At 36.8% G+C, this 136,226-nt stretch overlaps 1 protein-coding gene across 1 annotated transcript; it reads left to right on the top strand.

Moving 5' to 3' along the window:
• The first annotated feature begins 33,609 nt into the window (after positions 1-33,609).
• On the top strand, positions 33,610-94,220 carry ADAM7 (ADAM metallopeptidase domain 7). The gene is made up of 23 exons (XM_059926283.1): positions 33,610-33,661; positions 34,626-34,729; positions 38,886-38,962; positions 45,264-45,342; positions 46,702-46,778; positions 47,816-48,008; positions 49,297-49,350; positions 53,049-53,117; positions 56,053-56,222; positions 58,521-58,605; positions 60,033-60,163; positions 61,014-61,188; positions 62,622-62,711; positions 63,736-63,931; positions 64,319-64,421; positions 65,427-65,613; positions 69,780-69,860; positions 70,997-71,075; positions 71,601-71,706; positions 72,296-72,395; positions 77,186-77,242; positions 93,148-93,279; positions 93,927-94,220. Exons 1-23 carry the CDS (start codon positions 33,610-33,612, stop codon positions 94,218-94,220), a joined length of 2,691 nt encoding a protein of 896 aa, XP_059782266.1.
• Positions 94,221-136,226: the final 42,006 nt, after the last annotated feature.

Raw genomic sequence — 136,226 nt, 5'->3', positions numbered from 1 at the left:
TAGCCAGTGGCATGCTGGAGACAGCTAGTATTGGTTGTAAAACACAGCCATTACTAAAAAACCAGCCTGTAAAAAATTTATAATTAAATATATTATATTAAAACCTATATTAGAGCTCCCCAGAGAAACACCATACATACTATATTTACATTTATTCACTCTATATGATAAAAGATATCATATACATATGATATCTATTTATCATATACATATGATAAATAGATAAATACATATCTACATCTATATTTATATCTATCTGTCTGTCTATCTACCTACCTATGTAAGAGAGAGAGAGATTGAATTTTGCTGTGAGGAATTTGCTCACACAATTATGAAGGCTGAGAAGTCCCCAGATCTACCATCTGGAGAACCAGGAGAGCTGGTGGTGTAATTCAGTCCAAGGGCAGGAGAAGTTGAGATGAGGTGCCCCAGCGCGAGCAGGCAGGCAGGAAGAGAAAGCAGGAAAATTCTTTTTTCTCCACCCTTTGTTCTGCTCAGATCCTCAACAGATTGGATGATGCCCACTAACCTTGAGGAAGAATCTGCTTTACTGAGCCCTACGACCCCCCGTGGTGCAGTCAAGTTGACCCATAAAATTAGCAGTCACAAAAGCAAAGGACATACTGAAAACTTATCACTTCCTATTATACTACATTTTACTAACCTGTGCTCTTCTTGTTGTCTAGGTCTACCATAATCATGTGATAGAAATCTCATACAGATCTTCCTTGATTTATGATGGGATTATGTCCCAACAAACCCATCATTAAGTTGAAAATGCAGTTAATACACCTAACATCGTAGCTTAGCCTCGCCTACTTTAAATGCGCTCAGAACACTTCCATTAGCCTACAGTTGGGCAAAATCATCTAACAAAAAGTCTGTTTTACACCAAAGTGTTCAATCTTGCAAGTAGTTTATTGAATACTGTACTGAAAGTGAAGAACAGAATGACTGTCTGGGTACAGAATGGTTATAAGTGTATGGGTTGTTTCCCATCATGACTGCATGGCTGGCCGGAGGCTTTGCTTCCCTGCCACTGCCCAGCATCTTGAGAGAGGATCATACCGCATATCACTAGCCCGCGAAAAGATCAAATTTCAAAATTCGAAGGACAGTTTCTACTGAATGGGTATCGCTTTTGCACCATCATAAAGTCAAAAAATTGTAAGTTGAACCATCATAAGTCTGGGACTGTCTGTATACCCGTGTGCTACTCTGTGTAGTGGGTACACCTCTACTCTGTGTTCAGTGACGTCACATTAGTAGCTTTGAAATGGACCCTGGCGGGAGAATTTTATTACAGAAACAGGCAAGTGCTATAAATCACTGATTGTTTTGTGTATTGTCTATACTTCAGAAACTGATGGAGTAGTTTCTTATAATGCAGATTCAACTTAAAAATGAGTCTTTATAGCAATTACAATGTGAATAGCACAAAAAAATTGAGAGACTATTCTGTCAGTGTTGGAAAACTATTATCCACTTAAACAAAGTCACTCACATCTTTGACAAATGAGAGAAATTCCAATATATATTTTTGTTGTTTCATTTTTGTTCATTTGCATAAACAAAGATACAAGTTCTGATATTCATATCAGAATTACCCTCATTCATCACTTGCAGCAGCTAGTTTGGCTACAGACACAATTGTTCAACAGAAATCGAAGAAAGCATCCTGTGAGAATCCAAAGGCTGTATGGAATTTACAATAAAGAATATTGTATGTTTTATTATTATTTAAAAATTATATGACACACATCCTTTATATCAGTAAAGTTTATAATAAGCATATGTACTTATGTGCAAACATGCCTTTTTTCCCCCCTGAGAGCCAGTTGTTAAAATTTTACCAATGTACCACTGATTAGAGCATTTTATATCTAAAATTTTTAAGTCATACTCATGTGACTTAAAATCACTTTGTCCAGGGTATATCAGTGTTATCAGAATGCTCAGGTCATGGGAATGGATTCTAATAGCCCAGAAATATGATCTCCATCCCTTTTCCACTCTCTTCTCACCTACTAAGTCCAGATACATAGTCTGGTCCTTTCCTCTTCCTTTCAGTGTTTTTTTTTTTTTTTTCCTAAAAGATCCCTAGTGTTTTTCTGAAACTTGCGTTGATTAGGGCTGCTCCAGTCTATCCAACTTGGGCTTATATCTATAAACCTCAAAGGCAAGAGTCAGGATTTTGATTTTTTTCCACCTTAAAACAGTATATAAATACACGGACTAGAGTTGAAGTAGGGAGGACCCCTTCCAATTCTACTTAATAGTATCTAAGCTCCAAAAGCTGATGTATATTGAGGGGGAGGGGCGACACCTAACTCCAAGTGGCTTCAGGCTGTAAGTCCCAAGCCCTTGCCTAGCTAAAATGTCCTATTACATAATTTTAAATTTCTAAACAACTTCTCATTTTGTAACCAAAAGTGGGGTCTAGCTGCTTGCTGCTCAAAAGCCAATAAAGAGGCAAGGTTGGTGGAAAGGAAAGTTTGCTTTATTTTGGATGCCAGCAACCAGGGCGGACACCTGTCCAAAGGCTGATACCCCAACTCGGACAATTGGGGGCAGAGCTTTTATAGGCTGAGGGAGGAGACTACATGCGGAAACAGCACATTCAGCTCTGACAGTCATCTTGAAATTGCTCATGAGGTGGTCTGACCACTGCCATCTTGATTGTTTTAAGTACAGTTAATCTTCAGTTCTAGGGTTGGTTTGTTCCCATTTCCTTGAGGCCAATTCTTGGAACTGTGGCAGCTTATGTCATGGCTACCGTCTGGGCATCATGTAGTTAACTTCTTCCACCTGGTGGGGGTTTCAGTATCTATAAGAGACCTCACAGGATATGGCTCATAATATTATCTGTAGCCCTTGAGAAGGAACTAAGGGTCCTTGACTATGCTTAATGACTAAACTATTATTATTTGGTCTCCTTTGACCATTTTCCTTTGTTTCTGCATTTTCTCACTTCTCTGATTAAACTTATTCTTTGGCTAAAGTTTTTCCACAGATGAAAGACAGGCAGAGGACATGGGGGACAAGGACCATAGGGTCCTGTTCTGTTTCTATCTGTCATGAAAAGATAGCATCTTCAGAAAAGTGGCTTAGAGATTTGGACAATTTTTAAAGGCTGGGTATAACTGGCATATTACCAAATAACCAATTTATATAAAAGTCTTCCCATTGAATTTATCAGGAGTCATCAAACTATTTGGGGAAAAAATTGCTGTGATAAAGACTTAAATACTGTTTTTGGAAACCTTCAGATGATTGGCATGTTGGTAGACCAAACATCTGGATAGTTTGCTTTTGATGTTTGGTAATATGCAGACAGTCCAACAGTTAAATGTGATGTGTTTTTAACATCTAGAAATTACTTTTCAAAGGCATAATTTTGTTTCCAACCAAAGCAAAATCAAAACACCACCATACATCTGTTCGATGCTGTAAGTTTTTCAAACTATTTTTATATCTTTTACTTAGTTTGATTCTTAATGAAATCAATAAGAGATATGCATGAAAAATATTATTATTTTTATTTCATAAGGAAAGAATCTGTGGCCAAAGAGGTTGTTTAGTGATTTATCTAGACTTCTATAGTAAAGTTTGACAGAACTCAGACTCAAGTGCCCTGAGTCCCAACGTCAGATCACTTACAAATAATTTAGATTTTTACCATTTTATCCTCCCTTCTGATGGGATTATCTCTGGAAATGGATGAACCTCACATCTTAAAGCATTCAGATGGCATTTATATATTAAACCTTAGAGTGTATCATAAATCCTAAGAGAACCTAGGATGTTGGAAAATTAATTTGAGCTCAAAGGCCTAATGTCTACAGATAGTGCTCAGTAATGTGCTTTCTAAAGACACTGCAGATGTTACTTCTGTTTCCTCCAAAGAGCTTCCTTTTCAAATACATGTTTCAGGAAGTCTTGAAATGTTGGAATCAGTTTTTACATTGCCTTTCTCCATCTTCCTTGTGATCACATAGTCAACAAATTCTAAGAGAAAAACGGAGGCATAGAAACAGAGGGTCAGTAAAAGCTCACCAGGGACTTCCTGGGTGGTCAGTGGTTAAAACTCCACGCTCCCAACGCAAGGGGCCTGGGTTCGATCCCTGGTCAAGGAACTAGATCCCGCATGCCGCAATAAAGGTCCCACATACCGCAACTAAGACCCGCACAGCCAAGTAAATAAATTATTAAAAAATAGAAGAAGCTCACCAGAAGAGAAAAGGTAAGAGAGAGGGGAAAGAGAGGAAGTAGAAGGAAAAGAAATCTACTCTCCTCAATGGATATATTAGAAAATACCCTTTCTAGGTGGCTACCGCTCTGTACCAGGTGACTAGAAAAATCATTCTTCATCTTGACCATCAAATATCAACACATCAGAATATTAGATAGTTACTCACAGCTACTCAGCTTTGCCTATCCCCGAGTCTACCACCACCTAGGGACAGCCCAAAATTGACAGAGCTTTTAATTTCTGAAATCAAATTAATCAGGATTTTTGGCAACTTCATAGACAAATGACAATAATCAAGAAAAGATAAACCTGTAAGAGGGAGAGAGTGCCCCTACACATCTTAGGGGTAAAAAGAGAAGTGCTGTTTTCTCAGGTATAATAAGGTCCATGGGATACAAGAAAGCAGTGAGAAATCAGGGTCAAGGGTAGGTAATAATGTTTCTGTGGACCGATAGGAAGAAGCTGAGAGGGAGAATCAAGGTTTGAAAGGTCAGTGCTGTGGAATCAAATTAGAACTACACAGTTAGATCAGCTATATAGAGACTGCTTATAAGGAATCTAACCCATCATACAGGAAACATGTATAACTCTTCAAATATTCTGGAGCCCCTGACTGTCCTCCTAGACTGGGCTCACTCATTTTCCTTCTGCTGATGCACCATGAAAATTCCTGATATAGCTCTTCCTCACCTGTTATCAACACAAGCCAATCTTAAATAATGAAAAATAATGACTTCTTTCTTGTTTCTCTTAGCAGAGCTAACTAAAGTGCTTTTTGAAAAAACTCACTTTACTGTAGACTTAATAATAGGAAAAAATAAATAACAGCATAAAAAGGAAACATAAAAGATAGCCGTCTTCCCACAGTGTGGCTTTTCTGACAAGCGCCAGTCCAAAGGACTGTACATCTTCATGTACTTTGCCCAGAGCCCTTCCTCCTCCTCTTTATTTCCACAGGAGGGATTCCATTTTTTATCTATTAACTTTTCATCCTGAATTTCTGATCCTTATTCATCCCTAAAAAATCCCACTTAAGAACCATCTGCAAGGCCCTCCCTGTAAGTTTCCAGGAAAGCCGCTTACTTCCCTGCAGGAGACTCTCTTCCAGGAAGGCTTTGGACAAGGAGCCGAGTTCCGGTGACAGGGAACAGACAGCAGATTTGCTCAGCCCAGCGGCCTTGGCGACACAGAGCAGGGTGGGAGGGGCTCTCCGAGGCCGGCTGATCGTCAGGACCTCCCGGGAGCAAGGACTTCTTGCCTTTCCCCATCTTTGCATCTCAGTCTAGTCCACTTTTCTCCCGCATCAGAGGGGCTGTGACCAGTGCGCGTTGTTGAACAGAGTAGAGGACTCCAGGATCAGGGCGGGTGGACTTTACTCTGAAGTCTGGAAGCTTAGAGAGGGGCTCAGGCAGGGCCAGGACTTGTGGACTCAACGCTGGCTTTCGCAGTTGTGGACACAATTTAGGGTTTTACGCGCCCTCGTGTGGCCACAATATATATCGCAGCAGAGCCCAGGTCGAAATTCTCCGTTGACCTAGTAAATCCTCAGCGCTAACATGACCCTCAGAGAATGCCTTTACGACAGGCCTCGGAATGTGCTGGTGAAGTATATGTGACCATGCCACCGTGGCAGAGAGAAGAAACCCAGCTCCAAAGAGAATTACTTAGGACCTGTCCCTGACCTAAGTCCTACCTGTAGCCTTTACTACCGGTCCAATCTGCATTTCCTTCAAGTCATCTTAACAAAGTTGATCCCCTGGGGTTGAAAGCTGCAACCCTGGCCAAGCTTCATCCATTCAGTTCAATACAACAAACTGCTCTCTGGTTAACTGTTGAAATGAGGAAGTTGGTATCTTGGTTCTACTTTTGGTTTGAAACTGTACTGAGTTTTAAGAGTTTATAAGGACACTCTTCCTTATTCCTTTCAGATTTGACCAGTTTCCCACCTAAGAAGACTCTTTGAAGGAGCTCAGAGGACAGATGGGCATGCATGCTCTGGAAATGGTCTCCTCCCAGCACTGCTAATGTACTGCACATACACAGATATTCACACACCAAGCTGACTGCACTGATTACCTGGGATAATTACCCACGGGGTTTACAGATTCCACGCAGCTGTCACTCAGAGCCTGGGCAGGGGGTATAAACCACAGGATTATTGTCCCTAGTCAGAAACACAGAAGGAAAGGTCAAATACTGAGGACACTCTGGTTTATTTCCCAGGGATACAAGGAAAAAAAAAAAAAAACTGGATCAGAGGAAATCAGAGGTCTGAAGATTGTTCTGGCAGATTGCTTCTGCTCTGGCAGAGTGACATATGTCAGAGACTTCAAGCATTTGGGTTTCATTCCCAGACTCGCAGGCCCTAGAGGTAAGCTGGTTCATTCACCCAAAAGGAACCCTGCTAAGCCCTGTTGGGCGGATGTTCCATTTAGTGAGCTTTCAGAAAGTTTAGGGCCAAGAGTAAACACTGAATCACTAGGATACATCCTCTATTCTGCCTAAGAATTAAAATTAGTCCAACCATGCTATCTCCTATCCAAAGGTTCATCAAACTTTTCCTTTCCTCTTCTACTCAAAAGGAAAGCTATCTTCTCATTAAATCCTACACAAGCTCCCTCCTTTCTCCTTAACCTTAGCCTAGAGACACAAGATGCAGGATGACCTGCTCCCTTGCTTTTCCTTGTTAATTCTACCTGGGACCTGAGACTTACCCCTCATTCCTTGCCTGTGGACCACAAATCTCTTGGATTATGGCTATCCATCTACTACCATTTTTGAGTGCTAATATTCTGGACACAAGTCCTTTGTCAGATATATGTATTACAAACATTCAGATAAGCCAGAATATGAATATATATATATATATATATATATATATATATATATATATATATATATATATATCTCCCCATTGGGTATAGTGCAACTTGCCTTTTCATTATCTTAATGCTATCTTTCCAAGATTCAAAGTTTTTAATTTTAATGAAGGCTAATTTATGATTTTTTTAAATGTTTGTTGTTTACTCTACATTCGCACATCCTTCTTCCCTTAGGGTTGTTAAGATTTTCTCTTATGCTTTCTACCAGAATTTTTATTATTGTATTGATGGTTTTTACATTTAGCTCTATGAATTTCAAGTTAATTTTCATGCGTGGTGTTAGGTAAGGTCCAAAGTTCACTTTTTCCATATATATATGGCCTGTGGTTCCAGCACCATTTGTTGAAAAAAAAAGTATCAGTTCCTCACTGAGTTTCCTTGATGCATTTGTAAAAACAAAAAATCAATGGTTTATATGTGAGAGCGTGTTTCTGGATTCTTTATTCTGTTTCATTGATCTATGTATCTAATCTATGACCTTGCTCAACTAACTTACTCATTCTAACAGCTTTTTTTTTTTTTAAGATCAGATTTATAGAGAGAATGTTTTGCTTATCTCTTTCTAAATTTTATTTATTTATTTATTTTATGGCTGTGTTAGGTCTTCGTTTCTGCACGAGGGCTTTCTCCAGTTGTGGCAAGTGGGGGCCACTCTTCATCGCAGTGCGCGGGCCTCTCACTATCGCGGCCTCTCTTGTCACGGAGCACAGGCTCCAGACGCGCAGGCTCAGTAGTTGTGGCTCACGGGCCCAGCTGCTCCGCGGCACGTGGGATCTTCGGGACCAGGGCTCGAACCCGCATCCCCTGCATTGGCAGGCGGACTCTCAACCACTGCACCACCAGGGAAGCCCCTAACAGCTTTTTATCCCAAGTTAAATACTGCCTTTTCTTGTTGTATGTCTTTTCTTGTTGTATGTCGTCTAGAGGACTACAAATCCCAATGCTCTTCATTGATGTGTCACCTTATTTAGGATCTAGCGGCTATTCCTAAGTCAGTTTGTGCAGCCAGTTCAGTGACCGCCATTCAGTCTGGATGTGGCATGTGCATTCTGTTCCACACCCTGGTGCCTCACTCTTTCCTAATGCTGCTATGTGATGACTTCCTGTCCCGTACACATGCCCTCCCACCAAGAAGCAGGCTGATACGACCATCACTCTGCCTTCCCCATCCTCCAAGTCAGTGGCATCATCTACATTTTGCTTTAGGCAACATTGCTAGCCCAGTAATTCGGACACTGGAGATTCCAGCTTTTACCCTGGAGAGGGCTGTCTCCATGGGGGGGGGGGGAATCTCATATTCCATAATTGATAATTTAAGATTTGTAATTTTTTGCTTTATTTTTTTGTTGTCTATTTATTTGATTGTTTGTGGCAATATTTCTTCCTTTTGTAGAATAAATAGAAGTACAGAAGAAATTATAAATTTGAGGAAGATGGACTCATGTTTGGAATATGCCAGGATATTTTTCACAACTCAGCTACAAGAGGACATCTTTTTTGACCACAGTACATGTAGACCTCTTGTCTTACATAGGGATATCCACCCAAAAGGATGTGATGGTCTTCACTAAAATGAGGGGCCCAGGATTGAGTGCAGAGATGTATTATATGAAAAACTAGGGGCTAATTTACTTTTTTTAAAAAAGGGAAATACAAACAAACAATATTCAATAGTAAAGTCTTCTCTAAGAATGTGAGCAAAGAAAGATAAAAGCTTCCACTGAACACTGGGGGATAAAGTTTCTCATGGTCTGCTGCCAGGGTTGGGATGGTCATTGTGCGGAGATTGTTACCTGGTTTATTTTTCTTGTGTTTATTGAACTCCTACTGTGGGCCAAGGGGAAAAAAAAAAACAGCAGGCACTTGCTGCAGGCTCCTATTTCAGGCAGCAGAGAGACTTCTTTATTTCCCTCTTAACCACTCCAAAAATGCAAATGGAAAAGAGGGTACCACCTCCTGTGTCCATCAGCAAATACCAGGGCCCACCACCATCCTTCATCACCCCAGGCCCTGTGGCCTCGAAATTCTCAAAATTCTGATAATGTATAGCATCATGTTGTTTTCTTAAAGCATCAGCCAGCAGGTGTATTGACACTCGGTTGGCACCCTTCAGAATTAGGCTCTGCGCAAGGGAAACTGAACAGGGCAGATGTCTGGGAAACTGGGAAGCAGTGGCAGGGGTGTGAAACTCACCAGCCACTTGCAAATAGCATGTGGTTAGTGACCATACTTACTTGGTGCTAAGGGTAACATCCTTTCACATTTTAACATTTATGAAGTTGGGATATTGCTTGTAGTATATATGGTTGTATATTTTTACACACACACACGCACATTTGATGAGGTAGTGTTCTATTTTTCTCTTCAATAACTATAATTAAATCAATGCTGTAGTTTACCAGCATGTTACTTGCCAATGCAGGAATGCACTCATTACCATGTCAATTCTCACAATGTGTTAATGATACTAGTTGCCTGTATTTTAAAGCTATATGTCAAAGTGATTAGTGCCTTTCTCTTTTTCATTAAGAAAACTTACAGCATGCTTCTCTTTTATTAGGCAATTGTGACACCTGCTGTCAGAAACAAAGAACTTACTTTCCAATTCCTTGCTGGTCTTTCCTATGGAAAAGAGATAAATATTGCTAGAACATGGAAACTTCTAGGAGAAAATGAGCAAAGAACAGTTAATTTTTCCTGACCGTTGAAATTCCAGTATTAAGTAGGTAGCATTATGTGTTGAAATATTGTAAGCAGCCCAAAGCATGTCTCTGTGTCTCCCCCTTGTTTTTTCCTGAGGATTTGGTGATGAGTGATTTAGTGACCACCAGATGGACAAATATTTGCAGACATCTACCCATTCTTTGAGCAGGTAGATAGCACCCTTCTATAGTTTCTAGTTCCTTTTGTATGTTTGTTCCTATGTTTTGTTTTGAGCATTTTCTTTTCTTTTCTTTTAATTTTTATTGGAGTTTAGTTTGCCCATGGGCTCTGTGGGTTAGGATTTCAACAGGGCACGGTGGGGACAGCACTTTACCGTCTGGGGTCTCAACTGGAAGTACTAGGAGTGACTAAATGCCTGGGTGTCAGAGCAATTGAGGCGATGTCACCCATGCATCTAGCGGTTGATGTTATGGGCAGAGACCTCTGTGCTCTATAGACTGGGACACTTATCTGCTGCTTCCCCACAGCATGGTGAGTGAGCATTAGCATGCGGCAGGTCCTGGATCCAAAGGCAGCGTCCAGAACCAGGCAGAAGCTGCATGGCCTTTTCTGACACAGTCCCAGAGGTTGTATAGCACCACATGTGCTGTATTGTATTGCTTGCAAATGCACCCCTGTGGTCAGTCTAGATTCAAGAGGAGAGGTCCATGTTCAGAGAATCTGTGAACATGTTTTAAAACTATCGCATCTATTTAATTGTGTGCCCTGGCAGTTCATTTCTTAAAATCAATTAGTAGAGCACCATTGTATGGCTGTGCCATACTTAGTGTAATTGATTTAACCTTTCATAGATATTTAGGTGGTTTCTAGTTTGTGGCTATTATGACTATAACTGCAATAAATATTTGTGTACAAGTCTTTCTATGGACATATATTTTTATTTCTCAGGAAAATACTGAGGATAAAATTACTAGGCCAGGGGCTTCCTTGGTGGCGCAGTGGTTGAGAATCTGCTTGCTAATGCAGGGGACACGGGTTCGAGCCCTGGTCTGGGAAGATCCCACATGCCGCGGAGCAACTAGGCCCGTGAGCCACAGCTACTGAGCCTGCGCGTCTGGAGCCTGTGCTCCACAACAAGAGAGGCCACGATAGTGAGAGGCCCGCGCACCGCGATGAAGAGTGGCCCCCGCTTGCCGCAACTAGAGAAAGCCCTCGCACAGAAACGAAGACCCAACACAGCCAAAAATAAATAAATAAATAAATAAATAAAATTAAAAAGTGTTTAAAAAGAAAATTACTAGGCCATATGGCAGTATATATTTAACATAAGAAAGTAACACAATGTTTTCTAGAATATTATGACTTTGTATCTCCATCAGTTTATATGTGAGAACTCAAGTTACTCCACATCTTCACCAACAGTTAGTATCATTCATCTTTTTTAATTTTAGGCATTCTGCTGTGTACGCAGCATTATCTCCATGTGATTTTAATTTGCGTGTTCTTATTGACAAATGTTATTGAACACATTTTTGTATGCTTATTGGCTATATGTATTTTCTTGTGCAACGTGTGCATTCAGATCACTTGCACATTTTTATTATGTTGTGTATCCTATTATTGAGTGATAGTAATTCGTTATGTATCTGGACACAAGTTCTTTGTCAGATATACTTATTACAAATATTTCCTCCTAGGCTATCTCTTGCCTTTTCATTTTCTTAAAGATTTCTTTCCAAGAGTAAAAGATTGTTGTTTTAGCATATATGTGGAACCTAGAAAAATGGTACAGATGAACTGGTTTGCAGGGCAAAAATAGAGACACAGATGTAGAGAACAAACGTATGGACACCAAGGGGGGAAAGTGGCGGGGTAGGGGTGGTGGTGTGATGAATTGGGAGATTGGGATTGACATATATACACTAATATGTATAAAATGGATAACTAATAAGAACCTGCTGTATAAAAAAATAAATAAAATAAAATTCAAAAATTCCAAAAAAAAAAAGGATTGTTGTTTTAGACTTGTGGTTGCCAAGGGGGACAGAGAGGCAGGGGAGAGCTGGACTGGGAGTTTGGGGTTAGCAGATGCAAATTATATACAGGATAGATAAACAACAAGGCCCTACTGTAGAGCACAGGGAACTTTATTCAATATCCTGTAATAAACCATAATGGAAAAGAATATGAAAAAGAATAGATATGTATGTATAACTGAATCACTCTGCTGTATACCAGAAACCAACACAACATGCTAAATCAACTACACTTCAATAAAAAAAGGGTTTTATTTCTTTTTGTTTTTTTAAGAATTTACTTTTTAGAGCAGTTTTAAGTTCTCAGCAAAATTGAGAGAAAGGGAGATTTCCCATATAGCCCCTGCCCCGACAGGCATATGCACATAGCCTCCTCAATGTCCTAAACCAGAGTGGCATATCTGTTACAGCCGAGGAACCTACACTGACATGTCATTATCAACCAAAATCTACAGTTTACATTAGGGTTCAGTCTTGGTGCTGTACATTCTAAGGGTTCGGACAAATGTATAATGACATGTATCCATCATTACAGTATCTAACAGAGCATTTTCATTGCCTTAAAAAATCCTCTGTGCTCTGCAGATGTTTTTCCTTCCTTGCCCCAACCCTTGATAACTACTGATCCTTTTAATTGTCTCCATAATTTTGCGTTGTTCAGAATATTGTATATAGAGTTAGAATCATATAGTAAGCACCCCTTTCAGGTTGGCTTCTTCACTTAGTAATATTCATTTAAGGTATTTTCATGTCTTGTCATGCTTGAGATCGCATTTCTTTTTAGCACTGAATAATATTCCATTGTCTGGATGTACCACAGTGTATTTATCCATTTACCTACTAAAGAATAACTTGGTTGTTTCCAAGTTTTGGCAATTATGAATAAAAGAGCTATAAACACTCATGCATATAGGTTTTTGTGTGGACCTAAATTTTCATCAACTTTGGGAAAGTAGTACAGAGGGCAAACGCTGTATTACATGGAAAGAGTATATTTAGTTTAGCAAGAAACCACCAAATCATCTTCTATAGTGGTTGTACAATTTTGCATTCCCACCAACAATGAGTAACGGTTCCTGGCACTCCACATCCTCATCAGCACTTGGTATTCTCAGTGTTCTGGATTCTGGCCATTCTAATAGTTGTGCAGTGTTATCTCATTGTTGTTTTAACCTGTGTTTCCCTGATATATGGTATGGAGCATCTTTTCATATGCTTTTCTCCCATCTGTAGATAGTATTTGCTGAGGTGTCTGTTAAGGACTTTGGCCAATTTTTTAATTTGGTCATTTGTTTTCTTACTATTGAATTTTGAGTTCTTTGTATATTTTGGATAGCAGTCCTTTATCAGATGTGTCTTTTGCAAATATTTTTTCCCAGTCTGTGTCTTGTCTTCTCATTCTCTTTACATTGTCTTTTGCAAAACAGAAGTAAATTTTAATGAGGTCCAGCCTTACCTTAATACCTACATGTTGTTTAATCTCCACATATTTGGGGATTTTCTAGTTATCTTTCTGTTACTGATTTCTAGTGTGTGGTCCATGAGCAGATGTATGATTTCTATTCTGTTAAATTTGTTAAGGTGTGTTTTACGGCCCAGAATGCGGTCTATCTTGCTGAATGTTAGGCATGAGCTTGAGAAGAATGTATATTCTGCTGATGTTGGATGAAGTAGTCTATAGATGTCAACTCTTTTTTGTTGATTGATAGTGCTGTTTATTTCAGCTATGTCTTAATTGGTTCTCTGCCTGCTGGATCTGTCCATTTCTGAGAGAGGAGTGTTGTGTCTCCAACTATCAACTATCAGGTGGATTTATCTATTTCTTCTTGCAGTTCTATCAGCCTTTGCAACACACTGTTGTTAGGTGCCTACACAGTAGGAATTGTATACCTTCTTGGAGAATTGACCCCTTTATCATAATGTAATACTCTTCTTTATCTGTGATAACGTTCGTTGCTTTGAAGTCTGTTCTGTCTGAAATTAATATGGCTACTCCTACTTTCTTTTGATTAGTGTTAACATGGTATTTTTTCTCCATCCATTTACTTTTAAGCTATATATATCTTGTAGATGACAAGTGGATTTCTTGTAAATGACATATGCTTGGGTATTGTTTTTTGATCCACTCTGACAATCTCAGTTTTAAATTTTAATTGATAACATTTGGACCATTGACATTTTTTCCAGCTTTAATTTAACAAAATGACAAATAAAATTGTAATATATTTAAAATTCACAATGTGATGATATGATATACATATACATCATGAAATAATTCCCACAATCAAGTTAATTAGTACATCCATCACCTCACATAGGTACCTTTTTGTGTGGTGAGAATGCTTAAACCTACTCTCTTAGCAAATTTCAAGTAAATAATGCAGTATTATTAACAATAGTCACCATGCTGTACATTAGATCTTCAGAAATTATTCCTCTTATAATTGAGACATTTAAAATGATTATTGATATAGTTGGAATCATAGCTACCATACTTGTTTCTGGTTTTTCTTTTATTTTTTGCCATTGTTCTCTGTTCCCGTTTTTGTCTTCCATTCTTTTTCTGCCTTTTGAGATTTTTAATTGAGATTTTCATATGATTCCATTTTCTCTCCTTACTTAGCACATTAGTTATATTACATTTCTTACTTTTTTTTAGTCGTTGCCCTAGAATTTTTAATATACATATATAACTAATCCAGGTTCCCTTTTCACAAAACATTTTACCACTTCATAGGTAGTGTATTTTATAACAACAAAATAATTCTAATTTCTCACCAGTCCCATCCTGATTGCTACCATTCACTTCACACACACACACACACACACCATATATATATATATATATATATATATATCACACAACCATATATATGATATATACATAAGCATAACATAATTGAATACATTGTTGATAATATCATTTTGAACAAATTGTTATCCACTAGATTAATTAAGAATAAGAACAATAAAACTTTTTATTTACCTTCAATTACTCCTCCTTCAATGCTCTTTCCTTATGTATATCTGAGTTTCTGACTTTATCATTTACCTTCTTTCTGAAGAATTTCTTTTAACACATTTTGGAAGGCAGGTATACCAGCAAAAAAGTCCTTCAGTTTTCTTCATCTGAGAAAGTCTTTATTTCTTCTTCACTTTTAAAAAGTAATTATTCTGGGTATGGAATTCTAGGATAGTTGGTGTTTTCTCTCAATACTTTGAATATTTTACTCTACTCTTTTCTTTCTTGTATAATTTCTGAGGAAAAGTCAGATGTAATCTTATCTTTGCTCCTCTGTAGGTAAAGGTGTTTTTCCTTTGGCTTCTTGAATTTTTTTTTTTTTTTTTTTATCATTTCCACTTGCTTCAAGGTATTTTTTAATTTTGTTTGTGATTTCTTATTTGATCATTGGTTGTTTAAGATTGTGTTGTTTAATTTTACTTTCCCTCTCTTTATGGGACTAAAATTATATACATATTAGAAATCTTGACCTTTTCCCATAAGTTGTTGAAATTTTGTTTATTTTTTTCAGTATTTGTACACTCTATGCTCCATTATAGACATTTTCTATTGTTATATCTTCAGGTTCACTGATCTTTCCCTTTGCATGCCTAATCTACTGTAAATCATAAGCAAAAATTTAAATTTTGAGACCAGTTTTTTAATTTCTAATAATTCCTTTTTTGTACTCTTTATATAATTCATTTATCACTTCATTAACTTCGTTTTCTTTTAAATCTTTGAACATATTTCATATCAATGTTTTATTGTTCTAGTGGGCTAATTCCATTATTTCTGTGATTTCTAGTTCTTTTTTTATTGGTTGATCTTCTCCTGGTACTGGGTAATATTTTTCTCTATCATGTTTAGTAATTTTTATTGGATGCCAGGCATTTTCGATTTATACTGTTGAATTCTGGGCTTTGTTGTGTTCCTTTAAAGTGTACTGGGATTTTTTTCCTTAATTTCTCTTTCTGATTGTTTGTTATTAGTGTATAGGAGTGCCAGAGATTTCTGTGCATTAATTTTGTATCCTGCAACCTTACTAAATTCATCGATTAGTTCTAGTAGTTTTCTAGTGACATCTTTAGGATTTTCTATGTATAATATCACGTCATAAGCAAACAGTGACAGTTTTACTTCTTCTTTTCCAATTTCTTTTATTCCCTTTTCTTCTCTGATTGCCGTGGTTAGGACTTCCAAAACTATGTTGAATAAGAGTGACGAGAGTGGACATCCTTGTCTTCTTCCTGATCTTAGTGGAAATGCTTTCAGTTTTTCACCATTGAGAATGATGTTTGCTGTGGGTTTGTCATATATGGCCTTTATTATGTTGACGTAGGTTCCCTCTATATGCATTTTCCGGAGAGTTTTTATCATAAATGGGTGTTGAATTTTATCAAAAGCTTATTCTGCATCTATTCAGATGATCATATGGTTTTTATTCCTTAATTGGTTAATGTGGTGTATCACATTAATTGATCTGCATATATTGAAGAATACTTGCATTCCTGGAATAAATCCCACTTGATCATGGTGTATGATCCTTTTAATGTGTTGTTGGATTCTGTTTGCTAGTATTTTGTTCAGGATTTTTGCATCTATGTTCATCAGTGATACAATACCTAGGAATAAACCTACCTAAGTAGGCAAAAGACTTGTACTCAGAAAACTAAAAACACTGATGAAAGAAATCAAAGATGACATAAACAAAAGAGAAATATACCATGTTCTTGGATTGGAAGAATCAATATTGTGAAAATGACTATACTACCCAGAGCAATCTACAGATTCAATGCAATCCTTATCAAACTACCAATGGCATTCTTCACAGAATTAGAAAAAAAAATTTACAATTTGTATGGAAACACAAAAGACCCCGAATAGACAAAGCAATCTTGAGAAAGAAAAAAGGAGCTGGAGGAATCAGGCTCCCTGACTTCAAACTGTATTACAAAGCTACAGTAATCAAGACAGTATGGTACTGGCATAAAAACAGAAATATAGATCAATGGTACAGGATAGAAAGCCAAGAAATAAATCCACACACATATGGTCACCTAATTTATGACAAAGGAAGCAAGAACATACAATGGAGAAAAGACAGCCTCTTCAATAAGTGGTATTGGGAAAACTGGACAGCTACATGTAAAAGAATGAAACTACCTAACACCATACACAAAAATAAACTCAAAATGGATTAAAGACCTAAATATAAGACTGGACACTATAAAACTCTTAGAGGAAAACATAGGAAAAACACTATTTGACATAAACCACAGCAAGATATTTTTTGACCCACCTCTTAGAGTAATGAAAGTAAAAACAAAAATGGGACCTAATGAAACGTAAAAGCTTTTGCACAGCAAAGCAAACCATAAACAGGATGAAAAGACAATGCTCAAAATGGGAGAAAATATTTGCAAATGAAGTAATGGACAAAGGATTAATCTCCAAAATATACAAACAGCTCATGGAGCTCAATATCAAAAAAGCAAACAACCCAATTAAAAAATGGTGGAAGACCTAAATAGACATTTCACCAAAGAAGACATACAGATGGCCAAGAGGCACATGAAAAGATGCTCAACATCACTCATTATTAGAGAAATGCAAATCAAAACTACAATGAGGTATCACCTCACACCAGTCAGAATGGCCATCATCAAAAAATCTACAAGCAATAAATGCTGGAGAGGGTGTGGAGAAAAGGGAACCCTTTTGCACTGTTGGTGGGAACGTAAATTGATACAGACACTATGGAGAACAGTATGGAGGTTCCTTAAAAAACTAAAAATAGAGCTACCATATGACCCAGCAATCCCACTACTGGGTATATACCCTGAGAGAACCATAATTCAAAAGGACACATGTACCCCAATGTTCATTGCAGCATTATTTACAATAGCCAGGACATGGAAACAACCTAAATGTCCAACGATAGATGAATGGATGAAGAAGATGTGGTACATATATACAATGGAATATTACTCAACCATAAAAAGGAATGAAAGAGTGCCATTTGCAGAGACATGGATAGACCTAGAGTCTGTTATACAGAGTGAAGTAAGCCAGAAAGAGAAAAACAAATATCATATATTAACGCATACATGTGTAGAAAAATGGTGCAGATGAACATATTTGCAGGGCAGGAATAGAGATATAGACGTAAAGAACGGACATGTGGACATGGGGGGGAAGGGGAGGGTGGGACGAATTGGGAGATTAGGTTTGACATAAATACACTACTATGTGTAAAATATATAGCTAATGGGAACCCGCTGTATAGCTCAGGGAGCTCAGCTCGGTGCTCTGTGATGACCTAGGTGGGTGGGATGGGGGGTTGGGAGGTCCAAGAGGGAGGAGATGTGGGTGTACATGTGGCTGATTCACTTCTTTGTGCAGCAGAAACTAACACAACATTGTAAAGCAATTTTACTCCAATAAAATAAATAAATAAATACAGTGTACTGGACTTCCCTCTGATAGTCTTTTCAGCATGGACTCTAGAACTTTTAGCATGGATCTAGAGTAGCCTTTTAGAGCATGAATCTAACACTAGCTTAGCCTTACTACTAAGACGTGATCCCCTCTTACTCTACTGAATGTTCTGAGTGATGAACAAAGTCTCTCCATTCTGGTTCTGAATTTAGCTTTTAGAATTACTAGCTGAGCTTTTGTAATTGTTTGGTTTATTACTCCTCTGTAATTATTCTTTCTCCAGAAGTCGCTATTTTCCTGAATCACGAAGTTTTCTGTTACACACATGCACAAATTTTTGTTCATCCATACACTCAATGGACCCAATGTGCAGATTTCTGGAGCACTTTCTCTGCTACACTGATCTACAAATCCTATCTTCCTAAGGACTCTCCCACCCAATTGAACTCTCTCTTCAATTCAGCAGAACCAGAGGCTATGTTTGTGTTTCCTCTTCTTGTGCTGCATTTCAGGTTGAAATCAAGGTTGCTGTGGGGCTTCCTTGTTTGTTTCCCTTATTTCAGGGAAGTCTGTTGTCTAATTTCTAAAAAAATCATTACATATAATTTGTCCTGTTTTCTGGTTGTCTATAGTATAAACCCAAATTTCGATACCCCCTAATGAGGAAATTGGAAATATTTGGACCTATTTTTTCTTATTCCATTCATCAGTTATCTATGGATTTTGGAGAAAGGAACACCTAAGTTTAATTTGTCACCTTAACACCTATAGTTTCGAAACAGTGAAGAATAACATTTTAACCATAACATATGGTTTTTGGATGCAGTTATCCTAACAAAACTTTGTTCTTATTGTAAAATATAGGAAAAATCCAATCCCTTTAAATAAACGCTAAATTCAAAGATAAAACGCATCATGAATTTATAAACGTAAGTGTACCTCCCACTCACAGAAACTATTCCATGTACTCCATTTCTCATCACTAGATAAAAGGGCAGGAAGAAACTTATTTTAGAGCACTGTACATCGATCTCATGACTGAAATGCAATCATTTCCAGTTCTTGAAGTTCTTATTCAAACCAGAACTATATGTCTCTTTATTCAGTGTTTTTCCATTCAATACAGGCATACTGCAAGTTCAGTTCCAGACCACTACAATAAAGTGAATATCAAAATAAAGCAAATCACATGAATTTTTTGGTTTCCCAATGCATATAAAAGTTATGTTTACACTATACTGTAGTCTATTAAATGTGCAATAGCATTATATCCAAAAAAGTACATACCCTTATTAAAAATATTTTATTGCTGAAAAATGCTAACCATCATCTGAGACTTCAGTGAGTCATAGCAGTAACATCAAAGATCACTGACCACAGATCACCATAACAAATAGGATGAAAATGAAAAAGTTTGAAATATTGAGAGAATTACAAAATGTGACACAGAGACACGAAGTGAGCAAATGCTGTTGAAGAAATGGCACTGACAGACTTGCTTTATGCAGGATTGCCACAAGCTTTCAATTTCTAAAAAAACACAATATCTATGAAGCACAATAAAATGAAGCACAATAAAATGAGGTATGCTTGTAAATATTTTTTGTTTGTTTTATGGGAATTCTACACGCCTGGTCTGCATGCCTTGGCCTGACCACTTATTCTTTCTAAACTTCACTATTCATAGCTTAAGACATAAGGATAATTTCTATTTTACTAACTTATGAGGTATGACCAGGATCACATGAGATAATCTATGAGGTGCCTATTTTTAGATGTATTGAGCTATAGATATGTCATACACACGTTTGTGAAGTCCCAATGTCCTTGACATAAGCCATTATAATGTATGTGAGAATATTTATTTTACTACGAAATTACTTTGATAGTGTATGTCCTGAGTCTCTCTTCCTGAAAAGCATTTGATTTTAACTATATGGAGAATTGGAACATTTGCATGCATTTCATTAAGAAAATTAATGGGATCTCCAATTAGTATAGTCAAATATTTATTCATTATCCTCAGATTTAAATTAGATTTTAAAAAATCATATATCTCCCTTAATTGGTAACCCGCAGTAAAAAAAAAACCAAAAAAAAAAAAACAACTAGTAAATATGAATATCAAAGCTTATTGCCTGGTCTCTCTCTCTCTTCTAATCTATCATCCTATCCATACCAACCTACTTATTCCTACACTGGGTAGTTAACAAAATTGTTAAGGTAACTAATAATGATACATAATACACAAAGATGAAAACATCAGTTTGAAGCAAGGAACAAAAAGTAAACCTCTGGGTTTTAAAATATTCATCTTTATTAATTTTGTCCTCAATGTGAATAAGAGGTGTTCTGGATCAGAGAGAGATTAGTTATTAGTATTTCCATAATAATAGCTCTATTGTTTCCTTTGCTCCACTCTTACCCCAAGACAATACAAAGAAAGCCAGATGGGAAAACTTATTTGAGTGGTCAGATACTCCCTAAGCAAGAAATGGAAAAAATTGGATTTTCTCAGCTGTCTCACGGCTGTCTTTCTCTCCAGTCCAAGAAGAAGACAGAAAAACCTTTGTTCCTTAGAGACAGGATGGAAAAGTTTCTAAGTTCTTACTCTAATCTTTTGGAATATAAATATATCACTCCAAAGGCTAGAGATGCCCCAGACTTTCAGGCTTCGATGACCTATAGGTATATCTCCAAGGTCCCAGGTCTCATTTTCCATTGAAATGTTAACTCATACTTGTACCTATGGAATTAGATAAATGTCACTGGAGTTCTCTCACTCTCTATACTGGTGTATTATCTTCTCATGGCTTATTCTTAGGTCAGGGTACAAAATTTCTACAAGATTTATTCAGAAGATCCTTGATCTGCAGAAACACAAAAATATTTTCTCTATATTCCTCAGTCATACAATGGCAAGATCATAAAATTTATATGAACAGCAAAAGTAGGAGAAAGTAGCTCTAGGTTGAGTCCTTGAAATTTCTCTTTTAATAAATCCCAGAAATCAACTAATTTCCTAGTTAAGAGACTCTCTCTTTTGAGTAAAATACATATACATATAGTCCTGTGCATATACACACACAGAAGACAAGCAGAAAAAATCCATTATTTTCACTCAAAATAAGTGACTATATTTTGTTTTGTTTTTGTTTTACTTCCTCTTGGGAAATTAAAATAAGCTTCACAGAAATTAGAGAACCAAAATATTTTGTTGTAAAATAGAGAGAAAAACTCATTAGGTTGACTTAAATGCTCTTTTGATTTTACTTTTTCAGATAAAGGGCTTTTTGCCCAGGGCATGTTATTGAAGTCAGATTTCCTTATTAGGAACAGAGCATTTTAGAGCTAGAAGAACCCTTCAATATTTAACAACCCTAATGGAATCAGAGCTAATTTTAGAAAAAGTATGTCTAGGATACATATTGATTTGTAGTACTGACGAAGTTTGTGTTTCTTCAGAATTATATATTTCCAGTTACCTTTCTATGTTCTTATTACCCAGACAGGCTTTCTAACCGCTTTAAATCATAAATCTTTTAAAATTATTATATCTTTTTAAAAATTTAATTTATTTTCTATTGGAGTATAGTTGATTTGCCATACTGTGTTAGTTTCACGTGTACAGCAAAGTGATTCAGCTATACATATATATATATATATATCCATCCTTTTTCAGATTTTTTTCCCATATAGATTATTACAGAATATTGAGTACAGTTCCCTGTGCTATACAGTAGGTCCTTGTTGATTATCTATTTTATATATAGTAGTGTGTATATGTTAATCCCAAACTCCTAATTATCCCTCCCCCCACCTTTCCCCTTTGGTAACCATAAGTTTGTTTTTGAAGCCTGTGAGTCTGTTTCTGTTTTGTAAATCATAAATGTTGACAGGAGGTAGATGCTTGGGATTTTTTAAAAAGGTATTGACCTTTATTAGAGTCAGTGTGATATCCTGAAAAGCACTGGCTTTCTAGAATATAGACTTGGTTGGAATCCTTACTCTGCCACTTACCACCTGTATGAAATTGGAAAGTGAGATTGGTTTACTCACCTATGAAATTACCCCCATTAATAGATAAGGACACAGGATGTAGAGGCACTGGATGAAGTATGGTTACATGCTGCAAACTTTTGACAGTTTAACAGAGATATATAAATTGCTAGCTGTGTGTGTGAGACACAGTAAGCACTCAACCCATGGAAAATAATTTTAGCAGATTTCTATAATAGAAATCATTTTTCTCTTTGTTCAATCTCAGATGGACCATCTAAACATCTCTGACTTTCCATAGCTCTATCTTCTTCAACAACAGGAGGGTAACTCAGGACACAGTTGGAAAACTTCTTGTGCATCTGAGGACTGCACTCTTTTGCATCACTTATACTGACATGATCATTTACACACTTTCAACAAAGAGTGGTGCCTTGGTGTCCAGGAAAAGAATGCCTAGAAACTTCATTATGAGATTAAATATTCTAAAAGACAAGCTTGGCTTTCTTTCAACAAAAAAGATAAAGTGTTATGTAACACAGTGAGCAAAACAAATTGTTCCATTTTTGTTTCTTCTTGCTTTTCTGTTTTTTACTATGTGTGTGTGTACATGTCTGTGTGTATTATGTGCAGTACTCTGTAACTTTGGCTATTTGAGAGGACTTCTATTCAACTCTTTTCTCCAGATTTCCATTTCAGTTCCTCTTAAGAGCTCTGATCAGTAAAATGTAATGCAGCAACCTCAATACTATTGAATATTTATCTCCTCAATGGTTCAAAACTTTAAAAACAAACAAAGGAAAAATACACTGACAAAAACAACATTGCCTAAGACAGGAGTTGGTATATATTTTCTGTAAGGGACTAGAAAGTAAGCAAGTATTTTAGGCTTTGTGGGTCATGTGGTCTCTGATGTAACAACTACTTCTCTGCAGTAGCCATAGACAATACATAAACAAATGGGTGTGGCTAAGTTTCAATAAAATTTTATTTATAAAACTGGTGGCCCACAGACCATCATATCACAACCCCTGGCTCATAAAATACAATGGATGCAATTTTATTTCTTAATTTTGCAGAATATCACAGAGCAACCTTCCAAATAGTGGGTTACAAATCATTACATTTAATATTCCACACTAAATACAGCTGGAATATCCTGTCTCTAGCAAGGAAAACTCCCAGGAATAAAATCCCTCCATCTGAGGGATAGGATTGAAACTTACCAATTTGACTGAAAACTAAATTAAGATAAAACTGATAAAATTCCTCTTCCTGGTCAGTCAGAAGATCTAGTACAATCAACACCATTTTCTCCTTTCTCCACTACAATTCATCAAGCCAGATATCCTTATCATATGAGAAACAGGTCTGACAACATTTTTTCTGTGTTGAAAATTTTAACAGCTATTGTCTTCAGGATAAAGTATCATCCTGTTACTCTGGCAAACTGACCTCTTCATATTCCATCTTCAACCTATGTGGGAAGCCTTCTTTCACGGCACAATCCACCTCCCCAATCTCATTTAACATGTTCCATTGTTAGCATCTCCATTGATCACCCAAATCAAAGGATCTGTCAGAGTTTTAGATATGAGTTGACTTCATCTAGATTGTTTTTAAACAATTTCATTTAATTTCATAGCAATACTCTCCTAGAGAGTTCATACCTTTGAGCAAGTCTCATTCCATTAATATCCAACTAATTTTTTTTTTTGTCCTGCTTAAAAGACTATTACAATTTCTACAAGAATATGTTACTCAGTTGAAGCAACTGAGAAAGTTCAACAAAGGAAATGGCAGAAGCAAAGATTAGAGGAGCTCAAACCATAACAACAAACAAAAGAGAAAAACATAACACAAAAACAAAACAAAAGCATACTTCCTCACTTCATAGGAAGAGAATGAGAGTAAATAGTTTTCTTGGGTGAATTCTCCTTAAGAATTAGGGAGAAATTAGTATGATTCTTAAAAGAAGAAACCAATGAAAAAAATTAAAACTCTCAATCTCAACTTTCTCTTCCTATTTCTGCTTCTAACCATGGATACTAGCAGGCAGCAGGACCATCACCAACAAAGCACCGTGGAAAGCAAAGGCTCAAAAATACTCCCTACATATTTGCATGGCCCGTGGCTGGAGTTTGAAACTGGAAGGGAATTTCAAACCTTATGCAGGGGCTGGTTACTTTGAAAGATTAAAAGAATTTTTTTTGAGATTATCACTACTGTAGGACTTCTCTGTTATGCTCAGAAGTGAGAGAGTAGGATAATGGGAACCTCACACATTGTCTAAGGGACTTGAGCATACACAAAGCTCCACCATTTGCTGATTATCCTTGAATGGGTGAATTTCCTTTTTGAGACTCAATTTTTTCATTTGTAAAATGGCTAAATTATTATTTAATTTAACTACCACATATTGTTAACACTGAACGAGCAAGTGACTGACAGAGTGAGTGCTCAGGGTATAAGTTTTACTTCACCAAGCCTTTAATTTCAAGGCTGAATCAAGACTGTGCATTCTGAGTTAAGGAATATCCAGGTGCCAATATCCCTCCTTCCCTTAATGTTCTCTTTGTGAGGTGACAACTTTGGCCCCATGGGGAGCTTCTGGCACAGGTTTGAGAGCCATTCCCAGCCTCTGCTCCACGATTAATGAAGTGCTGCTGGTACAGGCACATCAAGATCAAGCTGTGCCGGAAGGTACTATTGTGGGTGAAAGCAATCTACAGAGTTTGAATGCGCAAACTGTAGAGATGGTATCACATTCTTTCCCATATTCAGAAGAAAGGCACGATCGATATCCAAGTTATTCAAAATATTACTATGACCCTGACTCCTACTACTTGATGGTCCATGAATAGCCCTTAGTCACAGGTGATTAGGGGGTTTTAAGCAGCCTTAGGTTAGCTATACAGAGACCCAAAGAAGCTCAACTTTTCAGGAAAATGAGAATTATTGTGAAATTTTTGTTCAGTCCCAGTGAATCCACAATATTTATCATCTATTCTATAAAATGAGTGTAGCAATAATGTTATGATAAATTATGATCAACTTCTTACATTACTATTTATTGAGTACCGGCAACATGCAAGGTCTGGTACTGTTAGACTCCGCAGGTGACATGTGAATGCTCGCCATGGTCTCTGTCTTCAAAGGGCTTGCACATATTTCAGAAGATAAAGTGAAAATTATACTAATAATTTCTATGACTGCAAATATTTGAGAGCAGTGATAGGCAGAGGGTAACTTCAGATATATCACTTTATTAAGATATAAACAAACAAACTTACTCAATACTGTGGATTCCACTGTATCTAGTCTACCATAACAAGCAGAGAAGAAAGACTCACTCAAAGGTACTCACATACCAACATGCAGACTGTAGAGCAGAGCTAGGCAGAGTAATAGGAGTCAGGGGAAGGAAGGAGTAGTGCGTGCTATGGTGGGTAATAGGGGTAACAGAAGTATCATGAAGAATGTGGTACTAGATGTGTTGGGTTCAGGGAAGGTGGACAGGGGATGATGGCCCTTCACCCCAGAGAGTGATTTATTATATTTGTCAAATTGGAGGTGAAGGGTGGCATGGAATGAAGCATATGATGAAGCCACAAAAGACTGACAAGTATACTCTGAGTTCTGTTTAATCAACCTTGAAAAAAGATGTTTCAGCTGAAATTGTAGGCAGATGAAAGGAGGGCCAACTGTGTAGGAGAACTCCCACAGGCGTGCTGATAAAAGGAGCAGGGGCACCAAGAACCGAACAGGACAACCAACCAAACGGTCACTTGGCTAAAAGTAGAGTCCTTACACCGTTTTGTTGATAATCTTAAAATATTGTGCAAACAGTGGCTAGATATGGTAACTTATGTCTCCTTACATTTGACCATCCATGCTACTAAGAAATCCTCTTCAGAAAGGCAGAAGAGACCAGAATCTCAGTCATTCATTGGTAATATTCAGTTTCTTGAAAAGAAAATATAAGCTATATGGACAATATCCTGAAATAAATGGTTAATTTACACAAAAAGTTTATTGAGAGTCTGTTAAATGCAAGGAACAATCCCAAGCATTGGGGGTATAGTACCAAACAGAAAAAAAATCTCTACACTACATTTTAGAACAGACAGAGGATGAAAAATAAATACATGAATAAAAGTCTTCATTTTACAGGTACTAAGAAGCCTTCAGTCACCAAGTGGGAAGGGGGATACGGAGTGCTTAGATATTTGTTCAAAGAGGGGTGCAATCTAAACTAGAGTGAACAGAGAACGTCTTGGTGAAAAGGTACTGAGGAAAGAGCTAAAAGAGGTGAGGGAGGGAGCCATAGGGATGTTGCCTTGAAGTGACAATGGGCTAGCATGTCCATTCTGGGTACAGGGAGAAGGACAGAGTAGCGGTAGAGAGCTGAGGAGAAGAGCCAGTGATGAGGTCCAAGAGTAACAGGGCACCAGATCACGTAGGGATTTGTAAATCTCCACAAGGAATTTAGCTTCCACTCACCATTAGATGGCAAGCCACTGGAGGATACCAAACAAAGGAATTGACATGGCATTGCTTCCATTTTAAGATGATCACTAGCTACTTTTGGAAAAGAGACTATGAGGGAGAGGCAAGGATAGAAATGGTGAAACCACTGGTCAGGAGGTTATTGTAATAACAGACGATTGTGGATTTGCTCAGAGTGGTAGCAGTGGAGGAGATGAGAAAAGATTAGATGCAGAGTATATTCTGAAAGAAAAGCCACTGGGGCTTCCTGAGAGATGGTGTATGGAATGTGAGAGAAAGAGAGGTGCCCAGGCCAACATCAAGGTCTTTGGCTTGAGTAGCTATTTTGATTGACAGCATTGTCATTTCCTGAGATGAGCGGGACGTGCGGAGGAGCAGTTTTGGGGATGAAAATCAGGAGTTTTGTTTCTGTGTATATTAAATTTGCTATGCTCACTAGACATCTGATGCCAAACGGACAACTGGGGTCAAGGAAATAATTCTGGGACCTATGAATTTGGCAATCAACAGCAGCGCAATAGTTTTTAAGACGTGATTTGTTGAGATCTCCAAGGGAATAAGTATAGACAGAAAAGAGAATAAGTTCAAAGAGTGAGCCCTGAGACCCTCCAATGTTTAAAGGTTTGGGATATATGGAGAAATGAGTGAATCAAAGTAAAAAAAAAAAAAAAAAAGCATCTAATGAGAGAGAAAAAGCAGGGCTTCCTTTCCAGTAAGGATAGTGTATCAAAAAAAAAAAGAGAGAGAGGGTCAAATGACAAATTGAATATGACCAAGGAGTGAAATTGGGACTGAAAATTAACCACAAATTTAAAATATGGAGATCACTGGTGACCTTGATGAGTAATTTCAGTAGAGTAGTGGGTACAAAAGAGATTGTCTCTTGTCCCTGACTGGAGTGGCTTAAAGAGAGAATGAAGAACTGAGAACAGTGATTATAGATAACTCCTTGAGTGGATTTTGTTATAAAGGGATCAGAAAAATATCAAGGTTGCTGGAAGGGCATGAGAGATCAAAAGAGTTACTATAATTTGTTTAAAAATGAAAATTACAGCTTGTTGAGGAATGAAGTGAAGGTGTGACATAGTTCTGTAGGAATTGGACTTATGGATAGGATCATGAATGCTACCACTTATGCAACTGGAGAAAATCTAATTGCATTTCATTTCATACCCTGTCATCACTTGGCTTTAAGTCTATGTTGTTTAAACATTTTGACCTTACCGAAGTTACTGTATTCCCTAAAGCTCTTATGAAACAGTTAAATTGAAAGTGAGAAATAATGTCAACCCTTCAACAAAATTGAGAGTCGTATATGTATTATGCACTATTCATTAATCTTATTAATCTACCCAGTGATCTTGTGTAGGAAGCACTATTATCTTTAATTTGTCATGAGGAAACCAAAACTCTAGGAATATTAAGTAATTTGTTCAATGTCACTAGTTAAGTAATGTGATTATCAGAATTAAGAGATGAAATTTCTATGCACTCTTTTTACTCTGGGTCTGCCATTCCCCAGGAATAACCTTGTCCTTTTGGGTAGCAGAGTGAGTCAATTTTTTATGGCCTTGTTGTATTTATAACATGACATTTACTATGCATATTAATTTGTAGAAAGTAGCATAATGATTAAAAAAAAAACCTCCAAACTTGTCGTTATTCTATCAAGTCAAAATTTCTACTTACAGTGAAGAGGTCTTGGAAAAGGAGAAAAAAATTCAGTAAAAGCATGGAAACATAGCATCCTGATGTTAAAAAAAATCTTAAATATCAAATAATCTGATATTCCCAATTTATAAATAAGGCACTGGGGTCCAGAAAATAAGTGATTTGTCAGAGATAGAAGAATTAGTTACAGGTGAACATAGAGTTCCTGATTTTGAATCTAGTGTTCTTTTCAATGCACTTAAAACACGATTAATGGGCTGAAACTAGCTTCTACAAAAAGAATTGAAAGTTCCCCTTAATGTGGTTTTGGAGTACTTTATAATGATATTTCTTTTAAAGTCAGACAGAAAATGCTAATCTTTATTCCAGTATTTCTGTGTGAAGTTTTTGCCATTTCTATTGTAATTTGAATAAGATTTTTTTTTTTATTCACTTCATTCTCTTCATTCACTTGAATTTACTGCCCCTTTTCTTCATGTTTCTCTTGGCAAAGGACATACAAGAATAAGCATTTTGAGTCTGCAGAGTGGGCCGCCTCTCGTTTCTGACTTAGAATATATTCTTTATCATCTGTCATGCTTCCTGGGCCTCCACTATTGTGAATTCACTCTGTTAAGTCCTTAAGAAGGGGTGAGGGATTGCTCTCTAAGTTGCTGGCTAGGAGAGAGGGAACAGGACTGAGGGAAAGAAAGAGAGAAGGAAGCTGAGGAGGGCAAGCTTGAAGGGGTACCTGGATTGTGAGGGAGGTCAAAGGGAGAAAGTGGACATGCGCTTCACAAAGCTGGGAAGCCCCCAAGACACATACTCCTGCTTCACTACTTGTTAAAGGGTGATCCTAGTAATGATAAGGATTGGACACAAGAATCTACAACCTCCAAACCCCTCCCTGAAACCAAGATGGCATTAGATTGGAGAACCTCCTATGAGAGGTTGCTTCACTAATTTGCAGCTAAGATATGAGAGGACAGAACAGTCTCATATTTGTCTAATTTTTAAAATCTGCTTTTGCCTGATAAGCAGACTTCCCAGAGCCACTTTGACTGAAATCTGCTTCAGGGATCATTGTTTGTTTGTTTGTTTGTTTCTAAAGCTTTATATACTTTAGTGATGATGTTAATTTAAACACAGAAAGCTGTGACCTGAGAGTGAGAATAAATTATAAACTAGTTATATTATAATATTGCACTATTCCACACTAGTCACTTGATAGAGTTTTATGAGAAGAAATAGTTTCTTTTCCCCTCAAAAAAAGCACTAGTGTATAATAAGAGTGTAGAATAAGAACAGAGAGCCAAGCAGAAATTTTATTTTAATGTCTGCTTTTCACTTATTGATTATGGGTCATGAGTAAGTTCCAAAAATTTTTCTTCTTTGAAAGTTCTTGGCTGTTTCACCTGGATTAGCCATGGATAATGTCATATCTCTAATCTTATAGACATGCTAGAAAGTTAGCTCAGCCATAACTAAAGGCATCAGACAAATGCCTTTAAGCCTTATCATTTAACATGACACCATAAATAATTGGGATTCCACAATTGGTATTTTAAACATTGTTTATTTTAGTTTCCACAATTTAGACTGTAATAAAGGCAAGCTCAATATAGTTCCAACCTATCACCCAATTTAAAATGCTCTCTTTAACTGTCACTGTGAATGAAGCTGCTAAGTTCCATTTGATATGTGGATGAGTATTTGTTTGGTGACGGGTCAGATATACTGAGTACGCCCATCAGTCTTCTACTATCTCTTGTAATGACCTGAAAGATTATCAGAAACTCTACTGGTAGAGGTGATCATTTGGATCAAAGTTGTTTCAGTTACGTTCAAAATTTTTAGAAACACACGTGGATAATCATGTTGCAAATTAGGTTTATTTCATTCAACAAATTTATATTGAATACAGTGTGTATATGCAAGGCACTGCTAGATTTGTGGTACCAGAGTAAGAAAAAGCCATTAGTTTGGTTGAGAACCACCTTGTTAGTGACTGTATATAACATTCCAAGAATCGAGCCCTGGGGATCTGAGGTATTTAGATACTGGGGAGGGAAGGATGATGCAACAAATGAGACTAAGAAGAAGCAGTGAATAAGCATGAAGGAGATCCACAAATGAGCTAAACCCTTCAAAAGGTGAAAGTCATCAACAGTGTCAAAGGTTGTAAAAGGTCAAGTTAGTGAAGATTGAAAATTGACCACTGGATTTGGCAGAGGTGCAGATCATCGGTAACATCGACAAGAAGTGTTTCATTGAGTAAAGGATAAAAAGTCTGTTTGGAGTAATTTCAAGAGCAAATGGGGAGAGAGGAACTGTACATTCATCTTTCAAGAAGCTGTGCTATTAAAAGAAGTCAGGAACGGAGTAGTAGTTGGGTGGAAGGTAGGGTGATGTAAAAGAAGAAATGCTTTTTGAAAAGATATAAAAATGGCAGCATATTTGTATACATACTAATTGAGAGTATTCAGTCTCAAGAAAGAACTTGCCAGAATGATGATATTGGGGCTAGGGGACAAGAAGAAATGGAAACCAATATATTAATGGTGGGTAGACCTTAGAGGAATGGGCAGTACATTTATAGAAACGAGAGAGAACTAGTCTGTTTTCTCTCTACATCTTGACAGTAATGTAGATGTGATCATTGGAGAAGGCGAGATTTTTTTCGTCTGATGGCTTCTTTTTTCTCAGCGAAATAGAAAGAAAGCATGGTGATCAGCTGATACTAAGGGGAGATTTAGAGATTTGAGGTGAGAAGAAGGAGTATAAAATAGTCAGCTAAGAACTGGAGAGTGAATAAACCAGGGAATGTAAGGTTGCCTGTCAGCACAGATTCATTTAATATGCACACCATCCCTATGAGGTACATGTTATTGATAATATTATACCTATCTTATAGATGAGAAAAAACAGAAGTAGAGAAATGTTTCATGTTTTGCCCAAAGCCACAGAGTCAAAAGGTGGCAGGCAATTTACCTTCTGAGGCTTTAAAGCCAAGTGAGTCTTAATCCTAGCACCCATAAAAAAAAATGCATTTTGAAAAGATCACGCTTGTTGGAATATAGCCAAAGACAGTCTATGACATCCTGGACTAGGATGGAGACAGAAAAGTTGGAGAAAAGTGGATGGGATTTTTTAGAAGGTAAGATAAACATAGTTAGTGATGGACTGATTATGAGGGATATCCATGATGACTACTGGGTTTCAGACTTGCAATGAGGAATGGATGATGACATCATTAACTAAGAGAACAGGTTGGGGGAGCAGCACTTTAAGTTTTGTGTCTATTGAGTTTGTAGGGGCTTTGAGCACTTCCAATGCAGGTGTTGAGTAGAGAGTTGGCTGTAAAGGTCTATCGCTCAGATGACTGGAAATATAAAGTGTGAGGCATATTATAGAGAATTAAACCATAACTGAAGATGAGATGGATTTGGAACAAGTGTACAGTTAAGGGAAAAGAAGATATAGGATAATACCTTGAGGAACTCCATAATTCAAAGGTTGGGTAAAAGATACAGCACTCAAGTTGCCAGAGAGCTAGAAAGAAATTAAGAAGATTAAGTGTCAAGGTACTTCAATAGAATATTTCAAGGGGAAGGGTATGGTCAACAATGCCGAGAGGGCAAGTAGATGAGGAACCAAAGTATCCATTGGCTATAGAAATTGTGAAATCATCAGAGATATTAGTTAGCTATATCAGTAGAATAATAAAGGCAGTGCAAGTGGGATGTGTTAGGATGAGTTGGAGGTGAGGAGATTGGCACAAGAAATATAGATCAACTTTGTGAGAAGTTTAACTGAAAAGGGAATGAAAGAGGGTGATGGTGGCAGTCTGTGGAATATAGGATTGAGGGTAGGATTTTGTGAAAGGGAGAGATTTTAGATTATTTAAATATCAAAAGAAAGCTTCCCACTATGGTAGATTGGTTCCGTTCATAGGAATATTATAGGGATAATCAGTAATGTGAGATAGGGGAGGGGATAAAATCCCAGATAAGGGATTGTATTGCAAAGGGATCTCTCTTCTAATATAACGAGAGAACACATGCATATAGATAGGTTTGTACAGGTCTTCTGCACATTTGCCCATTAATGTTTGCTTTTTGTATTGATTTGAAAGAGCTCTATATTATAAGGATATGTGCCCTTACATTTTATTATATATGTTGCATACATTTCTGGAGTTTTTATTTGTCTTTTAATTGTAATTAATTTGCGATTTATGGCATAAATAAGTTTTCATAAATAAGTTTGGATGAAAGTGGTCAAAAGGTGCAAACTCCCAGTTATAATATAAATAAGTACTAGGGACGGAATGTACAACATGATGACTGTAGTGAACAGGGTTGTCTGGTATATCTGAAAGTTGTTAAGACAGCAGATCTTAAGAGCTCTCATCACAAGGAAAAATATTTTTTTTGGTATCTGTATGAGATGAATCATTTCATAACATATGATGTCAAATCATTATAATGTACACCTTAATCTTATACAGTGCTGTAGTCAATTACATCTCAATAAAACTTGGAAGAAAAAAAAGGAGGTTATTTCCCTTCATTTCCCCCTCTTGCCCCAGTGACTCTCTGGGTTCTTTTATCAGGATGGGGGGTGAAATATTCATTTTGATTGTGTTTCATTCAGTACTCTAAAGACCATTATCCTCATGTTCCTGGCCCAGACCTTTATTTAGCTAGGAAAAAAAGTTCTCAATATTTCTGTCTAGTTTTTTTTATCAAATTTTCCTTAACAGTTCTTACAAGTGGCTTTCAGCATAGAAAGACTTTCTTCAACCACAGTTTATATAAAGATTCTTCAATAATTTTTTCCAAGTCATAGGTGATTTTTTTCACTTTTGAATTTTTAATACATCTGGAATCATATTTATATTAGGCATAAAGTAGGGATCTCTGCCCAGCCCACCTCCTCCACCACCACTATCTCAGTGGTTGCCTTTAATTAGTACATGACGTCCACTTTCTCGGTTTTAGCCTCAAGTACCTCACAAATTGTGTAACATGATCAAGGAACACTTCCTTGTGCTGGATTAAAACTGCCTGTCTATCTGCTAGGGTTTTCATCCTCACTGCGGAAGCAAGGACCAAAAACTGTGCGTGTCTCTTCTCAAGCACATGTGCCCCACTTTTGCCAGAATCATTCAGAATGTTTCCCAGGAGTTTATTTTTCACGATTTTACTCATTTCTCAGATTAAAGGTATGTCATAATCTTTTTATGAGGGTTTCCTTATTAAGCTATGAGGTAATGTCTCTCTCATCATTAAGTTTAAATTGTAAATGATAAAAACATTAATATCCATTGATGATTTTGCTGAGAACATAGCATAGGATTTGGACTAGATTATGGCTAATCTTGAGATTCTACAAGTCTATGAAATGCAGTATCACTCTTAAATACTCTGATGGACCGTGAGAAGGAGGAAGGAGTGGATTTTACTGAATATCTGCAAGGCAGCAGACACTGTTAGCCATCAGCCACTTTGTATATTAGCATGCTTAAAATGCTATGTTATTATCTCCACTTCACAGGTAAAGAAATTGAGGCTAATATCTACAGATCAGGAAGATTAGATATGCTACTTATGGTCATATTGCTAATAAACTAGTAAAACTTTGGTTCAAATAAGAGCAGATTCCAAAATCCTATACTCTTTTCTCTATACCTCTCTGTAGTGGGGTTGACAGGGCTCACCTGACAGATGACTACCAATTTGATAGGTAAAGCATAGAAGATTATCTCAGTATCTAAAATCCCTTTCACAGGGGAAAGCCTTATATTAGCTATGAGAGTTAAGACTTCAAATGCAAATGTCCCATGGAGTTGAAATCACTAATTTACATTGAAACAGCCCATTCCAGTGGCTGGCTTGGATAGGTGGCAGAATCCAGAGACAGGCATGAGAGGAATAAGATGACAAAGGTGACACCTGCAGAACAAGGTGAAAAGACAGAAGAAGCTGAAGGACCCTACTTTCCAATTTTGCTTGTATTTTCCTAATTTAGAAATATCAGTCTCAATTTCCATATCCATAAGGTGGGGATGCTCTTGTCCATGACTGCTAATTGGGAGCAAGTGAACTCTATGAGAATAATTCTGTTATCCAATTACTGTGGGTGAATGTTAATACCAAATATATTTCCGCCACTATGTTTCCTTTTAGAAAAGGTCATCCTTGGAGTAGAGGGTCAAGAACTGGTTTATCCTAAAAGGCTTCCTCTGATACAGGAGCGAGATATTTGGCACACCCATGAGGATGACATACAGGTACAGGCTTTGATTTAATAAAAAGATGCATTACTTTCACAGGCATAAAGAAAGCAACCTGTCTCCAATCAGAAGCAAACAAGGGAGGTGTCTTGATTTTTCTGAGGACTCTTATTCAGCTTACTGCCTGTGCTTGGTGGGTGGGAAATAGAGGTTGGGGGAGAAAGTAATCCCTTGACAGATTAGGAAACAACAAAGAATAAAGCTCAGGTTTTGTGGGGGAGAGACATTTAAATTCTTCCAGTTGATGTGACGAGTTCCACTAACAGCTTTCCAGGCTGATCTAAGGCAACCTCATTTGTTCTGAGCTGGTGCCAGTGGAATGTAATCTCTGAGCATTTTGCTTTCCCAGTGATCTAATATGCAGATTTATTTACCTCACAAATTCTACAGCAAACTTGGACAACTTTCACAGGAACACAAAGGCCTACTTAGCCTGTTGCTCAGAAGAGTGTTTACTCAGGTGTTAAAATTTAAATACATTTAAAATTCATTCCAAAAATAATAAATATTTATGTAGAAAATATACAATACACCTAATGGGGAGGAAGCTTCAAAATTAGGTTCTTTTCAATGCCCACAATTATAAAAGACATTCAATGACTGTTTTTAGACAATTATTATCAGGCATTTCCATTTTGAGCTTTAGGATTTTAATTTGGCCCACGGAGCATCCTGACTGTCGCTTTGCCCCAGCACTCCTTGAGAAAGCAGACCTTTCCCAATGGAATGACCTGTCTTCCCCCTACCATGAGAGGAGACAGCCTTCCAGGCTTTCACTTTTTAGGTTTCTCAGTCACAAGTAAGACACATTTCAAGTTTCCAAATGGTCCCATTGAGGCCTTTTTCCCATGGCTTGTGATGATAAACAAGCAAGTCTCCATCTACTGCCATTTGGAAATAATGTCTAACCATTTTTTCTCTAATGATCTCCTTGCAAATAGTTTGTCTCTTGATCTTCAATTCTTTTCTCACATTCTCAAACCTTTCACTGGTTGGACGTTGGTACTCAGCTAAGAGGTCAAAACCAAATTTCTATCACCCATTGTCCAAAGCTGATGGGTTCTTCTGGCATCTATTGTCTTAAGACTTAATCCAGACTAATATGAAAATTTCCAATATGAATCTACAAGATGAGTCTGGACAGGGCAGGAAATATACAAAATGAGTTGGGAGCATCTTGTAGTTCTAGAAAGTCAGGAAGCTCTCAAACAAATGAAAAAACAAACCCAAACCCACATTGATGGGAATATGTCAAGAGAACACAGAGGACAGCTGAAAGATCAGTGGCCAAAAGGACAATTTGAGCAACAAAGTCAATAACATGGTTTTGGACCATAACACAAAGTATCAGTTAATATCCATGAGCCCACATTGATATAAATAAAAGATTGAACAAGTAAATTCATGAGGGAGAATAGACAAATCTCCCATAAGGAAGAATCAAAAAATTGATGTAGAAACTCATCCCCCCAGGAGGTGGAGCATAGAGCCCTACCCTTTGAGCGTGGGCTGTGCATAGTGATTTCCTTCCAAAGAGTAGATAGAATAATATGTAAGGAGGAAAAAGTATAACTTTACAGTGGAGAAAGCTGACAAATGCTACCTCGGCAAAGCGGTCCATGTTAACATCAGTAATAAGTCATGTTGACAGCACATACTTTTTATATGATGTGATGAAAAATGGCACTTGATTTTGTTGTTTTCTATCAAGTCTCCATAACTCCAGTCTAAACATGAGAAAAACATCAGAAAAACCTAAATTGAGGGAAAGCCTACAAACAACCTGACCAGTATTTGACCAGTATGCTTCAAAACTGTCAAGGTCATCAAAAATAACGGAAGTCTGAAAAACTATCACAATCTAGAGGAGCCTAAGGAGAAATGACAACTAAATATAATGTGTCCTGGATGGAATCCTAAAACAGTAAAAGGACATTAGACAAAAACTATGAAATCTGGATAAATGTAGCCTTTAATTGATAATATCAATCTTGGTTCATTAGTTGGGACAAATATACCACAGTAATATAAGGTGTTAACAACGGGGAAATCTGAGTTGTGGGGTCCATGGGAATTTTCTATATTGTCTATCCAATGTTTCTCTAAATCTAAAATGCTTCTAAAATTAAAATGAATTCAAAATTAAACAAAAATAAATATAATTCTAAAATAAAAAAGTGAAAATTCTGTTTATTGACAACAGAATGACAAGATGAAAAGCAATATTATCACATTTAACAATATTAACAACAGTTTTATAATATTAGCTAATATAAAATCCATATTCAAGCACTGAAATTTCAAAAAAGTCCCATTATAACATCTTGTTACACACACACACACACACACACACACACACACACACACCCCTATACATATAGTTATGTTGTAAGATGGGATTCAACCCTTCTTATTTGATTGAGCACCTAGTTTCTTGCCTGTCCATCTATGAATTCTGCATCTTTACAATAAAGTTCTAATTTTATATTAAACTTGAAATCAAAAAAGTCCTAACTAATGCGTTCCTCACATTCAACAAACACAAACCTCCCCTCTTCCTCCCTCAAAGCTGCCCCTCTTCAAAAGACCCACCTTTCAGTGGTGACAAAGTTAAACAAACCAGAAACCTGGGGCAATCCTTGACTTTTCTCTTTTGCCTCCTCTATCAAGCAATCACTAAGCCTTGAAGATTCCAGTATGTAAATAGTCTTTGGAATCATCTACTCATCACTATTCCTGCAGCCACTCCCCTGCTCAAATCACCTGTACACCATCAATAACCTGTAAATTCTTTTTCTGCCTACAGTCGTGATTTCTGCTGATCCATTATCCATAATAAGCAAGCCATCTAAAACACCAGACCAACTTCTGCATTTTTCTGCCTAAACCTTTTGCTTCTCTTTGCTCTTAGGATAAAGTCCAAATCCTCTTAAGTGACTTAGTGGGCTGTACATGATTTGACTCTTTCCTAACTTTTCGTTTCTCATTTCTATTCAACTGACACTTGATTTTCTGGAAATATTAAACTTCTCTGTCCTTCAAATGTGTCAAGCCTCTTCCTACCTCAGGGCCTTTGCATGTGCTGTTCCTTGCCCCTGACCCCTCTTTTCAATATCTCTCACACAGTCGCTGCATTTCTCATATTATGATGCTTATAATACCCAATTACATTTACTTGATTTTTTCTTTGCCAAGCTGTGGCTTCCTTGAGGGCAGTGACCTGTATCTTGTGCACCACTGTTGAATAAATGAATAAACAATAAACTCAAGAAATGTGCAAGATATATGACTAGTAACTGTGAATACTTAAATTATAAAGAACCCTATGAATCATAAAGAAATAAAATACCACAAAAGAAAATGGTGAAAGGACAAAAATTAGAAACTCATATGCAAATATATAAATAAACTAAACAAAAGGAAAATATAAATTCCAGTGGTCATCAAAGAGAATAATTTATCACAATAAGTTATCATTTCATTATTCAAAAGACTTTTATTAATGACAATACCTAAGGCAAGGAAACAAGAATCACTATAAATTTCTGGTGAAATTCTAATTTTGAACTTCCTTTCTTCAAGGTTACCTGGCAGTATTTACCAAAAGCTTTACATTTTTTCCATGTTATTGAAAATGAAATTCTAACTGTAGTGAATACCCCAATGAAATTTCTAATATAGATGTAAATTAAATAAATTCACTTTTTCAAAAAATACATACTGTAAGACAACATGTATTGGAATAGGAAATGCTCATGGTTATCATTTATTTTTATGTGAAAATGTAGACTATAAGACGGTATACACAAACTGTTAAAAATACATAAACAGAAGATCCAGGGTGGGTAGAACTACAAGGACATATAGTAACTTGTGTATCTCTGAATAAGGGGAGAATATGCATTTTTTTCATTTCATTTCATTTTACAACTAGAAGAAAAGCCCATCCAAAGTTTTAATTAAAAAATAACTTGAAAAGAAAACCCTCCATATAAATTCAGCTTTATCAGTATTTATTATTTTGCCTGAAAGGACTACTGGGTAGACTGTGAAAGATCTGTAATTGCCCCCTCCACCCACCCCTCTACCCACCACCAACACACACTAATAAATGAGCACACATTTAAATCACATGATGGATACTGTTTTTCAGGAAGCTTATGAAGAAGAATTGTTGTATGAACTAAGCCTAAATAGAAAAATCTTGATAATTCACCTTTTAAAATCAAGGTAAGTCCTATTAAGATTCAATACCTTATAGATGTATTAGTCTATAGTATCCTAGTTTTCATAAAAACTTCCAGGGAATTCTTCAAGAACTTGTTATCTATACTACTCTGAATTCCTACTCCTCTAAAATAAGCCCATTTCACTTCAGCACCTTAATAACAATTACATACCCTGTTCTCCAGTTCCTAAATTACTCCCTATTTGGGGTACTTGGAGTATGCTCACTCTGAGAGTTCGTACATTACTTCTTTGTAAATCAGTGGAACAAAAGAAATTGGAAAACCGTAGTTTTTAAAGTGACTTCTAAGTTATTGAAAATAGATATCAAACCAGGTTCTGTTGGAGAGGAAGCTAAGGGCTGGGAAGAATTTAATTTATCAAGTTAATTGTCTGTAAGCTAAATAATTCTAACACCTTTAACTTTCTTCTTTAGTTCTCTTCACAGCCTTTGCTGTTGTTGTTGAATTTCCACTGTGTTCCTTTGGGCCGTTCCCATACACAATAGCTCTGCCTCTCAGCCCCAGACATTGAAATTATAAAGAATTGTCAAACGTTACATAAAATCTAAGGATAACTCCATTGAAGAACTGAGACTCTGGCCTATTAGCTAAAAACAAACAGAAGTACAAAACAAATAAATAAACAAAAAAACCTCTCCTTCCACTCTGAGTTCCCCACTGGACAAATGTACAGAAATATAAACCTAATAACATAATATATTGATCATTTGTTCAAAATCTGCATATTCTAACATTCTTAGGATGGAAGAAAGCTAACATTTATTGAGCAATTTCTGTTTGCCTTTCCTCAAATTTCTCTTTTAATCCCTATAATATCCATATGAAGCAGATATTGTTTTATTTCCATTTCACAGAGGAAGAATCATAGATTCACTGAAATAATAACTTGTCCAAGGTCACAATGCAGGTGATGAGGCTGATGCTCTAACTCAGACCTTCCTGCTTTCAAAATTACCCAATGCTGCCTATGCCTCAAGTAGCCAATCGTAATAGACTAGCCATTGTTTAATTCTGTTAATCAGCCTGCAGTGGTATATTATAGAATTGTAGACATGCAAAGCACTTAAATCTGATGTGATATCTCCAGTGGGCAACATTACCCTCATTCCCCCAGCTCTATGAAGTAAATGAGTTTAGTGCATACCACTGAGCCTCCCAAATCTGTGAATATTATTTATTCAGATGTTTTCATATAATATGGTAGCAAACAAAAATTTGATCTTATTAATTTTGATTTTTCTTTTTCTTTTTCTCCATCACCACTTTTTTCCCATATTTTCCCTATGAGTTTCATTTGGCTTGGTTTTAATCATAATGAATAATTATTGTATAACCTGATGTTGAGTATTAGAGGTGAACCTTCATAGGTCAACCATGTCAAATCTGATTGTTTATTCATCCAGTGGAAACATTGATTGGGTCAACTTTGTTTTCACTATAACAAACCCATTAATAGGTGAAAAGTTACATTTGTATGTGTATGTGAGGCAAAAAAAAACCCATTAATTTAGAATATACTATACAGCCAAGTACTTAACTAAAACTTTTATATATGCTATTTCAAAATAACCACAAAAATGATTGTATTCTACTTATTTGTGGTATCTTTCATTTTTACCAACAGTTTATTAGAAAAGAAATTTATACAGAGAGCAGAGTTGAAAGAATCTTATACTGACCATTCATATACCCATTAATATATACATATACCCATAATCCCATCAAGACACACAAATACAAATATGCTCATTAACATTTCACTATATTTATTTTATATCATATTTCTTTGTCTATCCATTACTCTATCATCCATCCATCCTCCTTCTTATTTTTATGCATACCAAATTATATCGCAGACATTAGTTACTTCCTCCTAAGTACTTCAGCAAGCATATCATTAGAGTTTAATATGTGTTGACAGTTTTTCTTTTGATGTAAAATTTTCATGCAATGAAATGCACAAACCTTAAGTGTACATGCATTGAATTTTGACGAATGCACATACCTGTGTTACCCAAATTTCTATACAAATGAATTATAAAAGAACTGTCACTCAGAAAATTTCCTCCTGCTCCTTCCTAGTCAACTTCTCTCAAAACCTGTTCACAGAGGTTTTACTCATCATAGATTATTCTGTCCATTCTGGAAGTTTTTATAAGTAGATTTACACTGCATGTACCCTTTGTGTAAGGCTTCTTATTTTAACATTCCATAAACAGAGATTCATTCATGTAGTTCATGTATCAGAAGTGTGGTTCTTTTACTTTCTGAGTACTACTCCATGATGTGTATGTGTATATATGTGTGTGTGTGTGTGTGTGTGTGTGTATATACATATATATATGTATATATATACACACACACACACACACACACACACACACACATATATATATACACATTACCATTTTTTTATCCATTCTATTGATGGAGACCTTGGCTGTTTCCAGTGTTTGGCTATCATGAGTAAAGCTTGAATGAGCATTCTTTTATAGTCTTTTTATAAATATATGTTTTCATTTCTCCTTGGTGAATGCCAAGGAGTGAAGTTTCTGGATCATAGGGTATGTATATGTTTAGTTTTATAAAAAATTGTCAGATCATTTTCCAAAATACTGTGAACAATGTATGAGAATTCTAGTTGCTCCAAATCCTCTTTGTCATTTTGTGTTCTCACCCCTTTTTAATTTTAGTTATACTGGTGGGTTTGTGGTGAGATTTCATTTTGGATAAGTTTTCAGTTCCCTGTTGAAAACTTTTTTATGTGATTATTGACCATGTGTATATCTTTTGTAAAGTGTCTGTTTAAATATTTACCCATTTTAAATTGGGTTAATTGTCCTTTACTGAGTTGAAGATCTTCATATAATTTGGAGATTAGCCCTTTGTCAGATATATTTCTTGTCAACTGTTTTCTCCATCCTGTTACTTTTTATATTCATTTTCTTAATATTCTTTTAAAAAGTAAAATTTATAATTTTGAAGAAATTTCAGTTTACTAAATTTTCTAATGTTTTCATGGTTTTAGCTTTTAGTTTTGGTCTATTATCATCTTGAATTTGTGTTTGTGTTTTGTGTGTGTGTGTGTGTGTGTGTGTGTGTGTGTGTGTAATTTGAAGGTGGGTCAAGGTTCTTGGTTTTGCATATACATTGCCAGGCTCTTTTGTTGAATTGCCTTTCTTTGGATTGGATAGCTTTTGCACCTTTGACCAAAAGCAAATGACTATTTCTGAGCTCTCTATTTTATCCTGTTCACCTGCTTTTCAATCTCCAAGTTATGACCACATTGTCTTGATTACTGCAGCTTTAAAGTAAGTCTAAAAGCCAGTGTGGGTAACTTCTCCAATTTTGCTCTTCTTTTGCAGAATTAAAAAAAATTCTAGATCCTTAGCATTTCTCTATAAAATTTAGAACTCACTTGTTAATTTTTATTTTTTAAAGAGCCTGCTAGAATTTTGGTTGTGATTTTACTGAATTTATACATGAATTTGAAAGAATTGATATCAATAATATTGAGTCTTCGTGTTGCATCTCTATATTAATTTAGATCTTCTTTAATTTCTATCAACAATTTTTTGTATTTTATAGTGTACAGCTCTCATATGTCTTTGGTTAGATGTATTTCTACATATTTAATGCTTGCAATGTTCTTGTAAGCAGAATTGTTTTTTATTATTTCATTTTTCTATTGAGAGGTCTTAATCTATGGATTTATCTATTGTTTCATAGATTACTTAGAGATTTTCATCAGCAAGTATTGGCAGTTGTATATCTTTCTTTCTAGTCATTATTCCTTTTATTTCTATGCTTTATTGTAATGGCTAGGAACTCCAGTACAATTTGAGTAGAAATAGAAGAGTTGGCAATCTTACAGTATCCCTGATCTTAAGGGAAAAGTGATAAATATTGAATGATTAATATTATATTGCCAGTAGACTTGTCATTTGTGTACTTTATGAGATTAAGATAGCTCCCTGAGAAGTTTACTGAAAGCATATCTGCATCCATTGAAATGTCCATATGGTAATTTACACTGATTGATATTTGAATGTTAAATCATACTTGCATCCCTGTGATAAAACCCTCTTTGCTGTATACAGTTCACGAAGATTTTCTTAAGGATTTTGACACCATGTTAACGATAGATATTATTCTGCATTTTTAGCTTTTTGTGTGTGATGTCTTTGTCACATATTTAATATTAAGAGGTGAATTGGGAAGTGTTCTCAAAAGTGAAGTGGGAAGTGTTCTCTCTTCCTATATTTTCTGAAGAATGTTATTTTTAGATTGTTGAATAGAATTCACGAATGAAACTACCTGTGCCTTGAGGGTTTTTTTGTGTGTATATGTGGGGAGGAGGTTTTATGATTACAAATTCAATTTTATTGAGAGGGTTATTCAGATTTTCTATTCCATTTTATGTCAGTTTTAAATTGTAATTTACAAGGAAAAATGTATATTTCATGTAAGTTGTCAAATTTTTGGTATAAAGTGTTTCATATTATTCTCTGATTATTCTTTTAATATCTGTGGTACCTTTAATGATAACCTTTTTATAATTTCTAATATTGGTAATCTGAGTTCTCCCTCTTTTTTTTTTCTTGACAAATCTAAAGAGGTTTATCAATGTGTTGATCTTTTCAAATAACCAACATTTGAATTTGTTTATTATTGCAATTGTCTGTTTATTTCACTGAATCCATCTATTATCTTTATTATTTAATTTGTTCTACTTATTTAGTGTTTACTTTTTTATGAAAACATTTCATCTTTTTGTCATAGTATTTAAAATATTTAAAACCATGACATTTCCTTCAAGCATTAATTTAGATGCATTTCAAACACCTTGATGTCTTTTATTTTTATTATTATTCCTTTCAAAATATTGTCTAATTTCTTTTAAGATTTCTTCTTTGATTCATGGATTATTTAAGAGTGGGCTATTTAATTTCCAACATTTGGTGCTTTTTGCATACCCTTTCTCAAGCTTTGTATGATACCATTTTTTAAAAAATGTATTGCAATTTGTTTTATGGCCAAACCTATGTTCTAATTTGTTAAACATACCTTGAAAAGAATATGTATTTTGCAGTTACTAGGTGAAGTGCTCTATAAACAACAATTAGGACAAAGTGGTTGACAGGATTATTTAGATCTTCTATTTTTACTTATATTACTTGTTTATTTGTTCTGTCAACTGCTGAGGGAGGAATGTCAAAACATTCAATTATGATTTAGAATTGTTTATCTTTTCAATTTTTAAAATATTTTCTTCATGTTTTGGAAGCTTAGCTATTAGGTTATGCACATGTACTATTATTTTTTCTTTATGGTGAATTTACTCTTTTATCATTATGTCATTATGGAATGCCCATCTTTTTGGGAACTGTATTCTACCTGATATTAATACAGCTTAGCTCTGCATTCACATATTTACCGTTTCCATAAAATACTATTTTTCATGCCAACCTACCTGTGTCTTAACATTTAAAATGTGTCTCTTGTAAGATGGCAAGTAGTTGGGTTCTGCCTTTTTAGTGAATTCTGACAATCTGATGTCTAATTGGAAAGTTTAATCCATTAACATTTAATGTTATGAATGATATGGTTGTATTTAATATTTAATTTCTGTTTGCCTCTGATTTTGTTCCTCTGGTTTTCTCTTCCTGCCCTTCTTTGGATCTTTGAATTATTTGATTTCTTTTTTACTCTTATTTACTGGCTTTTTGTTTATTGATTGTTTTTATAGCAATATCTCTCTGCTTTAGTTTAAAGCTTTTGTTTTAGAGGTTACAATATTTACAGTTAATATTGTATAATTTTATGTAAAATGTAAAAACTTTGCAATCATATTAAATCCATATCTATGTACATATGATACATATATCTTAATACATATCAACCCAACAGCTATACATTTAGATAAAATATATATAGTATATATATTTATATATATGATACATACACATCACAATTTTTTTGCATTAATTTTGGCGCTTAAAGCAAGAAGATTTTTACTTAGATAATATTTTCTCTAGGTTCTTCTCAAAATGATGCCTTGCTAGAACTGCCAGAATCTTTTATCATCTTTACCAAACCATGAAATCTAGGTAGAAAGGCTTTTCATGTGACTGGGATTGATTTTGCTTATTTGCTTTTAGCATAAGAGGATCTTGCTGAGAAGTGAAAGCAGCCTAGGGCCTTCACTCTCACATAATATGTTTTACCTCCTAACTTTTTAGAATAAGTGAATCTCACTACCTCTCTGCCCTCTTTTCCAGGAAGTTCCTAGCCTCAGATTACAGTGAGACATACTACTCCACAAAAGGAGAGCAGATCACCAAGCATCCTCAGATCACGGTATCTTATGGGACCTTCCTACGTCTCTTCTCTGAAACTATTGTTTCCTCGTATGATTTTTAAACCCCATCCTAGCTTTACAAGCAGCTTCAGAAAGTGTTACATCAGAAATTACTCCTGCATTGACTACCATCACTGAATGATTCTAGAACAGAAACTATGACACTCTGACCTCTAAAGGAGATTGATCACTGCCTAACAAGCAAATCAATGACTGCTAATGTATTTTCCTTTACCACACTAACTTCTATGTACCCAAAATGGGGTAAAGTCTGGAGGAAGGGTAAAGCAGGACACCAGAGAAGTATAAGGTACCATGATGGAATAGTAATTAAGCTAAAGGATAAAACTTAAAGACATGAAACAAGTTTAAAACCTCCATCTAACTGACCCTTATGGGAGTCAAATCCTCTTGCCCTGTCCTTCTGATGCACCAACATTGAGTCCTCTCCTTCATTCTCCAAATGAATCTTTGTTCATTAATCATGAATATTATTCCAGTGGATATGAGTTCTATTTTTATATTTATTCCCCTTTACAGAACATGCCCACTGCAGCCTTCTAGCCAAGGATGACTTTATTCTCTTCTATTAAATGTATACTTTTAAACCACATTGCCTCTGTTTAAGGAGCTGTCAACTACGAAATCTCAGTCATCATGCAATCTTTGTAAAGTAGAACAGTAAGAAAACTGGGTAACATTCTTTTATACAGTGAGTGGTTGTTCGTCTGTGAGAGTCTGAGGTCCAGGACCATGGAAAGTGTCACATATAGGCAGGAGTTGAACATAAGGAACTGATGGAAAGAGAAATTATTTGGTGGAATCACCAAGGATGGAACACCCAGTAGGGAGTAATAAAGATACCAACTTGATTGAAGCAGAGAGGCAGGAGACAAAGGCACGAGGGGACCTGGTTGGAGAGTGAGACCTAATTTCTGCGATCATCAAAAATTTTGACTTTATTTCATAGGCAACTGGGGAAAATTTATAATAATAGCACAAGAGGGGTAGTTTGATAGGATTTTAAGATGGATTAAAAGAGTAATATTTCAAAGGAAAAGGGTCACATTTCTGAGGTTAGCATCAACTAATAGACTCTTAAATTTGTGAGAGAATAATTCATACACTGCTTCACACAAAGTAATCATGCAATTAAAAGAAAAGGCTTCTAAAGTAGCTTCGAAATTTTCCAATGAAAGAATGCAATGAATGAATGCATGAATGAATGCATAAATGAACATAAGTGTAGTTTGTGAAAATGAAATAATGATGTATTTTGAACATAAAATATGTAGATATTAATATTTATATAATATCAATACATGTAGTTATATCAATAGCCTCTTCATCTATTTTAGGATCATTGCTTTTACCAAGGCTCCATCATACATGAATTTGATTCTGCTGCCAGTATCAGCACATGTAATGGTCTGAGGTATGCACCGTATCTTTCTACCTTTATGAGTTTTCCTATGAATTTTCAAAGACATTCACTTCTCTTTTCTTTTTAAGACCTTTAAATAGAAAAATTAATGGAAAAAAGCTACTGTATATTTTCAGCATGAGGATCCACTCCAGCCCATTGTTTACGTTCATTTTTGACAAAAAGATGTAAAACACAGCCCTAAGCAAGACAAGTTTTTCAGTATATGATCAAGGGATTCAGAGTTGGAAGGTGACTGGAACTCATCCAGCCTGTCCTCTCATGCTACAGATCAGGATACTGACATCAGAGACTTGCTCCTGAACATTCATTTTGCTGGTGGTTGAACTCCATCCAAAAACCAGGCCTACTAATTTCTAGGCCTGTGAATCCCCACTGCATCACACCACAATGCTTCACAGCTTTTTACTAAATTAGGCAGTGTTTCCAGACTCTGGAAAGTAAAAAATGTCAGAAGTAAAGCCTATATAAGTTGTCTCTAGATCTCGGGCTCAAGGACAAAGGAAGAAGATGTGGGGAGGCAAAGAGTAGAAGAGCAAGAAACCTGTGTCTTCATTTTTGAGGATTTTACTTGAGTAGGTCCCAGTATTTTCAAGAATGAGAAACCCTTTAATGACACAATTACCCATAATAGTGTCTGTACCTTCATATATTTACTCTGTAATTAATGAATGATGGACATGAAAATTCACAAAATTTTTGCAAGAACTCAGACTTGCCAGAGGTCCTCAACCCCGGGTGGGAATTGTTACTCTACCTATGCTTCAAAGGAGAGATTGGGCTGTTAAACTTCTGAAAATCCAGATGAGTTGACTCTTAGAAAAGTTATTGAGTCAAAGGTTACATGCCATCTCACCTCTTTGTCTCTCAGAATACCTGGCTACATGCTTACATGAGGCCTTGACTCTGCAGTTTCCCTTTCTTAAAAAGGCAAACTCCATAAAGTGGAACAGATAAATATTGTGTAAGTAATGTAGTAGTAAAATGGAAACGATCTTAAATAGACACTGTATTCCCAATTTCCACAGGGGGTTCTTCAGGGTGAGTGACCAAAGGTACCACATTGAACCAGTGAAATATTCAGATGAAGGAGAACATTTGGTGTTCAAATATAAACCCCAGATGCAGCAACCTGCCAATTATTCTTGTACAGAGCTCAATTTTACCAGGACAGCTGTTCCAAATGACAATACTAAATCCATGGAAGACTCCAAAATGGAAGTGAGTGCCTTATTTTTAAATTACCTTTATCCCAAGTCAAATGCCTCCTACTTTCTTACTGATCTCAAGAGAGAGATTATGAGCTCAATTAATGAAGTGTATAGGCTGCCTGAATCTGACTCTTCATTGTTTGAAATCTGAGATGTCAAACTTTTGTTTTTGTTATCTATAAAGAAAGTGTTCATTCCCTACATCGAATCTCAGTTTGTCTCATCAATTTCTAAGAAGGGGGATATCTACAACCCTACATATAGATTTATAGTATTAGGGCTATAAGTGGTTGGAAAGAATGAAATTTACATCTTGAAATCTCTCTTAGATATTGTCTTTTCTTTCCTTGTCTTTCCTGCCACTTTTTTTGGAGGAGTTGTTGATGATAAGCCAGGTTATCCCCCTTTCATCAGGCCAAATATTCTAATTGTTAAGGTGGAATTTCTAGTAGAATGAAGGCACAATGATAGTCCTCCATATTTTAGGCTTTTCTATACTTGTTCATATCAACTTAAATCCCCTCTACATGTTAGCCTTTAAGATCTGTGAGTGTTTATCTTCTTCACATATCCATGGTGTAGACTGTGTCTGAAACTTACTAGATGCCTAATAGATGGGTTTTTTTGATTGAATAAATCAATAAATAAATGATTACTTAGTTCAGAAAAGAATGACAGTCAAATATTTGAACAATATGCCTCTGGTTTATATTCAAGAGCATATGCATGTACCTCAATGCATGACACTGAAAGCTGAAAACTTAGAATTTCTTGGTATTGTGTTTTATAAAATAAAAGATCTATAATTAACAACTTTTATATGTTTCCTTGGAATTGACACTCCCACAAAGGGAGATTGGGAGATAGAAGAGGAGTAGAAGGAATACAGTCACTCCTGTTGGCCAGTTATACGTCTTGCTCTCAACTGTAGATGGTCCTTTTTACATGAGCTTACTTAGTAAGCATTTACTTTGTAAATTAAAAAAAAAACCTAAATGTTAAAAACTGGATTCATGATCCTTTATTTATAATCCTTATTTTACCTGAAAGACTAAACAAAAAAAAAAAGGATAATAAAATATGGAATGTTGTTTCAGGTTTACTAGAATCTGATGCATAGAAGCACACATTTTAATAATATAGTGGGTTTTATTTACCTACATTTCTAGAATTATTAGATATACTCCTGCATGTCAACTTCCAATAATACTAACATTTCTTACCTTGAAAATTTTAGCTTAAAATGTGAAGATAAGAGACATTAACCATACTTCATTCAATTTTCCATAAATTTCCAGAGTATGGAAAAAGAAAAGTATATTGAACTGTTCATTGTTGCTGATGATAACATGGTAAGTTTTCAGATAAACATTTGCTCCCCATTCATTCTTATAAAACTATAGTTGTGATTTTTAACAAAGAGAAAGTAGTATTTTAATCAGAATTCCATTCCAGGTTCAATGTTCTGTTTTTAGCTTCCCCGAACAGACATATATAAGAGATGATAATGTCCTTTGGCAGTATAGCAGACTAAGCCAAAATAGAACCTCCCTCCGCATTATGAACATATGGAAATGATGAACAACTTCAAAAAATTGAAAATATGTCCACAATCTATAGTTGAGCTAAAAAAACACAGAAAATCTCCAAGTGCTAAAAATGAGGCAGAGAATCTCCATCAAAACAGTAACTAAAATTCAAAGGCATGGTGACACAACACACAGTATATAGAATATATTGCATAAGGCCCAGAGCCACAAAGGGCTGTCCCACCTCTGAAAGGGAACTGGAAAAGCTCTCTAGTGAAACTGCAAAGAGAAAGGAAATGTTTTGTTTGTCTGCCTGTAGCAATGGGCAGGGAAAATATTATGCATGGGAAAACAAAACCCTAAGCCTGTGTCCTGCACTGATGTGGGGCATGACATACTTTTCTATAGATACAGAAATGCCACGCCAAGCTTTCAACAAAAAAACTGATTATAAATTCGGTAAACTGCTAGACTCCAAGTCAAAAATGCCCTATAATCATAATCCAAGGTAAAACTAATCACATGAGGAAGAGTCAACCAACATAACGAAAAGAAGAATGAGCTCTCCAAGAACTGCAAATCATCCAATGATATTTCAGATTATACACCTTACAGCAGAGTATAAAAAGATATACAACAACAATAACAACAAAAACATGGTTACAGGGTAAGAAGGGTGTCTTTTTACTTCTCTATTAGAAAATTTTAGGCTAAGCAGGGAAAAAATTCAACAAAAATAGAAAAGATTTGAACCACATAAATATAGGTTTGATCTAATCAATTGATGGATGTATACTGCAACCAGAAAAAAAGACAATATGTATTCATTTCAAGTTCAAACAAAACATTTTCAAGAATTAAACTGACATTTTGCCACAAAGGAAGTAAAACAGATAGGAAAGATATATATGGAGAAGATCACTGCTTTTTTTTTAACCACAACCAAATTGGAAGGTATAACAAAAAAATTGTTAAACTAGACTACAAAAAGAAAATTGATTTGGAAACTAAAAGAAAAATACATTGCCAACTATTAATTGACTAAAAAAGTCAAATCTGAAAGTATTAAATATTTATAATAGCAAAAAGAAAACATTAGTTGAGATAAATTTTTCTAGATGCAGGTGGCATAACAGTAATTAGAAGGACATTTGTAGACAAATATTTATATTAAAAAAGAAAGAAATTTAATGAATTAAGAGTCTAACTGGAAAAGTTAGAACATAAACACAGAATAAAACCAAAAAAGAGAAGGAAAAATGATTTTAATAATGAGTAAAATTGATAAAAAGCACAAGACAAAAAGAAACAAAGTCAAATGCTAGTCCCTTGGAAAGATAAATGAAATAGAGGAACTTCTGACCATACTTATTAAGACAAAAATAGAAGTACAAATAAAATTAGAAATGAAAGAAAAACATAACTATAAATATAGGAAAGGTTATATATCATTAAAAAATATATGAACAACCTTGTGCCAATAAATTTATGAGCAGAAGAATGTAGTACAATGTTAAGAAGCTGACTTGAGAAGAAATAGGAAACTCCAAAAAGAATATAACAAAGTTTTAAAGTTAAATAAGTAGTCCACAATCTATTGACAAATAACTAGGCTCAGATGAGTTTAAAGACAAATTTTACCGAAATTTATTGTAACAGAAAACCCCATCTTTTATACACTGTTTTCAAGAATAGGAAAAATTCTTCACACATTTCATAGTTATTATAACATTCATATTAGTTATCTACTGCTGTGTAACAAACTACCCAAAACTTAGTGTGGGTCATGTATACAGTTGCAGTAATCTGGTGGTTCCACTGGGCTGGCTGGATGGTGTAACTTGGCCTTAGCCACTTGTGTGGTATATAGTGTTGGGTTTGGCCCATGTGTCCCCAGTAGGCAAGCCCGTGCTTCTGGTATTATAGCTGGGCATCAAAACATCATGAGAGAGACCAGGCTTCAATGTACAAGAGCTTTTCAAGCTTCTGCTTATAGGACAATTATTAATGTCTTATTAACTAAAGTCATACGGCCAAGTCTAGAATCAATGGTTGAGGGAACCACACATTGGTGCAGATACCCGGAAGAGCGATTCCTTAAGGGTCATTACCATAACAACCTATGATGACACTGATAACAAATCCAGACAAGAAAGTAAAATTAGGGCTTCCCTGGTGGCGCAGTGGTTGAGAATCTGCCTGCTAATGCAGGACACACGGGTTCGACCCCTGGCCTGGGAGGATCCCACGTGCCGCGGAGCGGCTGGGCCCGTGAGCCACAACTGCTGAGCCTGCGCGTCTGGAGCCTGTGCTCCGCCGGGGGGGGGGGGGGGGGGGAGGTGGCCGGCCGGGGCCGCGATGGTGAGGGGCCCGCGCACCGCGGTGAGGAGTGGTCCCCGCTTGCCACAACTAGAGAAAGCCCTCACACAGAAACGAAAACCCAACACAGTCAAAAAATAATTAAATAAATAAAATAAATTTATTAAAAAAAAAAAGTAAAATTATAAGCCAATTTCACTTACAAATATGACTGCAAATACCCTAAAAATATTTGCAAACCCAACCCAGCACATATCACAAGAAAAAGTGTGCATAACAATGAAGGTTTATTCTAGTAACGCAATGGATTTGATAATTAAGAGGACATTTATGGGCCTATCAGGAATAGTTTCAGTAGAATAGGGGCATTTAAATCAATGAGTAGTAGGTTGAGGAGTGGGTAGGAAATGAAAATTAAAGGGATTCTAATGTAATATCTTTGGGGTATTCAGGTATTTAAGATAACAGGCGAGCAATGGAATGTTAACTATAGGATAATTGCAGCATTCAGAAAAGGCATTTTTTAAAAATTATTATAAAAGAAGCTTGACCATTTGCATTTATCTCTATGGGATACCTTATGTTATTATTAAGTGTATTTTATTAGGTCTAAATTGATAATGTTGAGAACAAGTACAAATAGGGAATCCACCTGTAAGAAGAGAACAACATACTAAATAAGCTGGAGCAGGAAACTGCTTTGTCTTCTTAGTCTTTTCCTGGAGAGAAAGGAGGGGGAAACCACAATTTCTTGCCCCTCTCCATCATATCCCTGGCTCCAGGATGATCCTTGATTATATGCTCCTTAGTTTGTAGCCGCCATGGATACAGGAGTGCTGACAAAGTTGTTTTTTGTAATATAATGGTTGCTGTGGAGCTTTAATAAGTTTTGTTATGAATATGGACTCTAAAGAACACTTATCAGTTGGTTTAATAAATCAACGTAATGTAATATATTTAATGTGAAGAGGGAGCAGAGTTATAAAGAAAACCTTAAAGTAGTGCCAAGGTGAAGCATGACTTTTGAAACTGCTATATCTAGTTATTTTATATAAAACATGTATTTCTGCATAAGCTGCCCAGATTTTTTAGCTCTCTGGAAGGAAAGTCAATGAATTTTTTTCTTTGAAATATCTCATGATGTTGAATTTTTATTCAACTCCTATGATTAATGAGTATTGATTTGATGTCTCTATTTCCAGTATCGCAGGAATAATCACCCTAACAAACTGAGGAATCGAGTTTGGGGAATGGTCAATTTTGTCAACATGGTAAGATTTGATACAGTCTGAATCAAGCCAAAAACACAAATGGAAAGAAACTTTTAGGATAGATCTCTGCTGGATTTTTGTAGTAATACTGATATTAAGACAGCCCAAAACATAACAGTTCACCAAGTAGTCTAGCAAAATTCCATTGAAAAAAAAAAATCACAGCAACAAATGCATCACAGCTCTAAGTTTTTGGTTTTCTAAGTAAATGACACTTAATATTTACATAAGTTTCAAATATTGGTCACTATCACAAAATTTATAAAGCAATGTACAAAGATTTGAATACCCATCATGAGTAAATCAAATCCACTATTTTAAATCACTCTTCCATGACCTTTGCATAGCAAAAAGTCTTTCAAGCTATAATTTATTGCCCATGTTTAGACAGAGAAATCAGGGGAAATATTTCTGTAAAATTCACTAAAATGATTAATTCGTCTAACATGAAATGAACTAGAATCCTGTTAAAGAAGTAATACTGTGATTTATACACATCTTTTTAAAGCTGACTCCTTCCGACCAGCTCCATTACCAGGATAAAGAGGCCCCAAAGAAAGACATTGTAAGAAATCGCTCTTTTAGATCAGTGGTTTCTGCATTCACCAGTTGAAGGACATTTGATCTTTTTCTAGTTTTTTACTAGAATGTTTGGGGCCTGAATCAGACCTGAGTGCACTGAATTCCAGGGTTAGATGAGGCCACCAGGTTTGCTCCGCAGATGGGGGAAGCCACGGGCTGAACTCTGTTCAAGTTCCACAGTTGAATGGGCTACGTAGTGTCTCACAGTGAAGGTCCCTGGTCAGACAGGCTGAAGTCTATATTCAGCAATGAGTGGGGCTGCAAATTAAATTCCCTGCTTGGGCACAGCAGGAGAAGCAGCCCTGAAACTGGTAAAGCTCCTTGTTTGTTTCCTTAACTCAAGCTGACCCCAAGTTTCCCAGCTGAACAGGATTACTGGCTTTGCTTGCAAACTACTGGCTCTGTCTGCCCTTCTCTCAGCTTGAGCACCACTGGGATGCACATCTTTCAGGTGTTCTCACCAGCCCTTCGGGTCAGATGGGGCTGGAAAACACTCTCCACAGTGGGCGGGGCTGTCTCAGCCCCCTAGCATGGGCAGGATGTGGAGGAGTTGCTTCAGGGTACTCTCAATTTCCCAAACAGGATTGGAGAGGCTGAGAGCTACCATTAGCCTTGGATATAAATTAATCCCTTTCCTGGGCATAGTGGGGAGCTCCCACACCCACTACTGGCTTTGCTCTGGGGGTGATCTCAAGTGCTGCTTCTCCTGTTTCTTGTATCTTGCAATTGTCTTTATTACTCCTCTAACACTGACCCAAATATAAGACTCTATCTCTCTCCTTGGGGTCCCATCTCCAAAACTGTTACACATTGCTGAACTTTTACTAAAGATTTTCAGTTCAGACTGGGGGCTCATACCACAAACAATTTAAAGTAGCATAGTCTAAAAGTCCTTGACTCTTCCCGTCATATCTCTTCTTACTGGCCCTTTCTCCTCCACACTCATTATTTCACTGCATCCTTTCTCACTTTACTTTCATGTCTTCACCTCTTTTGCCTCAGAAATTCCAAAGTTCTTTCTCTGTTAAGAAGAGTGAACCAACTCTCTCAACAACCTTCCGAATATGTATATCCAAACCCATCCAAGCATGCTGTAGATAAAATATGGCTTTATTTTATAGGATATTTTCTCACTAGAAGAGAATACATCCATAGAATAACAAATATTGTTCCCATTTGCACTTGAATCCAGTTTTATGGACCTAAAGCCCACCCATGAATGTAGAGAATCCAAAGGTTAAAAAAATTATCTTTCTTGGTGGGACCTAATTCATAAGGTTTATTCCACAATACGATCAGATCCAAAAGGAATGGACATCTAGTTAGGTTTGAGATCATGATTTAACTAAAGGTCTAACATTATAAGAGTTTATGAGAACCACAGTTCTCACGGTTATGAAATGACTATGGGTCACAGTTATCATGTTGGCACATGAAATTCAATATATTCATATTATGCAGGTTAAGAAAAGTGAAAAATTAATACAAGGTTATTGTTATAGCAATGATGTGAATATTAAACTTCTTAATAATCAGTTACATTCTCTATTAATATTGTTGAGTTGACCTCTCTATTTCTGTTCCTAACTTAGTGTTCATAGTTTATCATTCATTCTTCCTTTCAACCAACTTTGTACTGGCTGTTATTAAATATAAAATTGATATAATACATAGTTCTTCATCTCAAAATCATCATAATATTTCCTTAAACTCTTAAACTCTTTTGTCCTGGCATCAAAGTACCTATCAACTAGGTGTTTACAAAAGCAGATGGGAATAGGTGTAAGAAGCCTTGGGCTACAACTATTTCTGTCTGTTTTGAGGCTTTGAGCAATTCCCAATAAGATTTCTTACACAACAAAGTAGTTCCAAAAATCAAACATGGGGAACAAACATGAAAGCTAAGCTATTGGTTTTTGAAAACAATATCAACTTTCTAATCTGCTACAGAACAAACTCATGACCTAAGTAGAGAGATGAATAAAGAACATTCATTCCATTATGTGCCACTGTTCATACATTCATATTTTCAGGTCAGGTATAATCTCAGAGCTTTAGTAAATTATTTATTTTAGACATATCCTGAGCCCAGTGTCTGTAAGGATTATAATAGTTCAAGGAGAATCAGATGTTTTTAGTCAAGTTTCTTTGTTGGTCATGGCAATTCACCCAATATTCTGGACAATTCAACTCTATATTCTGTTTCAATACAACTGTTTGTAAAATGAGGTCTGAACTTTTGCTTATGTACTTCACACATTAAAATTTCTTTTTTTAATATAAAGGAATATAGTCATGATAAAGGATCCTTCTGCAACTTGACATTGTGAAAAATTATTTCTCCTTTGAACAGATTTATAAAACCTTGGACATTCAAGTGACATTAGTTGGCTTTGAAATATGGACAAATGGAGACAAAATAGATATAGATTCTAAAATAGAAACTACCTTATTACGTTTTTCGGCTTGGCAAGAAATAATCCTTAAAAAAAGGAAGAATTTTGATCACGTTATGTTACTCAGGTATGTCGCTGCTCTATTTTCCTGCATATCTTAGGTGGATTATTAAAAAATAAAACAAAACAAATAAACCAAAATACTTTTTAAAGCTGCTGATTTTTGGATAAAAGTCACAGGGATAAAAATGTTATGTGTAGCTATACAGAAAATTTCCAGATGAACTTGTAAATAACCTTTCTTCCTAATAATGATTAATATCAGAAAGGAAAACCTTGAAATATTCGTGTTGCTGGGCAGAGTTGAAAATGTCATTAGGTAAGCAAAGCACCCTTAGAATCCATTTACTTTACTTATCAGCAGCCAATTTTAACTCTCTTCAGCCTTCCATGCTATGCCGTTTCAACACTGCACTTAAACCAACCTTTCTGAGAAAGCACTTCATTTCCTGGACATTTTCCCTCAACAGAGTGTGTGCATCCAGACCAGCTCTTCAAGAGCATCTATATTTAAGATAACAAATAATTAATCTGATAAATTAAACCTGCCACAGCTTTAATGTTCCTAAGTAAAGGGTTGGATTTTTCTGTAATACTAGGTCATTAATTCCTTAAAAGGGGGGCTAATCTTACCATTTTGTCATTCAAAATACCTAGTACACTACTCAGCCTATAGGAAAATGATAAATTATGGTGGAACTGATCTGACTTCACCTCTGTGTTTCACATAGTCCTGTCATCATAAGGAATGTTAAATTAGGGAAGAACAACTTTGAAGCAGTGGAGTCTTTTAGCATCTCTTTTGATGTCCTTAAAGCTACTATATAAGAGTGGTATCCACTTTAACTATTTCATCTACCTATATTACCAGTATTTCTCCTAAGGGCTACAAACATAGCCTGCAAATATGCTTTCTATCGTTATCTAAATGTTAACTTTCAGTCTGAACTCAGAACTGTGAAGCTTCCAATGCCCATAGTCAGAGGTCAGGTTCAGCCCTTTGGCAGATTGATGAGTGAACCAGACCTCCAAATATCATTTCTGATTTTCATATCCAGGATGGTCCATAACACATATCTCCAGGGGAATAGTGGTTAGGTTCAGATATTCATGTACTACTGTGCCCCAAAATTATGGAGGTAAAGTAAAATATTATCATGACCTTCACAGCAGGCAAGATTAGCTCTTTTTCCTATTCCGTGGATGTATGTCTTAAAATACTTAATAAATTAGCCTAGGAAAATTAACCTGATATAAGTAGACAATCTTTTACTTCCATGTGTGTCTCTTATTCTGAGCAGTAGTTTCACACACCAATAGTATGTCTACAAATAGAGATATGGGGGAGTGCTAGTAAATGACTAACTGGGCATAATATTTAGAACTTCTCATGTTGGTTTCTTATATGTCTTCCCTCTATAGTCACATAGATCTAGAAGTGATTGGATACCGTATATGATATTATCATGGTGTGACTTTTGGTTTTCAGTGACCATGAGCAAAGTCAGAATCCAGATTGTGCTTTCTCTGGTGCTTCATCTCCATAGCTGATATTCTCCCAAGATCTCCAGAGTCTGGGAAGACCAGAATTCTAAGTTCTTCCAGTATGCATAGTCAAATACTAAGACTTTAAAATGTAGGGACAGAAACATATCAGCAGTGAAGAAAGAAATATAGCATATTTTCTTGATCAAAAAAGTTAAACATGGAAAGGGGTCCTCTAGCCTGACTAGCTTTCTTGTATTTGAACCATCTCTATTATACTCTACGTATGGTCCTTCAGCCTATGAAGTTCTTTTTAAAGTGGTCCAACTCTAAATGTTCTTCTTGAAAGCATATCAAAGTTGGCTCCCTTTAATATTCAAATCTACATCTGTCTTTTTAGATAATCCAGGAATAGACATGTTTTCACATGACAAGTGTTTTAAATGTTTGATTATAGTTATCATATCCTCTATGAGTTTCTATGGTTAATTTTTTGTTTTAATTTTCAACCACGGCAAATTAATCGTGGTGTTGAGTCCATTCACTATGTTGCATTTTCCCCTCTAAACACTTTAAACTTTTTTGGTCTTTTAAGTGGTTTTATCCAAAGTTGAGTGTAGGGCAAACTAAAGTCAAGTCAAATGGACTCTGACCTTATTATTATTTTGGGGGGGAAAGTACTCTTTTATGATTTCAACTCAAGATTACATTGACTTTCTCCATGCCTCTAAAATACCACAGGTTTAAAATGAGCTTCATATCAACCAAGGTCATCCTCAATTCCAGAACTCCAGTGCCAAGGCACTAGCATTGGGGGGGCTCACTGCACTTCAGTGTTTGTGTTAACTGAACTATGAGTTTATTTATATCTTGTTTATAGTGGAAAGTGGCTCTACGCACATGCACAAGGAACTTCTTATCCAAGGGGTATATGCCTGCCCTATTATTCCTCCAGTGTCGTTAAGGTGGGCTGTGTTTTATTTATGTTATATTACTTAATCAAAATGCTTACCTTAGATTTCTGTAATCTTCTGTGTCCTATTGAAAGGGACCATGTATGCATCCTGTCATACATTCCCACCAAAATGTCATGATGAAACTGTCATGTTTCCGTTATTAAATGGGAAATGTTTTATTAAAAACTATAGATAAATAATGAAGATAAACCAGTGTTTTCCAGAGTTTATATGAATGTCATACATGAATTAACCTACAAAGATTAGGAAAGCTCTTTTGCATATTAAATATAGTTATTTATAAGGACATGTGATATACACAAAACTTGATGGCTGGTTTAGCAAGTAAGGATAATTGTTCTTATGTGGAAAATATCATATCTAGATGGCTTTACCATTCACTTTCAGAAAGCCTAAGACCTACATACTGCTGACTCCCCTTGTTTATCTGATCTCTTCCCAAGTCACTACACTTCTAGTAAATGCTGCCCAAATAACACTATCTAAGATATTCTTTAAGATATCAAGGTTTGGGTTGATTTCCTGTAGTGTCTCTGCCTAATTGTTGTTATGCTTAAGCGAGTCTTGTAAGACCTTGAACTTAAAAGCCAGTACTTATTAAAATGACTACATGATTTATTATTCCTATGGTTCTTTTTATGATTATGCCTTTGCCCATGGTATTTTAGAAACAAAATTTTGCATAATAGAGTCAAATTAATCTAATATAGGCTGTCCACTCCAATTATGACATTGTAACCCATCCAGGACACATTTTAAATGTCATATGAGTAAGATGAAATCACCAAATTAGGGGTGTTTTACTTTTACAGTAACCTGATATCCCACCCCTCTTTGGAAATTTAATTTTTTCATTAATATAGAGATTAAAACATGAAATAGAACTAAGAACAGAGATAACTATCAACTCTGTGTTGGATTTTACATTACTGATCTTTTGACTTTTTTCAAGGTAGTAACTGCCTCTTCATGATTGTATAACATTATTGTCTAATGTGAGACTATAAATTGGAAACCCAAAACTCACATATTTTTATTTTTACTCCCTTTGAATATCTAGTAATAGAAGACAATCAATAATGTTTATTTTATTGTGTAGGACTTTAATTAATAAATTTGAGCTATTTGTAAAAATGAGTCTATATAAAACCAACAATGACTATTACTGCACCAAAAAAAAAAAAAATTTCAAAGTGTTAGTGTTAGAGACATCCAAAAGGTTACTTCTCCAACCTCATTATATAACTGAAGAAACTAAGGTGCAAGAACAGAAGATAACTAAGTCCACGACCTCTTAGATAAAATACTAGTTAACCAGAATCTAGAAACCAGCTCTCAACCACTAGTTCAAAGCTTTATGTACTGTAGTGTACTATCTTATAGAAATTTCTAATGCACATCTTTTTTGGCATCAGGATCTTTTACCTGACCTAAATGCAATTGCAAGCAGAATGGCACATCAGTTGGGGCATAACCTTGGGATGTGGCATGATGATTACCCATGTACCTGTACTTTGGGAAAATGCGTGATGGATAGTGATGGAAGGTGAGGCTTAAACAACATAGAGAATATATTTCAATATTGGGGGAGTGGCTTTGAGTAAAACTCAATATTGTAGGGACATATTGTTATTATCTGGAATTTTCCTAATATCTCCTGGGTAAGAACTCAGTAACTGATATCTAATTTTACATCATTATCTACATAATTAGTAGGGGGACCATAATTTTGGGGGGACCACAACATCCCACTGAAACGTCTCCAAGACTTTAAAAGTCCATCTGTATCCAATCATTGTATCAATAATAATGACAAGGGAGTCAAAACAAAAGGAAGATGGAAGGGAGGCAAGTTTCAGCTTAAAAAGAAATATGTCACATTCCTAAGATGTGTAAGAGCGTACTAAATATTAATAGTTTGTTTCAGAAAATGTTTACAGAGAACTACTTTGTGCCAGGCACTGTGTTAACTAGTGCTTATTTTTAAAAACTTTGAACACAAGTCAGGCCCTGTATTGAGAAGCTTGTATTCTTGCATGGATGGTAGGCAAATATATAGATTATTTCAAGTGGGACAAATAAAAAGTGATATGGGAGCAGCAGGCACAATTGGTCTAAACCATGGGCTTCAGGAAGGATATTCTGGCGGATGTATAGTCTGAGAATTTTCACTAAAGTAGTATGTGTTGGCTGTGTTTCAATATGACATTTCCTATAATAAAGAGCCCAGCTACTACTCTGTTGTAACAGTAAGACAAGAGTAAAAAAGGTAAATGGACCTTGAGTCCATCATTTACATATTTTTTTGTTCTAAATTCTTCATAGAACTTTCATAGCTGTTCTACCACTATGCATTGATATGATTGATCTTTATTTTTAACTCATCCTATTTCTAGCACTCCTGCACTAAAATTCAGTAAATGCAGCAAAACCCAGTACCAGCAATATCTCAAGGATTACAAGCCAACGTGCATGTTCAATATTCCATTTTCTGATAAGTTAAGTGATTATCCATATTGTGGAAACAAGAGGTTGGATGATGGAGAAGAGTGTGATTGTGGCCCTGTTCAGGTATTTGCAAATGATATTACCTTTACATTTACAAAGTGTAACCTCAGCTAGAACCTAGACAGGGATGTAGCCACTAATCAACCATGGTAATTCTTGTAAAGCTTTAAAAACTGTGCTTTACAAAAAATAGAAACAAATTGCTGGTGCAGCCTCAATGCAAGGTTTCTTACCAAGTCATGTAATGATCTTGCTGGAGATTCAAAGCATCACGTTAGCCTGGTTTATACATTAATTGGCTCTTCTTGTGAGAAGGGCTCATAGGTGTCGTTAAGTCTGATCTCTCATGAACAGTAGGAATCTGTTCTACAAAATTCCTCACAGTCAGTCAATTGAGTTTTACTCAGGGTCTTATGAGGCTAGTCTATATCCCTGTTGACCAGTTCACATTATTAGAAAACTTAATTGAGCAGAAACCTTCTAAACTTACACATATTTATTGCAGTCTCTGATATGTTTAGAATAAGCCTTAGAGGCATATTTTAAATTAATTCTTATTCTGCTTTTCTCTAACATAGGAGCTTTTTCTTTCAAGAGCTCATCATATAGGTATGTGTCCTAGATAATGACTTCTCACATAATCAAGTGCTCATAAATCACCTGGGCATGTTGTTAAAATGTGGATTCTGATTCAGTAGGTCTGGAGTGGAACTGAGATCCTATTCCTACCAACCTGCAAGGCTGTCTAAGGCTGCTGGTCCAAGGAGCACATTTTAAGTAGCTATGCTCTAGACACTGCACAATTCAAAATTCATTCTGGCCATGAAGAGACTCCAAGATCAGAGCGGAGGCAGCGAATGTCCAGAGGTTACAGCTTCTATTTTTCAAATGTCTCAGATTAAATGGAAAGAGAATCCTAACTTTGGAAAGTGATGCTTTTGCCTATGTGCATTTTTTGGAATGGTTTTACAGTTTCATTCCAACACTTGAAGTACCTTACATGACAAGATGCAGACAATATTTTGCAGTTTTAACTTTGTTTCAGCAGATAGGGTCTAAGTGTCTATCCTGTTATTATCTAATGATGCATTTGTTAAAAGTTCAGCCTGAAATATTTAGCATCTTGAGAAAAAATAAAATCAGAAGTTGTATTATCTCACACCCAACATTTAGCATGAGAAGCAGCAGGACTCTTCCAGAGAACAGAAGTCATCAGGAGAATGGAAGGTCACAAACTTTGGGCTTTGTATGCTACCAGTGAGAATCATTAGCTGTGGAGTACTGAACAGCACAAGGGAAGGAAACAAAGTAAAAGTCCCAAACACCAGTTGCAAGCAGTAGTCTTTGTATACATATCATAGACAAGGACCATGCATTTGGATTTAACTCTGAAAAACAATTATGGCTAAATTGCATAGAAGCACCACAAATTAACTCTTCAAACAGGAGCCAAACTACAAACCGCTTCTAATTTTTTCATTTTTGATTATTGCCAGGAGTGCACTAATCCTTGCTGTGATGCACACAAATGTATGTTGAAGCCAGGATTTAGTTGTGCAGAAGGAGAATGCTGTGAATCTTGTCAGGTAAGATCCTTTGCTAGGACTGGGTTTCTCTGTTTTCAGTTTATTAAGTATACATAGAACCAGAGTCATCTGGCCACTGAATGACCTTCCACCACTAATCCCAGATTGGAGCTAAGATTGCTCGTACCCAATACAGCCTCTTCTGAGATACTCAGACTTCTAAATACTAAGCAGTGTTATGGTCTGGGGAGTGGAGAAGCAGGTAAGCAGTGCTTGGACTTTTAGGAGTGGAGTTATACGACTAACATTATTCTTGCTTTTTTTGTCGATCATTACCAACCTATTTCACCTCAGCTGAGGGGGAAAATGGCATCCCAACGACAGTGAACTGAAAGGGAAAAGGGTTATCCTGGAGTTGGAAAGTGATAGTGACCAGCAGCTGGAGATGTATTCCTAGGAAAGATGACCAAAAGTCCAAATGCCTCTGTCCAAGGGTTTACTGACACTTCTTTCACGCCACTGGATTGTGAACTGACAAAGGAAAGGAAGTGTGTTTTATTCATCTTCAAATCTTTCCAAAACCCAGCACAAATTAAATGCATATTGAATGGCTGAATGAAAGAGAATATTTCCATGTCGTGCCCTCCAGCAGTGAGAGCCTGGGTACTTTTTTAGTTCATCTGAAAAGATCTGATTTATTGGGAGTGGTGATTCCTCATTAGAGTCAGGCGTTCCCAGTTGTGCGTGTACAGTGGGATGGGGTGTGAGAAAGGGATGTACTAAAGGGATGAAGAAGGAAAGATGAACAAAACATATGCTTCATGTCCCCATTTTATGTCCATTCCAACTCTTCCCAGTGCTGCTCTAATACCAAATTTCAAAAACACCAACCTGTCGTTCCTAAAATTACATAAAAACCAAGAATGCTAATAATTCTCAGTGGAATGGAGAGGGAAGTCATGATCCATCCTTAAAACATTTTTAGATAAATTAAATGGGTCAACCTCCTTACTTCCTCCTACTTACTGAACCTTTCCTAACCTATGGGTGTCCAAGATTCAATCTATTCGTTTTTCTTCAACAGTTGAAAAAAGCAGCATCTATATGCAGACCAGCAAAAGATGAGTGTGATTTTCCTGAGATGTGTACTGGCCACTCTTCCGGGTGTCCTAAGGACCAATTCCAAATAAATGGATTTCCTTGCAAGAATGCAAAAGGCTACTGCTTCATGGGGAATCGTCCCACCCGGGATGACCAGTGCTCTGAACTGTTTGATAAAGGTGAGAGACAATTACAGTGAATGATTGATAAAGATAATAGCCGTTATTTCTGTTATTGTCCTTTAGGAATCTGGGGACAAGATTGGAGATAATGCCATTTGTGGCAGATATTACCTGGCACCTTTCTGAATAATACCTTTCATATTCATTGACTTTACCTCTAATATTAATTGACTAGCTCAGTATTTCTTTTTTATATCCATAGTCCTTCCTAAAATATCCTCCTGAGGCAATAGGATAGTTTTTAAGTAATTTATTTGTTCCATTCTGCTTCACTGCTACATGACACTGAAATTTCAATTATATTAGAAAAGTAAGGCATTTTATGATTTGTCATATTCATGCTTTCATTCTTTTACTTTTATCATACCATTTTTTGCATCCCAGAGGCAAAAGACAGTTCTGATATCTGCTACAAGATGAATAAAATTGGAAATAAATTTGGATACTGCAAAAACAAGAAACACGTATTAATTCCTTGTGAAGAAAAGTAAGTGCCTTGTAAAGAAAAGTACGTGCCCTCTCAGAGTGTTTTGCAAAATCAGAGCAGCTCTTGTTCTGACAGCTGCCAGCCTGTTTTTACTGAGGAGATTAGGAAGAAAGGGAAGCAAGAAGGGAGAGAGCATACATCCCTGATGGAATTAACTGGCATTTATGTTCTGTATTTTGTAACTGAAAGTCATGGAATACAAGGAGGAAAGATGGGAAAGATTTAAGATTCTTAGGAAGAAAGGGAGGAAAAGAAGGTACAAAAAAAGAGAGAAAGAAGCAAACAGAAGGAGGGGGAAAATAAGTAGAAAAGGGGAGAAGAGGAAAAAAGAAGGAAAGCCATCAGAAGAAAGAAAGGTAGACGCTGAAGTTGAAGACAGAATGGGAGAATTGGATGTTAGATCTGATTTTTAAAAAGCATGTGTTGACCCCCACTTCTGGGTTTGTTTCTGACATTTGGCAAGCCCTTCTGTGTGCCCCCAAACAGGATTTGGACTGAAAACAACAATAATAAAAACCTAGAATCAAGTTCAACTTTGCTTCTAAATATAATCCTAAAAATGGGCAGTAGCTTAACTTCTCTCACTTCCAATTGCTGCCTAATCTGTAAAGAGGGAGTTATAATAACAGCAACTTCATAGATTTGTCGTGAGAATCAACTGATGTGCTCCAGGCAAGAAAGAGTAAGAAGGAAATCTTAATATCCTGATTAAAGTTATGCTAATTCAAATTACTAATAAGAAATATTCTCCTGTAAACTTGAGCTAATATTGCTTTATGAGAATTACATAGATATCATAAAGAAATACAATCATTTTACATCTTTGTCTACTCATCTCAGTTTCCAGGGTCAGGAAACAGGGTCCAACAGTTTACCCAGCCTCTCCTGGGCTCTGACAAGCCTGGTTTAGAAAAAAGTGACCGGGTCACTTCACTTCCAACCTAGTCTCTAAAGTTCTATTGTATTTCTGGTCCCAAGTGTGAGAACACTCTTCCTTTCCTTCAGAGATATCAAATGTGGAAAGATATTCTGCACAGGTGGGCAGCATTCTTCTGTCCTTGGAGAAGAAAAGATCTATCACCTTAAGAAGCCTCTGAAGCAGAATGCCACTGAATGCAAAACTTTTTTTTTATACCACGATTCTAAGGATTTTGGCCTGGTTGCTCCTGGAACAAAATGTGGAGATGGACTGGTAAAATGAACGCCCTTTGTTTTATTAAAACTGCTTGTCCAGTCACTTAAAACTTCATTGGATCCTATAAACGGTTCCAGAGGGCTTATATACGGGAACACAGAAAAAAACTCTGCAGTATTTTTTTAATTGAGCAGAGTAGCAATAACACTATAGTAAATATTCATTTTGCTTAATATTTGTTATACAAATTATGAAAATATTATAAATGTGCTTAATTAGTGTCTTACAGTAGATGCTCAATAAAATTATAGACTGAATTTTTAAAATTTATTTGACTATGAAGTAGCCATAGAATCTTCATTTATTTTATTCATTCAAACATATTTACTGGGCACATACTATGGTGCCAGTGTCTGTGCAGGACACACTTGATGTAAAGATGAGTGTACTTGAGAATTTCGTAGATTAAATCAAGTGTATCACCACAATCCAACTCAACTGTTTTCACGGTGATGTGATCAATGTGCACGAGTCCAAAGGAAGTGACTGACCTTACTTGTAGAACGCAGAGTGGCATCTTCTGATGCCATTAAATGAGTGACATTTCAGCTTTGACTTTATGAACAACATTTTTCAACACACAGAAGATGAGAAAAGACTTTTTAAAAAGAAATATACCTACATAATACGAAAAGGTACAAGTGTATGGCACAGACAGGTAGCTGACAATTTCAGAGTGACTGGCGCTCCGAGTGAAATGGCAAAAAACTAAATTGAACAGGTAGAGTGAAGCCTGACTGGAAAGGCTTTATCACTCCAAGATGAAAACCTGAGAATGTAAACTAAAAAAAGCAGCCATCTCATCAAGGTTTATAAACACAAGAATATTTGAAAAAATATAACGCTGTAGAGAAAATCAGCAATTTTGAAGTTGAGCAGTTTCTGTGATACGCACCACCCCCCGACACTGCCATCCACAAGCATTACAGTATCATTCATATAATTAGATAGATAAATGAATTGGAAAGTAAAAATTCAGCATGTAAAAGCAGAACCAGAATTTAATAATTTCATAGAGACCTCTATTTCAAGTCCATAGATTTAATTATACAGTTTCCCATTAAAAGGACTAAATAAACATAAAAATGGCGAAGAGTTAATAGCTGTGAAAATTTGGGTATGTGTACCTACCCAAACTAGAAAGTTCAAGGACGTTCAGTAAGATAGAGTATACGCGGCATTGGTTTGAAGAAAATACCGAATAATTTTCTACTCACTTCAGGTAAGGAAAATCAGCCAGAGGTACAAAGCAAACATATGACATCCCTTTCATAGAATGGCAGGGATTCAGCCAAGAAATTGATAAGGGAGCAGTTGTTAAGGAACACTTCGCGATTGTGCAAACACATCACGACCATGTGCCACCACATAGAGTGCCTAATTCCTTCTAGAGAAATCTTAGTACAGAAGTGCACCACTCACAATGGTACCAATTCTTGAACCAATTCCTATTGAGGGAATCTATGCATAGCAAACGCTAGTCTGTAGGGGTATCACAAAGACACTACTGACAGAATTTGTCATTTTCATATTTATTCTGAGATACTATTTTTTAGACTTGAGGAACTTTAAATGCCTAAAAACACTCTAGTTTCTCTTAGTAGTTATTCTTTCTGGGTAAATTTTAATTTGGCATGGGAAAAGAGGACAAACATATCCCATTACCCCTGGGTGCCCTTTTCCTTAGTTATACTATAGAACTTACAACACAGATAAGAAAAAAAGATGAAAAATAAAAGACGAGAGATGGTAAGAGACAAAGATAGTAGACTGCAGAGAGAATGAGAGTAGAGGAGAGAAGAGAAGAAAGAGAGGAAATTAGTTAATTCTTTCATTCTCTACCACAGAAGAATTGCTCAAAAACTGTCTCTGTAGTTATCTCTTTATTAAACATACAGAACAGCAAAATCAAAATAAAATACGTCTCAGTGTTTTCCTTTAGTTGAGCCTGAAATACTTGAAGTAAGGTCTACATGGGTTTTAAAACAATGTTTCTCAGTGTTTAATCATGTATATAGAAAACCCATTCTATAAGCATAAGGAAAGAAGATAAACAACAGACATAAGAGAATTCAGTATGGTGAACAAAGGAGACCAGTGTGAGATATCAAAGATGATAGTCTCCTATGACACAGAAACATTTTTAAAAGAGGAAAATCCTTTAGAAATAAGTTAAATTTATATTTTATACTATTTAGAAGGATATTAAATCTATAAAAATGATATAATTTGAAATCAAGAAGCACTGCCTTCAAATTGCAAAATGAATCATGATTGCCTGTTTATATGCAATTTATGCAGTAAGCCATGGAATAGAAACTCCATGAAAAAAAAAAAAAGGAAATTGGAAGCTAAACTTCTTAACACAGAAAAATAAGATAAGGAAATTTTTAAAAATAAAAGAAAATGAATAAAAGCAAGAGAAACAGTGCTAAGAAACCTGATACAGTGTTAATAGGAATTCTAGATAAAGGAAACAGAATAGAGGTAAAAAAAATGTAATTAAGGAAATAATACTCAAAAAATGTCCCTGAGCTTAGGAACGCATAAAGTAAAAACTCAGTACCAGGAAAAAATCATAAAAATAAATGAGCATTTAGACTTACCTTCATACCATGAAGTCAACAATAAAGAAAATGTTCTATGAGCACAAAAGAAGGCAAGTATTGTTTCAATAGGAAAAATTATCACATTACCATCATATTTATCTCCAACAAAAAATGCCGGAAGATAACGCAGCAAAATCCACAGAGTTTTGGGAAACAGAAATATGGTGACCCTAAAACCATATATATAACCAAGCTATTATTCAGAGTGTAAAGTAATAGAACAACACCCTCACAACCTTATGATTAAGACAATATACAGTTAAAATTAGACAGCATTTATTTTCTGAAAAGAAAAATAGTCAAGTACTCCAGCCAACTGGAAAATGGATTTAAATTGAAGTGATATCTGCACTTTCGTATTCACACTGCAACATTATTCACAATAGCCAATGGAAACAATTTAAATGTCCTTGGACAGGTGAATGGATAATGAAAATGTGATTATATATGTAAATATATATATACACATATATGTGACTTTATATATGTGTGTGTATATATATATATATATATATATGAATATTTTTAGCCTTAAAAAATAGAAATCATTTTTAACAACATGGATGAACTTGGAGATTTCACTTATGCTAAGCAAAATAAGCCAGACACAGAAAGACAAATACTGTATGATCTCACTTATATGTGGAATCTAAAAAAATTAAAGTCACAGAAGCAGGAAGCAGAATGATGGTTGCTGAGGATGAGGGGTAGGGAAAACAGAGAGACATTGGTTAAAGGGTACAAACTCTCTGTTATAAAATGAGTAAATTCTGGAGATCTAATGTAAAGCATGGTGACTATAGTTAATAATACCATAATGTGTACTTGAAATTTTCTGAGAAGTAGATCTTAGGTGTTATCACAAAAAAAGTAACTATGTGAGGTGACAGATGTGTTAATTAGGTTGTTTGTGGTCATCTCACAATGTATAAGAGTACCTAAAGTCATCACGATATACACTTTAAATATATACAATTATTAATTGTTAATTATACCTCAATAGAGTTGGAAAAACATTTCTAGATGTCTGCTTTTTTTCTAAAGAAACAGGTAAAAATAAAAATAACAGTCGACAAATAAATGAGCTAAGATAAGCCAGGCAATAACCACAAGCAACAAAACAACAGTAATTTGGTCATAAAACTTACCCCCAAAAACGAGCATAATTTAAAACAAAAGTAATAAGTATAAATAAGAAGATTAATTGATTTTGACAAAATGCCCAACCAGCAACTGTGAAATAAACAATCATGGATCCTTATCAAATCAGAAGAAAAGTTGATAGAAGTAATAGAAGAAATTGCTGCAATTACAATGGTGGAATCTTTGATAGATTAACATTTGAAGAATTAATAAGGACATAGACATTATAATAATTAATGTTTGTATACAACAGTATTTGAATGTGCAGTACACATTTCAAATAACCATCGAATATTTATAGAGGATTTCTTCTTCCACAGAAGATTCTACATATGGTTTTTCACAATAGAACAAATGATGCAAATTCTAAGAGCAAGTAATTCTAATTCATCTTGGTGACTTCATTTCTAGGTGTGCAGCAATGGTGAATGTGTGACTACTGCAAAGGCCTACAATTCAACCGATTGCTCCTCTCAGTGCAATGAAAATTCTGTAAGGTTTGACTTCTTTTAAAATTAGTGTCTTACCAGTCATTTATTTACACAAGACTTCATTCCTGAGCCTATGTATAAGTGCAGGTGTGCACATACACATGTATGTATGTGTGTATATATGTATGCATAGTGATTTTTAAATCAAATATGCATTTGGGATCCATTTCTTTTGTGTATCATCAATAATATTGATCCAAAAGCCAAACCAAGTATTATACATAGATAACGCCAGTGTTGCAAGTATATGTCTTATCATTGGACTGGTAATCCAGAAACCCAGGAGCTTACGTATGAATGAAGTTTAAACCTGAAGTTTAACATTGGATCTATCATAATTTCACTTACAGTTAAATTACACCAATATCAACATTTGCCTAAAGCTTTTGAGAAAAACAATAAAAGCAATTTTTTTCACTCATTTAACACTGTTCAATACTAGCAGTACCTAGCAGTTTGCATGTGTGGGTAACATCTTTCCTAAGCCAAATTAATCAGTAACACGTATATAGAGTTGTACTCTTTCAATTATTTTACATATATATTAAATTTTAAAGGCTTCATAACAACATTAAAATATAAGTACTATTCCTATGCCCACTTTTAGAGATGGCAAACCAGTCACACTGATGGTATGTGCAAGGAAAAGGTGAGAATTCGATACAGAAAGAGTGTGTGTTCTTAACCATTACACAATGCTCTTTGATGAACTAAACATTATGCCATCACTTTTTTCCCACGTTAATATTATCTCACTGTTACTAAGCCTAGTTAGAGTCTCCTCTTTGGCTATGACATGTCCAGCTCTAGCCGGGGCTGTTCATTTAATAAGATTTATGGCTTCTGGAAAAATAAGTCAAACTATCTGGCTCACCTGGTTTTGAATTTGTCAGGATCATTCTCTTGTTCCAAGGCCATCTTCAAAGATAGCTGCTCCTTGTATTTTGTTTGCTTATTTTTCCCAACGTTGATTTTGGTATGCAGTTTAGTTAATTAATCAATAAAAAGTTCATGAGTGTGTGGGTGTGTGTATTTTTGTGTGTGTGTGTTTGATGTAGAGCTGGCACTAAGCTAAATGAGCTGCAAAACACAACTTACGTCAGTCATTTGATGAATTATGATTTATGGCTCTTCCAGGTGGATGACGGTGAACTTGAGTGCCAGTGCGAGGCAGTACAGGCATCTGCGGAATGGGAGGAAACCTTAAATGTTACCAGTGAGCATCCTAGATTAATATAATATCTTGCATATATCAAAAGCCTCACCGGTGAGAATGTTTTTTGCTTATATGCTAAGTCTACTACACATATGTTGTATTTCTGTATGGATTTGTATGGTCTTCTTGGTACTTTGGATATTTAAATACCCAAGTTTGAATTTACTAAAATTTCTTTTTAGAATGAACGTATCTCCTTCTAGTTAAATTTGGATGAGTTCTTCTAAGAACCCATAACACAGTAAGGCCTTTTCTATAGTCAAGAACTGACAATCCAACTTTTCCTGCTGACTGTGATTCCCTTAAACACAATGGAATCTTGGGTGGAGTGCTAATTGTTAATACAGATAATAATTTGTGCAATGTTTTGGCCTTTTACTTTATTTAAAAAAATAACCAGAGGAGGGAGAATTAAAGCCCTTTAAAGAAGGAAGAAGCAGAATGGTAACAGCTCAGTTAAATGTTAATATTCCATTGTCCTAAAGTTGATGTCCTGGCTGAAGTTCATGTGTTTTAATGTTACAGATATCTCCATCCTGGTGGTTGTTCTCATCCTGGTTATTATTGGTGTCGTGGTTGTCATAGTATTAATTCGTTACAAAAAATGTATTAAGTTGAAGCAAGTTCAAAGGTATGTCTGTATTCTCTGTGTGTTGAAGTGGCCCATGACTGAGATTATGTAAGCTTTATGGCCATAGAGATGGGAGAAAAGTATAAGCCTCTTACTGAAGACCAAGTAAGAGTAGTAATAAGTCAAGCTTTTACACACTTTGCTCTCATTGAAATGTTTATCCCAGTGACTCCCAAACTTTGCTGCACACTGGAATCAAAAGGGATTTAGGATTGACAGACATATACTACTATGTATAAAACAGATAACTAATGAGAACAGACTGTATAGCACAGGGAACTCTACTCAATGCTCTGTGGTGACCCAAATGGGAAGGAAATCCAAGGAAGAGGGGATATTTGTATACGCGTGGCTGATTCACCTTGCTATACAGCAGAAACTAACACAACATTGTGAAGCAACTATACTCCAATTTTTTTTAAAAAAGGGATTTTAAAAAAATACTAAATTTGATTCCTCCATCAGATTTAATTGTTATAGAGTGTAACATGAGTATCAGTCTTTAAAAAATCTCCTAGATGATTTAATATTAACCACAGGCTTACCTCATACTTTAGCTGGTATCAACATTCAATTCCCTTCTTGGCAGCCCACCGAGAGAAACCCTAGGAGTGGAGAATAAAGGATACTTCGGTGATGAGCAGCAGACAAGGACTGAGCCCATTTTACCTGATATTCACCCCCTACATGTAAGAAAATACCATTTGCACTAGTTAATCAATTTAAAAAGTAGTTGTATGTATGTTTGAAGTGGAACTATCCCTAAGCTAAGTGAGGTGGGAAATGCAGAATAGTCTAACATGATTCCACACCAATAACCTTCAGTTGACAGGTGGGGAAGGAGAGGATGGCAGGACACAAACACACCAAGACACTATTTCAGAGCAGAATATATTGGTTAAATAAAATACTAATGTGTGCATGACTGGAAAAATGTACAAGCATAAACCATATTCTGGGATATAAAACAAGTCTTAATAAATTTAGAAGAATTGGGGTCATACAAAATATGTTCTCAAAATAAAATTCTATTAGAAATCAGTATCAGAAAAATACTGGGAAAAATCTTTTTCTCGTAAAAAATTTAAAATGTACAAGACTAAATGATAGTGTTAAGAGATAAATATTCGGGGGTAAAAGTATAATCACATGCAAGGAGGAGGTCATTATTTTTAAGTTGGGAAAGTGGCTAATTTGGAGGGAGGAAGTGGGTGACAGTAATGATAGGAAACTTGAAATGGCAAAGTTTTATTCCTTAATCAGTGCAGTGATTGCAAGGATATTTACCTTAAATGGTTCATTAAGCCATGAATCTGTTTTGTGTGTGTTTTTTATCTCTATTGTATTTTCCCAAGAAATGACTAAAAATGAATAAGGGCAACAATGCCAATTATTAGTGGGGATATAGAGAGTAAAAACTTTCATAAAAGCTAATGAAACTTTAAATGGTACAACCAATAGGTAAAATTCATACTATACCCTAAACCTGATCATACACATTCCCTGTAATCCAGCAATTCCTGTCATTATGAACACACCAAACAGAAATGTGTACATGTGTATATCGGAAAACATCAACAATAATGTTCCAACAGCATTATTTGCAAAAAGTGAAAATAATACGAATGTCCAATAACACTACAGAGAAGGAAAAATGAACAAACTACTGACATTTACAACATACTATTGTATGTGATATCTTACTATCACATACTCTTAGAAAACACACCAAACCCAAAAGCAAACTGTTTGATTCAACTTATATAAATTCAAACTGACAAAACTACTCTATGGTATTAGAAGTCAGGGTAGTCATACCACAGAGAAGATTTTCAGAGGGAATGGTAAAGTTTTATGTTTTGATCTGGGTGGGGTTCGGTTAACCATAGGTGCTCATTTTTAAAAATTCACCCACCTCATACTTTCTGTTTGTACATTTCTGTGTGTATCTTTTACATTAAAAGAAAAGTTTATTAAAATAACACCCATAGCAATATATGAAAACCTAATAAAAAAGCTGACAATCCTATAAAAGTCCCTGCAAGCAGTGGCTTGTTCAGCACCTTTAACAACAGCTATGATTTCCAGTGCATTTGACACAGTGGGGGAAAAAAAAAAATGTGAGTGCTGGTTAGGAAGCTACAAAAGCATTCCTTTTAAAAAAATTAACCAGTGAAGAAAGAATTTGCAATAAGATTATACCGATGAAACTGCCCACTAGGACCTAAGTCTTGAAGGAAGTATGAACTGATCATTGTTAGATGCAAATGCCAATGAGAATATAATGGTGTTAGTATTTTTAAATTAGGATTTTTTTTTTTTTTTTGGTTAGTGGTAATCTTGCTCCACGGCTCCAGAGATTCTGAATGCTTTGCCCCAACTCTCCATGTCCCATAAGCCCTGTGCCTTTTACTGTACGATATTACAGAACAAGCTCCCACCCTACCCCCAGGAACACATATATGACATTATAGTAGAAAGGCTTTTACTGAACTTCTCTTACTTATGTCTGTATAGTTACCCTTTCTCTGGAAATATGATGGTTTATCATTTTTATCCATTCATACATTTTATTATGCCAGTGGTGACCCAAATAAACAAGTCTTCATTGTCCACACAAATGACAGGAAAATATTGTGTAATAATTTTTTAAGCTTACACTGAGATTTTCTGATATGAAAACACAGGATGCTAATATCAGGTTTAAATAAGAAACTGAATGTAAATGCACTTAGCACCGTGTTTGGTATATATTTAGCACTTAATATGTGTTAAATATCTACTATGCCTCATGCACTGTCTCAGTGACTTTCCTAATTACATTTTCTTTAAATTAATGTGCAGAACAGTTGCACTCCCAGAGAAAGGATTCAGGTGAAGTTAGCCTGAGCATATGATCAATGATAGATAGTCACCAGAGGTTCAAATAGAGCCTGGGGCATATTTGTATTGAATACAAAATCCTTAAGGGCTTTTTGGATTTTTAGTTAAATGTGCGAACTTAGAAGAAGAGCTTAATAAATATTTGTTAAATATATGAATGAATTTAATTAACCATATAGCATAATATATTATAAATGTAGATTGTATAGGACAGTTTGGGTCCCTGAATCTCTTGTTTAGGTTTTTTGTATTATTTGTCATAAAATTATATGAATAATAATGATTTATCTGACTCCTGTTTGATACATTAGTTACCCATCAAAGGCCAGTTCTCAGCAAAATTGTGGTTTGGAAAAGATCTGTGTTTGGTGTCCTTTCCCAGTTACATTAATGATATTTGGTTAGCTTTTCTGTCTGGTACCCAGTGCCTCTCCTAGGTCCTGTTTCCACTGAACCATGCTGCCTGGTTGTATTAATGTCCACTGGGGGTTAAAAGAAAGCACTTCAAAAAGGGTAACACATATATATGGAATCTAAGAAAAAAAAAAGGTCATGAAGAACCTAGGGGTAAGATGCGAATAAAGACACAGACCTACTAGAGAATGGACTTGAGGATATGGGGAGGGGGAAGGGGAAGCTGGGACAAAGTGAGAGAGTGGCATGGACATATATACACTACCAAATGTAAAATAGATAGCTAGTGGGAAGCAGCTGCATAGCACAGGGAGATCAGCTCGGTGCTTTGTGTCCACCTAGAGGGGTGGGATAGGGAGGGTGGCAGGGAGGGAGACGCAAGAGGGAAGAGATATGGGAACATATGTATGTGTATAACTGATTCACTTTGTTATAAAGCAGAAACTAACACACCATTGTAAAGCAATTATACTCCAATAAAGATGTTAAGGAAAAAAAGGGGTAACTTCGGCCAGGCACATCTGCATTACAATAGTAAGTTCTGGAAATCCTCAAAGACCTCCAAGGTCCAAAGGGATGTGCCTGGTTGTGGAATTTCAGGCATGCAGACCATTAGAGACTCTAAGATTTGGAAGTTAATAGACTGACCTTGAACTACTCATATCATAACATGTAAAGAAACTCCCACTCTTACATGTATGCTTGATTTACAGATAAGTTGTTAGACGCATCCATCACAAGAGAACAACCTAGGCAAGAACATTGTCTGTGTGTGTTTCAATATTTGTACATTTACTAGGACTGTATTCTAAGAGACGACTAGCAAATGTATTTTGTAGGCTTGGAAAATAGTCATACTTGTTTGAGCCCTAACTGCAGGTTAAGAGTATCTCTCTTCATCAGCCAAGAACGGCAGAGTCCTTGGAGAGACTTCCAGCCAGTTGCTCGAGCCCGCACTGCATCACGCTGGTATGGTCGGTCCCCTGGCTCTTTTCTGTTGGTTGTGCTAGTCTGTGTCCTTTTCATTGATAATCTTGGTGCCACTTAACCACTCATTGGTTCCTTGAAATTTTCCAACAATATAACATGGCTCTCTGACTTGAGGCAGAAACAGGGACTTCCTACTTCTCAGCAGGGCTGGGATTAGGGTGATAAAGAGCACAGTGACCCTTGTAAGTACACAGTCAGATACCGTCATTATTTAAAATACTGACCGTGCTCATCATGAATTCTTGGGAATTAGTTCTGACTTTTTTTTTAAACAACACATTAACGTATTATTTATTGTGATCACAGAGTTTGTTTGTACCCCTTAAATGTTGCCCCTGGGACAAATGCCTTGCTCACTTCGCCCTGGTCCCAGCCCTGGTTCTCAGGGGTCAAACCCAATGACAGCTTCCAGAGAGGCCTTGATCAGCAGAGGGCTTTCCACTAACTGAGGAGATGTCTTCCCTGAATAAATATTGATGAGAAAGAAACAAACTAGCTAAATCAGCCCACACATGCACCAGAGACACGGAGCCAAAAAAGAGATATTACCAGGTTTCTAAGAGCACCTGAGCCACTGGAATCTTTATCTACACCTGTATCCTCAAGGTCACACAGAACACTTCTTATTCAGAACTGGGTGCCGAAATCACCGAGATTCTCAACTACATCTTTGTAAACTCAGCAGTTCTCATTACCCATTGTTTAATGGCTAGAAGGATGTGATTAAGGTAGTGTTCAGTCTGTGGCTCCACAGGATCTGCCTGTCACACAAAAGGGTCTCCGAACGTGCGGCATAGTCAGGGCGGCACGGAATGAGCTTACCTCCCCATGCCCTGCTCCACCAGCGCAGCCCCTTTTGATAAATTGGTTTCACTGGGATTTCAACTGAGATTTTTTTTTGAATGAAAGCTCTAGTACTTGAAAAATGTTTGGCAATCTTCTTACCAAATATATTGTTGGAGAGAGTTACAACCAGGATAACAAGGAAACATGGTTTCTGATAAAACTTCACTTATCCTGAACTATCATTGCCTCACCCCAGCCCCATCTCCTCCATTCCCTAGCGATTTACAGCCTTAGATTTTTCATGGATCAAAAAGAGGTGGTCTGTGTGTATATGTGCTCATGTGTATGTGTGCCTGTGTGTGAAATCTGGTTTGGTTCCTGACACAACAAAATGTGTTTATTATAGAAACCTGCAAATAAAGAGCCAAGAGGAATCGCAGATCCCAATCCAAGTGCCAAAGTGGTAGGTTCCAGTGACAGACGGTTCCCTCCTTTTTAAATTTTTCAAATGCTAGCCTCCTTTTGTGTTCTTTGTCTACTCATTGATTGGAGAGATCCTCTGTTCTTATCAAAAGATTAGGAGGGTTGAAATTGTTTCCCCTGATATGCTTAAATTTCTGATAATTCCGCAGTGCATGTTTTAGTCCAAGAGTTTTCAACCTGACTCAAGGAGCAAGCTAGAATTCAACGGTGTCAGAGTCTGAATACACTTTGGAAATAACAACAAAACAAAATTTCTTTCTCAAACTTTTCTTGGCTAGAGTATACATACCCATGGGTTCTCATGAGGTATTTTAAAGGAAACAACAGTACTGGTAATCATATAAAAGGTATCCTTTCTAATGGAACAGTTTTTTTCATGATTACTTTGCCAAAGTTTTCACTTACAAATCAATAACTGACTATGCCCGAGGGATGATTTCACTTTTGAATTATGATGTCTAATGTCAGAAAAGTTATCAAAAAATTGTGATTTTTGCCAAAGGGAGACTACATTTCAGAGTTTTTGTTTTCATTCCTTCATTCATCCGTTCAGTGACTTTTGCTGAGTCCCTACAATGTACTGGGTTAATGTGAAGCTTTCCCCCAGAAAGCATTCTTACTAGAAATACTGCCCAATACACTTTCCCTGTTGGGATGGAGAAGGAAAGACTTTTCTAATGGCCCTTCCACTCCTCAAGGATGAACCTGTCTCATACTGGGGAGTAGAAAGACATGCTCCTTAGTGCAAGCAAATTGGCTTCTTGTATTGAAAAATAAAATGATTTTCTTTCTTTTGTGATAGGCTTGTCGATTTTATAATAACTATTTAATTAGCCATGGCTAAGGCAATCTGGGAAAATGTGAATAAATGAAGTACAACAGAATCCAGAAAGGTTACTGTAATTAGTAGCTATAAATGAAATATAACATGCTTATAGATTTGCAGAAAACAATTTACTTTTAACCATCTCTTTTTATTTAGAGCTTGAAATTGGATATCCAGAATGGCTGTGCAAGGCTAGGCTGAGGATTCTGGATGCGAGATCTTCTTAACCTTCCCTAGATGTTTGCTACACATATTTCTGGTAGTTTTTCAAATGTTTTTTATCCAGACAGAAAACGGTGAAGAGAAACAACATCTTCTGTAATATTTACCTGTAGAATGGCATAGACATATGCTACCAAAAAAATCTACCATTTTTCAAACGCTCCTTAGTTTAATACAAAAATAGTCTTCTTGCTCTAGTATTTTCTTACAAAATATTAATCTAATTACTTAAAAAAAAAAAAAGTCAAAACTTAGAGGATAGTAAATTACAATGCTGAGTCTAAGAAGTAAAACATCTCTTATAACAGGTTATTTCTTTGGGAACATAAAAGTACTTATCTTAATTTGAACCTGACATAATTACCATTAATTATGGTTTAAATAAACTTCTCTCCTGCAGAGATGCCAAGGAAATCGGTGCAGGAAACATCAGATTCCACTAGTTAATTAAAAGGTAGACAGTTGTCCCACTCAGTCCTAACAGTGAAAGAGGGAAAAGAATAGTCACTTTAACTACAAAAATCCTTCTTAAACTTGTGGTGGCAGCCAAAGAGGACATGAAATGCTCCTGGTAATTCTAAATGCCTAGAAGTTAATTCAAAATTCCTTATTTTTTAGAATTCCTTAAGAACTTGACAGAAAAGTCAGAGCATTACAAAAATTTCAGAAAATTGACTCCAGCAGAGAAGAAAGACAATTTCCACGATGGTTTTTTGAGATCCTTACAATATACGGGGTTTGAGCACTTCCTGTGCATTTTCTGCACTGTTTCCTTCCCTTCCGTCAGTTGATGGTGATGCGTGGGATTGTCCTGGGAATGATTTCAGCTCCTTCTTATACGGGGGCTCCTCAGAGTGTTCTCATGTGTTCTCTATTTTCTTTTTTGTTAACTGCTAAAGCTATCTGCAATTATTCTTTCACTTACTGAAATAAAGTTTTCAAGGGCTAACTGCAAATTTTCTGATTCAATGAAATAAAGGCTGCGAATCAAAGAAGAAAGCTGGTGGTTCTTGGTGAATTTCTGTTGCTCTGCTGACTGGTAGATGGGAAGAGTGAGTGAAATCAGCAAAGGACAGCAGTGACTCAGCACTCTGTACCTAATGTGCTTTCAAAAAGCATCTGTTTTTCTAATCAAAGCTATTCCTTTAAGAAACAAAACTGGCACCTTGGATGGGCAATGCATTCATGCACCAAGGGCATTTACCAGCCTGTGGTAATGAAATAAGGTTTCACAGTATATATTGATAGGTGTTATAGATTTAATTTGTCCCATTTTCCAGAGTGACATGAGTCTGGTCTTGGTAGGAGATACAGAGTCTGCCTCTGTGCTCCGGCCTCCACAAAAGTGCCTGTCTCCTGTGTGTCCTCCACAGGATAAGTTGGACACTTAAAAGAGATAATGAATACTTACCTGATTAAAATAAATCTTTATCTGTAAAAAAAAAAAAAAAAAGAAAGAAACAATACCGATAAAGGCATGCTTAATGCAAAATATACTAATTGAAATATTTTATGTAAATTTTTGAGAGAAGAGAAATTCCATATCATATACACTAGCCTCATTAAAGCAAACAATAGTCCTCATGTCCAAGACAAATATCATATGATATTGCTTATGTGTGGAATCTAAAAAAAAAAAATGGTACAAATGAACTTATTTACAAAACAAATAGTCACAGATGTAGAAAACAAATTTATGGTTGGGAGGGGAAGCGGGGGGAAGCGGGGGCAGGGGGAGGGTTAAATTGGGAGACTGGGATTGAGATATACACACTACTATATATATAAAATAGATAACTAATAAGGACCTATTGTATAGCACAGGGAACTCTACTCAATACTCTGTAATGACCTATATGGGAAAAGAATCTAAAGAAGAGTGGATATATGTATATGTATAACTGATTCACTTTGCTGTACACCTGAAAGTAACACAACACTGTAAATCAACTATAAACAATTTTTTTAAAAAAGACAAAATGAAGGGATGTCCACATATCCATATTTGCCTGAACAATACGTGTTGATGAACAATATACATTTTGGTGATATTCCCCCTTTAAAAGAATCATTTTCTTGATTTGCTGGGTTTTTTTTATTGTTCCCATATCTCTTTCAGAAAACTCCCCTCATGGTGTCCTTTCCGAGGACGCCACTCATGTCCTTTGTCTTGGGCTCCACTACCAATTTCTAGTGATTTTTCTTTTTTTCAAATTTCTTCTCTCCAATTATAAATATGTCTGGAATTCCCTAAGTTCTCCTGCTTCATTGCTTCCTGCCTAGATAATCACTCTAGTCTTCTAATCTGCTTCCTTATTTTTCAAATAACCCCAGGGGCCTTCTGACAATTGAGCCTCTTTTTAATTTCAGGTGGTATTCATCATGCTTGCCCATACTACTCAACCTGGACCTTAGAGACTTTACCTACAGTCCTTTCAAATGCTGCCTCTCTCTGCTTTATTTCTTAGGGATCTTCTTCTTCCAATATAGTCTACAGATTAGGAAGCATTTTCACAGCTATCCCCTACTAGTGGACCCCTTGTAGGCCCAGTTCTGTCCCTGGTTATGGAGCCAGTTATGATTTCATAGCCTTGATATTTCTAGCTCTTGTCACCTCCCAGGGTTTGAATCCTTTCCCTTGAACCCACAAGCACTGACAGAACTCCTGGTGGGAATGGACGCACCTGCTAGACCTACTGTCCGAGCACCTCTGCCTCCCACCTCAGCCCCGTGAGTGCCTTGCTGCCCTGCCACGAATAAATAACCCTTCTTGATGCTAGTACTTGCCTAAACTTAGACAGAGCTTGCTACGGGTCTGGGATGTTGTGTCGTGGGATGCTGGGCTATGCTTACAGCTGGGTCATGTGCCCTCTGCCCTGGACAGAGGCAGATTTATCGGCAAGCTCATGAAGCTGGGGCTTCAGGGCCCATCACATGCACTGCTCCTTCCAAGACCTTTTATCTAACTTTGTATTTACATTTTTTAAGGACATTCAGTGGGCTGGTTTGGGTTGGGGAGCAGGAACTCAAACGATTGATGAGCAAAAGTGCCGACAGAAAACAAATAGGACAAAGACGCATCTTAGTTAGGCTGAGGTTTAGTCATAGGGAGGGCGAGAGTGGGCCGACCTGAAATGGGAAGAGGGGGGTATGGGCATGAGAGAAGCATGGCAGGTTTGACAAGCCCCCCACACCATCCCACCCCCACCTGGGGGGTGAGTACCTGAGAGAGCGCCACAGAGGAAAATCCAAGGCATGAGTGAAACCCAGCTGAACTTTGACTATGCTCCCCAGCCCAGGCACAGATCAAGGGCAGAGGGCCAAAGGTATATTGGCTCCCAGAATTTGAGCAAAACCACTGCCCAAACCTCTGACCAGTGAGTGATACAGAACCAGGGAAACCCATAGAAATCAGTAAAATATAAAAAGAAGTCAAACTGAGCAGAGACATTAGTGGCTGTACATTTCAGGGGGTGGAGGGCAGGTGGGGGACAGATTCTGCAGTTTAACTTCCCACAAATCACTTTAAAAAATTCTCCAAAAAAATAAATCAGAATCCGTATTTGTTATAATATATTGCCTAAATGCTACAGTGCCAAGGAATCTCAAGTATATTTTTACATCAGTTCTGCCAGGAATGCAGTGATGGTGACACAAACGAAAACAAAACAAAACCAGCATTCCCAATAGCATCCATTACAGTCCTGCCTCGGTATCTGTGGAAGATTGGCTCCAGGACCCCCCAAACAAAACTCCTCCCAAGCTCAAGTCGCTAACATAAAACGGCAAAGTATTTGCATATAACCTAAGCATATCCTCCCAGTATACTTTAAGTCATTTCTAGATTACTTATAATACCTAATACAATGAAAATAGTAGCTTTGTAAATAGTTGTAAATAAAATGTAAATGCTATGTAAATAGTGGCCGGGATGTGGCACGTTCAAGTTTTGCTTTTTGGAACGTTCTGAATTTTTTAAAAACTATTTTTTCATCCTCAGTTGGTTGAATCCCTGCATGCAGAACTCATGATTACAGAGGGATGACTGTATTCTCAAATACCAACCAGCTCCATATACCCAATTTGCCTTTTTCTCAAAGCATCTGTACTGACAAGAGATTGTGGAATTTAAAATAACCATACATTTTAGCACACACATGTGCTAAAACTGGGAAATATATTCTAAAGAAAGCTAATAACCTCCTTATAAACGTGCACATATGTGGCAGGTCTGTCTGTACCCGACAATCCATCAATGAAGTTCCTACAATGGTCACTAGGTGGCGACATAGGAAACTACATCTCCTGTGAGCGGGCAGCTTGCTGGACGATTTCATCCCTTTGTCAGACAACACCAGGCTGTCAAAATCATGACTTTAAATAAATTTACTAAGAAATGTGTTAAAGTCTTGTTCTTGATTATTAAGGAGGTAACTCTGTGAATTTAGCCAGACACAACTTCCTGTCTGCCAGGGTCGTGGGTTGAGTTAGAAAAATAGGGATCATATCACTGAACGAAAGGGGAGCTGGGCTGGCAGCCTGAAAGCTATGATTGGAGATTTTAAATTGCAAAGACAAATACTATTTACTTTCAGTTCTGCAATCCAGTCTTCTTGAAGCTGACCTGTCAATAGTCCCAAATAACCCAGTCTCCTGAAGACTCCTGTGAGATTTTGCTTTTGTTTTTAAATTTTGTATTATCTGTATACTTATTTTTTAGAAGGCCAGCAGATTAGCCACTTCTGCCGTGGAAACTTGAAGAGCTCCCCCTTTTCCAGGGACACCTAATGGATAGAAAATGTCAGGAAAAGCCACAGCCTGTGTGACTTCCATGACTTTTTGGTGGACCCTTGATGACAACTGATCATCACCAAAGACAGAAATATTGATTAGACTCCTGAGCTTATTGGAAGCTTCCTGATCACTTTCTAACTGAAGGTCAGGCTTTTAAGAAACCCAAAAGCCATTCTGTAAGGAAGTGGCTGCCTCGTGGCCTTGACAGAATCCATTAACATCTTTCTCCAGGAAAAGCGGTAACCGTGAGCCATACGTAATGGATATTGATTGCTAAGGAAAGAAGATACATATAACTTTAAACCTCAGGGGTCTCCAGGAATGAAAGACATAGAAAAAGATGTCTTCAGCGTCACCCGAGTGCTAGCTCAGAAGAAATTATGCCAGAGCTGTCTTAGAGAATCTTAGATAACGGAATGTAAAAGCCAGTGTTCTTGCCATGGATACCAGCAATTTGCTTCAAGGAGAGCAAATACAGCATTTACTGAGTGCACGCTATTTGTTAAGCATTATTCTAAGCACTTCATATGTATAATTTCATTTTAAAATTAAAACAGTTCTGAGCGAACTAATATTATTATTCTCATTTTACAGTTTGAGAAAATCAAGGTCAAAAGTCAAATAATCCACCGAAAGAGAGATGGCTGATTAAATTACATAGTCAGGGCATCAACCCAGGAAGTCTAACTCCAAAGAGTATGCTTTCAATCACTCCCACGCTGCTGCTGTAAATATAATTCTGACAGGGAAAAAGCAGAGGCCTCCTCCAAATTCAGACTCCTGGAAAGGAAATTAATATATCTCACACCCGTTCTCATTTTCCATCCACCAAACTTCCCAACCTTTGCAGCCACAGGGACAGTGATTCATGGGTTAACACAGCAAGGAAAGAAAAGGGAAGCCAGGCAGCAGTGACCACCCGATTTAGCCGATTCACCCTAGTTGAGAAGCTGTTGTCCACAGACAGCTGTGTTTGGGGATACAGCTGAGGCTTTAATACCTTTTACCGTTCTCCTGGCCACTCCCTAGGGGGTGCTTGTGATCCTGGAATCTTTTCTGTGTTTTACGACTACTTCAGGTTCCGGACGATGCTTTCTCAACAGAACGGGACTCTCCCTGGGTGATGTTTTAGTTCAGTTTAGCATGCCTGGGAAACTGTCTGATGCTGCCTCCACCATCTGTGTTCAGGGAAGGAAAACCAGCAGAATTATTGACACTTAGCAGCTGATGGGCCAGGGGGGTGCAGGCATCAATAAAGAGGCAGAACCCTCTGATGAAGCCTTCTTCCTTGCTTTAATAAAAAAAAAAAAATGCCCCAGATGGTCACCTTTCACAGGTAAGGAAAGAGAGGGTATCTGTACTGCACCCTTTCAGACTCCAGGCACCTGCTAGACCTTTACACACTTCTCCTGGGTTGTCCACTGCAAAGTTCTGTGACAACCATTATTTTATAGACAAGGAAACTAACGATAAGTGGTCCCCAGACATACAGCTGTAAATGGGCCTCAGACTAAAACCATGATCTGAACTGTTACCCATTCCAGTTTTGAGGCTGGAGTGGGTAACAGTCAGGCACCAATGTGACAACAACATAACAGGTCGCCGGTGAATGACCTAAGAGTTTATTCCTGGGGAACGCGACTTTGATCTAGAAAGGGGTTGCCCGATGAAGTGAAGTGGGTGGGCCTGGGTTTTGGCCATAAAGCAACAGATATCAATTTCATTTTTCACATCTTCTCCAGGTTCTTCGAAGTAATGATTAGAGGGAAGAAAATATTCAAATGTCTGTTGTCATTCCAACAGGACTCAATAAAAGGACTCACTGGATAGAAAAACATGAATGATTTTAGGCAAATCCTCCAGCATTTAAAAATCATTCTCATCCCATATTTAAACTTCTCCATTCCCTCACTTTATCAGGATCAGCCTCTTGATATAAAAGTTTATGATGATGACCTGGGAAAGGTGACATTTTTTTTAAAAAAGGAGAAATCTGAGGTCCTGACTCTGGAACATGCTTCTTCAGGTCCACCCAGCAAAGTAGCTGGAGATTAGTTTGATCTCGGAAATGTGTGTGATGCTCTCTCTGAAGAGGGACTTAGATTAAGATATCATTATCTACTGCAGTCTTTAGGCTGCCGAGGAAAGGAAAAGAAATGATCTTCCGAGATTGGTTCAAGATGACGGAGAAGAAGGACGTGCTCTCACTTCCTCTTGCGAGAGCACTGGAATCACAGCTAACTGCTGAACAATCATCGACAGGAAGACACTGGAACTCACCAGAAAAGATACCCCACATCCAAAGACAAAGGAGAAGCCACAATGAGACAGTAGGAGGGGCGCAATCACAATAAAATCAAAGCCCATAACCACAGGGTGGGTGACTCACAAACTGGAGAACACTTATACTGTAGAAGTCCACCCACTGGAGTGAAGGTTCTGAGCCCCACGTCAGGCTTCCCAACCTGGGGGTCCAGCAACTGGAGGAGGAATTCCTAGAGAATTAGACTTTGAAGGCTAGTGGGATTTGATTGCAGGACTTTGACAGGACTGAGGGAAACAGAGACTCCACTCTTGGAGGGCACACACAAAGTAGTGTGTGCATCGGGTCCAGGGGAAGGAGCAGTGACCCCATAGGACACTGACCTAAACCTACCTGCTAGAGTTGGAGGGTCTCCTGCAGAGGCAGGGGGTGGCTGTGTCTCACCATGGGGACAAGGACACTGGCAGCAGAAGTTCTGGGAAGTACTCCTTGGTGTGAGCCCTCCCAGAGTCTGCCATTAGCCCCACCAAAGATCCTGCGGAGGCTCCAGTGTTGGGTCACCTCAGGCCAAACAACCAACAGGGAGGGAACCCAGCCCCACCCATCAGCAGACAAGTGGATTACAGTTTTACTGAGCTCTACCCACCACCAGTCCCTCCCGTTAGGAAACTTGCACAAGCCTCTTAGATAGCCTCATCCACCAGAGGGCAGACAGCAAAAGCAAGAAGAACTATAATCCTGCAGCCTGTGGAACAAAAACCACATTCACATAAAGATAGACAAGATGAAAGGGCAGAGGGCTATGTACCAGATGAAGGAACAAGATAAAACCCCAGAAAAACAACTAAATGAAGTAGAGATAGGCAACCTTCCAGAAAAAGAATTCAGAATAATGATAGTGAAGATGATCCAGGACCTCAGAAAAGGAATGGAGGCAAAGATCGAGAAGATGCAAGAAATGTTTAACAAAGACCTAGAAGAATTAAAGAACAAACAAACAGAGAGGAACAATACAGTAACAAATGAAAAATACACTAGAAGGAATCAATAGCAGAATAACTGAGGCAGAAGAATGGATAAGTGACCAGGAAGACAGAATGGCAAAGTTCAATGCTGTGGAACAGAATAAAGAAAAAAGAACAAAAAGAAATGAAGACAGCCTAAAAGACTTCTGGGACAACATTAAATGCGACAAAATTTGCATTATAGGGGTCCCAGAAGAAGAAGAGAAAGAGAAAGGACCCAAGAAAATATCTGAAGAGATTATAGTCGAAAAATTCCCTAACATGGCAAAGGAAATAGCCACACAAGTCCAGGAAGCACAGAGAGTCCAATACAGGATAAACCCAAGGAGAAACACACCAAGACACATAGTAATCAAATAGGCAAAAATTAAAGACAAAGAAAAATTATTGAAAGCAGCAAGGGAAAAATGACAAATAACATACAAGGGAACTCCCATAAGGTTAACAGCTGATTTCTCAGCAGAAACTCTACAAGCCAGAAGGGAGTGGCATGATATACTTAAAGTGATGAAAGGGAAGAACCTACAACCAACATTACTCTACCTGGCAAGGATCTCATTCAGATTCGATGGAGAAATCAAAAGCTTTACAGACAAGCAAAAGCTAAGAGAATTCAGCACCACCAAACCAGCTCTACAACAAATGCTAAAGGAACTTCTCTAAGTGGGAAACACAAGAGAAGAAAAGGACCTACAAAAACAAACCCAAAACAATTAAGAAAATGGAACATACATATCGATAATTACCTTAAAGGTGAAAGGATTAAATGCTCCAACAAAAGACACAGTCTAGATGAATGGATACAAAAACAAGAACCATATATATGCTGTCTACAAGAGACCCACTTCAGACCTAGGGACACATATAGACTGAAAGTGAGGGGATGGAAAAAGATATTCCATGCAAATGGAAATCAAAAGAAAGCCAAAGTAGCAATACTCATATCAGATAAAACAGACTTTAAAATAAAGAATGTTACAAGAGACAAGGAAGGACAGACACTACATAATGATCAAGGGATCAATCCAAGAAGAAGATAGAGCAATTATAAATATATATGCACCCAACATAGGAGCACCTCAATACATAAGGCAACTGCTAACAGCTATAAAGGAGGAAATCGACAGTAACACAATAATAGTGGGGGACATTAACACCTCACTTACACCAATGGACAGATCATCCAACAGAAAATTAATAAGGAAACACAAGCTTTAAATGACACAATAGACCAGATAGATTTAATTGATATTTATAGGACATTCCATCCAAAAACAGCAGATTATACTTTCTTCTCAAGTGTGCATGAAACATTCTCCAAGATAGGTCACATCTTGGGTCACAAATCAAGCCTCAGTAAATTTAAGAAAATTGAAATCATATCAAGCACCTTTTCTGACCACAACGCTATGAGATTAGAAATGAATTACAGGGGAAAAAACGTAAAAAACACAAACACATGGAGGCTAAACAATACGTTACTAAATAACCAAGAGATCACTGAAGAAATCAAAGAGGAAATCAAAAATACCTAGAGACAAATGACAATGAAACACAACAATCCAAAATCTATGGGATACAGCAAAAGCAGTTCTAAGAGGGAAGTTTATAGCAATACAAGCCTACCTCAAGAAACAAGAAAAATCTCAAACAAACAATCTAACCTTACACCTAAAGGAACTAGAGAAAGAAGAACAAATAAAACCCAGAGTTAGCAGAAGGAAAGAAATCATACTGATCAGAGCAGAAATAAATGAAATAGAAATAAAGAAAACAAAAGCAAAGATCAATAAAACTAAAAGCTTGTTCTTTGAGAAGATAAAATTGATAAACCATTAGCCAGACTCATCAAGAACAAGAAGCAGAGGACTCAAATCAACAAAATTAGAAATGAAAAAGAAGTTACAACAGACACTGCAGAAATACAAAGCATCCTAAAAGACTACTACAAGCAACTCTATGCTAATAAAATGGGCAACCTGGAAGAAATGGACAAATTCTTAGAAAGCTATAGCCTTCTAAGACTGAACCAGGAAGAAATAGAAAATATGAACAGACCAATCACAAGTAATGAAATTGAAACTGTGATTTAAAATCTTCCAACAAACAAAAGTCCAGGACCAGATGGCTTCACAGGTGAATTCTATCAAACATTTAGAGAAGAGCTAACTCCCATCCTTCTCAAACTCTTCCAAAAAATTGCAGAGGAAGGAACACTCCCAAACTCATTCTATGCGGCCACCATCACCCTGATACCAAAACTAGGCAAAGATACTATAAAAAAAGAAAATTACAGACCAATATCACTGATGAATATAGATGCAAAAATCCTCAACAAAATACTAACAAAGAGAATGCAACAACACATTAAAAGGATCATACTCCATGATCAAGTGGGATTTATCCCAGGGATGCAAGGATTCTTCAATATATGCAAATCAATCAATGTGATACACCATATTAACAAATTGAAGAATAAAAACCATATGATCATCTCAATAGGTGCAGAAAAAGCTTTTGACAAAGTTCAACACTGATTTATGATAAAAACTCTCCAGAAACTGGGCATAGATGGAACCTACCTCAACATAATAAAGGCCATATACAACAAACCCACAGCAAACATCATTCTCAATGGTGAAAAACTGAACGCATTTCCTCTAAGATCAGGAACAAGACAAGGATGTCCCCTCTCACACTATTATTCAACATAGTTTTGGAAGTCCTAGCCATGGCAATCAGAGAAGAAAAAGAAATAAAAGGAATACAAATTGGAAAAGAAGAAGTAAAACTGTCACTGTTTGCAGATGACATGGCACTATACATAGAGAATCCTAAAGATGCCACCAGAAAACTACTAGAACTAATCAATGAATTTGGTAATGTTGCAGGATACAAAATTAATGCACAGAAATCTCTTGCTTTCCTATACACTAGTTATGAAAAATCTGAAAGAGAAGTTAAGGAAACTGTCCCATTTACCACTGCAACAAAAAGAATAAAATACCTAGGAATAAACATACCTAGGGAGACAAAAGACCTGTATGCAGAAAACTATGACACTGGTGAAAGAAATTAAAGATGATACAAACAGATGGAGAGATATACCATGTTCTTGGATTGGAAGACTCAACATTGTGAAAATGACTATACTACCCAAAGCAATCTACAGATTCAATGCAATCCCTATCAAATTACCAATGGCATTTTTTAGAGAACTAGAACAAAAAATCTTAAAATTTGTATGGAGACACAAAAGATCCTGAATAGTCAAAGCTGTCTTGAGGGAAAAAAACAGAGCTGGAGGAATCAGACTCCCTGACTTCAGACTATACTATAAAGCTACAGTAATCAAGACAAATGGTACTGGCACAAAAACAGAAATATAGATCAATGGAACAGGACAGAAAGCCCATAGATAAACCCACGTACCTATGGTCAACTAATCTATGACAAAGGAGGCAAAGATATACAGTGGAGAAAAGACAGTCTCTTCAATAAGTGGTGCTGGGAAAACTGGAAAGCTACATGTAAAAGAATGAAATTAGGACACTCCTTAACACCATACACAAAATAAATTCAAAATGGATTAGAGACCTAAATGTAAGACGGGACACTATAAAACTCAGAGGAAAACATAGGAAGAGCACTCTTTGACATAAATCACAGCAAGATTTTTTTCAATCCACCTCCTAGAGTAATGGAAACAAAAACAAAAATAAACAGATGGAACCTAATGAAACTTAAAAGCTTTTGCACAGCAAAGGAAACTACAAACAAGATGAAAAGACAACCCTCAGACTGGGAGAAAATATTTGCAAATGAATCAACGGACAAAGGATTAATATACAAAATATATAAACAGCTCATGCAGCTCAATTTTAAAAAAACAAACAACCCAATCCAAAAATGGGCAGAAGACCTAAATAGACATTTCTCCAAAGAAGACATACAGATGGCCAAGAAGCACATGAAAAGCTGCTCAACATCACTCATTATTAGAGAAATGCAAATCAAAACTACAATGAGATATCACCTCACACCAGTTTGAATGGGCATCATCAGAAAATCTACAAGCAACAAATGCTGGAGAGGGTGTGCAGAAAAGGGTACCCTCTTGCACTGTTGGTGGGAATGTAAATTGATGCAGCCACTATGGAGAACAGTATGGAGGTTCCTTAAAAAGCTAAAAATAGAACTACCATATGGCCCAGCAATCCCACTATTGGGCATATACCCTGAGAAAACCATAACTCAAAAAGAGTCATGTACCCCAATGTTCATTGCAGCACTATTTACAGTAGCCAGGACATGGAAGCAACCTAAGTGCCCATTGACAGATGAATGCATAAAGAAGATGTGGTACATATATACAATGGAATATTACTCAGTCAAAAAAAGGAACGAAATTGGGTCATTTGTAGAGACGTGGATGGATCTAGGGACTGTCATACAGAGTGAAGTAAGTCAGAAAGGGTAAAACAAATATTGTATATTAACGCATATATGTGGAACCTAAAAAAATGGTACAGATGAACAGGTTTGCAGGGCAGAAATAGAGACACAGATGTAGAGAACAAATGTATGGATACAAAGGGGGGAAAGTGGCAGGGGTGGTGGTGGTGGGGTGAATTGGGAGATTGGGATTGACATGTATCCACTAATATGTATAAAATGGATAACTAATAAGAACCTGCTGTATAAAAAAATCAATAAAATAAAATTCAAAAATTCAAAAAAAAAAAAAAAGAAATGGTCTTCCACGTAGCACACTGAGCACATTTGATGTCTCAGTACTGAGGCACTGCCAAGCAATTCAGAATAGAAATCAATTCACCCCATCTCATTAATGATGCTTTGGTGGTTTAACAGGTTTCTATGCTGAAAATCTCACCAGCTGAACCCTCTGCCACTCAACATCCCACCTTCAGAATTATCAGACACAAGGCCAATGTAATGTCATACTCCTGCCTGGGTTCACTTGGATCTTCAACTGAGAGAATGCTCAGAAAGAAGAGAGAAAAATCTAAAAAAGAGTGGATATAGAAAGAAGAGTGAGAAATCTAAAAAAGAGTGGATATATGTACATGTATAACTGACTCACTTTGTTGTACAGCAGAAACTAACAAAATATTGTAAAGCAACTATACTCCAATACAAATTAATTTAAAAAAAAGGAAAGACGAGTGATACAATGAACATCATTTCAGGATCACAGAACAGCCAAAATATGACCTTCTTCACTAGGAACTCCCCCACTCAGTGACACTTCTAAAAGCAAACAAGCAAAAACTAGAAACAGAGACCAATAATCCTTGTAAATTTCAGAGGGGAAAAAAATGGCATAAAAATAACAAAATGAATCACAAATATGGATTGATAGCATTTAGGTTCTTCTTGTTTCATTATCCATTTACTTCATTATTCAATAAGGATTCATTGCACACTTGCTGTGTTGGAGGTATTGTTCTAGGGACATGAAGATATACAGGTGGATAAAGCTCTGCCCTAAGAAACCCAACCCTCATGGGAAAGCAAAACAGGCCTCTAAATGGATGGTCATAAAATAGTGTGATGAAAGGCACAAAGGAGGAAGGCAGTAGATGGGGTTGCCCAGGGGAAGGAAGAGGAGGTGTGTACTATTTGGCAGAGTGGAGAAGCCTTCAAAAAGGCATGTGAGTTTCCAGATAGAAAGTACCCACCTTAAAAGTTACAGTGTAATATAGCTGATTCACTTTGTTATACAGCAGAAATTAACACAACATTGTAAAGCAATTATACTCCAATAAAGATGTTAAAAAGGACTTCCCTGTTGACGCAGTGGTTAAGAATCCGCCTGCCAATGCAGGGGACGCGGGTTCGAGCCCTGATCTGGGAAGATCCCACATGCCACAGACCAACGAAGCCCGTGCACCACAACTACTGAGCCTGCGCTCTAGAGCCCACGAGCCATGATGATTGAAGCCCGCGTGCTTAGAGTCCATGCTCCGCAACAAGAGAAGCCACAGCAATGAGAAGCCCACGTGCAGCAACGAAGACCCGATGCAGCCAAAAATAAATTAATTAATTAATTTTAAAAAAAGTTATAGTGTAGTGAAATGTCAAACCACCAGTTTTAAAGAGAAGAACTCAAACCCTCAGAGGCAAGTTATAGGTTATAAAGAGGAGAATCAAAATCAGGGATATTATATTTCTCAATACTGTATAGGAGGTTAGGAGAAAATAGATCAATGCCTTCAAATACTGAGGAAAAATGTTTTTCAAACCAGAAGTCTAAACTCAGCTAAACTTCATAATCAAGTATGAAGGTAGAATAAACATTTTCACCATGCAAGCTTTCAAAATTTTTGCTATTATTCACCTACTGGAAGTTGGTAGAGGAGGTGCTCCAAAATGTAAGAGAATAAAAGAATAAAGAAGACAAAGAGATTTGAGGAACAGATGATTCAACATAGTAGAAAAGCAAAGGAAATTTCCCAGATGTGGGTGGAGGGAGGTCCCAGGATGACTGCTGTCCTAGGGAGTCCCAGAAAGTCGCTGGTCAGATTGCAGAAAGGATAGAAAGCTCCAGAAGAGATGTCCCCAAGAGGAGATAAACAAAAACACAATAGTGGACCTGGCTGAGAACACAGTGTCTTTACCATCCTGAGATGTGGTTTCCAGTTCTTCTGGAGCAGTGGTTCTCAGTGAGGGTGATTTTGTTCTTCCGGAGGCATATGACAATGTCTGGAGACATTTTTGGTTGTTCCAACTAGATGGAGGTGTTACTGGCATCTAGTAGAATGAGACCAGTGATGCATCTAAACATCCTACAATGCACAAGACAGCCTCCTGCCCTTTACCATCCCATTCAAGAATTATCAGACCAAACTATCAATAGATCCAAGGTAAAAAAAAAAAACCCTGTCCTGGAGAGTTTAATACAAAAAAATTTTAATGGGGCTATTTGAAATCCAAGGAAGAAAATGTACAAGGAAAGAAATGTAATCACATATACTGTGCTGTTCAACTATGAGCGATATTTAAAACAACTGTGCTATACCTATTTTGGAAAGATTAGGAAACAAGTGGTAAGAAGAAGGAGGTAAAAGAGTGGTGAGTCTTTATCGTTCTTAGATGGAAGATGGTAGAAAATTCCTAAAATTGACAAATGTACCAATGGAAACATAAGTGACTTATTTAGAAATATGGAGGTATCTGGTAGTGGAAATAACTTACAGTACGGGTTGTTTAGTGTAGAGTGAATGGGAAAGTATGGGGCAGAAGCTCCTGTCTTTCATTATAAATCTTGAATATTATTTGATATTTTAAACTATATGTATGTTTCATGAAAAAAAATACCTTTAATGGACATAAGGTCTCTGTTCATCCTGAGATCCAGTAATCTAATTAAGAAATTAGACTTCTGGTTCATGTAAATGAGTAAATAACTTAGACAATTTCGATGAAAATGTAATATTTTAATTTTCTGATTGAGACACCAAAAGATGCAATTTTTCTGATCTTCACAATAAATTGTCCTTTATATTTCAAGTTGGTTTCCCCTAGTGGAGAATTCAGGCTGGGCAGACTAAAGGGAGTGTATGGAGGGGTTGATTCAGCAAGCACCAAGACGGTTCCATCAACATCCTGCCAGAGGGACAATGTAAAATTGCGATTAAGAGACATAATTGAGCCTGATCCAAAGAGACGTGTGCAGAGTGGGTCCTTAAACTGCAATACAGGAAGCATCAAGAGCCCACATATTGAAAATCAACTGGAATTGGAGAGCTTGGCCATTTGGAGAGAATTGGCTGGAATGACAAGACTAGGAGGTGTCCTGGAATAACCAGAGAGGTGGGAGCCCATGACCACCACTAAGGTTGTGTAAATTCTCCATATACATCAGCATCTGTGAGTTCACCCAGTAAAGAGGATGGAGCAGAAAAGAATGTCAGACTATCTCATGAAAGGAAGACTCAAAAATTGAACAAATACACAAAGGGTAAATTGTTCTCTTATTGTGAAATTCGATGCATGACATCTGTAAACCACCCTAAATTAACGAAATAGATGAGATTACCAGTCTTCAAGTGATCAAGTCAGAGCCCTGCTTTGCTGCAATACTGAAACAGCATCATTGGATGACAGTGTCACTAGAAATCTGATTGACTTGACAAAGCATCCTGCTTTTGACTAAGAAGTCTAGCACTGAGGGCTTGTTTCTTCTGGGTAATGGGTTTACTTACCTCTTTGCTTTAAGGGGCACTGCTAACATAGGCCTGTTATAATCAAGTCTTCAATAATACACAAGGATTTTTTTAAGTGATTTACTATTTTAATTAGATGTGGTGGTGATTAAACTATCTTGCATTACACTACAGTACTTAGAAGATGACAGTGTAGTTTTCTTCTTATTACTGAGAATAATTTTTATTAGCAGATTCAGAGGATGCAGGCATGTATAAGTAGAGATGGTTTTTAAAAGAGGAATAGCTATGTCACAAGAAAAATATTAAAAATCCACTAAGCTAATGATGCTAATACTTGCATTCTTGTGGTTAAAATCCTTCTCTTTTTCATACCAAATTTTTCAGCTATGCATATTGTTCAGTATATAATTTTTCTCTTAATTACAGGAGGTACAAAGTTGCTCCTTAAGACAGTTGCATTTGGGCAAGATATCAGAAATAGAAGAACTACAAGTTTTGTTTTAGTTAGTTTCTTATAAAGCCAACGATAACCAAGGAAATTTTTGTATTTCTAATGGCAACCAGAGTAGGGTAGGAAGCTCAAGATATGGTCTGCAGTACACCCTGGTGCTGTGTGGGTTTTCATTGGTTTGAGAGGTAAGGATGTATCTGATAGGAAACAAAAGATAATTTAAATCATCCTTGTTATCAAGTCACTTATATCAGCTTGGGAATAAAGGCTAATTTGTCGAGAAAAAAATCCCGTGTTGTCAAGCACTCACCTCAGACAGAAGAGAAACACAGTGTGAACTACCTCACGTGTGAACGTGTATGGGTTTGAACCCCAAAGACCTTGCGAAAGACTGTCTTTCAGGCTCCAAACTTTGGCCATTGCAGGGAAGAGAAAGTAAAGGAGGCAAGGAGATGATTAAATTTCTCTTTATACGTTTGCATAATTTACTAGTTAAAAGCAAAAGAGATTATTTTTGTAATTTAAAAAGAAATAATGTGTTTTTTAAGATAGATAAATGAGTCACGCCTGATTTCCCATCTCCATTCTCAGCATAGAAAATGGCTTGTCGATGTCCTAAACAGAGTCAGAACCAGAACAAATAATCTTCTGTAATAAGGGCATCGCATCCTCGGCCTCTGCTACCACAGAAGGCGGATTGTTAAGTGCATTTTCAGCCCCACTGCCCACCCCTCTCCTAAGTAAAAAGCCACTCAGAGTTCCCCATCTACCCTGTGTGCTACTGGGGGAGAAGCAGTTAGGATGAAGATATTTGGTCATTCTTTACTTCAATGTGACTTGCTACTCTTCTTGCTACTCTTTTCATTGACATTCATCAATTACCCACATTTGAATGTGGCATCTGTGATCTGCCTAGACCCTGTTGGCTACAACAACAAAATTCTGCTTAGTTTCATGCAGAGGTGGGGAGAATATTCACCCTTTTTCCTGGTTTGGTGCCACATGCAATTACATGAGCCCTAAAACAGATCAGTTTCTATATAGTTAAGTCATGAAAATTTCATGAAACTCAGTTTCCTACGATCTTAGGAAACAGGCAAAAAGAAAAAAATTTAATAATTCTCTCCATCCTTCTCATTAGGCCCTGCTCCTATTCACAGCACCCCTTTCAGGCATAAAATATGGATACGAAGAGACATGGCTGATAGGGGCATGAGGAAGGAAGGCTTGGCCTAGAGGGATTAACTTATCTAAGCAAGTCATTCTGAGTTCCAATATAGAAGCATGCACGCTGAGGGGGTAGGGGAGGGTGTTAGTGGCAGAGGTACGAAATTCATAATTACAAAGGTTGGACTAATCAGGAAAGCTTTTATGGAGAAGATAAAACCAACTTGACCTTGATAGAGACAAAGGACTTGGGACTAGAGAGCTTGGAGTGCATTTCAGGGGTGGGTAACATTTATGTAAAGATAACGAGGTAGAACATTAAAAGACTGTGGGCAGCAGGTGCTGGGGAGTAAGGGGAGATGGGGTTGAATGGGTCGACAAAGTCATTCAATAGAAGAGCTTGAAAGCTAGGTAGAAATATTTAAATTAAGACTCCACAAAAAGGGTACAAAGGAACTTATCTACAAAACAGAAATAGAGTCACAGATGTAGAAAACAAACTTATGGCTATCAGTGGGTAAGGGGGGGGAGGGATGAATTGGGAGACTGGGATTGACACATACACACTATGAGATATAAAATAGATAACTAAAAAGGACCTACTGTATTATAGCACAGGGCACTCTATGCAATACTCTGTAATTGCCTATAAGGGAAAGGAATCTAAAAAAGAGTGGATATATGTATAGGTATAACTGATTCACTTTGTATACACAGGAAACTACCACAACACTGTAAATCAACTAGACTCCAATAAAAATTTTTTTAAAAAAGAAATATTTAAATTAGATGTAGTCAGCAATAGGAAAACATTAAAGTTATAAGCTAAACATGACCAGATCACTGGGAGGAATTGTTTCAGCAATTTGGGTTAATTTAATAGGATTTTGGAGTTGTGAAGGTGCTCTCCTCAGAATCACCACGTTAGACCTTCAGGAAGATGCAGGAACCAATAGAGCCAAGCCAATTCTTCTATAATGGCCCATTTGGAAATCCTGAAATCTTTAGTTAAGAGAGTTATGGCGCTTTGCTAAATCTCTGCAAGGAGGAGAGGTGACAGATAAATAGGCCTAGGACACAATTCTGAGTTTGGAAACTGTAAAGCTGTCAAAGTGCCCAGAAACTCACCCAAAAGTGATTGCCACACAGGAAAGTTTCCCTAATTTCCTTTTCTTAAAAAAATGAGTCAATAATTCTTTAGGTTTATGCTACATCTATTATGACACATTGTTTGATTTGCAGTCTAAAAGAAGCAATAGTGTAGAAATGGGCAAAGAGATGAAAATGACCAGAATTGGCTGCAAGCAAAGTCAATTTATCATGGATGGACTCCAGTAAGATTACAGGTCATAAAATGGTCTATGCTTTTTGATCATCTAAATGGCTGCACATGACTTTTTCTTTATAATCTCATAGAGAAGAATAAGAAGTACAAAATTAGTGGAGGGGAATAAAACTAACATGTTTCTGAACATTTAAGAAGGGTCGAGCTCTGTGCTATGTTCTTTGCATTTCCTCATTTACTATCAGTTTTATTAAGCCCAGGGGTGTTAAGTGGTTTGTTCAGGATCACACAGCACCAGGTTGTAAATTAGGATGCACCATCTTCAACAATCAATGACTTCCATGTGCTTCTCACCTGGTATAACTGAGCAGAAGTAGTTTGTTTGAATCTATATATGCTCAACCCAATAGATCTGATATTTTTCTTCCAAGTATTTTCAACAGGTGTGTTGCAGAGCTAAGACCCTGCCTGCTTGCAATCACTCCTATATCTCTCTGATCTGAATTAAACCTCTAGTTAAAGAAGATCCACTCTCTATTCCTTTCCTGACACTTTCATTGGGTTTCCTTATTTTTTTTGCTCCTTCATTTTGTGTTTGAAAAAATAGATTTGATGCCATTTATTCATTTATATTTTCATATATTTTAGCACCAGCTATATGCAAAACATTCACAAGAACTAAAAGAAAAATAAAACTTCAATCCTTATTCAAGGAGTTTTTACAAAGACTTAAGGAATGGACAATTGTGGCAAGAAATATTATTGATCCTCTAAAATTGTACATGTATATTGAGTAATGTATGTTGAAAGTGACCCTGGAAAACATATCATGTTGAATTGATAAATTGTATGTTGTGAAGGATCTGAATGCCAGGTTTCAGGAACTTGAAATTTAGGCACTGAAGAGTCATTTTATATTTTTGAGGAGAAAAGTCATTTTAGTATCCCTTAAATCCGTGTCATTTCCAAATACAACTGTGAGATTATCAAGAATCCATGATGTATGTAGAATAAAAATATAGAATTTAGAAATGGAAGATGCTTTTAAAATTACTCTGTTCCACTCTCTCATTTGTCAAAGAAGATGTTCAAGCCAAGAGAGGTTTTTCTTTTCTTTTCTTTTTTTAAAATTTTTCACTTTGTTGTAAAATCCTCAAGGTCTGGAATAACTTTATAAATGATACTGGTTAGAAAAATGTTGCTGCATCTACAGGTGACATTTCCCATTTGGAATAAGGTCGTTTGTGCTTTACTCTTCAGTGACTGAGCCCACGGCTTTGCCAACAGCCAGTGCTCCAGAGACGGCTGAAACTAAATTCCCATCCTGGAAATGATAGAGGTAGTTTTCTTTCCTGCTCTAAAAGCTTATAACTCTTCTTTAGCAGCTGGCCTATTTGTTGAGCTACAGAACAATCTCTCTTTCACGAAGGAATTTCATTTCACAGATTCAAATAGCAGTTCAAGGCTATCAAAGGTCATTGGGCCATTTTCCTCATTTTTTTTCAGGTGAGGAAAGTGACACCCACGGAGCCTGGGGGACTGGCTAGCGAGCAAGCAGGTGGAACTAGATCCCTCCACACCTAGCACGTGTCCAGGATTGCTTCCACTGTACCTTGTTTCTTTAATACCTTCTCCAATGTAATTCCACCATCATTAATGAACTTGCAATGACCCATTATGGAGCAGTTTCAGGAAGAGTTCCACCTACTCATTCAATGTCATTCTGGGTCCACATGGATTTTTATTCCAAGCAGAGAAGCTAGGATGAGAAAGAATGAGACTCCATCAGGGTTTCCTCTTCTTTTGTGGTAACTTTATTGAATGCACCACACTTGCTAGCCTGTCTTCTATTGAACGCTGTTTGCTCTAGTGATTTAGCATTGAAAACATTAGGAAAATCTGTAAGATAGACATTCTGCTAGACACTTTGCCTGTTATCTCATTCAGTTCTCATATCTCGTATCTCTGAGGGGTTGTGTGTACGTACGTGTGTGTGTGTGTGTGTGTGTGCATGGGTGTGTGTGATTACCTTTATTATGTAGATTACAAAACTGAAGCTCTGAGAGATTAATCTGTCCAGGTCCAATACCTAGTGAGTGGCAAAGCTGGAAGTAAACTCTGGTCTCTCCAAACCCAAATCCATGCTCTTTTCACTGCACCAGTATCCTCACTGAATGCATCCATTCTGCCCCTAAATTAAGTAAAAGTAATATTTGCTTCCATGCAAGGTTTACAATGAACAGAACTGCACTTGAATTTATATAGCATTTTGCATTTCCCAAAGGTTTGGTATCCTTTTTTATTGCTTGCTCTATGGGGAAAATGTTTATAAGTGATTTTTGCAAGTCATGGTGGTTAAAAAAAAAAAGCAAGGAGTAAGTGCCCTGAGTAGTGATGGTTCTGGCATTCTATGCCGTCAGACCCAAGGAAGGATTACAACTTTTAAAGTTCCCTGGGTTTTGTTAATGTCCTAGATTGATAAGCCCATCAGTTTCCAGTCCAGAATTGGTATAGGATTGATTGCCAGGGCCACTGAGGACTAAAATACCAGGTCTCTCTATTAAAAAGCAAAATGAAAAACATTACAAAGATAGATTTGGGAGTCACAGAGAACTCATGGTTGTGAGTTGTGGAAGTCTTGTTACCACCACTGATAAATCAATGACTCCATGTAATCTAATGAGCCATCATAAGCCTTAAATCACCTAACATTACAAATCCACTGGGGTGGGTGAGCAGGAGACAGTGTCACTGTGTCATAGCACTTCTATGCAGTGGCCAATACAGTGACTGCTTTCCCACCCATTTCCTTTGGCGCTATTGATTAGGCTGCATGAATTCACATAAACACAGCAGAGATAGTAGTCTGGTTTATACTGCAGTGACCTCTACTTAGAAACATCAATTCTCCAGAAACTCTAACCTCATGGTTCCCAGAACTGAAAACTTGAGAATAGTATATTTAAACACAATCGAGGTGCTGCAAGGTTGAACTAAGATGTGGGAGTTAGTCTTCCCACCTACCTCCAGCTACAGAAATAGACTACGCAAGATGATTTAGATCATAAGCGGAAAGAAAAACAAGAAATGGAGTACTAATACAGGGACCTTACCAGCAGGCATGAAAAAGGTGCAGCAACAAATTCTTCTGTGAAACATTGTGCCTAAAATCTATGGGGCTGGCACTTCCCTGGTGGCGCAATGGTTGAGAATCCGCCTGCCAATGCAGGGGACGTGGGTTCGAGCCCTGGACTGGGAGGATCCCGCATACCGCGGAGCAACGAAGCCAGTGCGCGACCACTGCTGAGCCTGCGCTCTAGAGCCTGTGCTCCGCAGCAAGAGAAACCACTGCAAGGAGAAGCCCGTGCACCGCAATGAAGTCTGGCCCCGCTCACCGCAACTAAAGAGTGTGCAGCAACGAAGACCCAATGGAGCCAAAAAATAAATAAATAAAATTTCAAAAAACTCTACGGGGCTGCAACTCAAGTCTAAGGCAGGTGCTACAAAAATCTGGACTTGCTCCTCGTTCTGCACTGATTGTTTTGGAGTAATATTAGACACAAAATCTGAATTTGGGTACCTATTTCCACATCTGTAGTTTGGGGCATATATCTTTTTGACCTACTGGCATGTCTTATTCATGTAGAGCACAGCAGCATTTAATTCATAGATGACACTAAAGTTAGGTTTATTGAATAACTTAGGATTTGGTCTTCCGATTGCCTATAGCATGCGACATCGTTAAGAGACAGCATAGTTTGGTGGTTAAGTGTATATAGATGGGACTCATAAATCCTGTGTTTGAATCTTAACTACACTGCTTAACACGTGTAAACCTGGTCGAGTTCGGAAACCTTTCTGGGTCTGATTTTCCTCAAGTGTAAAATATAACAGTACCCTTCTCATGAGGAAAGGAGCTAATACATGTAAAGAAATTAGGACATATCCTGCACATAGAAAACGTTAGTACATGTCAGCAATATTACTGTGTAAAAAATAGCTTCATTAGCTCTATGAGTCCTTTATTCTATTTATAATTTCTATGAAAGGTATTTATGAATACCAAAATGCCCAGTGAAGAGCAAGGGAAAGTGAAGGCAACGATGAGTAATCAAAGAGCAAGAATAAACATCTTACACATCCCAGATTCCCCAGGTTGCTGTCATGTCCTAGAGTACAAACAAATCAAAGCATTTTAACAACGCGCTTTCATAAAATACAATGCGTTTACTCATTAACTCAGGAATGTGAAAATGAAAGGCATCTTCTTACAACTGGGAAAGAGGACTAGAGGGCAGGTTTGCTATCTAATTCCCTTGTTTGAATTCAGTATTACTGTTTGCATTCTTTCTCTGGGCATAAGATGTTTATCATAAACTTTGTCTTTGAGGCCATTAATTTGCTGGCTCTTGCTCCACATGTATATACTCATAACAGTCCCACTGGGGAAGCACTGTTTCAGATTCTACATCTTATGCATGACTTAGAGGTTTACACGTTCCACTGAATTATTTCCGAAGGAATAAGGCAATAAAATTTCTAATTTTGTCCTTAAAACACATAAGTAATCTATTTACAATGAGACCTCCTTGAATGAACAGGGTTGAAACCCTTTACAAGATCATGATCCTGAGCCCCTTCTGCCCTAGTCATGCAGTCCTAACTATAGCTCGTGGGCCTATCATGTGAAGACTCTGGGCCAAGTTAGACGAAACCAGAGAGATCTACAAGGAAACTGGCTGCCACTTTGGGGCTCAAGTATTGGTCTTCCTTCATCAAGCCCAGGGTCTGTTTTTTCTTTAGTTATTCACAAGCAGCTGCTTGTAAATTGTGCTGCAGTCTTGCATTAACCTCTACTATCAGTTTGCAGACTACAGGCCTGGGCTTCTGTCTCTGTTTCCTGATTTTCACTCCAGTTCCTGATGGCATTGGAAATTGAAGCTGGAGCCCAACTGAAGTACGTAGGACTCTGACACACAACTGAAGCCTCACTGGCATTTACTTTGGGAATTAGATTTGCTTTCTCTACCTCCTTTGTTGGTTTCTATTTTGTTCTAAGGCAAATGGACCACCTGCAGTCATAATGTCGATTTCACTTGACTAGGTGCATCCCCACTATTTAGAAGCTCTCCTTATTTTGCACCACCCATCAGATCAGATTCTCTCGTGTTTAAATGACAACCCAGATCAAAAGATAATTAATGCTGCTTGTAGATAAACTCATCCAGATTTATGTATGCTCGCAGAGATTAGTACTACATTTGGGTCTCTTGGTTTTGGCCCAGTGTGTGTCTACTTACTCTGCTCCTCACTGAGCAGCTGTAGGTGATTTATCACGCCCCACGGCAGAGCCTCTTGTAGCCATGCTTCATTAAACATGAGAATTAGATATAAACACATGTATATGTATATATGTGTCTATGTGTGTGTATGTTTACACATATAAGTATGTATACACATATGCAGTCTGGGTCACTATTTTCTCATGAATTCATATGCCAAATCCACTTTTAAGTCCTTTACTCATTCAATAAATATTATTTGAGCAACTGCATCATGCCAGGTACTGGAAAATAGAGGAAGAACTAAAGATTAAGGAGATATGGTCCAACACAAGAAGAAATAGAAAATCTGGATAATCTTATGTATCTTAAAATATTAAAACCATAGTTAAAAAAAAAAACAAATCTTCCCACAAAGCAAACCTCAGGTCTAGAAGCTATACCAATGAGTTCTATCAAATATTTGGTAATTAATTGTGTTAATTCTATACAAATTCTTCCAGTGAATACCAAAATTCTTCCACTGAATAGCAAAATGAAAACTTTTCCCCAGTTTATTTTATGAGAGGAGGATAACCCTGATGCCAAAACTTGAAAAGGATATTAAAAAAATGACAGATCAGGGGCTTCCCTGGTGGCACAGTGGTTGAGAATCTGCCTGCCAACGCAGGGGACACGGGTTCGAGCCCTGGTCTGGGAGGATCCCACATGCCGCGGAGCAACTGGGCCCGTGAGCCACAACTATTGAGCCTGCGCGTCTGGAGCCTGTGCTCCGCAGTAAGAGAGGCCGCGATAGTGAGAGGCCCACGCACCACGATGAAGAGTGGCCCCCGCTTGCCACAACTAGAAAAAGCCCTTGCACAGAAACGAAGACCCAACACAGCCAAAAATAAATAAATAAATAAATAAATTTTTTTAAAATGACAGATCAATCATGAATAGAGTTGCAAAATTCAAAAGCAAAATAGATTCAAATAAAATTAATCCGTATATAAAAAGGATAATACATCACAATAAAGTTGGGTTTATTCCAGAAAGAAAAGTTTGATTTAACATTAAAACTTAATATAAATCATCATATTAACAGACTAAAGAAGAAAAATTACACTATCATCTTGATTTATACAGAACATCATTTGATAAAATTTAGCATCCATTTATGGCAAAAATTCTTAGTAAAGTAGCAATAGAAGGATGTTTATTAATCTGATTTAAGGCATCTACAAAAAACCTACAGCAAAATGTATCCTTAATGGTGAGAAATATGAAGCTTTACCTCTGAAATCAGGAATGAGGCAAGAACACATCTTATCATTAATTTTATTTAACATTGTATTAGATGTCTTGGCTAGCACATTAAGGCAAGTAAAAAAAAAAATATATGAAGATAGAGAGGAAGCAATATTATTCATTGGTAATGTGGCTTTTTATTGTTGAATAAACAACAAAATCTACAGACTAAGTGTTCCAATCACTAAGTGGATTTAACAAGGTCACGAGATACAAGATCACAGTGCAAATGTAAATTGTATTTCATTATACTATCTAAAAACAATTAGAAAATGAAATTTTGAAAAACCATACCATTTACAATACCATCAAAAATGTAAACTTAGGAATAAATCTAACAAAATATGTGCAAAAACCTCTACACAAAAAAACGATAAAACATTCTTGAGAGAAATTAAGAAAAGTTTAATAAATGGAGAGAGAGACATATCATGTTCATAGTCTTCAAAAAGAAGAATGCATATTTTAAGATATACATTCTTTCTAAACTGATCTAGAGATCTGATAGAATCCCAGATCCTTGAGTGAGTGTGTGTGTGTGTGTGTGTGTGTGTGTGTGTGTGTGGAAGTATATGGAAAATAGCAAGCTGATTTTAAGTAGTGTTTTGCATCTGGAAATGCAAAGGATTGGAAATGGCTCGGATCAACTTGAAGAAGAGCGAAATTGGAGAACTTATACTTCCAGGTATTAAGAATTTTATAAAGCCACAGTAATTAAGGCAGTGTTAGCAGACATCAAGACTTTTTATAAAGCTACAAAAATTAAGACAGTCTGTAAATATAGATAAACAGGAAAAAACAGTAATACAAAAAATGAAGTGTTCAAAAGCAGACCCACACATATACTGACACATGTCAGAGCAGTGGCAAAGGGTAGTCTTTCTCTGAATGCTGCTGTGTCTTTTGATAGCCTTCTGGGAAAAGGTGAACATCTACCTCTATCTCACTCCATATACAAAAATCAATTGTTGGTGGATGGTGACCTAATTTTGAAATAATAGAGAAGATAATGTACAAGAATGTCTTTATAATATTGAGGAAGAGAAAGTTGCCCTTATGCAGGAGACACACACGCACGTGTGCGCACACACACACACACACACACACATCATTATGGTAAAGGAAAAGACGGATGAATGGAATAAAATTAGCAATTTCTGGTCATCAAAATATACCATTAGAAATGTCAAAATACAAGCCACAAAATGGGAGAAGATACTTGAAAAACATAAAGTTTAAGAGCATTTGCAGCACAAATTAATAAATGACTCCTGCTTATCAATTAGCATATAGACAGATAATTGGATAGAATATCAGGCAAGAATGCTAAAGAGGCATTCACCAATGAGGATAACCAAATCACCAAACAGCAACAGACACATGCAAAGGTGCTCAACCTCATTAGTCATCAAAGAAATACAAATTGCAACGAAATACCACTTGCTCTCCAGAATGACTAATATGAAAAGACTGATAAAAAAATGTTGGCGAAGAGACAGAACAACCGAAACTCTCATATACACTGCTGGTGAGAATGTAAATTGGTATAATTATTTTGGAAAACCCTTCAGCAGTCTGCTAAAGATATATCAGTGTGTGTGTGTGTGTGTGTGTGTGTGTGTGTGTGTATTTTAAGATCCAGAAATAACACTCCCTAGTTTATGTCCAAAAGAAATACATGCATACATGCATCTGAAAACATGTACAAGGATGTCATAGCAGTATTATTTTTAATTTCAAGTGATTGAATAACAGAATATATTAAATATATTGTGGTGTAGTCATACAATAGAATACTACAGAGGAATGAAAAATATGATTTACTGCTACATGCAGTATTATAGATGAATTCACAGGCATAATTTTGAGTAAAAGAAGCCAAACACAGAAGAGCGTATGCTAGATGACTGTGTTTATGTAAAGGGAAAAACCAGGAAAAACTAAGTGGGAATAGTAGTAAGAGTGCCATCTGGGATGCAGATAATGTTCTATTGCAATTGCTCTGTGAAAAGACATTTTCATATTTAATATCTGTGCACTTATTTGAATGTACATTATGCTGTAATTACCTGTTATTAAAACATTAAAATATGGTCCCTGCAGCTAAGATCCTTGCGAACTTAATGTGGGGACTAAAGATTCACAAATAATACATGATCTTTCTCTTGCTCATTTATCCACCTGCATTCTAGTAATATTTTCCTGTGGGTCACTAATGCCAAAATCTGTAGCTGTAGCCCTGACACTGCTACCCTGCTGTCAACCAGACTTGATGCAGTGTGATCCCTTGAGCACTTCCTCATCTCATCCCACAATTCTGTTCTTTTTAAAATCACTGAGTCCATTTTCTCCTCCCGTGTCTGACAATTCTGCTTGACACCCTCCTGCCTTTTCCTGGACAATTGTAGTGACCACCTAATTGACCTTCACAAAGGCATTTTATACGTATTGTAAACATAATTCCTTCAAGACTATAAATATGATGATGCCATTCTTTGGTTCAAAAATGTCAACATTCTTCAATTGCTTACTGATTGAAACCAAGGCCTCTGAACCACATGGTGTTACTATCTATTTTTGTTTCCTTTGTTCATAATATTTCCTCTGCCAAGAGTGTCTTTCTTACCAACTGCAGAGACCTAAGTTAAAATGTTCTACAATGCCCAATTCAAATGCCACCTCTTCCATGAAATTTGTTCCTTAATTCCTTCCTGATTCAACTTCTCCCTCCTTTCCAAGATCATCACTTTACTTCTATAGCTCTGGTGTGCATCTATCAATTTTCGCCTTACATAAAGGGCCGAATTTGCATAAAAATACTAAATGCGTAATTGGAAAGCATGAGTTTGAATGCTACCTTTGCCACTTACTAGCTGTGTGATTTGGGGCAAGTCATTTAACTTGAGCCTCCATGTCTTTTTTTGTCAAGATGTGAGAGATGCATAAGACTTTCCAAGACCCATCACAATATAACGCTTATCATCAAATAAAAGCCTTTCACATCTCTAGGGAGTCTTGGGAGTCAAATAAAAGACACTTTGTTAGGCGACCTCTAGGGTCTCTCCAAGTTTCATGAACCTCTCCATGTTTTACAGATACTTGTGTACATTTTCCTACCCTCTGCAGTGCTGCAAGCTCCTAGAAGATGGTGTTTGTGATTTACTCATTTTTACTCCCTTAGCCCAAGTATAGTACCTTATATACTATACATGCTCAAGAAATATTTGAGTAAATCATGAAAAAGAACCATATATTGACAGGATGGTATCTTACATAGAGAGTTAGGTAACTAAGGAATTTGATTCGGAATGGTCAAAGATGCTGTAATCAATGATAACATCACAATCTAAACCTAAGTGTCATGTCTCAGAGTCCGAGATGATAATAACTTTATAGTTCATCCAATCACAGATAAAATAGTGAAAGGAACTCTAGTGATCATCTAATTCAAGCATGTCATTTTATACATGAGTTCCCTCAAGTGCTGAAATGCTTTTCCCACTTAATGTAGCAAGAAAGCTACAGCTAGAAGCAAGGTTTTCTCTCTTCTCTAGAGATTTCTTCAGCGTTTCACATTGCTTTCCTCTGGAAGTTCTGTTGTTAGGCAACTGTGAGCTCTTTCAGCCACTTAAGTTTTAAGTGCATTTTATAAAATCTCTCTGCTTGACAGATCTGAATGATGGTGGAGTTTAGTAGGGAAAAAGAAAGAGCCTGGAAATGGCCAGTTTGTGAGCTTATGGCAGCTAAACCCAATCCATTTCCCCAACTGGAAAGTGGGACTGTCCTGCCTGTTGGGAATAATGAGCAGGGTAATGGCATTACAACATCAAGCACTCAGCATCCACACATGCCCTGGGAAAGCTGACTGAAGCACTCACATCTCTTTCAAGGGCAGTGAATATTAATCTCAGTATGTCCTTCTAGAATACAGATTTTATGTAAAATTACATTTTTAAATTATTTTCTTTAAGAGGATTTTCACTTGGGATGTTCTGTATTTAATCTGATTTTTATAGCAACTCAAAGCAGTACAGAGACCTTTCTCTCTCACCTGATTATTTTCAACTTTCCCTGGAAAATTGCCCTGGGATCCCTTCTGGCCCACTGCTGAACTCTGGTTCTCTTAGTTTCCTTGGCTGCTTGACCAAGGCAGCAAGGGGAAATTGAAGCTGATTCTATAACTGGATTCAGCACTGCTGCTCTTATTTGTCTGCAATGCACCACAAAAATCTCTTCCAAGCAGAGCTAGCCTTAATTCTGGTAATGTTTTCATTCCTGTATTTTTTTAATGTATAATATACTTCCATTTTGACATGTGGGCCACGTATTTAAGAGGATGCAGTCTGTTGTTCTTCAGAGCCTTGGAAATGATGAACAGATTGTATCCAATTACTACTCTCCTGACAACTCTTTTGCCCAAGAGGCAAACTCTGGACATACGTACTTTTAACAAAAACTGATAATTGTGGGTTTTTTAAAGATCTTAATCTAACCCTGCCAATGATTAGTCACCTATTAAGTTACAGGTGATAAAAGAGCTAAGGCTATTTTTATACTTAAAAGTATTTGAAAGTGTCCAAGTGACAGATACATTTTATTGAATAAATTCTTGAATCATTTGTAATAAAACATGTTAGAATAACAACTTATAATCATTTAGTTTTATGTAGCACTTTTCAGAATATAAAGTATTTTATTTTTGAAGTTCATAATGACCCTGGGAGGTAGACAGCTCTGTAAAGGTAAGCATCAGCTGCAGTTTATACAGATGAGAGAACTGAGACTCGGAGAGGTAACGTGACTTGCCCAAAAGCATTCCATGGAAATGCTGGGACCTGAAACCAAGACTTATAACTTCAAATCCACTACTGTACTAATAATGCTTCTCTTTGTCAAGAGTCAGTAAACTATACTTATTGAGCTGTTTATCCCATCCTCTGCTTGTTAGAAAGCAGTGATAATTCTAATTATCTAATACTAATACTAAAAGTAGCTAATACTTTTGGAAGCCTGTCACATAGGCCCTATGATTATCCTCTTTTTACTGATGAGAAAACTCAGGCAAAGACAAGTGAAGTAACTTGCCAAATTTCACATACTTAAGAGGGAAAGTGAAGATTCAGACCTAGGCCAGTTGGTGACTCCTAAACACCCCTGGTTTGATGTAACACGTATAAGGCAGCTAGCTAGAAATAAGTGGCAGTGAGGACTATGCAAGCTCAGGGGTTCATTTGGGGACCCTTCCTGCCACCCCAAGGTTATTATGCTAGTATTAAATCCCTGAAAGCTTCAAGCAAATACGGTGCTAGGTTTATGAAGGAAGAGGCATTGTAAGCTATCAAGACTATGCAGCTAAAGAATATTAAATTCAAGCACTGGAGGTCTGAGAACACAGCTGAAGATGGGGGTAGAGTAGAGGAATGGCCCTTCCACCAAGTGTTGATTGGGACACTTGTGTATTTTAGAGCACAATCCTGCTCTAAAATATTCCTACACCTTTTTTTTTTTTCCCAGTGACATAGTTTGAATAAAACATGGTAGTTAGGATGATCATACATTCCAGTTTGCCCAGGTCATTTCTGTTTTATGCCTTTTGTTTCAGAGAAACTATTAACAGTACGCCTTTCACTCTCAAAAGCTTCCCAATTTGGGTAGTACATTATGTGGTAAGAAACCTGTAGTTTCTGAGCTACCAAAGACTTTGAATTAGTGGAAAAACCTACATTTTGTTATAAAATTGACAAGTGTGGTTTCTAGTTACTAGCTGTTTTAGTTTGATGAAATTAAGGATGTTATTTCAGTCTCATATCTTTCATTTGCAAAATAGGGATACCAATATAAATCTTGCACAGTTATTATGAGGATTAAGTAATGGAAAATCACTGGCTGCCAGTAGAAGTTTGTTCCCATTCTTCACTTCTGGTATCTTATTCATATTTAACACTTAACTGCATACTGACCATTATATCTTCCCATATATGCTTCTTCTCTTCCAAATTAGAGAAGTTCCTCAGTAGATATAATAAGATGTTAAAACACTGAATGTCCCAAGCATTCAATACGTGTCTGTGTACATTCTCTTTGTGTAATAAATGTTTGTTGATAGTGAATTTGTCTATGAATTGATCTTACTGAAATATTTAAACATCAATAAGATACAATAGTATCATGGAATCGATATTGATACCAGAAAGTCATTCATTTAATAGAAGAGAAAACTGACACCCAAAGAAGAACAAATTTTACCCTCTTGGGCATAAGCAAAACAATTTTGACAGTTATAACACTCCTTTCATCTTACTAGGGTATCCCTTAGCAAGCAACAGTAAAAATATTTTACAAGAGTGGGACGCATTGAAGTCTTTTCCCATGTATTATCTCTTTTTGATCCCCAACTCAACACTCATTATTTCCATTTTGCACATGAGAAAACAGTACATACCTCGTTAAGGAAGTATAAAGTATAGCATGGTCTTAAAATGAATCAGGCTCTCTGTTAGAGATAAGTTCCTTAAAGAAACATTGCATTGTATCTTAAGGCACTGACATGGTTTAACTACAGAGAAAGTCAGTTCCAAATCAAAGTTTGCATAAATATATATTTGCAGAGATCTTAATAAGCCGATATGCATAGAATTCTGGGACTTTTGACTGTAGGGCTGGGAGGGAGAGTAAGACACAGTGGCTAGCTTGAGACAAAATGCCAAAGTCTTACTAGAAGGAGCTGACCTTGCAACTGAGGTCCACTGAAGAGGTAATCAGGCAGCTCCAAGCATAGTGAAATAGTGAAACAAGACTCAATTATGAGTATCTAAGTGATCAGTGTTGAGGAATAGAATCAGGTAGGGAGGACATAGTATGGGGAAATCAAAAGGGAGAGGGGCAGGACTCTTGGAAATCAGGTAAACTGTTGTTGTGGTTCTAGGAAATTTCCTCATTGAGCAGAATTCAAGATTGAGCCCCTAGAGGAGATAGGAATTCTGCTTCTCTTATTAGCACTCATTACATTTTATAGTAAGGTCTTGTTAAATACCTATCTCCTCAATAGACTGTAAACTCTGTGAAGGTAGGGGAAATCTCACCTTGTTCCTGCTGTAATCCAGTACCTAGCTGGCACATTGTAATTATTCAATAAATATTTGTTGCAAAAATACATGAATTGAAAAGCTACATAGAACAAGAGAATCTTAATTATGGAGACTAGATAGAATAGAATTTAAAAAAAAAAAACACACTTCAGATAGAAACTAACAATTCAGGGAGAGAAAACTCTAACATGGAAATCAAGTTGGGGTCCTAGGGGCCAGCCTGAAATTCTGGTAGTGGTGTGCACTTACATACAAAGTCCAAGGTCAACTTGGCAGAAAAAGAGACTCCATGGGACAACTGAAATTCAGACTGAAGTATATGACTTAATCCCAAATCTAACCAGAGAGGAGCAACTGCCATTGACAACCTCTCTTCTTATTTGGGCTGGCTAAGAGAACACAAGGCTGGCTGCCAATGGATCAAGCACTGGAGAGTCACAAAGGCATTAGGGTATTTGTCCTTGCATTAGGTCACTTAAAATAGACATTTCTGGCAGACTCTGTAAAGTCTACATATTGGCTTCATTGTTTATTGCAATTTGATGGAAAGCTGGGTATTGATTTTTTAAATAAAAGCAAGAAATACTTGGAAAGATTTTGATCATTTCCATTAACTTTATTAGGACTATAACAAATCATCTCACTCAAGATTAGAGCATTTGTGTAGAGAAGACAGAGTCCTGCATTAAATTTGTTTTGTCCCATGCTCTGCCTCTCACTAGGCAAGCATAGTATGTTACCTAAAAGTACTTCTAAAGATGTTTCTGGGGCTTCCCTGGCAGCGCAGTGGTTGAGAATCTGCCTGCCAATGCACGGGACACGGGTTCGAGCCCTGGTCTGGGAAGATCCCACATGCCGCGGAGCGACTAGGCCCGTGAGCCACAACTACTGAGCCTGCACGTCTGGAGCCTGTGCTCCGCAACGGGAGAGGCCGCGACAGTGAGAGGCCCGCGCACCGCGGTGAAGAGTGGCCCCCCTTGCTGCAACTAGGGAAAGCCCTCGCACAGAAACGAAGACCCAACACAGCCATAAATAAATAAATAAATTTTAAAGATGTTTCTGTTTCTAACTTGTTATTTTGTTTTAATGTAAATAATTCTACTTAGAAAAGACCATTTGATTATTTGTTCTGAGGTGAATTAAAGACTTCAGGAAATATCTAAACTATTCAATATGCATTTGGATCTGTTAACAACATTTTCTTCATTTCCCATTTGAACATCTTTTTCTATAAATAGTAAAATGTAGCATTTAAGGATAATTCAGGCTCAGCTATGAGTTGCGTTGGGATAAGTGCAGTATGAGGTGAAGCTGAGACATGGTCAGATCAAGACCAATGGTACTAACTCTGGTATACTTAACTCTGCATCCTAGAACTTAGGGAAGGGTCTGAAGTGGAGTTTACATGCTCAGAAACTGGATGAAAGAATGAATGAAAAAATGAAAGAGTAAATGAACTAACTAATCTTGAAGGATATGTATGCAAATTAGCTGCCCAGCGGTCCAAAATAAGGCCCAAAGAGAGCAAGACAAACAGGTTACTATTAGCCATGATAACATGGAATCAGGTCAAGCCCACGGTTCACAGGAGTCCCCATACTTTGAGAGGGTAGCACAGCTCATTCTTGAGGAAAGGCAGGTACCAGCAACAATAGCTAGGTTAAAGGTTAAGGCTAATTTTATCATGGAACTGCAATAGTTGAACAGGAAGACAAGACATAGCCATTTAGAACAAAGAGGTACACCTAAGAGGTAAAGCTGAAGGCTGTATCCCTGTGACATTCAGAGGTTCAAGGTTCATCAGAGGTGAAACAGATAAATGACAAGAAAATTAATTCAATATCCATTAATTCAGAAGTTGGAGGCTGTCAATATACTTCTTTCTGTCTTGATGAGGATTGGTTAGAGACTTAGAGCGTAGTTAAGCCACGAGTAAAATGTTTCAGCATCTCATGACAGAGCAGGAATGAGTAAAGTAGGAGGTGATACCAGAAAATTCCTGCTAAGAGCAAAATTTTCTTAGTTATCATCCAGAATGAATAAGTTTCACCCAGAGTAAAGGGGAGATGGTAAAGAAGATGGCAAGGTGGAAGGATCTATGCAACTTCTTGAAATCCCTATAACTATTTGTGAACTAGGTTCCATTTCTCCTAGTTTTACAGACAAAGAATCTGAAGCTCATATAATTTAAAGAGCTTATCTGAAATTATAATACAGAAAGTGATAGAGCTAGGGGTCAAATCTATATCTTTTCCAAAATCGTTATACCTTCAGCCATCTTAAAACTCAGAGGAACTAAGTCTGTGACCTGTAAAAGAGATAAAAGACTCAGGTCTTCTCTTCTGGAGTGAACTTTCTTAATCCTATTAGCTATTAAGAATTATGGTCATTTTCAGGTACTTACTCCCAAGTTCTGACTCAGACCATCACAATATTAACCAGTCTTCAAATGTTTATTGTGCTAGGTTCTGAGTGGGACATAAAAAATTGTAACTCCTACATCTTGACCTCATGGAATTTACAATCTAATTGACAACAGGAGATAAAAATGGTTAGATAACAATGTGCTAGGTCACAATACTAGTATAGAACTGTCATGAAACAGGACAGAAGCACTATGTGAGGGGTCAAGATATGGGGTAAGAATAGTTAGAACTGCTTTAAATAGAAGAAATGGGATTTTACTTTTGCCTAAAGGATCAGTGGGATTAGGAAGAGAGATGATGGGAAAGGCTTTCCTATAACAGAGAAGAGCAAGTATCTGCTCATGATAAACATGACATGAGCCTCTTACCCCTGGATCTCTTTAAAGCTGCTCCTATACCTTAGCTGCATTCAACATTCTTTTTCCACATACATAGATTTCTACGCCCCTCTCCAGCAACTAAACCAAGAGTAATCCCCAACTTGCCAAAGATAAATGTATAAGAAAGTATAATCCATGGAAAATATTGGATATTTTGGAAGCCACGGGGTTTGATACACATAGAAGACCATCCGTTTGTGATTCTCTTTGCTCTTTTTTTTCTAGCGTGCAAATAGAGATATTATGATTCAGCAAAAAAGGAAATTAAGGTTCCTTTTTTTAAATCAAATTGACCATTAGCATTGTGATATGTTTTTAATGGAGATAAGTGGCATTTGCTTCTTTAACCATATGTTATATCACACAGAATGTCTTTAGTATCAAGAGTTAGCTCCAACACTGCATCATGTAGGATTTATAAACACAAGGGTTAAAGTATTAGAAACTATCTTTAAGCAACTTGGAAAGTGAACAGCCAATGAAACACTCTTTGGATGAGGTAATGCTGTTTGCTTGTACTTCATTGGTTGAGTCTAAAATTCCTGTTTCCAGGAGTTGAAGGATAAGTTTCTCTGCAACCAGAAAGAACTGGAGAGTCTCCAATTGCTTATATAAGATATTTTATGATCACTCAATAAAAGCAAGTCCCTCCTCAACTTGCCAATAGCTTCCTGTGAATTATTTCCCAACAACACTTGCACATAAAGTCAACTGCAGGGATTTTTGCTGGGTCCAAAAGAAAACCTACATAAGATATTGAGAAATGCAGTTAAATGCTCATTGATTATATTTGTGTGCTATGGTGCAAAGAATACTGCAACTTTCCTCTCACCTTTGCAACCTTGTGCTGCTACTTACTACATCTAGAATGTAGTTTCTTCTATTCTTTTCTTTTTTGGGGAGGGGAACTTTGGATTTCTTAGCTCACAATGGTAATAACTGTGCTAGTCCAGCCTACTTCATAGAATTTTTGCATGCAAGGACATCTAATTAAATACTGTATGTGCAAGAGTTCTAAAAGACATAAATGTCTACCTCAACTTCCAGACTTGCCTATCATTTTAAGGAAGACAATATTGATGATTTCTCATTTTTGAGGCAATATTAGCACCCTTTATAAGCAAGCACAGAAAGCCTCTTGGCTAGAAGTGGTACTTTCATATGTTGAAGAATCCCCGGAGCTGAGAAAGCTGTCTGCGCTTTAATGCTAGAGAGAAAGATGCAGGCTTTCTTTGGACAGAGTTCTATCCAAGCTGCTTTGAGGCTTAATTATCTAATTAGAAACCACTTTTACCTTTGTGAAATACAGAAAAGTTGTCTGGGACACTGGGACACTTAACTTCCATCTTCAAATCCACTAGGGTTTGAGGCAAGTAGCCCACCTTCATGTTACAATGTCTAACCATCTAGGTGCACGATCCACTGCATAGGTACATCTACAGCTTTAAGTCTCTTGCTATCTTGGCAAGAAAAAATGCAACAGATTCCTTTTTGAAGAGACAGTGCTGGTTATAGATTTTTAACACATTCAAAAGCAAACTCCTGATATCCTTACTACCCAACTCCCACCTTCCAAAATCACCACTCCTCCTATCTTAGTAAGTGGTAATCTTAGTCTTCATGTTGTTAAGACAAAACACCATGGAAGCATTCTTCTTTCCTTTTTTTTCCCCTTCATCCAACTGTGAATCTATCAGCAAATCCTGCAGGCCTATCTTCAAAATATATCCACAATCCAGCCCAGTGTTTGACTACACTGCTGGTCAAAATTGCTGTCATTTTTCCTCTGGATTATTGCAGTCACCTCCTCTTTTCTTTGCTTATGGCTTTGTCCTCATAAAGTCTATTGTTCACACAACTATTTGAGTGATTGTTTTTAAAAAGAAGACAGCTATGTCACTCCTCTCCTCCAAACCCTCCAATAGTCCCATCTTACTCAAAAATAAAAGGCAGAGGCTTTACAATGATCTGGCCCTACCACCTCCTGTCTGCCTCCTCTCTCTTATCACTGACCCCTTCAGCTCCTTGAATAATTCAACCCTTCCACCTCACTTTTGCACGGGGTATTTGTACAGGGTTTGTACAGGATGATCTCTCTCTCTCTCTCTCCAGATTTTTCCTCTATTCCTTTTCAGAGGTCTTTTTCAGACCACTCCATATAAAATAACATCTTCTCCATAAACCCTATCTTTTTTACATTGCTATGTTTTTTTACATTGCTATATTTTTCTCCATGTTTCTTATCACCATCTGGTAGACTTTATATTTTCTTGTTTATTGCCATTCTCTTGCACTACAAAATAAACTCCATGAGGACAAGAGCTTGGTCTGGATTTTTCTCCCATATTCTCCCATATTCAGCCACTAGCAGTAAGTGCTAAAAAAAATATTTAACAAAGTACTCGGCAAAGGTACTGTTTAATATGTGATTTGAGGTAGGCATGAAATATTTTAATATTTAAGAAACACTGAAGTGCAACTATGAAGTATTAAGATTGTTCCTAAAAATATTGCAATTTATATGTTCCTGGAAGAGACTTGCAGCATTTAATCAGTGTCAATACCATTGGAATAGTGTACAGCTGCTTAAGGATATTATATTGATTTGGCAAATATGGAAAAGTAGCATACAACGAATGCTTAGAATTCCTTAGACACTGGGTAATTTTCTTTTGTTAGCATTTTTATCTCATTTAGAGAATTTCAGTGGTCAATAATTATTTAGATGTACATATTCTTTTGCATTCTTTATAAAACCAGTCTTTCATATGTTTAAGTGTGAACATATGTTCACATATGCTGAGATATTAAAAATGGTATTATCCTGGATATAGAGAGACAAATTCTGACATACAAGTAAGTTACTCTCTAGACAAGAATTAACCATCATGTAGGTTGGGAAGAACATATTTAATCAGTTCTGTAGACTTTAGAAAAGGGTCTGGAAGAATCAGCATACCTCTCAGAGATCCTCATTTATGTGCAGAGCATAGCAATCTCATAGGGAACAACATGGCATATGTTAAAGAAAAATTTATTCTGACCCTAGTTAAAATGTTAAGGAAGATTTTATTCAGGACTATTGCAATAGATTTCAAGACTATCCCAATAGAGGAAATAGATAAGGCTCAATCCTGAATACAAAAAGACAGCTGGGGATTTATAGCCAAAGAGCAGACCTAGGGGTCAGTGGGTAGAAAATTGCTAAGAGAAGACATAAAGGGTAGGGAGATTTTAGCTAAACTTAGCAGGATTCTTGCTAAAACTGAACTAGGCAGACCAAAGTCAGGACCCAAGGACAATGCCTAGTCGCAAAAAGAGCTCAGAGGAGCCTGACTAAAGTTTGGGGAGAGAGTCTTCGTCACATAAAAGGTTTTCTCAAGAGCCCATCTGAAGTCCCTTTGCCTCCAAATATCAATAATTAAGTAAGAATCACCCATTGTTTAATTCAACAGTATTCATCCACTGAGCTTGCTCTAGGCACTGTGCTAAATAAGGAGGGAATAAATTTGAATATGATGCAATCCTGACCTGGGAGCTGCCACTCTAGTGGGGAAATCAAGGTGTTAAGTTAATAATTACAATGTAATAGAGCACATGCTTTATTAAAGGGGTAAAGCATTCCTGCTATGGAAACACAGGGGTGGGAAGGGAATTAATGCTAAGTAAGAGAGAAAAGAACACAGATCAAGAAAGTCTTCTCAGAAGAAGATTCTTTTGGATTAGATCCAGAAGGAAGTGGAGGCACTGACCAGTTAGAAAAAAAAGATTGGCTTTTCAAGGCAAAAGCAACAACACTTACACAGGTACATACAGAAACATACGATATCAAAAGTAACAGCTCAAAAAAAAAAAAAAAAAAAAAAAAGTAACAGCTCACTGATAAATGGAGGAAGAGGCTAGAAGCAGCATTGGGAGGCCAGAGAGAAACAGAAATAGATAAGGCTGGTAGTCACCTGGAGCCAGACTGTGAAAGACATTGTCCTTGAATACTTCATGGACTTGGGCTTGACCTTTGATGATGGGAGGGGAGAGACAGTCAAATTTGTAATTTAGAAAGATTTCTCTGGCACGAGTGGAAGAGAATAGATTGGAATAGGAACAGGCCAAATAGAAGTCAACTAACTTAGTAGTTCAGATCCTAGGAGAGAAAATACTGAAGATCTCAAGGAGAGATAATGGGTCTGGAAAGGAAACTACAGATTTTAGAGAAGACAGATTTCTATTAGTAATCTAATATAAAGTATAAGGAAAAGTTAGAACTTAATAATGGCTCCCAGATTTCTGGGTTGGGTGTTTGTGAAGATAGTGGTGGTATTAACAAATGTAAGGAGTACAAAAAGCAAGAGCAAGTTGTCTGTGGGATATAGAGAGATTTGCTTTGAAAACATTCAATTTAAGGTGCTTGAGAGTCCAAATCTAGATGTCCAGTATGCAGATCTGTGTGTGGGTTTGCAGCACAGGAGGAGGTGGAAGTTGAGAAAGGAATTTGCAAATCACTGTAATAGAAACGGAAGTTTGAAACACTGGAGAAGGAAAGGGGATACAGGAAGAACACCAGGTAAGGAGGCAAGTGGAAAATGGAACCATGATGCACTAATGCTTAAGAGAAAGCCTGGTGTGTCCAATAAAAAAAGCATGTTTTATGTTATATAAACTCAACTGTTCTTAAAGAAGGCGTATTATATTAATGAGAAAAGCCTTGTTTTGAGAGCACACTGATAGGTTTCGGTAAGCAAATTTGAGCTATGCAAGTTTGCTGAATTACTCTGCACGTTAAAAAGAAAAGAACTGAAATTCTTTAGAGAAAAATTGGGGAAAAGAGAACAAAAAAAGAAAGGCAGGATGCTTAGCGAGATCAGAGGGATACACCTTGGCAGGAACTTTAGGAAAAAAATATGCTGTAAAGAGATCGAAGTTCTATGTTCAGCTTTAAGTTCTCGTCCCCAAATGAAAACTTCAGTAAGTCCGCAGTCCACTGATGTCTTTATGCCTGTGGATTCACTGGCAGGGGGTATGGGGGGTGGTAGTCAGTTCTCAAAGATCTATTGATTTCCACTTTTGCCTACTTAGTACAATTAAAAGACGATACATAAAATAGAGGAGGCCATGAGAGACTAGGCCTTGAGAACTGACCAAAAAATATTGCGTGGAGGGTTCCCCGTTTCTCACAGGGACAGGAATGTTCCAGTTGACCTTTGTGTTACATAGTATAGACATATATAAATGATACATATGAATAAAATATACACTGGATTCAGCTGGCCAGCTATGTAATCTTTGCCAAGTTGCCAATATTTACCCATATATCAACTCTCTTATACATGTTCCCATACTCACATATCAAATTCAAATTCAAAATGATACTCTCATTGAGATGCTTAGCATGAACCATCATATTTGTCTATATATTTCACCACCTTTCTACATTCATTACTATGTATACACGCAAAATGTTGCTTCATTGTACATCCCAAAATAATACAGAAAGAATATATATATATATATATATATATATATATATACACACACACACTCTTCTTAAAGCTACATATCAATCTCTGATTTTAGAAAATGACAATTTTAATTTTATGAGAGTTTTGTGATTAGGCAAATCATGCAAAACAGAAAAAAGAAGCTTAAAAACATTTCCAGGATACCAAAAACTTAATCAGAAAGGCTTTTCTATACAGGTCAACACAGCAAAGCAAACCTTAAATGTATTCTTCAGACAGACTCCTGTCAAGTTTTCATGCTGCCCTATGAGTCCCAGAGGACGCCCTTATTCATGCTGCAGATACTGCAGAGATGTGGGTGTGGTTTCTAATACAGAAGCTGACTGTCTATGAATATTCATAGACACACTCTAGCTAAAACCCTCTGATGGTTTTCTGGCAACAGTTAAAATAGAAACAGTAAATTTTCTACAGCTAACCAGATACAGTTAGTTAAGGAAGGATGCTGAGTTCTTGGGAAATGAAAGTATAGCACCCCACTCCAAAGAGCAAATCTCCTCTGAATCAGCCTCCCCTGAGTTATGGGGGGCACGTGACTTGAAATGAATTGGTAAGAAACAAGAAGCACAATTCAGACAGCTACAAAGCAATAGTATCCCATTCTTTCTTAAGATGGTGTCTATAATTGGATATTTCTGGATCCCCAGGAAGGGTTTCAAAATTCAGATAGCCTCAAACTTATTTATTTTGGCAAAATTGTGCACCTAAAGGTATCGTTTTTCCCCTAATCATGAGCTGATCTTTGTACAAATTGGGAAACATACAAAGCTGTACAAAGAAAGCCCAAATGCTTTTAATCCCCTACACAAAATTAAAATTATGAACACCGTTAACACAATAGACTATTATTTATTTATCATATATAAATTCCTTTATGCAAATTTTTAACCTGTCTACTTATCTATCTAATCTACCTGTATACACATATACACAATCTTTTCTAAGACTTTTTGAAGAGCAGTGTTAGGTTCACAGCAAAATTGAGGGGAAGGTACAGAGAGTTCCCACATACACCCTGCCTCCACACATGCATAGTCTCCCCCACTATCAACATCCCCACCAGAGTGGTACATTTGTTTAAACTGATGAACCTACGGTGACATATCATAATCATCCAAAGTCCATAGCTTACATTGGAGTTCACTCTTTGGTGTTGTACATTTTATGGGTTTGGTCAACTGCATAATAGCATGTATCCTTCATTACAGTATCATACAGAATATTTTCACTGGCCTAAGAATCCTCTGTGCTTCACCTATTCATCTCTCCACAGTCACAACCCCTGGCAACCACTGATCCTTTTACCATCCACATAGTTTTGCCTTGTCCAGAATGTCATGTAGTTGGAATCATACAGTATGAAGCCTTTTCAGATTGGCTTCTTTCACTCAGTAATATGCGTTTAAGTTTCTTCCATGTCATTTCATGCTTGATAACTCATTACCTTTTAGTACTGAGTAATATTCCATTGTCTGGATGTACCCCTATACATTTATCTATTTATCTACTGAAGAACATCTTGGGTGCTTCCAAATTTTAGCAATGATAAATAAAGCTGCTATAAACATCTGTCTGTGTGCAGGTTCTTGCATAAACATAAGTTTCAACTCTGGGCAGATACCAAGGAGTGCAGTTGCTGAATCCTACGCTAAGAGGATATTTAGTTTTGTAAACAAACAAACAAAAAACCCACCAAACTGTTTTCCAAAGTGGCTGTGACATTTTACATTCCCACTAGCAATGAATGAGAGTTCCCACCACTTCACATTCCTCACCAGCATTAGGGATGGTCAGTGTTCCAGACTTTGGCCATCCTGATAGATGGGTAATGGTATTTTTTTTTAATTTGCATTTCTCTCATGAGATATGATGTGGAGTATCTTTTCATATGCTTATTTTCCATCTGTACCTCTTCTTTTGTGAAGTGTCTGTTTAGATCTTTGGCCCATTTTTAATTGGGTTGTTTGTTTTCTTATTGTTGACTTTTAGGAGTTTTTTGTATATTTTTGGATAACAGTCTTTTATCAGATATGTCTTTTGCAAATATCAATATTTTCTCCTAGTCTGTGTCTTGTCTTATTATTCTCTTGACTTTGTCTTTTCTATAGCAGAAGTTTTTATTTTAATCAAGTTCAGCTTGTCAATTATTTCTTTCATGGGTTGTGCCTTTGTTGTTATATCTAAAAGTCATCATCATACTCAAGGTCATCTATATTTTGGCCTATGTTATCTTTTAGAAGTTTCATAGTTTTACATTTTACAGTTCGATTTGTTATCCATTTTAAATTAATTTTTTTGTACTCATAACCTTCTTTATTACATGTGCTTCTTTCAAGTACTTCTCTAAATGCATTACAGAATGACTATCACATCTATTCCCTGAAATAACATTATTTTGAGTTAATTTTTATGAAGAGTATAAGTTCTATACCTAGATTTCATTCTTTTGCAGGTGGATGTCCAGTTTTTTCAGTACCATTTGTTGAACAGATTATCTTTGTTCTGTCGTATTGCCTTTGCTCCTTTGTCAAATATCAGTTGACTATATTCATGTGGATCTATTTCTGGGCTCTCTATTCTCTTTCAATGATCTATTTGTCTATTCTTTTGCCAATACCACACTCTCTTGATTACTGTAGGTTTACAGTAAGTCTTGAATTCGGGCAGTGTCAGTGTCAGTCCTCCAACTTTGTTCTTCTCTTTCAATATTGTGTTGGCTATTCTGGCACAATATATTTAAATGTATATTTTATATATCTAAATAGATTAGTATCTTACTATATACTGTTGATATCTCTTTTCACATTATATGAAGGTCATTCTCCCAAATCTTTAGCAATGATCTCAAAATTCCACATTATGGATATACTATCATATATTTAAACAACCTTTAACCGTTAGATATTAAGTATTTTCCAATTTTTGCTATCATAAATAAGAATATAATAAATATTCTTGTATGTAAGTCTTTGTGGACCTCTTTGATGATTTCCTATGAATAAAGTTCTTGATTAGAATTAGCCAGGAGAAACTTCCCAAAATTTTGGAAAATTTATCAGAATTTTTACTCATAAATGAACATTTCTTCTTTCCCCACATATTCACCACTGTTAATAATAATGATGATTATGGTCATGGTCATGATAGCAAGAAACTTTAATCTGCATTCTTTGATTGCTAGGGAAGCCAAACATCCTTTATGATTATTTCCTCTCTCCCTCCCTCTTTCCTTCCTCCTCCTTTTCTTCCTCTCTTCTTTCCTTCTATTTCTTTTTCTATATTTTAGTAATGGTCGTATTATATCCTCTCTCTCTCTTTCTATCATTATCAGGTATAGTTTTTAGGAATATGTATTTTTTTGTTAAATGAATTGGAAAAATTTTTCATTTTTTTTCTTCTTCTCTCACATGATTTATTTGTCATGGACATTAAATCTTCTTGGAAGTTCAAAGTAAAAGTGGACCTGGAATTATCTGTTGGGACTATAGTATTTTTCAGATGTAATTTTTCTAACCAAAAAAAAAAAAAAAATCCCCTTTTGCCATATCCATGGTCAACTCATTTCTTCTATTTTTTAAGCCCATGGAAGTCATAAAATTTTATGAGACAACTGTACATTTCTCTTTCAAGACAGATGTGTCAGAGAGTTTTATATATTTGATTATTTATTAAAAACTCCTTTTGTTTCATTAGTTATATACTCTTTTTATACTCTTAACTTAACTTTGTGAAGTTTTTTCTATACCTCTTTTTAAAATGGATTACAAAAATTTTTATACTCCAGTTAATTAGTAAAGACCAGTACTTCATTTCTTGGGGCGTTATCAATTCTTTAATCTATAAATGGTCTTCTTTTTCCCATTTAAGGCTTTTGTTGTGGAATTATTTATCTGTAAACTGATACTGTGTGTACTTTGCTTTAGTATTTTATAAATTATTCTTGGTCTAAAATATTCTCTTCATTTTACTGATGATAATACCATCTAACCTTATTTTAGAAGAGTATGTATTGGATAACAGGGCTGTTCTTTGTTTTTGTTATCCACTCTATAGGGATAATCAGAGTATCTTGATTGAATATTTTACCATAACTCATGTTTGGTCTTTCTTTTTCCATTTTGTCTTTTGTCTCTTTTGCTCTTTTAGCTAAGCTTTTTTTTTTTTTAACATCTTTATTGGAGTATAATTGCTTTACAATGGTGTGTTAGTTTCTGCTTTATAACAAAGTGAATCAGCTATACATATACATATGTCCCCATATCTCTTCCATCTTGCGTCTCACTCCCTCTCACCCTCACCATCCCACCCCTCCAGGCGGTCACAAAGCACTGAGCCGATCTCCCTGTGCCATGCGGCTGCCTCCCACCAGCTATCCATTCCACGTTTGGTAGTGTATATGTGTCCATGCCACTCTCTTACTTTGTCCCAGCCTACCCCTACCCCTCCCTGTATCCTCAAGTCCATTCTCTAGTAGGTCTGTGTCTTTATTCCCGTCTTGCCCCTAGGCTCTTCATGACCTTTTTATTTTTTTTTTATTCCATATATATGTGTTAGCACATGGTATTTGTTTTTCTCTTTCTGCCTTACTTCACTCTGTATGACAGACTCTAGGTCCATCCACCTCACTACAAATAACTCAATTTCGTTTCTTTTTATGGCTGAGTAATATTCCATTGTATATATGTGCCACATCTTCTTTATCCACTCATCTGTCGATGGACACGTAGGTTGTTTCCATGTCCTGACTATTGTAAATAGAGCTGCAATGAACATGTTGGTACATGACTCTTTCTGAATTATGGTTTTCTCAGGGTAGATGCCCAGTAGTGGGATTGCTAGGTCATATGGTAGTTCTATTTTTAGTTTTTTAAGGAACCTCCACACTGTTCTCCATAGTGGCTGTATCAATTTACATTCCCACCAACAGTGCAAGACGGTTCCCTTTTCTCCACACCCTCTTCAGCATTTATTGTTTGTAGATTTTCTGATGATGGCCATTCTGACCGGTGTGAGATGATATCTCATTGTAGTTTTGATTTGTATTTCTCTAATGATTAATGATGTTGAGCATTCTTTCATGTGTTTGTTGGCAATCTGTATATCTTCTTTGGAGAAATGTCTATTTAGGTCTTCTGCCCATTTTGGATTGGGTTGTTTGTTTTTTTGATATTGAGCTGCATGAGCTGCTTGCAAATTTTGGAGATTAATCCTTTGTCAGTTGCTTCATTTGCAAACATTTTCTCCCATTCTGAGGGTTGTCTTTTTGTCTTGTTTATGGTTTCCTTTGCTGTGCAAAAGCTCTTAAGTTTCATTAGGTCCCATTTGCTTATTTTGATTTTTATTTCCATTTCTCTAGGAGGCAGGTCAAAAAGGATCTTGCTGTGATTTATGCCATAGAGTGTTCTGCCTATGTTTTCCTCTAAGAGTTTGATAGTGTCTGGCCTTACATTTAGGTCTTTAATCCATTTTGAGTTTATTTTTGTGTATGGTATTAGGGAGTGTTCTAATTTCATTCTTTTACATGTAGCAGTCCAGTTTTCCCAGCACCACTTATTGAAGAGGCTGTCTTTTCTCCACTGTATATGCTTGCCTCCTTTATCAAAGATAAGGTGACCTTATGTGCGTGGGTTTATCTCTGGGCTTTCTATCCTGTTCCATTGATCTATATTTCTGTATTTCTGCCAGTACCATACTGTCTTGCTTACTGTAGCTTTGTAGTATAGTCTGAAGTCAGGGAGCATGATTCCTCCAGCTCTGTTTTTCTTTCTCAAGATTGCTTTGGCTATTCGGGGTCTTTTGTATTTCCATAAAAATTGTGAAATTTTTTGTTCTAGTTCTGTGAAAAATGCCAGTGGTAGTTTGATAGGGATTGCATTGAATCTGTAGATTGCTTTGGGTAGTAGAGTCATTTTCACAATGTTGATTGTTCCAATCCAAGAACATGGTATATCTCTCCATCTATTTGTATCATCTTTAATTTCTTTCATCAGTGTCTTACAGCTTTCTGCATACAGGTCTTTTGTCTCCTTAGGTAGGTTTATTCCTAGATATTTTATTCTTTTTGTTGCAGTGGTAAATAGGAGTGTTTTCTTAACTTCACTTTCAGATTTTTCATCATTAGTGTATAGGAATGCAATAGATTTCTGTGCATTAATTTTGTATCCTGCTACTTTACCAAATTCATTGATTAGCTCTAGTAGGTTTCTGGTAGCATCTTTAGGATTCTCTATGTATAGTATCATGTCATCTGCAAACAGTGACAGCTTTACTTTTCTTTTCCAATTTGGATTCCTTTTGTTTATTTTTCTTCTCTGATTTCTGTGGCTAGGACTTCCAAAACTATGTTGAATAATGGTGGTGAGAGTGGGCAACCTTGTCTTGTTCCTGATCTTAGTGGAAATGGTTTCAGTTTTTCACCATTGAGGACGAAGTTGGCTGCGGGTTTGTCATATATGGCCTTTATTATGGTGAGGAAAGTTCCCTCTATGCCTACTTTCTGCAGGGTTTTTATCATAAATGGGTGTTGAATTTTGTCGAAAGCTTTCTCTGCATCTATTGAGATGAGCATATGGTTTTTCTCCTTCAATTTGTTAATATGGTGTATCACATTGATTGGCTTGCGTATATTGAAGAATCCTTGCATTCCTGGGATAAACCCCACTTGATCATGGTGTATGATCCTTTTAATGTGCTGTTGGATTCTCTTTGCTAGTATTTTGTTGAGGATTTTTGCATCTATGTTCATCAGTGATATTGGCCTGTGGTTTTCTTTCTTTGTGACATCTTTGTCTGGTTTTGGTATCAGGGTGATGGTGGCCTCGTAGCATGAGTTTGGGAGTGTTCCTCCCTCTGCTATATTTTGGAAGAGTTTGAGAAGGATAGGTGTTATCTCTTCTCTAAATGTTTGATAGAATTCGCCTGTGAAGCCATCTGGTCCTGGGCTTCTGTTTGTTGGAAGATTTTTAATCACAGTTTCAATGTCAGTGCTTGTGATTGTTCTGTTCATATTTTCTATTTTTTTAGCTAAGCTTTCTTATTTGGTTTGGCTTTCTCCAATAATTTGGGAAACTTATACCTATTTTTGCATTTTATGTCTGGTTAACTCAAACTTTTAAAACTATCCAAGAAATTTATTTCTGTAATAATTAGAGTCAGGAATGGGAAAACATTAACTGTCTTTCATGTGAAAGGGGAATAAATTATTTTCTATTTTCTAGGCCTTTGGTGCTATTTTCTTGGATTTTAGACCTACTGTTTGCTTGGATTTCTCTTTGTCACCAGATTAGTGTTTTACAAACTTACCTGATGATAGAAATCACATCGGACTTTGTCTGCAAACCCAGCTTGTTTGGTTCCATCCAAACCCACTGACTCATACTCTTCAGGAGTGGGCATGGGCATTAGTATTTTCAACATGTACTCAAGGTGTGCTTTGTTTTAAGAAGATAAGAGTTTATTTTCAACCTTTGTATTCAATGGATATTTTTTCTGCAAACATCCATTTTGTTCAATTCAAGAGTGTTTCTATGGTATCTATCTATTTATCTATTATTACTGCTAGAGTTTTTAAAAATTCTTTGTTTTGAATGCTAATATCTATAAATTGCATCTTCAGTCTTTGGATGAAAACTTTTGCCTTTTAGCCATCTTAATGTTTTTGCTTTTAATTGTGAAAGTTTTAGATATTTAGTTTTTTTTTTATTTCCAATTTTGTACTTTATACACAATGCCACCGTGAACATCTTTGTTCAATTACCCAGATATGATTTGATAAATATTAACAAAGTTCCCTCTAAAAGACTGTATGAATTCAGAATCCTGACAACAGTGGTACAGTTGCTCCATTGACTGTTATTAATTCTTTTAATCACTGGAACTCTGAGAGACAAAAACCAATGTTCACTCTAATTTATGTTTTTCTTAATTAGATGACTGAACATATTTTCATATAGTAATTTTCTATTTGAATTTCTTAACTTATATACTCAAAACTTCTCTGCACTATTTATTCATTTAAAAAATAAAATGTAGCACCTAGTATGTGCCAGACACTGTTCTTGGTGCTTAAAACACAGTAATACATTTACTCTACCATTAAAATACTCATTTTTTTTAATGTGTAAGAGATTTCATATATTAAGAATATTGAATCTTTCCCTATCATATAATTTGAAAATGATTTCTCCAGTTTATGATATTGTCAGTTTTATTTTTAACTTTATTATGATAGTTGAGAAGGAAGGAACCAACTTTATTTTGTTGAAATTCCTAGCCTTTTACCCACATTGATTAAGCAATCCTTTGCTTACTGATTTGGAAAGCCATCCCAAAATGTACAAGAGATATCTGCAATCATAATGTTTTATAAAATGAATTTTATAGTGCGTTTATACATCTTTTAGAGATTTTTAAAAAAACATAGTTAAGAGTACAGAAAGGGCTTCCCTGGTGGCGCAGTGGTTGAGAACCCGCCTGCCAATGCAGGGGACACGGGTTCGAGCCCTGGTCTGGGAAGGTCCCACATGCCGCGGAGCAACTAGGCCCGTGAGCCACAACTACTGAGCCTGCGCGTCTGGAGCCTGTGCTCCGCAACAACAGAGGCCGCTAATGAGAGGCTCGCACACCGCGCTGAAGAGTGGCCCCCACTTGCCGCAACTAGAGAAAGCCCTCGCACAGAAATGAAGACCCAACACAGCCAAAAATAAATAAATAAATTTAAAAAAAAAAACAGTACAGAAAAAGTTACATCTTCCCCAATATTTTAGAGTATTTAATGGCATCTATCTAATAATCTCAGATCTCTAGAATGCAGCCAAGAACCTGCTGGAGGAAAAGAGGCCTGTAAGCATCTACATTCCACAGGACAAACAGCAGGCATTAAATCTCAGCCTCTTACACAGAATCTACACATTGTCAGTCTAGAGTCTAGTCAAGTGACCTTGATTGTAGCATTCCTGATTCACTAAGATTAGAAAGTATGAAAGGCATTAAATCTAAAAGAAGGCTTATAAAGAGCAGTGAGAAATTATGTTAAATCTTGACAATAATGGAAAAGGGAGATGCAGAGCAAAATACAGGCAGGAGGAATAAATAACACAATGGTTGAAGGTCATTTAATAGAGTGACAAATAATTTACTCACTCCAAAATGTTATAAAAATTGATTCTCATGCCATTAATAATGAGTCATAAGTAAACAATAAATTTTTACATGATATTCAGCTAAAAGTGGCAAAAATCAGATAATTCATCTTTTAAAGCTTTCTGTAAACTGACAAATAAAATATATATGAATGCTAAAGCATTATGCTTTAGCACCCCATCATGTGCTTTTGTGGAACACATTTAGAAGAAGATAGACCATGAGATTTTTCTAATGTTTGAGGTAGATGCAATTTTGTTGCTATATAGTAAAGGGTTAATTTAGTGGGCTTGGGATACCCAAACCCTGCACATTTCAAAGAAAGGACTGGTCCTTGCCAGCTTCCGAGAGATAACCTCTAAGTCCCTGTAATACTCTACTTGATAAGAGTATCTTTGTATACCTGGGGACTTGAGACAAACCAGATTTACTCCAACAATGTGATTTACGATGAAAACATATTTTTATTTGCTTGGGGTCTTGGGCCACACTTTATCAGTTTGACCTCTGGGGAGCAAGAGGAAGGTTAAGGCTGAGTAGTTAAGGTCAGTCTTGCAGGCACTCTATGCCTATGGGACCGACCTAAAATAAAAACACTAGACTCCAAAGCACAGCTGAACTTCCCCATTGGCAACACTTCAGATGTATTGTCCCATATCATTGCTGTGAGAGTTAGGTGCTGTCCATATGACTCCACTGGGAGAGCACAGTTGGAAACTGAGGCCTGGTTTCTCCTGGACACTGCACTATGGACCCTTTTCCTTTGTTTATCTTAATCCATATGATTTCAATTTGTAATGAATTTTAACCGTGAGGATGACAGCTTTACTGAGCTCTGTGAGTCCTTCTAGTAAATCACTGAACCTGAAGGTGGTCTTGGAATCCTTGACACAGTTGCTGAGAAAACTAAAAATCTTCAGTAAGTGCTTGCTAAGTGTCACAAGAGTTACTGAAACTTCAGTTTGGAAATGGCTACCAAGGAAATCTGAGCTACAGCTGGAGCTGGAGCTTGAATTCTGGATTTCATGTGTATCACTCTATACTTAGAGTGAAGCTTCATGCCGAAAGCATTATACCCAAGGAACAGACCTGGCCCAGCTGTGGAGTAAACCAGGGAAATTCAGAGAGGTCAGAGGGGTCCAGTCTCATGCTCAAGGCTAGAAGTAAGGATACAGTTTTGAGCCAGGTATTTGGGTTTACACTTACTACCTCCTAACTCTGATGAAAAGTGTAAATTAGATAACCTTCCTGTGCTTCCAACTCTCACATTATATATTTCTAAAGAAATATACAAAATCATAGAAAATTTTAAGAAGCAAGCATCAACAATATTAATATAGAGGTATAAGTCTTTATCCCACAAGCCATACCTGTTTGTCTTTCTTCTGAATATTCACATTCAGGATTTGTCCTTTGTATACTCATATTCTGGCTTCTTTCTCCTAAGGAATTATTCTCATCAGCCATATTGCCAGGGTGAGATTACTGCTGTAAAAGATATTAATGATTTTATGATTGTGTTATTTATAATCATACTGTTTTATAACAAATTACATTCCACGATTCAGTGCCAGCTAAGCAGAATATGCAAGGTGAAACTCTAGGGTCCTTGAATCATTTGATTTGATGGAGGTGACCACCCCTGTCACTTGTAAGCTCTGTGACATGGTGCTTGTCACTTAAGTTCCTGGACACTATCTACCTCTACAGAATTCCAGTGATGAAAACATCAAGGTCATTTGCATTTTTGGAGGATTAAATGAGAAAATGCATGGAAGATGGTCAGAGTTAGCCCCAGGAGTAGATACTACAAACATATGTTGTTTTTTTAATATTTGTTCTGAGTAGGTACCATGTGCTTTGTGTCAGGCACAAGCGTAGGGATTCGGGGATTTAACAAATATTAAGATATGGTTAAACGTATGTACGTAAGAATGAAAATAGATGTGCCTCTAGATGCTTATGGTTCAGTAAGGAGACCGACATGCATAAAGATACAACGCAGCAGAGGCAAGTGAGTTGGGGAAGGGCATTTCAGGTAGAGGGTAGAGTCAGTCATAGTTTGTGCAAAGGTGTGATGAGTATATTTAAGAGACAGTGAAAATTAAAGTTTCCAGAAGCTGGAAACTAGGCTGTGTGGGTGGAGATAAGGAGGGTCAGAGAGGGCACCCAGGTACTGGAACTGAATCCTTTTCCCCACAGTGTCACCAGTGTTTCCTCAGTTGCTTTCCTAAAGGCAGAGATTGTAGAGGCATTTGGACTCTCTGTCTTTAAGCTTTCCCTTTAGACTGTGCAGTATGTTCCTTCAGAAACTAAAACAAATTACCCTTATTGGCAGATGGCTGAGACTACTGCAGTTAAAGATGTCTGGCGTGTCTGCATTTCCAATGAGATCCTTCTGATTTATTTCATCTGCAGTAATTAAACTTGCCTTTCCTTGCAGCAATGACTTAAAAATGCCAGGCGGTCTGGGCCTCATTGAAGAAGTTTGTCGTTGTCACTGTTGGGTTACCCAGGGACAACTTCAGATGCATCTCAACTCTTGCTGTGGCCATTTCAGATTTTCACCTGCAAACTCTAGGAATAAGGTCCTCAGCTATCATACTGAGGTGCAGCTCACAGCCTTTCCATCCATTAGAACCAAAGACTAATAACGCTCTCATCTCTTTCTTTGTATCCCAACAGAATGATGACTCTATCCTAGGGTGTGCTTGTCAGGGCTCCCCAGGACAGTAACAGGGGAACAGGGCTCTGTCAAGCTATAGAGAAAAGAACCATTTTGGAATATTGTATGCACCTTAAAGGATGCAAAATATAGAGACTTCAAACAAAAAAAATACATAAATAAGCTTCTTAAGCACAAAAAAGAATGCAATTAGTGCCAGAATTCCACTTCAGAAATCCACAGACAATTAAACTAAGTTTCTAATCCCCAGCCTTCAATAACATGCTTTGACTGTCTCATTGAAGAATCTGCAGGCATATCAGGAACGGTGCAGAAAAACAAAGGAAGCCAAGTGAAAGGCACATGCAGTAGAAACACTCTTTGCACAACGTTGCTGGATCAGATCATTCTTCAGATAAAACTCAAAGGAGATAGCCAGGTATAATATTGTGATTTATAATAAGAAATATATATTTGATCTCAGGTCACTGTTGTTCCTGGCACACAGCCTGTAAAGCCCTTGATATTTCCTATAATGAACGTGATAAAGATGTCTTTCTTTATGTTAATGAGGTGACTTTTGGAAAACACCTAAGAATGGGGACGGTTGCCAGGGGAGCCAAACATGTGATTAGAGGGTTGGAACTTTCAGTCCCACCCTCTTGACCTCCAGGGAGTGGAGGGTGGCTACAATCACCAACGGCCAATGATTTAACCAATGGTGCCTGTGCAATGAAGCCTCCATTAAAACCCCAAAAGGACAGGGTTCAGAGAGCCTCCAGGTTGGTGAACACATCCAAGTACCTGGAAGGTGATGCACCCCAACTCCATAGGGACAGAAGCTCCCAGGCTCAGGACCCTCCCAGACCTCACCCCATGTACGTCTTCATTTGGCTGTTACCTTTAGTATCCTTTGTAATAAATCTGTAATCTAGTGAATAAACTGATTTCCTGAGTTCTGTGAGCCTTTCCTGCAGATTAATCGACCAAGGAGGGGGGTCATGGGAACCTCTAATGTATAGATAGTCAGAGGAACAAGTATCAACTTGGACCTAAGATTGGCATTGGAAGTGGAGGTGGACTTGTGGGACTGAGCCCTGCTTAACCTATGAAATCTGATGCTGTCTCCAGGTAGACAGTGTCAGAATCGAGTTAAATTTATGGGACACCTGGCTAATGTCCCCAGAAAATTGATGTGTAAAAAGAACGAAACACACACATTGGAATTAGTGTCTGAATTGTACCAAGTATATAGGCTATTGGGAGGTGGGCGTGGGAGAATGAAAGAGGCACTTTGGATGTGGCAACCAGTAAGGTTTGGTAAGACTGGAAGGAGAGTGGGTGGTGGGAGTGGTTGGAGATAAGCATAACTAATTATTGTTATACAATTATAATTATATGGCCAACGTCTTGCTCACTTACTCCATGTAGGGCACTGAGCTAAGTCTGTTAAATGCCTTATCTCATTCAATCCTCACCAGGGCCCTGTGAGGTAGGAACATCATTATCCCAGTTTTGCAAAGGAGTGAACTGAAATGCAGAGATTGTGATGTACTGGTCAAGGTCATTCAGCTCTGTAGCTAGGCAAAGGCCAGGTGATAAAAGTTCTTATATTCCAAGCCAGACTTGGAGTTTACCTCTGAAAGCAATGGGGAGACGTGGAAGGATTTCAACTAAAAGAGTGGCATGCTCAGACCTGTATTTTATAAAGATAGACTTAGAGGTGGGGATGGAGGAGGAAAGGGGGAGCCAGGGGGCAGAGGAAAGCAAATCAGGACCAATTAGAAAGCCTTAGCCGATATCTGGAGGTAAATGATGAGGCAGAAACTGGGCAGCTGGTGAGAAGGGAATAGCTTTGAAAGATGTAAACAAACTATAGTGGACAATCATCAGCAATTCAAGAGTTAAAGCAATGTTCTCAAGCAGATATTAATGACATTTTATTATTTTATATTTCCCAAAGGATGATGGGAATCTGCACAATTATACAGGATTCTCACCATGGTAAATATTTACTTGGCAATTTGGAAAATCTGATTAGTGATTAATAGAGTTGTTTTAAACTCATGGGCCATGGTCATTAAGAAAAAGAAAATTGCCTCTCTTGTTGCATTATATTTTAATTCCAGGCAGGAAGACTTACTTAGCAGCCTTTGTCACAGAGCTTATAAACAACAGTTTTAAAAAGTGAGACAACATAAACACGGTATCATCCTGACACTGCATGAGTCAGCCTCTACAAAACAGGACAAATTTCCTCAGCCCCAGACCAGTAGTCTGTTTATAAGGAGTGAAGGCTCATTCCCTAACACCAACTCTTAACTCATGCCCTTGAGAGGAAAAATAAAGTTACAGATCTCTAAGGGAAATGCAATTAAAAAAAAAAAAATCACTTGGTTAGCAGCCCCAGAAACAGATTCCCTTAATTTCTCTCTCATATCTTCATGAAAACTGGTCAAGGTCAAATTTGCACTAGTCATGGTTTTCCCCCTAGAAGAAAAGTAAAAGCAGTAGCTACTTATGATTTTCCAGAAAAAGCCAGACAAGAGAACTACCAGAACTCAAGTCCAGTTTACCTGGTTTCAGGGGACCTTTCCCCATAATAATACAAGTGCCCTGGGGATTCAGGGCATGAAATAGCATGATTCAGAATTTTTCAGAAAGGCCAATGGGAGGTTAAGTTCCTGCTAAGTCCTGTATTTTACATCTTAAAAATTGTAATCTGTAAATAGTTTGTTTGTGTTGAATTTTCATAAATCATGTTCAAAAAAGCCTTCATATTTAGAAGGCTGGATAACTTTTTGAGAAATGCAAATTAAACCTCAGAATGGAAAAAGTGATCAAAGTTGATATAGATTATCTTGGCACAATCCCTAAATCTTAAAAGAGGTGAGAAGCCATGAAATGATAATATATACAAGAAGGACATCATGTAAAGTTTTCTGAGCAATTTGTTGTTTTTTTTTTAGATATAACATATACACCAAAATGTGCACAGACTTTAAGTGTATAAGCTGTTGTATTTTTACAGTGATCCCATCCATGGAAACAGTGACCAATTCAAGAATCAGAACCTGGTCATCACTTCAATCACTACTTCCTCTTGAACGATGAAGTTACGGACAATGTTTGTATCCTCTCAAAATTCATTGGTTGAAGCCCTAACCTTTAATGTGATGATATTTGGAGATGGGGTTTAGGGAGATTATTTAGGGTCAGATGAGACCATGAGGATGGGGCCCCCATGATGGGATTAGTTCCCTTACAAGAAGATATACCAGAGACCTTGATCTCCCCCCACAGATGCACAAAACAGAAGTCATGTGGGCAGACAGCAAGATGGTAGCCACCTACAAGCCAAGAGGAGAGGCCTCAAGATGAAACCTGTCTTTCTGACACCTGGATCTTCGACTTCCCAGCCTCCACAACAGAATAAATTACTGCTGTTTAAGCCACCCAATTTACAGTATTTTGTTATGGCAGCCCAAGCAGACTGAGACAAATTGTAACCACTGTTCTGACTTCTAGCAGCATAAATTATTCTTCCTTGGTTTTGAATTTTACATATCTAGAATTACACTGTATGCATTCTTCATGTTTAGCTTTTTTACCTTGGTATAATGAGAAATTCATCCATATTTCCCAGAATAAGGAAATGCTTTTGGTATTTTTAGTTTACTGAAAGGTTTCCTTTTGTCTCTTTTTTTTTTTTTTTTTTTTAACTCGGAACGGTGTTGAATTTTCTCAAATATTTTTCTGCATCAAGAGGAGAGATAATGTGATTTCCCCACACACATCATTTTCCTGCTAATATGGAGAATTGCTTCATTAGTTGATTTTCAAATATTAGCTTACTCTTATATTGGTGGAGAAAGATCAGTTTAGCCAAGATGTATTATCATATATATATATATCAAATATATATCATATATATATATGATATATAGATATGTATATGATATACATATTGATGGATTCACTGTGCCCAAATTTTGGTAAGACTATTTGCATCTACGTCCATGAGAAAGATTGCTGTGCAATGTCATTATCAAGTTTTGAATTCCAGGTTATATTGGCCTCAAAAACAATAGGGAAGTGTTCCCTTTGTTTCTATTCCTTGAAATAATTTTTTAAGATTGGTGTTATTTTTTTTTTCTTAAATATTTGGAAATATTCATTGGTGAAGTTATATGAGGATGTTTTTTGGGTTTTGTAACAACAAAAACAAGTTTTTGTTTTTTGTGTGTGGAAGGTATTTAACAATGGGTTCAATTTCTTTGCTAAATATTAGGCTAGAGATTTTTGTTCCCATTACTTTCAGTTTGAGTAGTTTTTTCTTAAGTAATTTATTTATTTCATCCCAATTGTCAAACTTATTGGCAAAAAGTTGTTTCTAACATCCTCTTATCACTTTAATGCATGTAGGGGATATGTACTGATGTTCATTCTTTCTGTTGGTTATTTGTGTTTCCTCTCCCTTGCTGCCTTTCTTCTTTTCTTCCTTCCATCCTTCTTCTTCCTTTCTTCCTTTTGTCATTGATCACTCCTTCTAGGTTTTTATCAATGTTAAGTTTTTAAAAAGAATCAACTTTTGTCTTTGTACTCTTTTGTATTTTATTAATATCTACTGTTGACTTTATTATTTTCCTTCTTTTTTATTTAATTTAGTTTTCCTGGGTTTTTTTTTTTTTTTATGTCTTCACTCATGTCTTTTCTTCACTCATGGCTTCTTTCTCTTTTAATATATGTATGTAAAATTAAAAATTTGCTTCTGAGCCCTACTTTAGCTGAATCTCACAAGTTGCTAAGTGTTGTATCTTTGCAGTAATTCCATTCAAAATATTCTCTAATTTCAGTTGTAATTTCTTCTTTGACCCACAAATTACTTAGGAGAGCATTGTCTAATTTCTAAAAGGTTGGAGATGCTCAAGGTATGTTGTTATTATTTATT

Source organism: Balaenoptera ricei, chromosome 6 (genome assembly GCF_028023285.1).
Source record: "Balaenoptera ricei isolate mBalRic1 chromosome 6, mBalRic1.hap2, whole genome shotgun sequence".
NCBI lineage: Eukaryota > Metazoa > Chordata > Mammalia > Artiodactyla > Balaenopteridae > Balaenoptera > Balaenoptera ricei.
Note: the sequence above shows the minus strand (reverse complement) of the source record. Positions and strands in the feature narration are given on the sequence as shown.

What these genes read in the sequence shown, in the direction of transcription:
- ADAM7 (XM_059926283.1), top strand. Translation starts at nt 33,610, where the DNA reads ATGTTTCCCAGGAGTTTATTTTTCACGATTTTACTCATTTCTCAGATT. An exon ending in ATTCACCTTTTAAAATCAAG is followed by an intron (nt 38,963 to 45,263) that starts GTAAGTCCTATT and finishes CCTCTTTTCCAG; the next exon opens with GAAGTTCCTAGCCTCAGATT. An exon ending in CTGATATTCACCCCCTACAT is followed by an intron (nt 72,396 to 77,185) that starts GTAAGAAAATAC and finishes TGTTTATTATAG; the next exon opens with AAACCTGCAAATAAAGAGCC.